The sequence below is a fragment of the Capsicum annuum genome, chromosome 12, assembly GCF_002878395.1.
Source record: "Capsicum annuum cultivar UCD-10X-F1 chromosome 12, UCD10Xv1.1, whole genome shotgun sequence".
NCBI lineage: Eukaryota > Viridiplantae > Streptophyta > Magnoliopsida > Solanales > Solanaceae > Capsicum > Capsicum annuum.
Genome location: NC_061122.1, coordinates 76791348 through 76935526, shown reverse-complemented (window position 1 = coordinate 76935526; position 144179 = coordinate 76791348).

The window sequence follows — 144179 nt, the reverse complement described above, 5'->3', positions numbered from 1 at the left end:
TGAGAGTTAGGATTTCTTGGCTTGAGAGAGGGAAACTCAATTTTGAAAAAAATAGAGTGAATAATTATATCCTTAGGTCGTGTAGGAAAAAATTCCATGTTTAAGACTGAAGTAAAATCATGGGAAAAGACATCTTTAACTCTGGACGCGTCTTTTGATTTTTGTGAAAGTTTCCCGACCTGGACCCCTGGCGTGACATGGCGCTATTGCACCGTGTCACTGGAATTTGATAAATGGGAAATTGGATGATGGCGCGATACAGGAACATCGCGGAGCTTTACTGGATTTTGACAATTAGTATTTGGAAGCCCTTCACGATGCGGTGAAATCATGGAGTCTTACTGAAAATTAATGAATGTCATTTTTGCTTATGGCACGACATGCCACTGGCTGAGATGATAATGTTTTACGACTGAAACTTGAAATGGTCATAACATCTTACTAGGTTATTTGATTTAGGCGAATCTTATATTGATAGAAAACTTATTGAATTTGCCACCTGACAAACAGTGAAAATCTTGAAAATACCACATATATATATGTAGATTCATCTTTAAAACAAGTCTTTGATAGTTTTGGGATAAATTTGAGCTAGCTAAAATAAAGGGGTATTACAATATCTCCCCTTGGCAATATTCGTCCTCGAATGGGACTGGTTGAGATGGGAGAAACTATAAGCTGAAGTACATACTGGTCATAAACAACTGAAACATGACTACATGACTGGCATTTCTGAAATTTAAACTGAGCATGCATATCTGATGCATAATTTCATGACTGAGCTGCTGTATGAGAACATGACTAAGAGTACTGATAAGCGGATAATGATTATCTGATGCGTGAATCTATGACTGAAATAACTCATGAATACATGACTGAGATTTTTACTAACTGAGTCTTCTCATAAGGAGAATGCATGTCTGATGCATGAATACATGATTGATCTCATATATGAAAATATGATTGAATACATAATGGTAAATGGATACCAAGTTTAAAATAGGAATCTGAGCAAGAAACTGGTTTGTGACTGAAATCTGAATATGAAACTAAAAAGCTTAAGGAGAACTTTTACCTTGTTCTAGATATGGGTTAGCGAAGAAGTGGTGAGGATATTTGGAATGCATGTCTGCTTCTACGTCCCAAGTATCTCTCTCAATGAACTGATTCTGCCAAAGGACTTTTACTAGAGGGACTCTTTTATTCCTCAGTCTGTGAGTCTAATATTCAAGAATTTCAACCAAAATCTCTTTGCAAGAGAGGTTGTTCTAAATATCTATGCTCTGAATAGGAACTATAACTGCTGGGTCTCCTATGAAATTTTTAAGCAAAGAGATATAGAACACCGGATGAACAGAGGCTAGATCTAAATACAATTTGAGCTTATAAGCTACCTTGACAAAGCGACTGAGAATTTTGAAAGGACCGATATATCTGGGACTGAGCTTCCCCTTCTTTCCAAATCTCTTCACTCCCTTCATGGGAGAGATCTTAGATAAACATAGTTACCAATATCAAACTCGTCACATCTGTATAAGACTTCTGTGCGCTCTTAGCAGCCCGAAGTATTTCTCTGATCATCTGAACCTTTTTGAAGGCATTGAATACTAAGTCCGACCCTATTTCTGAGGCCTCACTAACTTTGAACCAACCACTGGAGATCTGCATCACCTACCATAGAAAGCTTTTAATGGAGCGATATTAGTATTAAAATGATATCTGTTGTTTTATGAAAACTAAATCAAAGGCAAGTGGTCATCTCAATTACCCTTGAAATCACTTACACTCTCGCAGCATATCTTCTAAAGTCTGAATGGTCCTTTCTTCTTAACCATCTGTCTGAGGATGGAAGGCTGTACTGAGATGAACTTGCGTACCAAGACCCTTTTGTAATGCTTTCTAGAAATGAGTGGTAAACTGGGTACCTCTATCTAAAATAATAGATAACAAAACACCATACAATCGGACGAACTCTCTGATGTAAAGTTTGGTGCAATCCTCGGCTGAATAAGAGGTATGGACTAGAAGGAAAAGATCTGATTTGGTCATTCTATCTAAAATGACCCTAACTTAATCGTGATGATGACGAGTACGAGGCAAACCCATCACAAAGTCCATGTTCTCTTCTTGCCACTTCCAAGTAGAAATATTTAAATCTTGCATGGACTTACTATGCTTTTGATGCTCTATAATAACCTTCTGACATGTAGACCACTTAGCCATAAACTTTGGAACATCTCTTTTTATCCCACTCTGCCAATAGATCTCTTGCAAGTCATGATATATCTTTCTGGCCCCTGGATGAATAGAGTAGCGCACACCATGCGCTTCTGCAAGAATTTTCTGCCTCAATTCATCTACACCTCGAACACACAGACGACCCTAACAGTGCAATACACCATCTACCACTTGGGAAAAAACCTCAACGTTCTGATCCTTGACTGAATCTTTTAACTTGACTAGACTGGGATCTCTATCTTGCTTTTCTTTCACTGCAAAAAACTAGAGATAATTCTGAACAACTCTGAACCCATATATCACCCTCCTCTGTATCAACTAAGTGAACAACTAGTCTAGCAAGGTGATGAACATCATGAACTAACTTCTTCTTACTATCCTCGGCATGAGCAACACTACCCATAGAAAGTCTCTGAGAATATCAGCCACTATGTTGGCCTTGCCCGAATGATAAAGCATACTCATGCCATAATCTTTCAAGAACTCTAACTATATTGTTTGATGTAGATTAAGACCTTTCTTAGAAAAAACATATTGAAGGCTCTTATGATCTGAGAACACATCTACATGAACTCCATACAAGAAATGCATCCAAATCTTTAAGGCAAGTACTACAACTACTAACTCAAGATGAGGAGGGTAGTTCTTCTCATGTAGTTTAAGTTGCCTAGAGGAGTAGGCTATGACCTTACCATATTGCAAGAGGACATAACCCAAACCTACTCTAGATGCATCATAATACACTATGAAACCATCTAGAAGAGCTAAGACTGGGACTGATGTGAGTCGAATGTTAACTCTTAAAAACTTTTCTCCCAAGGATCTGAAAACTGATACTTGACTTTATTCTAAGTCAATCTAGACATGGGAGATGTAATAGAAGAAAATACCTCAAGAAACTATCTATAATAGCTAGCCAAACCCAAGAAACTCCAAAAATCTGATGGAGAGACAAGGCGAGGCCAGTTTCTTATTAGTTCAGTCTTTTGAGGATCTACTCTAATACCATCACCAGAAATGATATGACCAAGGAATGCTACTGAACTTAGCCAAAATTCACTCTTACTTAATTTGGTGAATATCTGATGAACTCTAAGAGTTTGAAGTATGATTCTGAGATGGTCTGCATGATCACGTTCCCTGCGGGAATAGACAAGAATAAAATCTTTGAAAACTATGATGAACATGTCCAAGTCTTGCTTGAACACATGGTTCATCAAGTCTATGAAAGCTACTGGGGCATTGATAAGACCAAAGGACATGACTAAAAATTTGAAGTTAACATACTGAGTTCAAAATGCTATTTTTGGAATGTCACATTCTTTGACTCTAACCTGATGATAGCTTGATCCGAGGTCTATCTTAGAGAAATAACTGGTACCCTTAAGTTGGTCAAACAAGCCATCAATTTGGGGAAGTGGATACTTGTTCTTGACTGTGACTATACTAAGTTAATGGTAATCAATGCACATTCTAAGAGAATCCTCTTTCTTGCACACGAATAAGACTAGTGCACCCTATGGAGACACACTGGGTTAGATGAATCCCTTATCTCAAAGATCCGTCTATTGCTCTTTCAGTTCTTTAAGTTCTGTTGGTGCCCTTCTGTATGAACGAATAGATATAGGCTAATTATCTAGAAGAAGATCAATGCCGAAGTCTATTTCCCTTTCGAGAGGAATTCCTGGAAAATCATCAGGAAAGATATCTTAATATTCAGTCTCGACTAGGACTGATTCAAGACTGGGAGTCTCAAAACTAGAATCCTTAACATGAACAATATGATATACACATTGCTTAGATATCATTTTCCATGCCCAAAGGTAGGAAATAAGCTGACCTCTAAAGGCCGAAGTACTACCCTCCACTCTAGGACAGGTTCATTTTAAAAATTAGAACTAGACTAATATATTTCTATAGTTGAGTATGGCATAGCAGGAATAAAGCCAATCCATGCCGAGAAAGACATCAAAATCAGTCATCTCTAATTCTACTAAGTCTGCTAAGGCAACTTTCTGAGATACCATAATCGAACAGTTCTTGTATACCTATTGAGCTATGATAGGTTTACCCTCTTAGGTTGATACGAAAAAGGGTTTTTCTAGAATTTTGGGATTGAATCCAAAATCAACTGCTATATAAGGAGTAACAAAAGACAAGGAAGCTCCTGGATCTAGAAAATCACAAACATGTACATAAAAGATCTATAACGTACCAGTAACCACATCTGGATAATTTTCTTGATCTTGCAAGGACTGGAGAGCATAAAGTCAATTTGGACGTTGCCCACTAGTAGCACTTGAAGTGTCACCCTACTGATTTGGGTGACAGAACTAAGCTGAGGAATGGTTTTACTAAACCTGATAACCTGATTGGGGATAATCTCGGACTCTGTGGCCTGGCTTGCCATATCCAAAACACACATTGCTACCAGATCTGCAGGTACCCTAATGGTGCTGCCACATGTCTGACAAAGAGGATGGGTACGGGCACTGCTAACGTTACCCTGAGACTTATAGCCTGGCGCCCTATCTTTGTTAAACTTCCTAAACTTAGGAACTGGAGCACTAGCTGAGGAAGGAGATAGAATTGATGACTTAGATGGAACTGAGAATGATTCTTTCCTTCTGAATTGGGTTGAGTATAGTTGAAATTACCTATCCTTGCTCTCTTATTATTCTTCTCTTTCATCTTAATCTTTTGCTCTTTTAACCTTCTGAACCTAGTCTTGGAACTCCAGAGGATCCTTTTCTGACTTAGACTCGAAAATGGATGAAGGATTTATTTGAGTAAAGTCCTAAATCCTATATGTAACCTTCTAAACCAAGTCTTGGAACTCCTGAGGATCCTCTTCTGACTTAGAATCAAAAAAGGATGGAGGATTTATTTGAATGAAGTCCTGAATCCTGGTTGCAGCTGAATTAGCCACTGGGTTGGCTAGAACGATAGCTGGTCATTCAATCAAAGCAGTAACTAAGTTAGCAAGAGTGGTGAAAGCAGCTCTGAAGTCTGTATGCGAAACGTGTTTATCCAAGGGGTCTGCTTGGACTGGCTGAAGGGTTGACTGATTTTCATTTCTCATTTTGGGAGGCATGTTCTATAAATGAAAAAGGAGAAATGAATTAGACTGGGAGTTAAAATTGACCTCACGCTCACTAGAATGACAAGAATAGTGAAAGAAGGGAAATTTTTCCTAAAAAATCTTATACCCTCCTTTACATAAATGTGGCGTGCAACACACCCGTGCGTTAGACTCTACTAGATGCAGGTTTCAGACTTCCTAGGACTCTATTAAACCTAAATCTCTGATACAAGTTTGTAATGCCCTAAATCTAGTACCCAGAATGCTACATGGTGCTCATGACCCCAAAGGACCACAAGCTAACCAATGATTTATATCTGTACCTGAACACTACATAATATACTATATAAATGCGGAAATAAAGGCTGAAAGGCCATAAGGTTCAGATCTAAGACATAATATCTGATAAAATATAAAATTTAGGTGGGGTATGAAGCACCCAAAACAACTGAAATAATTGTCTAATCATGATAGTCTGCAAAGCCTCTAACTATCTTAATAAGGAATTTATGGGACGTGTCCCCAAAAAACTCCAACTACTGCAATAAACTAAGTTCTAAAATAATAGAATAATACTTATTTCCTCAAATGATGAGGACTCACTACTGACTCTGACTGTTAAGTACTGGGATGCTAATGATTCTATGGAGCTCGTGCTTCTGAACCTATGTTATAAAACACCATATCATAAATGCATCAGTATATTTGAATGTAATGGTATGCAAGTGAGGTAGGTTGAATACAAATATTTCAAATACATGAATAATAATAAATGACTGTAGAACATAAACGTGAGAATACATACATAAATAACAGATTGTAACTGAATTCATGATAACACGATTACTGAGTCTGAGTGCTGAAAACATGAGATACTTACAACTATATAACTAAAATAATTAATACTGAGTGACTGTATCTGACATTCTGGGTTCTGATGGAGCTAGTTTGGTTCCATACTATTCTAAGATGACTGTATTTGAAGTCCTAAAATTTAAAGAACTATCTGAGTTCTATGAGTGATACTGAGACTGAAATTGTAACTATGGGAAGTAGTCATATAGCCGATATACCCCAAATAAAGAAATATAGCTAGGTTGGGTTCTAATCTATAACCCCTCATGTGATAGTGTCCTCAAAAGAGAATGGTGGGACCTTCATCCGACAGTGTTTTTTCACCTTATCAACCCTCATCTACCAGTGTTGATGTCTCAACCTATGTTGGTTACATAGTTCTAGAACACAAGGATTGCTTCTAAGGATCGCAGCCTCAACTATCAGTGTGTGTCCACATCCTTGGTTTCACTCGATGCTAAATCCTACTTCCATCTAAATATACACTGAACATGATTAACTGAACTGAACTGGACTGATTTGATTGAGTTTTATTGACTGATGGAATACTACTGAGATTACTGAAGTATTGAGCTTTCTGAGATTACTGGGATTACTAAGTTTACTGAGTTTTCCTTAGTCACATGACTGACTGAATTCTACTGAACATAGCTTGACTAATGATATCATGAAAACATGACATAAGCTCTAGGCACACAACTAAATAGTCAGGTATTAAATACCCCCAAGACTCGATAACATAATATGTAAATCATGACATAAGCCTAAAAGCCCCACAATGGCTATATACTCACAATTTATTCATTAAGACATTCCAATGAACACTTGGGGTGTATCACTTATACATGAATGGGAAAATACATAATTGCATAAAATATCATGGCATTAATCCATTCTGATTGACAATTTATCAAACACTTGCACATAAACTAATCATGGCATAGTTTCTTCTCTTATTAGTTCACATAGGAAATTCATCAAGAACATAATGAACATAGTATATGTAGACGACATTGCACAACAAGTGAACATAATGATTCATTTCTAATTTCACAATTTAAGGTTTTAATCATGGATTCATATGAATCTACTTTTATAATAACCAATTAAACATAAAATTTATCACCAAACATGGATTAGAATTCAATTGGTCATTATCAACATGAACAAAAGAAAACCCAACATAGTATTCATAAAAATTCATTTACTTAAACTTTGAAAAAGAGATTCTTGAGCTTCATGGGTGAAAGAGGCCCATGAATCAACTCATGACATACCTAAGTTAATGAATTTTGAGGGATTGATGGAGAGTTCTTATGATTTGGCCCTTGAATTTGAGTGTTAGGGTTCCTTAGCTTGAGAGAGGGCAACTTAATTTTGGAAAAATTATGTAAATAATAATATCCTTAGATCATGTAGGGTTAAATTTCTTGTTTAAGGATGAACTAAAATTATCAAAAAAGACCCATTTAACCCCAGACGAATTTTTTGATTTTTGTGAAAATTTTTTGACCTAGACCACTAGTATGATGCGGCGCTGTCACGCTATTTCATTGGAATTTCAAAACTGGTAAATTGGACAATGGCACAATGCGGGGACATCATGGAGATTCACTGGATTGTGACAACTAGGATTTGGCAGCCCTCTTCAATGCGGTGAATAAGATTCTACTAGTGAGCGTAGTGGTATAAGCCTTCCTGATGTGAGAGTGACTAGTCAAACGGAGACAAAAGTCAGCCATAGTAATCCAGGAGTCCCATGTGGAAGGGCTCTCGCTCATGGATCAATGGTACACCGAGGATAACAGGCTAATGACTCCTAAGAGCTCCTGTCGACGGAGTCATTTGGCATCTCGATCTCAACTCATCACATCCTAGGGTTGAAGAAGGTCCCAAGAGTCTTACCATAAATTAACAAATGTCATTTTGGCTTATGGTGTGACGCACCACTGACTGAGATGATGGTGTTTTACGACTGAAACTTGAAATAGTCATAACTTCTTACCCAATTATCATATTTAGGTTAATCTTATATTCATGGAAAGCTTATTGAAAATACCACATTTGTAAAAGTGGATTTATCTTTAAAACAAGTCTTTGACATCTTTGGGATGAATTTAAGCTAGATAGAAGTATAGGGTATTACAACTATGGACTAAGCCATGTGATACATTACTTTTTTCAGTGGAGAAAGCAGTATGCGGCGTGGATTATTTAATGGGAGATAGTAGCGCTATGTGAACTAATTACGTAGGCTTACTAGAAATGCAACTTTGATGCTTAACTTTCCCTTGTGCCATTCTTCTCCATCCCAAGACTTTTGGTGTTGTTTTTTCCCATTAATTTCCAGATTGTGTATTTTTCATATATCATCAAAATCAACTCACAAAAAATGATACATGATCAAACACCACATATTAGAATTCAAAATAACAAAATGTCAAGAATATCACACTAGAAACTCGAGCCAAGAACTAGTTTCTCCCTCTTTAATCTTGAACTTTGTTTTGACTCTTGGATTTATTTAGTTGAAATTTAAACTTTATACAAAATATTTTCAACACATAATCAAAGAATAAAACCATTGGGAACTCATACCACACTTTAGAATCCATCGCGATAGACTAGAATAACTCTTTGCTCAAGCTAGTAAAACTAGTTTTCTCGATTGCACTTTAAATGATCAATTTGAATTTAAACTTATTTAAAAACACTTTTAATCATTTTAGTCACATACTTAGGCACTTAGATTCTTATTAATATAATCATTAACACATAAAGCACACAAATTGTCCTTAAAATATTGCTAAATAAGATATGATAGCAATACTAAAGTGCATAAATACACCCAACATCATCCGCCTTACTTTGTGATTGGGAGGTTGGAGTCCCCCATACTACATATCATGATTGGGTTCTTATTCCACCTTAGTATATGATTGGGATATTTGAGTCCCTCGTATATATATATATATATGATCTTTCTCTGATTCATGCTGCTACTTGCACTGGGGCCCGACCAGGGGTGAGATCTTGGGCCCATATAGCCCGGGTACTATTATAATAAGATGGTTAAGCAACACAGCCAAGGAAAATATTTTAAAGGTTCATGTTAAGCCTTCTCCCCTACCCCAGCATGTTATATATACATATGTCCTTGCATTTGATGATGTGCATGAGTTTTTACTGGTTTTGAATTATTATGCATGGAATTATTTGTTACCTTATCCGTGAGTTACATGCTAGAGCTTCCAACCACTAACCATCTTCAAATGTTGTATCCCCAAACAATACCGGTTTTGAAGGAAAGTTTACCTTTCCTTTGCACTGATCAGATATTCATAATTAGTTCATGAGTTGACTCAATTTGGTGAGCTTTAATTATTCGGGAGACTTTATTTCACGTTTTGGTTTCTTATGTAAAACTTGGTTTTAAATCTTATTTTGGCTATGGTCGATGGCATGTCCCGACACTTTATTGGTACTCTATTGGTTAGAGGCTTTTATGGGTAATGTGGACATAGGTATTGTGGATGGTTTTTGGAAATTAATCTTATATAGACTCTTGAATTTATCTTAAACATTTTTTGTATTTGTATTCATCTGCTGCTAGGTGTTCTTGGTTATATTAGAATAGGCATAGGGGTGGTCTCTAATCCTTGATGGACTTATGATACCCATCGCGGCTAGGCCCTGGTTTGGTTTATTACAAAGTTGGTATCAGAGACAAGGTTTTATGTCATTGGATGTTTACAAATCCATGTCAAGTAGTCTTTTTATGGATATTTAGCACACCAAATTTATAAGGGAGAGGCTATGAGTCATTTTGGAATGTTTCCTTTTCTTATTGTCTTAATTTTGGGATATAGAGTCTAAGGTCCTGAATTCCTTTGACCCCCATATATTTGCCTTTCATATTATACTTCCCAGATTATCTAAAGCTCATGGAAACTCATCTTTCTTACCTAAGGAAATATGGGCGGATCATTCCCAACCTATAGTTTATAGACTCACTTTAAGGTCACTACTTCTAATTATTCCCATGAAGTTCCACCCATCTCCACTGATCTTTTTCTAACTGGTGACACTTATAGTCAGTTACCTCTAGGATATATTTCTAATGCTGAGTTTTGCTAATCGATTCATCTATTAACCTTATTCGTGACATCACAGTTATGTCAGAAAAGTTCTTCGAGTATTTCTAGGTGTTTATTTAAGTCCATTAGAGTTTGCCATTTTATGATATTTAAGCCTCCAACTTTTACTTCCACTAAGGTTGAGGAGTATCCTCAATGTTTCATAGATGAGATTGAGAAAATCTTCCCTTTTATACATGCTACAGAAGTTAAGGGCATGGAATTTTTTACTTATAAGCTGAAAGAAGTATGATACTAATGGTAAAAGAAATGAAGTGGCTCAGAGGTGATGATGCAGTGTCTACTTTGTGGGATGATATCTCTAGTGCCTTTCTAGATCACTTATTTCCTCAAGGGTTGAGGGAAGCAAAAGTTAAGAAATTTGTTAAGTTGAACCAAGGCAAGATGACAGTAAAGGAATATACTTTGAAATTCCACCAGTTGTTGCAATATGCTTCTGAGCTAGTGTCTAACATGAGGGATAGAATGATGAAAGTTTCTTCTAAGTCATCTCGTAATTTGATTTTACAGTGTAAAGCTGCTTTATTGAGTGAGGATATAGGCATATCTACCTTATCATGTATATGCAGGAGGTTGTGGTGAAAAATAATAAGTAAGTAGAGATAAAAGAAAGGCTGCATGAAAAGTTTTGATATTTGGATTAGAGTGGAGGTTAGCAGCAACGTGGTAGAGGTGGTGGGAAATTGGCTAAGAAGAAGCGGGGCAACTCATGTTCTTATTTGATAGCTATTGCACCATATTTAAAGCCGCTCAAAGATTGTTATTTCTATAGTGGTCAAGGTTATAGGGCACAAGTTGCCCAATCTCAAGTCAGTAAGGTCCAGTCAGCTCTATTATATCTTTCATTCAGATTCTATTGTCAGTTGTATTATGGTTAGTATGAGAAAGGGAGGAATAGGTTATTTACTTGTGCTCAGGTTGGTCATATGCAGCAGGATTGTCCTTTATAGATTTCTTCTGAAGCCAAAAAGGTTCCTATAGCAATGCCATCAATTCCTACACTAAGGAGTGCCACATCTAGTACTATCATTGGTCGAAATCACTTGTATGCTCTTACTACTCTTCAAGGGTCTGAGGCATTTCCTGATATCATCAATGGTATGTTAAAAATCTTCTCTTGTGATATGTATTCTTTTCTTGGTCTAAGGTCTACTCTTTCTTATATGACTCAATTTATGGCAGTGTATTTTGGTTTTGGTCCTGAGTGTATTTTTTACCCCTTTTCAATCTCTACCTCAATTTGTGACTCGGTGGTTGCTAGAAGGGTTTATAGTGGATTTGTGGTATCTGTTGGTGGTAGAGAAACCTTGGTGGATTTTCTTCCATTAGACATGCTAAAATTTAATGTTATCTTAGGGATGGACTATTTGCATTTGTGTAATGCCTCTTTACACTATCGAACTAATAAAAACACTATTAAATTACCTAATTATCCAGTTATTAAGTGGGAAGGGATTTCCTTAGTTCCTATGAGAATATTCATATCATATCATAGGGCCGAAAATTAATTTATAAGGGTTGTCTCTATCCTTTGGTTCGGGTTAAAGATTCTAACTCAAAGGGTCCTTTCTTATAGTCTATACCCGTGTTTAGTGAATTTTTCAAGGTTTTCCTGGATGATGTCCCTGGTGTTCCTACCGATAGGGAAATTGATTTTGGGATTGTTCTTCTTTTAGACACCCATCCTATCTCTATCACTCCTTATCGAATGACCTTGACTGAGTTGAAGAAACTTAAGTATCAGTTCAAAGATCTTCTTGAGAAGTGTTTTATCTTCTCTATGTATCTTCATGGGTTGCTCTTATTCTTTTCATACATAAAAAGGATGATACTCTTCTGATGTCCATTAACTGTCATCAGTGAAATAAAGTGATGGTGAAGAATAAGTACCCTCTTCCAAGGATTAATGATTTGTTTTACCAACTTTAGGGTGCTAAGTATTTTTATAAAATTAATATCTGTTTAGGCTATCATTATCTGAGGATTAGGGAGGATTATATCCCTAATACTGCCTTCCGCACCTGATATGGACATTTTTAGTTCCTTGTTATGTCTCTTGGGTTGACCAATGCCCCAACGACATTTACGGATCTCATAAACTGAGTATTTCATTAGTTTTTGGAATTATTCATGATTGTGTTTATAGATGATATATTGGTGTATTCAAAGAGTGATGTGGATCGTGCCAATAACCTTTATGTTGTGTTACAGACCCTAGTAGATCAACAATTGTATGCTAAGATTTCTAAGCGTGAATTTTGATTGAATGTTGTTACTTTTCTAGGTCATGTTGTGTCTAGTGAAGAGATTATGGTGGATCCATAGAAAGTAGCAATAGCTAAGAAGTGGCCTAAACCCACTACTCTAACTGATATTCAAAGATTCTTGGGTTTAGGGGTTATAATAGGATATTTGTGGAGAGCCGTTCTTCGATTGCTTCAACTTTAACTAATTTGACTAAGAAGAAGGTGAAATTTCAGTCGTCTGATACTTGAGACAAATTTTTTAGAAGCTGAAATATAAATTGACTTCTGCTTTTATTATGACCCTACCCAAGGGTAGTGATGGTTTTGTAGTTTATTGTGATGCGTCCCATGTGGGACGTAGTTATGTACTAATGCAATATATCAAGATGGTAGCATATTCTTCTAAGAAGTTGAAAGTTCATGAGAGGAATTATCCAACCAAACATCAATATTTAATGGACGTAAAGATTGCAAAAAGAGATTTCAAAACTTCCTAAGCTAAAATTAAACTAAGTCTGAGTACTTAGTTAAAATATTCTAAGTCTGGGACCCCTTGACAAGCCTAAATACTGAATTAAGCTTAGGATTTTGCAGGGCATTACAGCAACCTATAATACATATTCACCAAAAAGGTTCTATATCTAATATAAAGAAGGTGGATAGAGATTATTAAATACTACGACATATAAATTCGATATAACCCCAGTAAGGACAATTAGTTGCTGACTCGCTAAGTCAGAAACCATTGAGCATGGGAAGTTTAGCACAGATGGAAGTGTCATGGCACCCATTGGCAACAGATGCATAGTATTTGGCTGATAATTGTTTTGAGATTGCAAGAGATTAGTAGAAGAGGGTTCTAGCACATGTGGAAAATGATAATCTAAGCTATATTAGAGAAAAGGTGCTACTGGTTTAGGCAAGAGTGTCCATTCGTGATTATGAGAGTTGAGAATTCAGGGACACTTTTGTGTACCCCAAGTAGGAAATTCAATTTCAACTATTAAAGTAGAGGCTCACAACACTAAGTACACTCTATATCAAGGTGCCAAATAGATGTATAGAGACTTGAGGTGACATTATTGGTGTAAGAGAATGAAGCATATCATTGTGGATTTTTTAACCAAGTGTCAAAACTGCCTGCTTGTAAAATATTAACACCTAAAGCCTATTGGTACATTTCATAGAATAAGAAATCTAGAATGAAAATAGGAAAGGATAAGAATGAACTTTGTAGTTTGACTTTCTAAAAATTGAGGATGTGCGACTCTATGGCTCATTATGGATTATTTGACTAAGTAGGTCCACTTTAATTTGGTAAGAGTAGATTCTAATGCATCCAAGTTGGCTAAGATTTATGTGATGAAAATAGTAATATTGCATAGGGTTCCTATTTGGTTTGTGCTGATAGAGGTACTCAGTTCACCATTAATATTTTGGAGAGATATCGATAATAATTTTGTTCTAGATTGGACTTAATGACATCTTTCCATCCACGGATAGACAATCATTGTAACACCTCAAAAATCCAAGCTATGATCAGAGCCAATCTTCAAACATATATAGAACCATTACATAAACATGACATGTATATTAGATGACATTTAAGATCGTAAGGAGTCCTTAACCCAAGGTTGAGTTGAAAATACTTTTATTGGCTAAGTTATAATATACAATTTTTCTTGGGTAAACTTTGTACGACCATTGGTACTACTACTATATGAAGACTTTGTTGGTGTATTAACTACAAAATTAAAGGTATTTCAAATTTATTTCCAATTCTACCAACCATTCTTGAATCCTTTATCGGAGTAAGAAGTAATGGTTGTATTACTGAAGCACTATAAAAAGCTTGCAGTGGCAATAACTTACGTGATGACTCATCGCCAAGACCCTTCAACTTGTAGCCAGACCATATGAGTCATCCTGAGAGCCATAAACACTATTCTAAGAGGTTACAAAAAATATCTAGGATAATGATTAAACCACGAATCATATGCAGATACTATAGGTCATCACATGAGTTATTGGGAGCGACAACAACATCTTTCTATTCAATTTTAAAGGGCCTTTTGGTCTTTCCCATTATTTTAACACCAAAAATATGTTTTTCAATATGTAATAAGAGGAATAAGTCAATTTAATCACCTTAAATACCTCGTTATTTTCCCTAAGTTCATTCTATGACAGAAAAAAGTGATTCAAGTCTCTCTATCAAGCAAGAACCTAGGGTTAATCTTCAAACTTAAAATCCTCATAACCTTAGTCCAAGAATGTTAAGTAATTAGGTCTGTAGGTATTCAATAAGGTATTCCTTTTGACTTTTTTCCAAAAACTTAGTTTGAAGATATAAATTTCAGTTATTATATTTATGAACTCATGATGTAGGGTTCACACCCAATTATTAAAAATTTTTGAATTTCAGTTCCCTCAAATTATTTTATGATTATGGTTCAAAATCAATGTTATTATGCATGCTTTACAAGATTTAACTCACTTATCTTAATATGTGACAAATTATGCATGTTTTATAAACTTCATCCTCTTGCAGAATGAATTATGCATGATTTAATGAATTTCAGTCAATATTAGTTTAAAATGACATGTTTTCCCATAAGGTTTAGTACTTTTAAAGACTTTTCATTCTATGTCTCATCAGTAAACTTATGTTCATTATTTTAGGACTTTTACAAATTCATTCCTCAAGTTAGGGGTTTCACGACTAAGCCATAAATACATATATCCCCATAAAAGTTTGTGTATTATATATGTCATCTATGAATCAATAATATGTTGGATAATTAATTATTTTGTACTTGCATTAAATGATTTCCAATTGCATTTAGATTATTAGATTTCATGAGTAGTTGTAATCTTCAATGATCGTGGGTTATGAACACGCAATGACTTAGAATTTCATTCACTGTTAGTTGAACACTCTGTCCTTCAATGTTTATGATTTAGAATAGTTTTTTATAAAGAACCTACCATTTAGTCTCAAAACATCAGTATGATAGAGATATTTAGTATATTAATTTATATTCAGTTAGGAGTAGTACTTGGTATAAACCAGACAAAGGTATGAAAGCTCACCCCTTAATTTGGTTAAGACCATCAGCAAAAGTCCTATTGTCCTAGTGCTAACATACCATTGTATGTTGTAAAGGGTAACATATTAAATCATTCTTTACACCTTAGTCCTTTTGGACATTAGTTTAGTAGTACTCTATCAAATCACCCTATATAACCTTGCAAAATACATAGGGAAATTTTCTATGTAGATTATACATCAACCTCCATGTTTGGTTCACATGATTATATGTTGGTTAATAGTTACTCCCCCTGTTCACAAGTCAGTTATTGTATGACCTTATATTTAGTATGATATTAATCAGTTACATGTTTATTTACACGGTTATTGCATTAGTGCACATCCAATGATTTCAGACTTAGTATTGGTGTATAAACCTTATTTCACTTTTACTATGTTTTTAAACTATGAATTTTCATATTATCATTGCATTTTAATATATAAATATACATATATATATATATATATATTTCATACAGGGTCATTGAACTCTTGTTTAGCCATTTGCATTGAGCTAGAATTTAGTACAGTTGTACAAAATGTTCACTATTGAGCGTAAATCATATAAAGTATTATGTTTCTACAAATTTCTATTTTTTTAAAATATTTTAGTGTAACAACTTGAGACTACCCCCTAGTTATTACACAGTGCTTATGATCCCGAAGGACCTAAAGCTAACCTTCAACAGATATTTATACTTGAGCTCTATAACAACAACAACAACAAACCCAGTGTGTTCTCACAAAGTGGGGTCTGGGGAGGGTAAGATGCACGCAGTCCATACTGCTACCTCTAAAGAAATAGAGAGGTTGTTCCCATAAAGTGTACCTGAGCTCTGCATAATATAATATAATATATGTGGAAAACTAGCCAAAAACTTTCCATAAGGTTAAAAACATCTAAAATACTCACTATTGAAAACTAAATACAGATACATCTACCCAAAAAGCCTCTAGACTGTCTGAACTATGGAGTTGATGAGAAATGTCCCCAACTAACTCCGTCAACTAGAAATAAACTAAATTTGATGAGATAATAAAATAAAGATCATTTTCAGATAAGAGGACTCACTGCTACATCTATTGCTGCTGATTGGGACTGAGCTGCTAAGGTACTTGAGATCTCGTACCTAGGAACCTATAATGCAAAGTAAAATACCATAGCGCAAATGCGTTAGTACGTAGGAATGCACTGAGTATGCAAGATGAGGTAATGCTAAATGCAAGGGCTTTTGCATGAACAGTTACTTAACTGAATAATCATAAGAGTGCTAAATAAGGAAATATGCATGAATGCACAAACCATAACTAAAATCATCGTGACTCTAAATATTGAAACTTGGGTAATACTTTACTGGCATCTGAACTCATTACTAATATTGAGATACTAAACAACTGAAACTTTTGATATTGATAACTGAGTACTAAAGTTGAGATCAGTCCTATCTAACAAGTGATCTCGGAAACTGATGATACTGAAGCTGATTACCTGAATCTACTCTTATCAATAACTAAGTTCTAAGCTTGCTACAATTGACTGACTAAATCTGAGATCAAAATTCTCTAACGATTAATCCCTGAATTTGCTATCAATGATAAGGAATAATTATGTTTAAGATCAGACCTATCTAGCATAAGATATCTGAATGTGATAATAAAAATAGTTAACTGAATCTGAGATCAGGCCTATCTAATGGGTGATCTATGGATCTGATAATAAGAATAATTAACTGAATCTGAGATTAGGCCTATCTAAAGGGTGATCTCTGGATCTGATAATAAGAATAATTAACTGAATATGAGATCAGGCCTATCTAATGGGTAATCTTTAGATCTGATAATAAGAATAATAAAATGAATCTGAAATCAGGCCTATCTAATGGGTGATCTATGGATCTATTAGTACTAATACTGATTAACTTTATGAGAGACTAGGCCTATCTAGCAGATGGTCCATGAATTGATGGAACTATCTGAGTTCCTCAATGAGATTGGTAACTGTACCTGACAGTTCTGAGTTTTGAGTTCTACTCCGAAGACTAAAATTAAAACTACAACCGTGTGAGTTCTCACTTAACCAATATGTTCCGAATATGATCTAGTGGGTTCCAACCTGTAACCCCAACTGGAAAAATGTCAATACCGTACCACTATCAAAGACCTCTGCTATGGTCAAGAATCTAATGGGTGACCCTGAATAGGATGTCAAGCCTAAGGAAATATGATAGTCAAGCCTTAATATAACCGGTGACTCCTGGTCCTGCACTGGCTACACAGTTCTATAGTTTAGGGACTATTACTAATGACTCTGCTCTCTAACAGGGAAGTCGTCATCCCTACACTAGCTCAGTGCTAGTTACTACTCCTATTGAAGGACTCTGAACTAATTTTTTTTCTTAAATTGCACTAGACTAAGATGAATCTATTACTGATCATACTGAGTAACTGAGTTAAGCTGAGTTTACATGATTCTAAAGACTGTCAGAATACTTCTGAATCTCATTATCTGACCAAATAATACTAAGTTCTGAATTGATTACTTGAAAGCTACAGAGGTCTGAAACTGAATTCTTGAATACTACTAATATCTAAGATGAGTAGTGAACTATAGTTGGAATTCTAATAATACTTATTACTGAGATTTCTTAAGTTTTGTAACTGCCTGAGAGTACTGAGTTCTATAACTCACTAAATTCTAAGAATCGTGGCTTGACTGAGATTACTGTGAAAACTGACACAGGCTCTAAACTTGTAGCTAAATTATCGAGTATAAATACCCCAGGACTCGATAACATAAAAGTAAAACTTAAAAATTCTTGAATAATTATGACCATGGACATTCATTCACCATTACAATCATTAAATAATCTCTTCAAGCACTTGGAAATCATAAACATGTGATAGTATAGGGAGACATGCTATTCGCTCATACTCCATTCAAGAAGGTCTTACAACAAAAATTTAACATACATTGAAGAGCATATGATTGGTGGAATTCATGCCAACATGTCATAATTCATTCATTTATGCTTTTCAACAAACACATGGAATTCATGAGCTTGCACATATTTGGGGATTTCTAGTCAACATGCTATAATGGCTCTAATTCCTTCACATAAGCATTTTATGAAACATAAGGAGATCATGCTTTGCTTATTCAATAATCGCTACACTAAATTGACATAAACGCATCACTTAACGTTTAACTTCAAGAGGGTTTATCATGAAAATCACATGAATATCACATACTAGGATCAAATCTTGAGATTTTATAAACGAAATAATAATTTAACTCAATAATAACATGGACTTCAATTTCAATTCACATGTATCATTAAAAATCATATATATAAGATCTTTGGATTTCGAAAAAGGATTCTTGAGCTTCTTGGGTGGAAGGAACCCAAGAAGCAACATCGAACATACCTTGCTATGTAATTTTTGAAAGATTCACAGTGAAACCTTGATGATTTGGGTCTTGGATTAGAAACCCTACGTCTTGTTCTTGAAGAAAATTGAGAGAAACCAACAATATTTGGGTGTAAATATGATAAATCTCATGTTAAAGAGTATATATAGGGGTTGGAAAAAGACCTTTTTTTCCCTTGGAATCAAAATCCAAAACTAGGAAAAAATCCCTATTTTACATGTTGGGCAACGCGCCATAATCGTGGCAGCTTATTGGAAATTAGACAATTGGGAAACTGAGCCTTGGCGCTAAATGGTGGAAAGCGTGTTGGCACCTTGGTTGGAAACTACAAAGACACCACGATGCGGTGGAATCATAGAGGCTCACTAGAATTGGACAATTGCCATTTTGGCTGGCTCCACGACGCGCTAAAGTGCCAGGTGGCACGCTGTCTCACTAAAATGGCTCTAACTCTTCGCCCAAGTGTTGGATTTGTCCAAATTTGGTATCGACAGAAAGCTATTTCAATTCTCTAAATGAAAAAAGTAGATATTATGGAAATTCTACATTTTTTAAAATATTTCATACTTTGGAAGTCACTTCTTGATCTTTTAACGCCGAAATTACACTTCACTTGACACGCACTAAGGATCAGACTATGAGAGAAATTTAAGGGGTCTTATATTTACCTTATGATTCAGAAATTTCACTATTCCTCATAGATTTTATGTAAAAACATGGTTCAAATGCGTAGTTTATTAAATAGTTTACGTCTTTAGTTTTAAAGCAACTCGTAGTGTTCTCATAACTATTTCATATCTCACATACTCAGCACATTTAAAATTACTAATCACATGTAAGCTCAGGTACATACTCTCTGAATCTTTGTCAGGTAGAACACTTTCCAACCATCAGGTGATGAGTTATCTTTATTCACTGACCATGTCAGTTTGCGATTCCTCTATTTATATCTATTCATATGTATTGATTAGGGATAGTTGGGGGTCATGTACCAACTACCTATAATTAATATTTGTCAAGTCTTCATAGATAGTTATCAGAGTTATTATATTCATTTTCTCTTTCTTTTCAGATTATATATATTGAAAATAAACATTCTAATAGTAAATGTATTAAAATAGTTTATGCCAGGATTATGTTCCCACTAAGTCAATTCAGATCTTACAAACATTTTAATTAGTTTCTCATGCATTATAATAGTAGCATGGGTATATGGGGATCACTTGGGGTTCCAAGCACCATCTTATAACTAAGGGGTAGACTTGAATTACGATAAACTTTGTATCAGAGCGCATAGTTCAAGTTTCCTAAAGTGTCTATGAATTAGTGTCTAGGTGAGTATTGAAGAGTGGAATAGAGATGTTTTTACTTTTCTTTGAAAGACAAAGAAATTTAAGAAATGTGTCCCTTATTTCATATCTCAGACCATGCAGTAGATATGTTCACTAAGAAAGTTATACAGATCCAAGCATTTTTCCATTTTCACTAGTCATTCCTTATTTTTAAGTAATAAAATAGTCATTATTAAATTCCTATTTAGAGAGTTTTCTCATATTGATCCTACAATTAGTCATGATATGGCATAAGGCCTAAGAGGAGACCATTAGTTCTACGTTCAACAATTTAAGAGAACATTATGGTGGAATGATCCTACAGTTATAAGTGTGAGTTCTAGAAATGTAAAAATTATAAAATTGTTAAAAGATTAGCATATTTTAGTTAGCACCTTATGATATTAAATAATAGAAGAAGCCATTTAGGGAAGAGAGACATAATGAGTTAGTAAGGATGTGTAGTAACATTAGAAGTAAAGTGTGCTTAAAGATTGAAGTTAGATAGAGAAGGTGGTTAAGATTGATTGTTTTCATTAAATTTGTAGGGTGTTTGTATTTCTTCATTAGTATTCACAAGTTTTAAGTTAGTGTAGTGTATGAGAAGTTGTGCGGCTATCCATGTTAAGTGTTAGAATTTAAGTTTGAGTAGTAGTGATTACGCTAATTGAGAGAAAATGTTTTGAATTCCTAAAGGAAATGGTGTATACTCAAGGTATTGTGATACATCATAAGACTCTAAGTCAATAAGCCTTTAAGTTGTAGTACGATGATTATTGAGGCTACAGAAAGTTAAGGGTTTTATCTCAAAAGGAAGTAATAACAGCAGGTTTATACTTTTAGATATTGTGTTATAGGGGAGTTTATTTTTTATGAGTATATCTATACCCCAACGACTAAAGTAAAGTTATTATAGTATAATTTATAGTTTATTTTAGACGTCCACAGTCTTAGTGTGATGACTTAAATCTAAGAGTTAGGTGATAGAGTGGTCATGCAAGTCAGGTTTTGAGATTCTAGTAGAATTGTTAGTTGGTTCTAGAATAGTGACAGGGGAGGTAGACACTCGGCCCATTCTTATCTCAGTATACTTCTTATACTTCACTCATTATGACACTTACTTATGCCTTTTATGTCATCATCATGATCGTAACTCATATTCATACAACTTATATAAAATTAGGACCATTCTTAATTCCTAGTGTAAGGAGTAACAATTTAGTAAATAGTATGAATCATACTCTCTAAATCTATGAATTTTAACCATATGTTATATGGTTTAGGATTCATGTGGTTATATTTTATGGTATTCTTAGTTTGGGGTACACAGGATACATACTCAATGACTAGTAAGATCACACCACGTCATGTATGCTCTCAAATATAATATTTAGAATAAGTCTATTCATATAATAGGTTACTCCTTAGGACTCACCTATATACCAAAGTTATAAAAATCCATAAGTTAAGATATTATGGTATTTATCTAATTATATATACTCGTGTTCTAGTTCCTTATTGACTATTCTTATGTTTTATTTGAGATAATGATGATAGTGGAGTCACAGTCTTACGTGATTTGTTGATATACCTGTGCATAATGACTTATGGTGGTTAGTAGCTCTTAGATTTAAACTTATGTTAATTATTTAAGGATGCAATAGGAAGTGTATAAATAATGATTGCCCTGTGTATTAGAATTGGAGATTTATATCTAAAATTTAGGCTTGAACAGATCAGGATGATGATACTACACTTAGCCTTTAGAAGTCATTTGTAGTTTCCCTAAAAGGGTTAGAAGTTTTAGCTAGTTAAGTATAACAAGAACACATGGTTCATAAATGTTTCTAAGTTTGAAGTTGTTGGTCATTTTACTAAAACCGTAACATTCTTCTACTTACTATTAGCTTAAGATACCCTTGTTGCATGATAGGTTCTTTTAGATAAAAGGTATCTCCAGTTCAATACTAAGACTTTTAGTGAGCTCAGATTAGCAGACTAGAATATTACTGCTAGATAAATCTTTATAGTACAACCCATAAATGATATTAGAGCTTTTGATAAGGAGAATTTAAGGTAACAAATATTCCATTTTCAACGACTCTTAATATTTCACTTCATTATCTATAACTTGAATTTATACATATATATTTGTGCTAGGAATGCTTAGATGAGTTCTAAACTATCACAATGAATTGGTCCTCATACCCAATAATTCAGTTTTGAGATCAAATATACGGTTCAGAAATTTCCTATCCTTTCTTTTGGTCTTATTCTCTAGAGTACATGTCTGTTTCTATTCCATCTGTTCCCTTAGATGTATTAATGTTATGTTTAACTATATTTGAGTCATATTTCCAAACTAAAATTAGTTCAATGTAACATTTTTTTTTCGTATTAATTTGCCCAGTCTCATGTCACACAGTTACTCCCATGTCTTAGCATGCAATTATGAGATAAGTTTAGTCTATATTTTAGTTATTAATTTGTTATCATATCAATATTAAACTCTTAGGAACTCATTGTTGGGATTTCATCTCTTTCCTTGTTTATTCAACTTGGTTAGTGTTCATTTGGGGATGAATGATCCTAAGAGACAGATATTGAAACACCCTAAAAATCTTGCTGAGATCAGAAAAAATCTTCAAAATATATATAACAATTACATAAGTATAACAGGAGTAATAGAAAATATGTAAGATCATATGGATTCCCTAACCAAAGGTTGAATTGAAAACTCCTTTTCCAGCTAAGTTTTAGCATAAGATTTTTCTTGGGTAAAATTCAAATGAACATTTATCCTATTGTATGATGATATAGGTGCACTAATTCCCACCAAATTAAAGATATTTGAATTATCTTTCCAATATTATCAACCATGCATAAATCTAGTATTGGAGTAAAAAGTTATGTCCATTTTTTTGAAGAATTATAAAAATAACAAATTGCAATGACTCAGCTATTGACACATTGCCAAGACCCTATAACTCACAGTCAAAGCCTATAAGTTATCCTTAGAGTCATAAACACTATTCAATGAAGTCTTATACATGATCTTGGATGAATATTCAAGCCACGACTCATCCCCAGACATTATGAGTTGTCACTTGAGTCGTTGGTGGGTACATCAACACCTTTCTATTTAATTTTTAGGGGCCTTTTGGTCATATCCCACCATTTTAACACCAACACTATGTTTTTTAATATTTTATAAGAGGATAAGTAAATTTAATTACCCCCAAACCCCTCATTATTTTTCCAAAATTCATTCTAAGTAAAAAAAAAGTGATTCAAGTTTCTCTCTTAAGCAAGAATCTTGGGCTCAAGTTCAAGTTCAGATCCTCCAAACTTTAGTTCAAGAATATTGATTAATAAGGTATGTGAGTATTCAAGAAAGCATTAATTTCACCCTTATTCTCCAAAAACTAGTTTGAAAATATGAATTTAGTCATTGAACTCATGATCAAGGATTCACACCTAATTATTCCAAATTCTTTAATCTCAATTCACTTATTATAAATATGAATTAAGAATTATGCATGTTTTATATATTTTAGCCTCTTTTAGAATGATTATACGTGATTTAACATATTTCAGTCTGTACTAGTTTTACATGACAAGTTTTCCCATGAAATATAGTACTTTTAAGAACTTGTCATTATATGGATCCTCAGTCTACTTATGTTCAATATTTTGTGACTTATACTTTCACAAATTCATTCTTCATATTAGGGGTTTCATGAATAAGTCACGAATACATATTTCCCCCTGAAAGTTAGTGTTTTAAATTTGAAATCCATAAACCCTCAGTATATTGCATAATTAATGAGTTTGGACTTGAGTTAAGTAATTTCAAGTCCTATTCAGATTATAGGATTATCATGAATAGTTGCATTCTTCAGTGATGGCGGGTTATAACCACCTGATTACTTAGGATTTCATGCATTGATAGTTGAACACTCGGCCTTTCAATTTCCATGATTTTGAATGCTTTTACATAAAACATTTATCTTTAACTTGTAGAACATCAGGATTAGAGAGATATTCAGTATATCCTTTTATATGTTATTGGGGGTAGTAATTAGCACCAAGCAAACACATGAAATCCTAAGTAATCGGGTGCATATAACCTGCCATAACTTAAAATTTTACCGACTCATGATAATCCTATAATCTGAATAGAATGTGAAATTACCTAAGTTCAAACTCATTAATTATTCAATATACCGAGGGTTCATGATTACAAATGTAAAATACTAACTTTCATGGGGAAATATTTATTCGTGACTTATTCATGAGACCACTAACATGAATATAAATAGTCTTTCAACTTCTATGATTTAGAATGCTTTTAGATAAAGCACTTATATTTAAGTCTTAGAAAATCTATATTATTGAGCTATTCAATATATCGATTTATATTCACTTAGGGGTAGTTCTTAGCACCTAACCGACACAAGGCTGAAGGCTCACCCATCAGTTAGGCTGAAACCTTTAGTAGATATCCCTAAGTCCCAAAACTATGGAAATATAGTAGGTTCTAAAGGGGTACCCATTAGTATATGCTTGACACCTTTGTCCTTTTCGACCTTAATTTAGTGCTGCGACATCAGATCAAACTTGATAACCTGGCAAGGTATATTGGGCCTTTTTTAATGAGGATTACACATCAAAATCAATATTTAGCTCACATGGTTATATATCGCTTAACAGTATCTCCCATAGTTTAAACTTAGTTATTGCATGACCTATTATCCAATTTATTCAGTACAACAGTAATCAATTACATATTTATATTCTTAGGCATTACATCAATGCACATCCCATAGTTTCAGACTCAGTATTTGTATGTAACTACTAGTTTATTTTTACTTGCTTTTAGACTCGGAGTTTCCATATTATAATTTTATTTTAGTACATGTGTATTTCATATAGGGTCATTATACTCTAGGTCAACTATTTGCATTTTCTAGCATTCAGTATAGTTTGACAATATGTTCAACATTGAATGTAAATCATATAAAGTATTTATATTTCTACGACTTTCTAGTTGTTTGAATTATTTAGCCCATAGTTCATAGATTTCATTTTGACACATTGATTTTATGCACACACATGTTTTAATGCATGCGCTACTAAATGGTTTAGGACCTTAATTTCAAGGTAAGTTTAAGTATATTTAGGACGAGTGCTTATCTCATATACTTAGTACATTCAAAAGTACTGATTGCATATCTCTTCAACCTATATTTTTCATGTGATATAGACTTAAGTTCTTATTATCAAGATCTTAGTTAGCTTGAGCATTGTGTCCAACTAACACGTAATGTGTATTCTTAATATAAGGACTCAACTTAGTTTGTATTTCCCATATTTTATGTGTATTCATAGTTATTTATTAGGAATGGTTATGGCTCATGTCCTAGCTACCTTTAATTAGGATTAGTAGAGGCTTCATAGTTATTCAGTTAGAGTTTGTTATATTTAGTTTCTTATTCTTTTCAGATTATAGATGTTGTAAATAAATTTTCTAATAGCAAATATATTAAATCATTTTATGTCATTACCTAAAAACTAAGGGTCATGATGACATTTTTCGGGGATAAGCCTTGACAAATAAGAAGATTACCCGAACTTATATGCAAATAGGAAAACATAATACAAATCCCATGACAAGACTTCTAAAGTGAAGACGGATCATACATTATAATTAAAGCAAAATTCTTAACAATAATAAATACCACAAACCATCGAAAACCTGGTATCATAGTTTACGGACAATCTACATACAACTTAAAGTCTAAAAGTATAATTGATAATTCCAAAGAAACCATAAATTTATCGCTAAATATAAATAAGATAACTACTAGATGGGATGAGGTCGAGCGTCGAACCTTGAATGTATCAAATAATTAGTTGAACTCAGTTGCCGCATGACACACTCACACTTAGAACTACATTGAAATGACATAGTAGGGATGGGTAGGATTCACTTGTACTTATTAGGTATTACCGTCCGACTAAGCAAAGTAGAAAATAAGGTATACAAATACACACTATAAGAATGCCACCTATAACTAAAAAAATCCCAAATAGTAGGTCACATCATCTTTACTAAGTGTTCTAAATAGAGATTATAAACAAGAAATAGATATGTAAAAAAATAGAGTGAACATGGATTAGATGAAACATGGAAAAACAACACTAAGGATGCATAATGAATGAAATACAATGAGGATGTAATGTGATATGTCTAAGGTTATCTCATAACCTCTGTACTGACCTACCAAGAATTTTTACTTCTGTGAAGGACCCATGAGGGTTTGCAACCCATATTCAATCTCAATACTCAATCCTAGTCTTTATAGCCATAACTTTTCTCCGAATCATGGGCTACGCTAGAGGCTTTTATAAAACATACACATTTTTCTCAAAAATCAACATTTCCATAATGTTACAAATATCTCATGAATTTATGTATGATATGAGGATGTAATTCTCAAAACCAAGTCAATATGAAGATCTTAAATCTACTAATTATACACGGACTTGAGATCAAAATCCACTGAATATGTCAACCATCCATGATGAAGTATAAGTCATGTACTATTAAGTGAAAAATGAAATTAAGATATCACTAATATCACATAAACCCAAATATAGGCATTTCTAACATGAAGCAAGCAACCAAATGCATATACAGGGCCCACAATATCAAATAAGGCCACCAAACAGGCGACGCAATTATTTTCTCAAATCACCAATAACGATAATGTGGGCCCCATACAGGAACACAAAAGTAATATAAAATTATTTCCATGATCATTACCCATGCCCATAGAATGATTTTATATAAGATACTATACATAACATTCTGAAGGAAGTTAAGTCATAACGTACAATGTGATGCAGAGCTCCAAGCCAAAAGCCCTTTATGTTAATCTTTTTGCCCTCAGTCAGCACTAAAATCAACTAAAATATTCAAATATAGAATCGACACACCAAAAGTAAACCAATAAAATCCATGTTGCTTATTTTTAATTTGGGGCTAAAGTTGACCCCCAAAAGGAGTTTTAAAAGAGAAAGGGTAAAATTGGAACTTTAAATTAGAAACTCATTATCCATAATTAAAGGAAGATATAGGAGAAACCCCAAGTAAAAAAGAGTTAAAAATAAGGTATAATTAATGAAATTCTCTTTTTACGCTCTTTGAGCCAAAATCTCCACATTTCACCTTTGAAATTACAAATTAATGGGTTTTAGATGACAGGAATTGAAGTAAAGTAATTGAAATAGTGAGTTGGAGCTCACCTAAACTTGAAAATGGAAAAAATCACCCCAAAACTTTAAAACCCAAGGCTCAAAGTGCTAAAATGGAAGAAAATTAGAGAAAACTAATTTTTATATGGACATATTATGATCGTTGAATAGACCAAATGATCTCTTAAGAAATTATTGCTTAATATATCAGGTCATCGTTGAAGTGACATTTCTATTGCTTAAGAGATATTCTCTTAAAGTATGGATAAAACACCCTGGTTTTTGTACCTTAGAAAATTTCTCGAATGGTTTCTTCACCAAATACAACTTATGGGTATGAGTGATATATTGGGGTATGAATGGTATTATCTAATCATATGCTAAATAATATTGTTTGGTTGAATGGATTTTGGTCATTAGAATGGTTACAATTAGGAGGTATGAGTCATATGGTTGGATATGAATCATTTGGTTCCTTTACATAACCTTAGACTTGGTATATTATGTTAGATCTGAGTACATGTGGCTCATTAGGAGCCGTACGCCAGGGTACAAGTCATATCAAAGACTCATATGGTGGACAGTGTTAAAACTTTATGTGATTTTGTCTTGCCAAGGATACGAGTGAAGGGTATGGATCATATATTGTCGGTATGATTTGGGTAGGATAATTTATACAATGGAGAATGTTGGGTTTAATGGATGAGGGTTAGGGTACGAGTGGTGGGTACCACTCATATCAGAGGGTATGACTTCTAAGGCTCAGTCGTACCCCTATGACGGGATTTTATGCAACTTAAGTGGAAGTATTCTTGACATTTCCTCACTTATCCTAATAAGGTCCCATGACTTCTAACTTACTTGGGATTCTATTTACCCTATTATTTTATCCATTAACACTTAGAAACTCTTTCGAAACACTTTATAATTCACTCAAAAGCCTTTGGTCAAGAAAGCTAGGGTCTCAACTAGAGCACTAATTTGGGGATCTTGTTGGTGGATTCTCTCCATCTACTTTGTAAATTAAGACATTTTCTCTTCCCATATTGTTATTTCCAATCAAAGGCATGGTTTTATACAATGATTTTGTGATTTGAATATTGTATGATTTTGGGTTTTTAAAAATTATTTGGGTGTTTTGGTTATAATTTCTTTGTTATGGTTTTCCCATGTTTTAATTATTCTTTTATATGCATTAATGGTTGATTTGGATAATTGGTTGCATGAGAATTGTTCTATGGCAATGGTCTTTGGTTTTGGAAATACTATTCCCCTAATATGTTTGATAAATTTCTTTAACAATGATTTTACTATAATATTGATTTTTTAATAGAACTTATGCACAATTTAAACTTGGTAATAGAACCCTAACTGGGATGAATGGTTTAAATCATTTTAATTGGATTGGAAAGGCCTTTGTCGCAATGGGTTTAGATAATGGGAAATCATGAAGGTTATATGGAATACCTTTAACCTATATATGGTTGGCTATGGACAAAACATGCAAGTATAGTCGGTATGAGGTTATCACTACTAATGTCCTTGTTTAATAAATAGTTAATGGATTGGTTGGTTGCTATGTAATGGTTTTAGTTGAGAAATAATGGCGGGGTGTGTAGAAAATCCATAGAAGGTGGAGGTCCCTGGGGGACCATAACTTGAAACTCATATTTGCAAATATGAGGTGGTCTTGGTAGTCGTGTACATGATGTCAGACTTTGTATTTGGGGGATGTATTAGTCATCCTAGGTTTTCTTCCTTGGTCATGCATCTTCACTCACTGGGCCTTTTCAGTAGTGGGAGCTGAACACATATAACCCATAGGAGGTTTAGACAGAAAAGCTATACAACCCAGATAAAGGTTTTAATGGTATGCTAAACCTATTTATCTTTTCCAGAATAGTTATATATATATATTTATATAAGGTTGGACACATATGGATAGTTTTACATAGTTTTTAAAAATGATATTATTTTATCCTTATCCTTAGTTCATGCTTGTAATCAGTCGCTAACCCATCTTTGGGTGGCTGTATACCTATCCTATACAGGAATCAATAATTCTACTCTTCCAACATATTGATTAACATGGGGACAGTTGTTCGATTAAAGTGTTAAGATTCTATCTTTCTTGAAGGCTCAATTTTATGTTATGGATATTGTTAGACATCTTAATTTATTTTTGGATATTGGTATTGGCTATGGTTTGGGGTATGTCCCAACTGGATATTCTTACTCTTTTGGTTAGAGGCTTTATGGTACTGTTATGGATTGGAATGTGTAGGATCAGTATTAGTGTTGGCCTTAATATTTGCATTGGAATTGGGGATGACATCATGGACATAATTTCTCACTACTTTATGATATTTTATTTTGGGATTAATCACATTATGCTTATTTTGTTTAGGCCTAGTTTATGGCCCTTTCTTCGATATTGGTTTGGCTTTGTGGTTTGGTTGGTATGATTTGGTGTGATGGGTTGACTTGTTAGGAATGGTCTAGAAATAGACCTACCCTAGAGTCAGTCCTTGTTCAGTGATTTATCTTTGTATATATATAGTATTTAGCCAACTCAAGGTATGCTAATGGTGGATGGGTTAGGTAATAAGGGTGGGTCACTGGTCCTCGTTAGACTTGGATACCTATTAAGAAAAGGCCCTTGGTTAGGTTGGGTTAAGATAGTGTCAAAGCTTTATGTTTATGGTCAATCGGAAGACTGCAAAGCTGTGTAGAGTAGAGTCTCTTTTAGGGATGTTCAGTGAGCCATACTTATAAGAGTGAGGGTATAAGCCATTTATGATTGTTTCACTTTCTTGGTATTCTATTTTTAAGCCTAGAGTGTAAGTCTTGGAATTCTTCAGTAATCCTTAGTTGTTCACTTCTCAGATCATGCCTCGATGATTTCGAACACAAGAAAACACTTTAGTATCATATGGGAACAATATTGATGCGGTGCATCTTAAGTATGGAGATTTTCTTTGATCTTAGGGTTTTATCCCTGATAGTTCTTGAATTCCTCCGGTTGCTAATAGTCCTCCTCAGGTTGAGCTGACTGATCCAAAATTTCACCAGCTTATTCATACTATTGCTAAATTTGTTGCTACTTAGGTTGAGTGGGATGTTGGGTTGTCTATTGAGGCCATAAGGTTTGGTCAGTTTATGAAACTAAATCCTCTTACTTTTACTGGTATGAAGGTAGAAGAGGATCCTATGGGTTTCTTGCATGAGATGGAGAAGATATACAGGGTGATACAGGCCACTAATATGGAAGGTGTTAACTTTGTAGGTTATCAACTCAAGGATGTTGCGTACCAATGGTAAGAAGAGTGGGATTGGGATAAAGGAGATGTGGAGGAGTCATACTTATGGGATGCTTTCTTTGGTGCTTTTATGGATTATTTCTTTTCTTAAGAACTAAGGGAAGCAAAAATAGATGAGTTTATTAATCTTATGCAAGGCAAAATATTGGTCAAGGAATATCCCTTGATGTTTCATCTGCTATCAAGATATGCTCTTGATTTGGTGGTGACATAAGAGCGGGAATGAGAAAGTTCCCTTCTAGGTTGAAATGATATTTGATGTTGGAAAATAGGACTACTTTTTGATTAAATATATGGATATTTCTAGGTTTACTATTCATATGCAGTAGGTAGAGAATAAGAAGAGAAAATAGACAGAGTTTGGAGAGAGACAGGATAAGAGGATCAAGTTTGACTAGGGAGGCGCTAAGTCTCAGGGTGGTCAGGATGGCGACAAATTATAAAAAAAAATTGGGGGAGTTTTTGATCCTTCTTCACTACTAGTTCTCCTTACGTATAGTAGTTAGGTGACAGGCACCATTAGGGTGGTGATAAATGAGCACAAGGTGCCCAATCTCTTGCGAGTGGGGGTCAGTCAGTTTTTTATGATGTGTATTGTCTGCTTTATCCGAGGTCTACTCTTTCTTATGTGACACCATTTATGGCTGTATGTATTGGTTCTGACCCTAAGGTTGTTTTGGATCATTTTTTATTTTTACCCTAGTAGGTAACTCGATTATTACTAAGAGAGTCTATAGGGCGTGTGTGTTATCTGTTGGTGGAATGCAGACATAGGTGGATTTGTTTGAACTTGATATGCTTGATTTTAACATTATTCTAGAGATGGATATTTTACACACTTATTTTGCATCCTTGCATTTTCAGACTCATAATGCTATCTTTAAGTTCCATAGTGAATCGGTTCTACAGTGGGAGGTGGTTTCTTAGCTTCTATGGGGAGGGGTATTTCTTATCTTAGAGCTCAGAGGTTAATATCTAAAAGATGTTTCTATTATTTAGTCTGGGTTAAAGATTCTAACTCAAAAGGGCCATTTAAGTCAGTCCTCATGGTTAATAAGTTTCCTGAGGTCTTTCTGGATGATCTTCCTAGTGTTCCTTCATATAGGGATATAGAGTTTGGTATTATTTGGTTTCCAACACTCGTCCAATATCTATTACTCCTTATAGAATGACTCTGACTAACTTAAGAGAACTCAAGGAGCCACTTGAGGATCTTCTAGATAAGGTATTTATTTATCTTACTGTATCCCTGTATCGTGTACGGATGTTATTCGTGTACAAGAAAGATGGTTCCATTTGGAAGTGCATTAACTACAGGCAGTTGAATAAGGTGTTGGGCAAGAACAAGTATCATCTTCCATGAATAGATGATCTATTTTCTTAGTTGCAAGGTTTTAAGTTCTTTTCTAAGATACATCTTCTGCCTGGGTATTATCAACTAAGGATTAGGGAGGTGGATACACCTAAAGCGACTTTTCATACTCGGCATGGCCATTTTGAATTCTTAGTGATGTCATTTGGATTGACAAATTCCCCAATGACATTTATGGATTTATCAAACAGGGGTTTTGGGCAATTCTTGGATCTCATAGTCATTGTGTTTATTGATGACTTTCTAGTTTATTACAAAAGCAAGGTGGATCATGATAATCAACTTTGTGTGGTATTGCAGATCTTGAAAGAACAATAGCTATATGCTAAGTTCTTGAAGTGTTAGTTTTCGTTGAATGCTGTGACTTTTCTTGGTCATATTATTACTAACGAGGAGTTAATAGTGGATCTGCAAAAGGTGGTTGTGGTTAAGAGGTGGGCTATATCGACGACTGCAACCGACCTTTGGAGATTCTTGATCTTGGCTTGATATTATAGGCAATTTGTGGAAGGAATTTTATCAATAGCTGCTTCATAGACTAAGTTGACTCAGAAGAAGGTTATGTTTCTGTGGTCGGATGCTTGTAAGAGGAGTTTTGAGAAGTTGAAAGATAAGATGACTTTGACTCTAATTTTGACTTTGTTGAAAGACAATGATGGGTTTGTTTTAAATTGTATTGTATCTCGAATAGGTCTTGGTGATGTTTTGATGTAGCATGGGAAGGTGATTGCCAATGCTTCCAGGAATTTAGAGTCATATGAGCGGAACTATCCTACTCATGCTTTGGAGTTGTTGACAGTTGTGTTTGCTTTAAAAATATGTCAAGGTTATTTTTATGGTGTATATGTGGATATCTTTTCTAATCTTAAGAGTTTATGGTATGTGTTCAATTAGAAGGATCTTAATCTCAGGCAGAGGAGATGGTTGAAGCTTCTCAAGGTCTATGACATGAGTATTCACTATCACCTAGGTATGGCTAATATGGTTGCTGATTCTCTAAGTAGGTTGTCCATAGGAAGTTTGGGTCATGTGGAGAAAGGAAAATAGCAATTGGTGAAGGATATTCACTACTTGGTTAGTTTTGGACTTTGCCTGTTGGACTCCAAGAATAAAGGTGTAATGGTAGAAGAAGTGATTAGATCATCTCTTGGTGCAAAGATCAAACATAAGCAAGTTCTAGATCCTTTGTTGATGAAATAAAGGTGATGTTGGTGGGCAAAATGTGATAGTATTTGAGATTAGTGGTGATAGTACTTTATGGTACCAAGGGAGGTTGTATGTGCCTGATATTGATGGTTTGAGGCAAAGGATTTTGACTAAGGTGCATGAGTCATACTGCGTTGTTCATCCCAATTCAACGAAGATGTATCATGACCTAAAGGAGATGTATTAGTGGAATGGTATGAAGAGGGCTGTGGCTGATTTTATGGTCATGTGCTTGGTGTGTCAACATGTTAAGGTTGAGCAAATAAGACCAAGTGGGTTATTTCAAGAGACTGTCTTACCTGAATAGAAATATAAGGTAATAAATATGGGTTTTTGTACCAGTCTTCATCGGTCTTGGAATCAATATTATTTGATTTGGCTCATCATGGGTAGGATGACACATTCTACGCACATCTTGCCAGTGAGGACTACTTTCTTGGTGGAGGATTATGCAAAGCTTTATCTTTAAGAGATTATGAATATGCATAAAGTACCTATTTCAATTATTTTTGATTGTGGTACGCAGTTTACGTCTCACTTTTGGTGGTCTTTCTAGAATGGGTTGTGGATTAAGGTTAGTTAGAGTACTGCTTTTCATCCATAATATATGGGAAAGCAGACAGAACTATTTAGACATTAGAGGATATTCTTCGAGCATGTGTGATTTATTATGGTGGCAGTTGGAAAGAGCATCTAACTTTGGTGGAGTTTTCTTACAACAATAACTATCTTTCTAGTATTAGTATGGATTTTTTTTAGGCTTTACATGGTAGGAGGTATAAATATCCTATTGTTTTGTTTGATCTTAGGGAGGTAGAGATGTTTGATCCCGACTTCGTTTTCCAGGCTATGGAGAAGGTAAAGGTTATCCAAAATAAGCTTAAGTTTTCCCAAAGTCGCCAAAAGTCCTATGCAGATGTTAGGCATAAAGACTTGGAGTTTGGGGTTAGGTATAAAGTTTTTCTCGAGGTATCTCCTAGAAGGGAGTAGTGCGGTTTGGTAAGAAAGGGAAGCTCAACCCCAAGTATGTTGGTCCTTATAAGATTCTGTGAAGGATTGGTAGTATTGCTTATGAGTTTGAGTTACCTTTTAGCTTGAGTTTGGTTCATCTACTATTTCATGTGAGAAAAATGTCATAGTGATCCTTTTTTGATTGTACCTTTGAAGGGGTTGGGTATCTCTGCTCTTTGTCTTATGAAGAGGCCCTGATTAAGATCTTAGATAGGTAGGTTCATTGGTAGTGGACAAAGTTTGTGGCTTCGACTAAGGTTCTATGGCAGAACCATAAGGTGGAAAAATCTATGTGGGAGGAAGAGGAGGATGTAAAGTCCAAATATCCACATATGTATTCTGCTTATGAGATTCGTGCGGAAGGTATGTCTCTTCAATAAATCTTTACTTTTTGAGTTTGTTTATGGAAAGATTAATATCTTTACCTCTTTGCTTTCAAACTTTGTTAAGGATTGGAAATATATTTTATAATGAAAATGAGTTGTACTTGCAGTTACCCCTACCTTTTCCATTATTCAAAGACGAATGATCATATTTGTGAAAAGTATTTATCTTCTGATGGCCTTTTTGTGTGCTGATGAGTCACTGGACTATCTCTATCAAAGAATAGATACTATCTTTCTCTCTCCTCTGTTTGTGAATCTTGACTGGAATTAGAATTATAGTTGGTTTAATTTCAATTTTTGGGTAGTTATCTATCCATTTTTTTGGCTCTATCTCTCTCACGCTCCTCTCTCTCTCATGCTCTTTCCCTGCAAGTTAACTGACCGTTAAAGTCGGAAGCAGAAAAATTGAGGCTATAACTACAATTCACAACTTAAAGCATAAGTAAACTGATTTTCAAGTGAAAGAATTACAAATAGAATGACCATTTAAATCTTAAGCATAGAATGAAATAGAGTTGATCTGGTGAAACTTATTACCTTGAACTAAATCTGAATCTGCAGTGAAGAGATAACGATACTTAATTCGCATATCTGCTTCTGCTTCTGAAGTGGCTCCCTCAACGTATTGGTTCCGCCTAAGAACTTTTACCAAGAGAACTTCTTTGTTCCTTAGTCTACGAATCTAGCAATCAAGGATCTCGACAGGAAGATCTTCATAAGAGAGGCTACCATGAATATATGTTCTTTGTAAGGGTACTACAACCGCTGGATCAATAATACACTTATTTAACAATGACATATGGAACACATGGTGAACAAAAGATAACTTTATAGGCAACTTAAGCTCATATTCCACCGTCTCTATAGGCTCAATATTCCAAGTTAGTAATGCCTCAAAACCTAGTCCCAAGATGCCACACGATGCTAAAGACTATGAATAGCCTAAAAATAACCCTGTAAGCCTACAACTAAGTCTATAACTCCCACAAGGTAAATACATCAGGCATTAATATTGAATTATATCAAAACCATCTGAGATCAACTGAATATACTATCTGGATAAAAAATGCAGAAAGTCTAAAAAATAATAGCTAGTAGTCCGACAAGCCTCTACTACTAAGAAACTAGAGAGCCATTTAGACAAACCCAAAATTGACTTTAACTAAACTATAAGAAACTAATCAAATATTAGGAACGGTAAAAATCTAGATAAATGGGCCTTTAAACCATGAGGACTCACCAAATTTAGGGATGTAGATAGTGATGCCCGAAATCACTCACCCTGCAGAGACTGAGCACCTTAACCTCTATTATGAGACAATGTAGCACATAGACGTATATATGGATCAGTACTTTCAGGATGTACTTAGTATATAGTGTGAATGGATAGTAAATCAATATCTTAATGTTATAAAAACTTATAAAATATGAAAGATATATGTGATGACTTACATGGCAGGATCAACCACATGCTGAAAACTATATAGCATTAATAATTAAATATACTATGCAAATCTGGTGAGCCATCATATTTAAATTCTAAAAGATGAATAGTTATTTGTAATTCTTTCCTGTTAAACTGTATGAACAATACTTTTAAAAATAATTTTGAAGATCTTTATTGTTAGGGAAACTCTTTTAAAAGCATTTCTATTTTTTTTTACTAGTAGGGAGGTTCTCTTAACTGACATAAACCATGTGAGCTATCATGGAGTCCAACGTCTTGTTCCACTAGGGGGAAAACCTCACATTAGGAAGAGATGTCATACTCTTTCCAAAAAGTATAACCTAAGCTAAATGATCATATTTATAATTGTCATCCATATTGAAATGGGAATACAGAATCTGTACATATATTGGCTTGTTGTTCTGGGAAAGAAGGATGCACTGAACCCACACTTACCACCCGGTGCTAAATACTACTCTCTTAATTATATACTTATTCTGTAGGAAATCCATTTTTAAAGGTCATAATATTTCAGATGTAAAACTAACTATGCATATCTTCAATAAAAATTAAATATAAGCTTTATAGTGGATTCCTTATTTTGGCAAAATATCAAAAGATCGAATGTTTGTTCAAAGTTATCTATAAACTTATCATGAGATGCTTAAAAGTGTAATCATTCTTAAAAAAGGGAATCCCGGTGCACTAAAGCTACTGCTATGCGCGGTGTCCGGGGAAAGGCCCTACCACAAGGGTGTAACGTACACAGCCTTACCTTGTATTTCTGTCAGAGGTTGTTTTCAAATCCTGAACTCATGACCTCCTGATCATATGGCAGCAACTTTAGAAGCATATTCATTCTTAAAATAGTAATACTCAACTAGGGCTTCATAACCCATACTTTAAATTCATGTTAAAACATGATAATGTTCATGCTTGATAAAGTAAATATTCATAATTCCACTCAAAATCTTGAGAATATAGTCATACGCATGAATTTACAAAATTAAACATGCCATTCAACATCAAAATCACTTAAGATGTCCAAATCTTTAAATAGAAATAAATGGGTATGAACTCTAAATTGAAATTCATGTAAAATCATGTAAATTTTTAATCAAACTAGTTTTCGGCACAAGGATGAAAAATTTATCCTTGTTCAAAACCCCACAATACCTTAATTGATGAACTAGATGAAGAATCTTGGTTGTGAGAACCTATTTGTGCTTTTGAAGATTCATTCTTGAGACTCTTGAATTGGGAACCTTGAATTTTGAACTATTTTGGAAAAATAATGGTGGAAATTTTGGGATTCTTAAAGTTGAAAGCTGAAGACTAGGGTTTTTATTGAGAGGGATTTAAAAAGGAATGAGTATATTTTGCTACTTATTATGATAAACCTTCAGTTTACACAATTTGGGGCTTGATGAAAGACAGGATTTTCCTTGGGATTTAAAATCCCACAACATCAATACCGATTAAGGCCCTATCGCAACACGGTAAGTGGATTATCACGATACCAACCGCGATGCGGTTGAATAATAGAGACTCACTGGATTATGTCAATTGCTGTTTGGGATTCACCGTAATGCAGTGTAATCGCGGTGATCCTCTGTAAATTAACAAATGCTGATTTGGCCACCATCGCGATGCGGTGGCCTCCTCACCGTGACACGAACTAGTCGCATCGAGCTGTTATTTTTCCAATTTGAATGCGATCTAATCCTCGTTCAAAAATTCCAAAACTTACCCTAGTCATGATATTTTTACCCCTTAAAATAATTTAACTCAAACATCATACTCTAGGAGCATGGAGGGTCAACTTAAAAAAAATCTTTGAAGTGTGAAGGAAGTCATAATTACTAAGTCCCTCAACTCTTAACTTTATTTTTCGAATTCTAAGTGCTAAAAGTACATACTAAGGGATGGACTAAGCTAGAAATATTGGGGGTATTACACCATTCTCTCATCTAGGATTCTGTACTTACTGGAAGAACCAATAGTATAAGTACCAGATAACTTGTTTGCCTCTCGAGTATGCCACCCTGGGATGATTTTAGTAATCTGAACTAATATTTTCAAAGCCTACCCACAATGAAGATTCATGAAAGTCCCACCTGTAATAGTGTTAAATACAACCTTGGTATTTGCATTCATGACTCTGTAGAATCTATGCAACATGTTTCTTCCAGTTATTATATGGTTTGAAACATTTATTAGTTACTTATTGAACTTCAACCATGTCTCATACAGTGCCTCTGAATGAAATTGTGAAATTATAGATCTCATCTTTCAACTATAGAATTCTTAAAAGCAAGAAAAATCAATTCAAAAATTGTATCCTAAACTTATTTAAAATGGTAATAGACCCATGAGGTAGATCTCCTAACCATATTGTCCCTTCTCCTATAAGGGAGAATAGGAAAAACATTAGTTGTAGAGATTTATGACTTACTCTCGGTAGATTGTACAAAGTTGAAATACCTAAAAAGTTCATAATGTGCATGTTTGTATCATCGATATACAAACTAGTAAACACTACCTTCAAATTCATTATCTAGATCTTTATGCTCATACTATCAAATTTTGCTTCTTGGGGAAATTCTAGAGTAATGATAGCACCTGTCTCAATTGGCGATGGTTGAACTATGTTCCTTCTAACTCATATCTATTGAGTGTTGCTCATGATATTTTTCCTCCTATCTCGACCTTTCCTTACCTCGTCAAGCAAGTGCCAACCGAATATTTTCTATGGCTATTAATTGAGTAGTGGTTTTTTTGGTAGTTTCTTAAATACCATGAGAAGGTGGGATAATTCAAAGCAACTAGGTTACTATGAACCCCTTCGTGTTGGGTTCTTTGATCATATTCTTCTTGTCTCTTAATCCTTCGATTCTATTATAAGATTTATTTAAGCATGGGATCAAATGGAATTTTTGGATTTTCTTACATCCAAGTATAGGCATACACTGACATATGCCCCAGAAATAATAGAAAACAAAAAATCAACAAATGAAAACAACAACTTCAACAACTTTTATAAAATAATCAATTTATAATTGATTCCTCGACAATAGGGCAAAATTTGAGGTCTCCTAGGTTACACCTCCAAGAAAGTATAAAGTGATCACCTATTAAATATAGAACTTTATATATGTACTTTTGATGAAAAACATTTAAACTGCAAGGGACCAAGTCCCTATATTTGCAAGGTACAATATAGCTGGCACGCATTGTCTGTAAATTTTTATCCTCTTGTGTAACGAACTTGTAGGGGATATTTTGTACTATTTTGGTTAGTTGGTCCTATGATATTTTAGCCTTAATCATCACTCGACTATAAGAAAAAAAAGATGTTTCTTCATCAGATGAGTTTTTTTGATAATACTAAAGAGAGAAGTGATTCAGCAAAAACTTTATTACAAGAATGCTCGAGAATTTCTTATATTCTTATAATTATATTGTAATTAAAGAGTGAGTGAGAGTTCTCGAGAGATAATTTGTAATTGGACTACATATGTTATAAGATTAGTGTTTTAATTTGTTGTTTAAAGTCTTAGGTAGAGTTACCTAAGTGTGAGGCTGATTAGAGTTAACCAGTGAAGAGAGTCCTTGGTAGTATTGCCAAGATGAAATTATAGTATACTTATTAATAGTTAAAAGAGACTAGAGGTAGGATGAAATATAGACTGTAATCAGGAGTTTTACTATAGTCGATTTGAGGTGCTTGTGAGGGAAAGCTATGGTTTTTCCCTTCCTAGGTTTCAACATAAAAATCTTGTATTATTACTCTTCCTACATTGTAGTTTGATTCCTGGTTACTTTACTGTAATTTGCTTGTGATTGACCTTGAGGTATCTGGTCCCTCGCAGTGTGGTGCAACCCCTCATAGTTTCAACAATTATTATCTATATGAGGTCACTCTAAAAGGTTAACACATTAAGTGTCTTGGTTAGAAAGGTTGCCCCACCTAATATAGAAGAAGGGAAATCTACTACTAGACCACCAAGGTTCAATGGATAGTATTATGGGTTGTGGAAAACTAGGATGTTTGACTCAATTATAGATGATGATAATAAACTGATGGACATAAGCCTTGATGGACCTGATATTCCTATTAAAGAAGGAAAATAAGAAGAATTAACTAGAATACTTGTTAAAAGAATGAGAGAGTATGATGATGAAGATAGAAAGATAATTGAGAAGAAATAAAAGGCTAAGAAATTGCTAGTTTTTAGTATTGGGCCTGACTAATGAATATAATAGGATCTCTACTTGTGAAAATTCCATAGGGATCAAGGATTGCTTAATGACTGTATATAAAGGTACTATAGTTGTTAAGGATGCTAAAGTAAACATGCTAACTACTGAGTATGAAACCTTCACCATGAAAAAAGTAAAAATAGTCCAAGAAATACATAAAAGATTTACTTCTGAGCTTCATTTATTCGGAGAAGTGATTCCAGTATATAAGCAAGTGAGGAAGATATTTGGGGTTCTTCCTAAGTCCTGGGAAAGCAAAGTAGATGTCATAACTTAAGCAAAGAATTTGAAGACCCTCACCATGATGGACTGATTGGAAATCTAAAAACCCATGAGCTAAAAAATCATCAAGAGAATAAGTAAGAGAAAAAAAAGAAGGAAAAATCTTTGGCACTAAAAGCATTTGAATCAGACTCTAATGAAGAAGACACAAATATAGGAGTAGAAGCAAAAAGGGAGGCACTATAGAGGTTTATCATAAATGTGGAAGTCCTGATCACTTCATTAAGTATTGTCCAATGAACAAATTGGACAATAAAGAATATCTCAGGAAAAGTGTTGACAAAGGAAAGAATAGGGACCAGGTCCATATAAAATTAAGAAAAAAGCCTGCAACTAATTATGTAGTAAGGTAGTCTCTAACAATGTGGGGAGACTCCTCTAGTCATTCTGAGTAAGATGGAAAGCAGGATGATGTTTCCATCCTGGTAATGTAGGATGAGTAAGTGCCCTTTTATTTCATATTTGCTTTTATGGAAAACATTGAAGATGAAGAAGAAAATGATGTAACACTTTCTAACATTAAAGAAAACATAGAGAATTACTATGCTAGAGAAATTAAAAAGCTTTCTAGTGTATTGATTAATTCCATGTGTTAAATGACTAATGAAAAAATTGGTCTAGAAGAAAATTTATAAGTTTAAGAGCCCGAGTAGATTGATTTAACCCTCATGGTATCTAAAATTGAAAAATATATTATAAAGCTGAAATTTTAATATTTGATCTTGGTTAACCAACAGGAGAAAGCAAGCAGTGCCTGTGATAAAGAGAAAAATAATGCTCTAGAAGGAAAGATAGAAGATCAAGATATAGAATTGATAGCTTTGACTCTCTAGATTTCTAAAATTAAGCAACAAGTGGATAAGCTCAAATCTAAAAAATTGAGTTTGGTTAGTCTACTCGATAAAGTAGATGCTTCTAAGAGTAATGGAAATAAAGAAGCATCAAAGTTTCAGGTTGAGCTTTAAGAAAAATTTTAGGGTTCCCAAAAGCATCTTAAGTATGCACTCCAGAAGAATGAGGAATTATAGGGGGGATTGGTCTGTCTGAAGGTAGAACTTAAAAAATCCCTAAAATGGACTACATTGTCTCAGATCCTTTTTAACCGAACTAGTGAAGGTGAAAACAATGGGAATGATCTTAGTCATAAAGAAGTTATAAACATTAAAAATCTCAGAACAAAGTTTCGCATAATGCTAAGAACAAGGTCCGTAAGCCTCTATGTACTCATTTTAGAAGAGATGGGCACATGAAAGAAAAATGTAAGAGTTGGATTAGATCTATAATGAATGGTTCCAAATACATTTCGCAAGGGAAAGCACATTCTATGGGCTTTAAGCTTCTAAAAATTATGAAAAGGAACTCTCTACCTAGATGGACCAAGAAGGATTCAATGACTCCATTGTCCTACTAATGGGAACTCAGACTCATGTGAGTTCTTAATTCTAACAAGTGATCATGGTCTCAGGTATGAGGAAGAGAATTACAGTCTAGAATGATCATTAAAATTGAGTTATCAAAAAGTTAATGATGAAAGGTCTGACTATATTCTCACACTTAGGACACTTCAAGGAGGAAATGTTTTAGGTGAGATAGTTGATTTCAAAGTACCTAATCCATGTAAGAATATAGGTGAAGATCCCATGATAAGAAGGAATCTCTGTAATTTGAAGGAAAAGGGTTGATGGTGCTAAAAATAGTGAAGAAATGGCTGAATGGTACAGATAAGAAAATAATGTTAATTAAGAATGACAATCAATGATCCCAGCTCAAGTAGTGGACTAACAAAAATGGTCATGACAGAATTCTCAGGGACCTAGTACCAAAGGGATTCATCTAAAAAAAAAGAACTTGAAGCAATGTGAATGAATCAAATACTTCCACCTATTTCTCAAAACTAATGCTAATCTCTTAATAGTTTCCAAAAAATGGTGTGAAGAGGATAAAAAAAGTTGAAGCAAGTAGTGATTTAAATTGACCTAACCTAACATATGAATCAACTTCCCTTCTACAATTTGGATCTGTTTAGAAAGAAGGTATCCTTTGCAAATTAGATACTTGTTGTTCTAACTAAGTACTAAAACCTTGTAGGTATACACCCATGGGAGCAACTTTGGAGGTGGATAGATGTGACAAGCCCAAATTTGAAGATTCACTTAGACTAGAGAGGGACCTGGCCCATCTCTCAAGTTTGTATCATGTATATGAAAGTTTTGTCTTTTCTATTAAGAAAACGTTGCATCCTCCATAAACCTATGTCAGAAAAATATTATCCTATTCTAAAAGGGAAGGTGAGTTACCTAAAAGTCAGAAATTGATCATATTTATTCCCCTAAAAAACCATTCCTTGTGCTTATTTTTCTTTAAATATTGCTACACCCCCTACTTCTCTTATCAAAAAGGAAAATACAAATCCAAAATAGCCCTTCTAAGAAAATGACCTTCTTGATGGCTACAACTATCCCATTTATATGTCCTTTAAAGATTTCTAAGATTAGCATAGGGAAATGTCCTTTCGTAAACCTTCTTGAAAAACATCCTTCTTCTTCTCTCTTCCAAAGCTTAACTCCTTCATCATTTATCCCGTCAATGAAGAATCATCCCTAAATCCTTTAAATTATTCTGATCAAGTTGTGATGGATTAAACTTATGTTGCTTAAAACCTCATATTATTGTCAAATAGCCTAGGAAAAAGGATAACTAATCAAAAGAAAATCAATGTCAGTAAAACACCAAGAATTTCTAAAAAATGGTATAGAAGTTTTATTAGTAAGCAGCTGACTCTTGATGTACCTTTTCCCAAGAAGAGAAAAGTGGCTGAAAAAGAATCTGTGATCACTTATACTAAAACAAAGAATAAGTAGAAAGGTAAGATTGTATCCAACAAAGATAGTAACTGGTTCTTGAAGAATCAAAAGTTATTAAATAAGAGGATTTTTAATTCAAAAGTATTAAAATAATTTGGTATACTAGTACTAGTTGAGTTCGTAAAATATCAAGTTGGATGTATCTCATGGAATGACCTATTCCCATAATATTTAAAGAGACAGATTGGAAATTCTATTTCATTTTGGAATTCTAAGAAGATTGGATGAATCTGACTACACAGGTCCGAGGAAAAGAAAATAAGGCTACATGAGTAAATAGCGGGAAGAAATTTTTATGTTCCTATATATAGAGTAAAAATTGTCTCCAAGCAGCTGACATCAATAGAACTCTTAGCAAATGCATCTACGGTAAAAGGGAAATCTGTGGCTACAGTGAATAAGAACTCAATCAAGAGTGAGTTTGAATGGATTTTTTACTTTGTGAATAAAGTAATTCTACCTAGGTTGCAAAAGTGAAACATTGCCTTAGATTCTTTGAGTTTTGGAACCCAAAGATATATGGTTCAAATGTATGGCATGAAATAATGGTTAAGACTAAATGTGTCAAATCAGGTAATATTTATAAAAGGGAGCTCAACAAGTAAACAGAGGAACTAAATTTCAATCTAGCGGCCAAGGATGAAGAAATCAATAAGCTCTATGTGACAATTTAGCATCTTCCCAATGAAAGACCATATGAAAATAAAATGCTTAGCCTGAGAATGTTAAAACTAAATAAAGGGTGTCAATCTTAACAGATGAGGTCCTTTGGTCAAATGCAGAGGAAAGGCATTTCAACAATAACCTGACCCTACTCGTTTAAAATCTTTTTCCCAGTTTTTTATTTGTTAATCCTTCTTGATTCTGGTAGTTTTTCCCTAAAAATATTTAAATTATGCACTGCAATAATACTTATCCTCAACTTATGAGTGAATCTTTTCTTTGGGTGTTACATTCGTTCTCTTTAAATTTCAAATTTATTCATTATGTTAGTGCTTCCCTAATGTCCATGAGTTAACTAATTTATGCTTAATTTATTCTTGGTTTACTATTCTAACTTTTCAAAGACGCCAAAGAGGAATTACTGAGTTCATGTAGTAGGGACCAGGTACTAAGAAGACTAGGTACCAAGTGAATTGAGTTGCGGATTCGAATGGCATGAAGATAGGGGGAAGTATATGATGTGCTGAATATTGATGAAAGAGAAAAATAACCTTGTTAGGGGAATAAAAATAATGTTCTAAATGTGAATGATAAGGCACAATGATAGGGGGAAGAAATTGTAGTTTTTGCTGCAAATTACAATAAGGGACCAGGTCCCTATGTTGAATGATGGTGATGAAGGAAGTATGATAATAGGGAACACTCATCTTCAGGCGGTATTCACATTAATTAAATATGATGGATGTGCATTGATGCTCAAAAATATGTGGTTGGTTTATCATCATCAAAAAGGGGGAAAATTTCTCTATGTGTTTTAATGATGAGCAGTCAAACTGCATTGGACTAGGTCCCTATATGTGCAAGGTACAGTACAACTGGTACGTGTTGTCTGTAATGTTTTGTCCTCTTCTCTAGCATACTTTCAATTGTTGTTTTGTACTGGTTATGAAAGATCGTCTAATGATATTTTAGCCCTAATCATCACTCTTCAATACAAGGAAAGAGGCTTCATCAAATGAGTTTTTTGCACAAATCTAAAGAGTAAATTAAGCCAGCAAATTCTCCATTTCATGACTACTCAAGCATTGCTCATGTTCTTATTATTGTAGTATGCTTAAAGAGCGAGTGAGTATTCTTGAGTGCGTATTTGTAATTGAACGGCTCATGTTATATGTGTAGACTTTCAGTTTCTTGAGTGAAGTGCTTTGGTAGAGTTGCCTAAGTGTGAGTCTAATTCGAGTTAATCAGTGTATAGAGTCCTTGGTAGAGTTCCCACAATGAACTTATAGTAGATTTAGTACAAGTTAAAGGAGAATAGTGGTATGCTAAAATCTAGATTGTAATTAGGAGTTTGAGTATATTGTATTTGATGTTCTTGTCATTACAAGCCGCGTTTTTTCCCTTCTTGGGTTTCCACATAAAAATCTTGTCTTTTTACTCTTCCTGCAATGTGTTTTGATTCCTGGTGGCTTTACTATATTTTTCCTGTGATTGACCTTGAGGTACATGGTCCCTCACTTTGTCATGCAACCCTTAGGGTTTCAACACAACCAAACATAGTTGGGGTCAATCCCAGGAAGAATAGGTCGAAAATCTATCATGAGCTTGCTGATGTAATTTGGAAATTGTAGAAATTAATAAGGGGCTTTTTGTAAGTAAGAGTAAGAGTAACAATGTAGGATAATTAAGGCTATTATCAATAAAAGATGATCACTAGCACTGTGCAACCCCTGATTAAATTACTCCACAGACTGTTCATGTTTGACAAACTATATCGATGCATTGCATGCAAACTTTAACAAGTTATGTATCACCTAATAATATCTAAACCTTTTTAGGTAAATATCACTTATTTCCAGCCTGTACTAGGGTATTGTATTACTATCCCTTGTTGTTGATCTTAGATTAACTATCTTCTCTTTTTCTCAAGTTAATTACATAAAGGTTGATAGCTTCAAATTACTGTTATGATTTTTTTCCTAATCTCTACCTCTCTCTCTCGTAAAGTATCAAATACAGGTGAGTTCCCAACATTTGAAATTGTCAAGAAAGAAATCAAAACAAAATAAATCATAAACATATAAGAACCCAAATTTAGAAGGACTTTGCACTAAAGTTACTTTGTTAATCCATCAGTGTTTCTACAACGTTAGCTGTGGGGTTTAGTTCTTATGATTGTAAAAACACACATATGTTAATAGATGAAATCATAAGGATGAATTTATGAAGAATAGGGATGAAAACCCAAAATCTCAAATTAATTGTAAACCCTAAAACTAAGAATAGTAAGTCCTAGATGAATAATGTATCTTAGATATCAACACAATGTAAAAAGTGTATAAACTAAGTAAACTGATAATAAAATATCCAAAGAGTATTTATATATAGATCAGAAATCGTATCTTTCATAGTGTTGAAAACTTGAGATGTCACCAAACCACGAGGCAAACTACATTTTATAGGTTGTACTTACGAGGCACAAGTAGGCTTATTGAATTAAGAGAAATCTTCAGATTGCAGAACACCTACCGATTAGGCAACCTATTGTCTTTAGTTAGTACCTAAGCCTTGTAGGTAGAGGCTTAGGAATTATAATACATCAACTTTTTCTCAGAATCTTCAGAACATGAGCCTTCATGGACAATTAAGGGCACACAAGTGATACCTACAGGCCTTAGATTTGCTCGTACATAGCCTTCTTAGCTACTCTTCATCAATTTTCTTATTCTTGTCTCCTAACTCTGTTTCCTCTAAAATCGGCATAAAAGAATATCACATCTAATAAGAATACCTAAGTAATAACATCATTTCATATTTTTTAAGCATCAAAAGTTATATGAAACCATGGTACATCAAGCACTCTGCAATGGAGGAATACTAAAATAAAACTCTAGATCCAGTAGAGGTACAACACCCAAAGCTGGAGGACCACCACGTATACTCAAATGAACAACCTCTAAACGTATTAGCAAATGCATCAATGACCCTTCTAAGACTGAGGTAGAGAAATACTATGGAACCTGAGTAGGCCCCATATCTCTAGCATGCTTAATTTGAGGCTCTAGAGGGATCCCCTTAATACTACCTTTGAAAGGGGAAGATCCTTCTTCCCATCCTACACCTCGTGCATGTCCACGAGCCCTTACTCATCCCTTATATTAGGTTCTTTCATCTGATGATGGTTGCATCTCTAGCTTAACATGATCTAATCCTTATCATCTACATAAAAAAGAGTGAAACACATTTTAGTACACAATATATGAAAGATTCGCAAGATAAGGAACAAATAAGAAAGTTTGCTAAAGATATCATATAGCCTTTCAAAGATAGATATGGATGTCTACATACCAATCTGTGAGACTCTACCAGAAACCCTGTTCTAACACTAAACATACCGATGAACTTAACAATGATACCGATTTATCACAACCTAAAAACTAATGGTCATGGTAACACTTATCACGACTAAGCTTTGACGAGTAAGTAAATCAGCCAAACTGATATATAAATACGAAAACATACTCCAAATCATAAGGTGAGACTTCTAGAACGAAGTCACACCATACATAACAATTATAGTAGAAGTTTGAAAAATAAAAAATATCACAAACTATCCCAAAACTTGGTGTCACAGTGTAAGAAAAATCTACATACAACTCAGTCTAAAATATAATTGATAATTTAAGAAGACCTACAAGTCTATCTCTGAAAACAAAAGAAGACATAAAACAGATAGGATGAGGTTGAGGGCTGACTCTTGGAAGCATGAACTGGACACTACCTATAACATATTAAATCACCAACCAAACTAAGCTACCGTGTGGTGCACTCAAACCTGAATCTACACCTATAAGGCATTATAGGGATAAGTATGATCAAATTTTACTCAGTGGGTATCATAGGATGATTAAGCAAAGTAAAAAATAAGTTATGCAAATACACACTACAAGCACATCACCGGCAACCAAAAAATTTTCCAAACATATACCTCAAACCATCTCCACTAATAATTATTAATACAGGATAAAAATAAGAAATATATACGTAAAGGAAACATACTAAACATGCATTAGATGAAATATAGAAACACAACACTAAAGATGCATAGCAAAAGAAATGTCACGAGGATGATAATGAGCACTTATGCTTCCATATAGGACCCACGAGGGGTTTGCAACCCATATATAATCTATATACTCACTCCTTGTCTCAATATCTTTATTTCTCTTAGACTCGTGGGCTACAATAGAGGGTTTTAAAAAAAGGTCATATTCCTGTCAAAACATAGCATTTCCATGATAGTACAAATATCACATGAATATATGTATGATATAAGGATATAATTCTCACAACTGATCTTAATCTTGTATGAAGATCTCAAACCTTTTTAATATTCATACATGTATATCAATATTAACTGAATATGTCAACCATCCATAATATAGTATAAGCCATGTACCAGTAGAGTGAAATAAACAAGTAAGACAACACTAATATCATATTATCCCCAACATAGGCATTTCTAACATGAAGAAAACAACCAAATGTTTACACAAGTTCCATAATATCATATAAGACCCCTATATGGGCAACACATAACAATTATCATCTTGAATCATCAATAATAACATAAGCATGAACATGGGTATACTAAAATAATAACATTATTTCCATGATCATTACCCATACCCATAACATGCATTAGGTATAATATATTACTACCTAATTCACTCTAAATAAAGTTAAGACATAACCTACTTGCAGATGTTGAAATGCAAGCCAAAAGCCCTTCATGCAAAGCTTTTCCTCTATCAAATAGCCCCAACATCAACTAAAATATTAAAAAATAGAATTTATGCATCAAAAGTAAGCCAATATACCAATAATTCTTAGCTTCAAATCATAGTCAAAGCGGACCCTTCAAATAGATTTTCAAATATTAAGAAAAAACAAAATTTATTTTTAAGAAAATCATTATCCATAATTAAAGGAATCTTTAGGAAAAACCCAAGTGAAAAATAGTTAAGAACAAGGTTAAATTGATGAAATCCCTATTTAAGGCTCCGCAAACTAAAATCTCTAATATTTAATTGGAAATTATAAATTAACGGGGTTAATATGGCAAGAATAAAATCAAAATAATTGAAATAGTAATTTGGAGCTGAACCAATGTTTAAAATTGAAGAAATCACCCTAAAAGTTTAAAATTCAATGCTCAAAGACCCTAAAATGGAAGAAAATTTAGGAAAAATGATTTTTATATGGAGACCCAGCTATGATGGTGTAACTAAAAGATTGCTTGAGAAATCATCGCTTACACAATTTGACCACATAGGCTTTCCTCCACTTAAGCGACCTTCCTATCGCTTAAGTAATACTTGCTTAAGCGATGGGTCATTACATAAACGGCTTGGGACACATCAGGTGGCTACCAAAGTGGCCATTGCTTAAGAGACCATAGAATTGCTTAAGAAATTATACCAACTGATGTTGCACCATAAAACTTTGAGTTTTTCTTTTTTCCCAAGTTTTTTATGGGACCCAAAAAATTTGTTTGGGATCTCGAGAATGTAAATAAGGTATGGTATTACACCAAATTTGATAATCTAGACTAAATGCCGACATCAGATTTTTGAAAAGAGATTGTTTTCATATAATTGACCATGAGACCGAATTTTACAACTTATTGAACAAATAAGATATGAAAGTCATAAAATCAAACCAGCAATGCAACTTACCTAAAATCTAAATTTTGGATCTACTAGTATAGTCTGGTTTACCATACCAAAGTAAGCTATAAGGCTTATTTAAACTCTAATAAACATAAACTCTAAAAATTAACGTCGTAATTCCTTAGGAATTGTGCCAACATCCCCCATACCTTAAAAACACCATATAGTAATAATGGGGAGGGTTAAATAGTCAAAATAAATAAATAAAATGTTCGTAGAATCAATCATTATCGTCTATTCCGTGATTATGTTCATGTTTAATCAGTGTAGATTTTATATATTTTTTTATTAGTTTCTCATGTATTATGATAGTACCATGGGTTAGCTTAGGATCACTTGTGGTTCTTATTATTATATTATGACTAGAGGGTTGTATCGAGTCATGACAGTAAGTTGGAATGAACTATCCAAGTCCTTGAGGACATGCTTTAGTCTTTGTTAAGGACTTTAGAGGTTAGTGGAACCAATACTTGTCATTGTGTGAACTTTCCTATAATAATAGTTACTACTCTAGTATAAATGTGGATTTTGTGAATCCTTATAAGGTAAAACATATGGGTCTCTAATTGGGTGGTTTGATGTATTGAAGAGAAGCCTTAAGTAGTGACATGTTCAATAATTTGATAGAAATGGTGAGGTTCATAAAACAAAAACTGATTGCAACTCAAGCCCAATAGAAAGATTATGTGGATAATAATGTGAGAAATATGAAGGTTGAAAAAGGAGAAGGTACTCTTAAAGCTATCACCTATGAAGAGTGTAATGTGGTTTGGCAAAAAGGGCATGTTGAGTCCAAGATACATTGGAACATTTGATGTTTTGAAGGAGTGAGGACAACAGCTTACAATATGTCCTTGACTCCTAGTATGTCCAAGCTTAACCTAGTATTCTACATTTCCATGTAAATGAATTATTAGAGGGACGGTGATTACATCAGTCATTGGGATCTCGAGTTACTTAATAAAGATTTCTCTTACAAAGAGAAACTAATGGACTTAGACAAATATGCATTAGGGATAGGGTTTTTTATGTTAAAATTCTTAATAGAGGAACCACACTACAATGGAGGAAACTTAGAAGACAGCAGAAGATATGCACAACAAATATCCACACTTGCTCAATTACTAGGTATTCTTTTGTTTCCCTTTCTTATCTACGTTATTTAAGCTAGTAGTCATTCGTTATTTCATGTAAAAATAATTTCATAATTGGAATATAATTTAATGATCCAAAATAATATTACACTAAATTAGGAGGTAAAATTTGTTGTCAGTCCTTTCTTAAGTAGTTTTTGAGAAATTAAGGATTAGTCTAGAGTTAGATGATTTTTGAGGGTGTAATAGTCCAAGATATGTTGGAAGTAATATGGTATTTGTGGAAATATTTGATTTAATTTTTTGTAGATAATAAAATTAGGTAGTATTAGAAACTTTTGGCACTTAAAATAGAGGTACAGAACTTTAATTATAGAGTTTACCATGGAGGGTTTGGTTTGCAATGCCGTATTTTGTGGAATGTGTTGTAAAATATGCATTATTTGAGAGACACCAAGAGTTTCTACCTTATAACCACTATGAAAATAAAGAAATCAATGCAATAGAAAAGGTACCACCATAGCCAAAGCTGGTATAACATCAAGAACTGCTAAAATGGTAATTTAGCCACTGAAGTGGTAATATAACCATTGACGTGGTAATAGGTTGTACTTCGATAATTTTAAACCTTAAAATTTTTCTTTTTCCGACCTTCCCCAAAAAGGCAAGGGCTTAGCAAGGGGTAATTTTCTATAAATTTTAGAATTTTCTCTTTAGAGGTAATATTTATTTACATCCTAATCTTGAAATACTGTCAAAAATTCTTATAAATTCATAGAAACTTATTCATGGGAGAAAATGGGTTTATCCTAATTCATGAATTAAACAAACATATATGAATGAATATGTAAGTGGTAGATAATGATTTTAAGTTGTTATATTACACTAATAGGGATATAATCCTAGTTCTTAATGCTATATGAAGTAGTTTTCATAAGATTTAACAATAGGAAAACCCTAAGGTGATGAATTAAGGAAATATTTATAGTTAATTATCAGTTATTAATCCCTAATGGTTAATATATGCTAATTGATTAAAATAAGTATGCCATATGGTTGTTATAGATCTAGAATGAGATGCAAGGGAAAGAAAAGGCAAGGTACAACCTAGAGGTGATTTCGTGAAAAGAAATGGAGTAGGTTATGATTTATTATAGCAATTAGACTTTCTTTACTTTGTAATTCTTTACAAAATAAGTATTTCTGATGGCTTTCAAGCACTACTTTTGATTATTATTGATGTTGTTGATGACATCTAGAAGAGAAAGAAAAGCCGTGAACATCTTGCATTCTTGCATGTATTATTATACATTGAATGTTAAGTTATAATCCTATTATGTAATGCAACTTAATTCAGAATCTTACTTAAAATAAACACACGTTGTTATCAATTTGTATTACCTCTAACGTGAAATGTCATAGTATCCTATATGTATTTTATTATGAGTTCTATGATTATCATATTTTATCTATTTGATTTATCAATTTGCATGGTGTCGGGTTGAGTCCACTTGTGATGCTCACTGATACTTATTGATGTACTGATGCTACTTGTACTCTTTTTTTGTTTATATCAAAGAATGTTCTAGTGTTTAATACGAAACTTAAACTTTAGCTAGTAGTTACAAACTCAGTTTCAAGGGTGCGCACCATGATCAAGCGACCTTTGGATCTTTTTATCATTCCTGTCCCTTATTTTAGGACAAACATATTCCTTTATTTATTTATTATTTTTGATAATCATTCAATCTTCAGACTTGATTTCTTTTAGATTTTCTTCTATAGTAACTTCAGGTCCTTGGTATTGTAACAAATGTTAATTTTCATAGTCTATTAGTTATTGGATAATTTTATTACTTGATGTGATTTCTTGATAATTTAGAAAAGAGAGTTTATACCTTTTTAATGATGAAGAAGCGTCAAGGGAATGTAAATATAGTATTGTTTTAATTGGGGATTTGCTTTAGTATGGTTCTCCCGCCATAGGTTTTGGTGAGTGCCAATCATGACCATTTAGGTCATGTTAAAAGTGTAAGTAAGTTATGTATATTTAGTTATTAAGCCTATATGCTTGTCATGGTCTCTTCTTTTTTGCTATTTGTTGTGATATGTCTTTAACCATGGTCAGCCAATGATACCTACGAGTTACATGTGGTTGTAGTGTTACTACTCTTACTATATCTACATATAGGGATATAGTCATGTTATAGGTCAGTTGGATTTTCTATAGGTCCAATGGTGAGTATTCTTTAGTAGTTTCTCCCACTTGCTCAAACATAGATGTTATTCCTTGGGTCATCCGTCCATTTGTTTAGTGCTCTGCATTAGTGTAGATTAGGTTTTGTGGAATCATTATGAATTTAAATCAATATTGTTTTTAGCTGACCAACATATTTGAAAACAAGAGTTTTATTTTAATTAAAGGATTGCTTTTTTTAAAGATCGTGTAATTTAATTTATGCTCTTTTGAACGAGGGTTATCCTAACTAGGATAAAAGTTGGATAAGTGTCCACATGATCTGTTAGTTGGGTCATGAAAAAATAGTATTAGAGCCCAAATTACCAGTCTCTAAGTACAAGATCAAATGCCGAGTAGAGTCCTACATATTGGTGTGGTGACTTTCAAATCAAATTTGTAGAATTCTAAAATACATATAGAAAATCAATCTCACTTTTTTCTCCTATCATGCTATATCAATGTTTTCTCCCTAGTTGAGTCCAATAGTTATCTTGTAGATTCCAATGGGTATCTAAAAAGTATAATTTTATTAGATTGTCCAAATTAGTTTTTGTGAAATATTTTGAAGGTTGGAATAATATTATTCTAACTAGTAGAGTTCAATAAGAGGTGTAACAATTGTATTCCCATATTGTGAATTATGTTTGAATGTTTGATTCATGCATATTTTAGGTGTTTATGTTATTTTTTGAAGTTGTTAAGTTCAGTTTGTAAGCATAACCATTTCATTAATTGCTCGATTAGTCTTACTTGAAAAGTACTTGTATTTTAAATATTTTATTGTGTGATAACTAAATGTTACACTTGTTCCTTATGTGGATTATTATCGCATTGACTATATCTTTTTTTACATTGTAATGGTTGAATTTCTTAGTGTAACTGATTATTATTAGTAACATAATATGAGCTTTTACCAAAACAATATCTATGAATCGAAAAGGCTGTGTGTGATTTGAGGTATGCCTCTGCTTTTGTTATTTAGAGGAATATCTTCTTATATGTGATTTTAAGGTATGTTTTTTTTTTTGTAATTTTGAAGTACGTCTTGATTTTTATGATTGAGGTATTTCTTAATTTCCATGATTTGAGATGTGTGTTAATTTTTGTGATTTGAGGTATGTATTGATTTATATTCGGTCTTTGATGATGTATGTAGTATCCTTGCGTTGTCCAAACCATTGACAGTAAAAATTGGGATCCTTGTTTGGTCTAGACCTTTGATGATGATACTTTGGATCCTTATGTGGTGTAAACCTTATGATTATAATTGTTATCCTTTCGTGGTCTGATAATTGATGACTATATCTGGTCTTAAAGTGTTATTTGGAAACCCTTATGAGAATAATCCAGGTAATGAGTTGAATTATGTCACAATATGAGACTATTCCTAATCATACACAGTGCTTAAATCAAAAGTAACCCCAAGATAACCCTTAACCACACATGAATTTAAAAATACTATATAAAAACCCTTAGCACTATGAAGAAGTTAAAGTCTGAATGATATATAAAAATCAAAACCAAATGTCAACGTTAAAACAAAACAAAATTCTGTGAACATAACATAAAGTTGAATCTCTACTTTTGTCTTAAAGGCTCTACTAAGATAAGTTGTTGGGACAAGTCCCTAGCAAACCCTAACTCTCTAAAATAGAAATGAAAGAAATTGAAATACTGATACTACTCCTCAAATGATAAAGAATCACCAAAGTATTGTTGCTTGTATAGTATGAGATCATACTACATGTAATGGATGATAAATGTCAAAAACTATATTATGAGACAATATAGTGCAAAATAAAGTATACGATCAGTACATTAGATGTACTAAGTAGTAAGCTAGGAAATAACTAATATAAACCGATCATGAGACATGTGACATGGTAAACTGGTGTAAGACCATGTAATAAACATGTATGGTATAATAGGTTGAATATATAAATACAGGGTCATACAAGTATATCAATCTTATACATGAATTTAACAATGGGTTGTTGATTGTGCGAACTACTATTAACCGACATAACCCAATCTGAGCTAACTAGAATCAAACCTATAACCCCACCTATAAGGGTGTTCAGTACCTTGTTAAGGGTATGAACACTGACTAACATGAATCCACTAAACTCTTATCTAAAAGGATTAAGTTGTTAAGCCTGTCCTGATGGGTGACCCTTTAAAACATATGATGGTATTATAGTTTGAGGGTTTAGGGACTTCTACTAAAGGTCTCAGCCTAACTAATTGGTAATCCTTCATCTCTGCGTTTGCTCGGTGCTAAGTACAACTCCTAATTGAATGACACTAATCATTGGAATCCTCAATATTAGTAATATTCCCAAAAATAAATATAAATCACTATCTGAGGTCATTTAACAAATGTAAACAGGTGGATATAATACACATACATATATGCATGAAATTATTAGTCTTCGTCTGTTCAAAACCCACCATCTATGAAAATTACAACAATTATGATAGTTTTCCAAACTTAGTGAATTTAGGAATTTAATAAATCAACTCCAACATTTATGGATTTTACAATATAAATAGGTTTTATGATTTTGAACATGTAATGGTACTGAAATTCATGTTATAACATTAGCTTATAACTCAAAGAGATCAAGGAACTATAATAAGAATGAAATCACAATATTAATGTACCCTAAACTTTGAGAAAAGAATTAAACTAAGAAATCAGGTTATCTTTCAGGAACCAATGGGTGAAATGAAACCCATTGGTTAAATCCAACATCCTTGGAGATGGAAACCTTGGTGAATCCCTTGAATTTGAATGTAACACCCCAAGAATCTTATCCAAGATTAGAACCATGCTTAAAGTACATATAAAATCAAACATCATGTTTTTGTTGTATGCTAAGTCATTTTGACATGTATTAAGGCCACAAATAAATCTTAGCTTAGGGTCAAGTCAAAAACATTCTTACTAATTGATCCCTTCAGAAGTATCTTGATATAGTCAACTACGAATGAGAATAAATCAATGATTCTAAATTATTTTTGAGCTCAACAACTCCAAATGATAGATACTTGAATTATATTTCTAAAAAATCTTATTTTTTCTAAATACGGTATAGTAGTAAGATATTATGACCATTTTAATGAAGAACTATTCAATGATGAGTGCCTACCAGTGTATGTACAAGTGTGCAGAGATTGTACGATTGTATAATGCTCCCATCTGAAAGAAACAACCCTAAAATATCTAAATGTTGACTAGTATACATTCCAACTATGAGATAGAACCATTAACATAGTTACAAACCACGATTATAGGTACGATTTACTTTTAAAGTTCATCCGATTAGAACTTACCACCTACGAATAAAGGTATAATCATTGGTGTATCCCGTGATCATACCAAGGCTCATTTGATGGAGTTAATAGAGCTCAAATCTAGATCAAACCATGAATACCCCGACAATTGTTAGTGGGGCCCATAATTATGCCAAGGTATCACAGTCCCTTCTAGCTACTTTTTAGTTATGAATTTAAAATGGCACATTAGTCTTTTTCAATTTTAGCATCAAATCTATGTTTTTAATCTATTTTAAGGTTTAATATTTTGGGTCAATATTAATGTAAGACGTTATTTGTCAGGAAATAATTAACACGTAGCTTTAACATGAGAAATATGGGATCTTCCTTCCCAAGGAAGAATTAGGGTTCTTCAACATTAGTCCCCAATTTCAAAGATTTCTTTGAGGTTTTGATATTCGTAGATGTGGTATTTCATTAGTGGATCTCCTTTCAACCATTAAAAGTCCAAAATTTGACTTAATTCATCAATTTAATTCCTTTTTCAAAGCTTAGGGTTCATAAATATTATGAATTCATTAATATTCTAGTTCCTTGATCTCATTAAGTTATACACCCATGTTTTAACATGAATTTGAGTACCATTATATGTTCAAACCTTAAACCATAATTTTATTGTGAAATCCAATTTTGTTGCACTTGACTAATTAAATTCCTCAAATTTACTTAATTTCATGAAATTGGCATAATAGTTGCATTTTTCCGAGAGGGTGGGTTATGAATACACTATGACCTAGGATTTCATGCATATATTTATGAGTGTTAAATCCTCCAACTTATAAATGTGTTTTTAATACTTTTAGATAATGCATATAACTTTAGTCTTGAGACTATAATTATCATAGAGCATTAAAGTTATTGTGTCATTTAGTTGGGTGTTGTACTTAGCACTAAGTGGATTCAGGGAGAAAGCATATCCATTGGATATACTGAGACCTTTAGCAAAAGTTCATATGTCTCAAAATAATGACGCCACCATAAGTTTTTAAGGGTCACCTATCTGACTAGGCTTGATACCTTACTCCTTGCAGATATGAGTAGTATTCTTACATCAGTTAGTATTCTTACCCTTAGAAAGGTACTAAAAAATAGTCTATCTTGTGTTACAGGTTGGGCCCTAGTTATCTTAGATTATGGTATGTCGGTTATTAGTAACTACAAGAGTCCACATCCAATTGTTAAGATTTTGACACTTGCATATCCTTATAATTCGAAATTCAGTTTACTATATAGTACATGTGTATTATTTGATCTTTCATTTGTTTAACATGTTACATAAAATATTTTCAGCCTATATTAATTAATTACTATCTCATATACTCAGTACATTAAAAATAATGATTGTATACGTTGTTTTGAGCTATATTGTCTCACAACATAGCTTATCATTCTCAATATTCAAAGAAGGAATATCATGATCTTATACTACCTAAACAATAGTACTTTGGTGGGCCTTCATCATTCGAGAACTACTATTAGTATTTCACTTTATTTTATTTCAACTTTAGAAAGTTAGAGTTAGCTAGGGCCTTATCCCAATAACTATCTTAATAGTGGCTTTCAGATAAAAAAGTTGAGATTTTATTTCATTTGATGTTCAACAATTTTTGTTATTATTTAAAATTTTTTATTTGGTCTGATTTTCAAACATCATTCAATTTAGCTTCGAAAAGTGTTAATCAGTTTTATACAGTATTTTTAGTGTCATGCCAGGCCATAGATTAGCTGGGTACCATTTGTGACTTTAAGCATTGTGTGTCCACTAGGGGGTAATCTCAAGTCGTGACAAAATTGGTATCAGAGCTAGGTTTAAGGATTCCTAGAGTTTCTAAAATTTGCGTCAAGTAGAGTTTTATTCATGGGTATGTAGCACACCACACTTATAAGTGAGAGGTAATGAAATGTTTTAGGAAAAACTTCACTTATTTCATGTTCATATCATGTTATAGAGTGTGAACTCTATTAAAACCTATTCTAAACTTTGTTAAAACCTTATTCTAACTCGTGGTCTATAAGATTGTAGAAAATTTATCCCAAGAAAACTAACAAAAGGAGTAATGGTAATGCCAACACTAATAAAAATGAGAAACTACCACCACCAGCTCCAACAAACCCTCTGAATGAATAAGTTTACCTTGACAAATATAGGGTTTCCTTCAATGTGTTAGCATAATCCATGACAACCCCCAATAACTAGTAGGCTATTGCACTTGCCAACTCCATGAGAACACAACACTGCCAGACCTTGAGACTTTACTCAGATGAATCCTTTGGTATTCTTTAGATCTAAGTTTGAAGAGGATCCGCAGGAGTTCTTGGATATTATTTAGAATGTTACTAAGGTCATGGGTGTCACTTATATTAAAAGTTCTAACTTGGCTTCTCATTAGTTGCAAGTAGTGTCTCACACATAGTACAAGTAATAAAAGAATGATGAGGTGTTGATGGAGGATCGGTAGAATTAGATGTGTTTGTTGCTGCATTTTTGGATTGATTATTCATACCTCAATTAGGGGAAGACAAGAAAAAGGAATTTATAAATCTAGTGTAACAGTAACAAGTGTGTGATGGATTATTCTCTTAACCTTAATTAGTTCTTAAAATAGGCTCCAACTATGGCTATTCATCCTATGGCCCAAATGAGCAAGTTTTTATAAGGTGTTTTTGATGATATGGTCAAAGAGTAGAGCTACCATCTTTATTATGATGATGGACATCCCTATATTAATGTTTTATGCTAAATTGATTAAAGATGAAGAAATTAAGAGAAAGAAAAAAGAGAGTAAGAGGGCCAAAACAGGTAGCTTTAATTTCTCTCAATAGAGGTTAGATGGTGGTAATTATTCTCAGTTCTACCTGAATTCAAATCTATCCCCATCTTATGCTAGTGGTCTAGTTCCCAAGTTCAGTCAAGATAATTAGGATAGAGCACCAGGCTTTACGTGCTAGATTAGTGTGAATAATGCTCATACTAGAATAATTTGAAAGAAATGTGGTAAGTACCACAAAGGTGAGTGAATGGCTTTATGGTGATGGGTATTTTGGGTGTACAAAGGTAAAGATTGAGATAATTCCTAGTGTTTACACAAATAGGTAGGGATGCTCATTAGCAAAGTCAGTCTAACTCTTTAGTATTTCAAGAAGGCCGCTCGACTCATCACGTTCCTTATCTAATGTGATAATGGGTTGTTCCAAAATAGGTTTTATGCCTCTTATATTTGACATGATCGGGAAGGTTCTCCTAAAGTGTTTATTAGTACATTACTAGTCCTTCATATTCATGCTTATTCATTGTTAGATCTCAGAGCTACACTAGAAATTGTTAGATCACAAAGACATACATACATTTGTGAATCCATATATAACCATATACATTGGTGTCAATCTCAAAATCCTTTCAAAACTAATCTGTATCTACTCTACTTAGTAATTCAGTGTTTGTCAGATAGGTATATGAAATTACCCAGTCATAGTTTCCTAAAAAGTCACCTCAAACAATTTTATAGAGGTAAGATATGACAGATTTAAATTTTATTCTTGGCATGGATTAGGTCTACTCTTTTTATGCCTTAGTTGATTGTAGAAATAGAGTAGTCCAGTTTTGGTTTTCAAATAAGCTAGTCATAGAGTTAAAGGGAAGTACCTTAGTGCCTATAGGTCGGTTGTTTTCATACCTTAAGGCAAGGAAAATGATTTACTATGGTTGAATCTATCCTCTTGTTTGAGTTAAAGATTTTAAGTTTGAGACTTCAACTCTTATGTTTGTTACTATGGTAAATGAATTTCAAAAAGTATTTCCTGAAGATATTCTGTGAGATCTACCCGAGCAGGAGTTCAACTTTGGAATAAATCTCCTTCCAAATACCTAATATATTTCAATACCATATATAGAATGGCTTCAACAACGATTAAAGAGTTAAAAGAATTGTTGAAAGATATTCAAGACATAGGTTTCATCAGGCCCAATATCTCTCCATAGGAATCTTTAATTCTTTTTATCTGTAAGAAAGATGGTACACTTAGACTGTGCATTGAATGTCACAAGTCTAACAAAGTCACAGTAAAAAATAAGTATACAATTTCCAATATCAAGGTTCTAATTATTTCTCTAAGATAGATCTCAAATCAATCTATGATCAACTCAGAGTTTGAGATTATGGCCTCCTAAAGACAACTTTCAGAACATGGCATGGTGGCATAAAATTTATTATTGTACTTTGTACTACGAATGCTTCTGTAGGTTTTATGGACTTAATGAACAGGGGATTTAAGGAATACTTCGACATGTTCATTATAATCCTCATAAAGTACCTCCTCTTTTATCTTCTGAATTGTAATATACATGTAAACTATTTGAGGATTGTCTTGCATACTCTCAAACACCAATAACTAATTCCTAAGTTCAACAAGTGCAAGATCTAGTTAAAATCAATAGTGTTCCTTAGTCATAACTTTTCAGGTGACAAAATTGAGTTGATCCCTAAAATAGTATACTAGTATCAATCTGGCCTAGACCTATCTATCCATCTGATAGTAGGAGATTTTTAGGTTCAGCCAATTACTATAGACTATTTATTGAATGATTTTCCTCTATTTCTTCTCTTATGTCTTGGCTGAATCATTAAAAAGTCAAATTTCAATGGCCTAATTCATGTGAGAATTGTTTTTAGGATTTGAAAATTCACTAACCAACGCCCCAATTTTGACTACGCCAGAGGGTTCAAATGGTTTTTGCTTTATTATGATGCTTCCAAAATTGAACATTATTGCGTTTTGATGTAGTGGGCAAATTCATAGCATATGCCTCTAAACATATCAATCCTCATGCTAAGAACTTCTTGACTCATGATATTGAGTTGGCAACAATTTTTTTGGACTTAAAAAGTTTGACTTAAAAATTTTGACGCATTACCTCAATGAGGAATGTTTTCATGTGTTCATTACCTTTAGTATGTGTTCAGCAAGAAGGATTTGAAACTTTATTAGAGGAGATGGCTAGGGTACTTAAAGTATTATGATACGCGTGTCTTGCACAATCCAAGTAAAGTCAATATATTGTATGACGCTCTTAAAAGATTTTCCATTGGAAGTGTTTCTTATCAAAAGGATGAGAAGAAAGAGTCAGTCCACGAGGTTCTCCAGCTTGCTAAATTGAGAGTGTGGTTGGTCAATTTAGGAAAGGTTTATATATTAATTTGGAATAGTTAAGATTCATCTTTGATAGTTGAGGTGAAAGGAAATCAATATATAAATCCTATTTTCCTTAGGTTGAAAAATGGACTAGAGTTAGAAGGTTCAGGTTTTCACCAAAGGGGGAGATGGTATTCTTAGTTGTAACGACAAACTATATGCTTTGGATGTAGATGACTTGAGACAATTATTGGAACCATAATCTCATAGTTATTGATATTCTATTCACCCAATGTCTACTAAGATGTACCATGATTAATAGGAAGTCTATTGGTTAAATGGCATGTAAAACGATCAGGCAAAATCTGTATGTGTCCAAATTGTCAACAGGTTAAGTTTAAGCAACCAAGACATGATGGTATACTTTAGGATATCATTATTCCTACTTAGATATTAGAAGTTGTTAACATAGACTTTATTATAGGGTTGGCTCTTACTAAACGACAACATGATTCACTTTGGCTTATCGTCCATCAAACGACTAAGTCGGTCGATTTCTTTCTAGTAAACACATCAAATTCAACCAAGGATTATGATATAATATACCTTAAAAAGTTAGTGGAATTGTATGGAGTCTTGTTGGATATCATTTCAGATAAAGGTACTCAGTTTACCTCTCGATTTCAGAAGACATTTTAGAAGGGTCTTGGTACTTAAGTTGATCTTAGTATGACTTTTCATTACATGTAGAAGGTCAGGCAGACATGACGATCCATATCTTAGAGGACATGTTAAAGCTGTTAGATTGATGTCAAGGATAGTTGAAATGATCATTTCCTTTGATTGAGTTTTCTTATAATAGCAACTACCACAATAGTATTTAAATTTCCCCATTTAAAAAAATTTATGGTAGGAGGTGTATATATCTAATTAGTTTTTTTTTGAAATTGGTGAAGCTATATTATGAGGGACAAATTTAGTTCATGTGGTTGTGGAGAAAGTTCAACTGATTAGATAAAGGGAGAAAATATCTCTCAATTATCAAAAATCCTATATAGATTTATATAGAATGGAACTTGAGTTTGCTATTGGTGATTTTGTCAATTTTAATATTTCACCCATGAAAGGAGAGAAGAAATTTAGTAAGAAGGAAAATATCAGTCCCTACTATGTTGGTTCTTATAAGATTATGGGTCATTTCGGTAATGTACCCTATGAGCTAGAGTTGGCTGAAAATTTATCATTGGTTCATCTAGTTTTTCTCATGTACTTGTTATAGAAATGCATTAGTGATCTCCCCATAGATTATGCCTTTAGAGAGTTTGGGTGTGAAAGATAGTCTCTCTTACCAGTAGTGTTCCTTGATCATGAGGTTCATAAGTTGAGGGATTTTTTTGGTAAAATAAGTAGTTGAGGGAGATACTTGCGAGAAAAAGGCAGATATGATGACCAAGCTCCCCAATCTTTCCCTTTTGAGCTCATTTCCAAGATGAGTTAATAGTTTTCCCTTAATTAAATTAGTTAATTCTTTCGTTTGATATTGCCCACTTATTCTTATGTTATATAATGCCTTAATGAGTTTGGTTTAGTACATGTTGAAGTTACAAACCCATTCATCATGTCAGTATTCAGTTCAGAGAATTTCAATGATAATATTATAGCTCTTTCCCAAACATTTCACCTTATTTAGTTTTCATTCAGGGAAGATTGACGCCAAGAGGGAGATATTATAGCACCCTGAATCCATGCGAAGATTAGAACCTTGCTTTATGTACATCTAAAATCAAACATCATGTTTAGGTGGCATGAGAAGTTATTTAGACATGTATTAAGGCGATAAGTAACTCCTAACTTAGGGCCCAGTTAAAACCTTCTTACCGATTAATTAATCTTGCAATAGCCAACTTCAAACGAGCATAAATCTTAGATTCTTAAGTATATTTGAGATCAATATCCAAAGAATGATATATATTTTAAGTGTCAACTTCACTCTCTAATTTCAATGGATTCTTTAGTATTTTCATCTCTATGTATGTGCGATTTTATTAGTGGGTCTCCTTTCACCCATTGAGTCCCAAAGTTAACTTAATTCTTTAGTTTAGTTCCTTCCTTAAAGATTAAGGGTTAATGAATGTTGTGAATTCATTGATATTTTAGTTCATTGATATCATTATAGACCCATGTTTTATCATGAATTTCAATAGCATTACATGTACAAATCACAAAAGCTAATTATAATATGAAATACATGATTATTGGGCTTAAGTTAAAAATTATTAAATCCATTCAGATTATGAAATTGGCAGAATAGTTAGATTTAGAGATTGTGAGTTATTGTAACACCCCGAAGCTGGTACCCAGAACGCTACATGGTGCTCATAATCCTGAAGGACCACAAATTTACCCATGACTGTTATCTGTAACTTAGCCTTGAATAATAATTGTAATATCGTAAATGCAGAAACATGAAATAAAAGGATATAAGGTTCATTACTGATCCATAATAGAAAATATGGTATAACAATACCAAAACAAGTGAAATAACTGTTTAAATATGCTGTAGTCTAAAAGCCTCTAAAACTAAACTATTTAAATAAAGAGTTGATGGGACAATTCCCTAACTAACCCCACTTGCTAAAATGAACTAAGTACTGAAAGAATGAAATAATCAAATCATAACATCCTTGACTGATAACGTCTCACTGCTGACTCTGACTGCTGAAGCTTAAATGCTATTAATACTCTAGAGTGCGTGCTTCTGAACCTATGGTATAAAACACCATAGCTCAATTGCATCAGTATGATTGAATATACTAGTATGCAAGTGAGGTAGGTTGAATTCAATGGTTCACATGCATGAACAATACTAAGTGGCTGAATAACATGAACATACCTGTATGAATACAAACTGTATCTAAGATCGTGATAACACTGACTCATGAATTTTGATATCATGGATTTACTGATATTTGGGTACTAATACTGGGATACTGAAAGACTAAGTCAATTGAGTACTGAGGAATTGATTCATATTATAGAAAATGGAATGACTATTTCTGACTGTTTCGATTATAAAGAACTGGTGTGATTGACTATACCTGACAGTCCTGAGATCTAAATACTGGAAACATAAATTTTGTATAATTAATATACTATTAACTGGGTGATTGTGTCTGACAGTACTGATTATGATGGAGCTAGCAAAGTTCGGTACTGAGCTAAGCGACTATATCTGATAGGCCCGAAACTGTATAATTGAACTGAGTTCTATTACTGAGACTAGACCTAAAATTGAGACTGTGGGAGGTAATCATCAAACCGACATGCCCCAAAACTGAACTGGTGGGTTCCAACCTGTAACCCCAGCTAGAAGGGTATCAATACCGTTGCACGGGTAAAGACAAGTTATGAGTAAAACCTTTTTGACAGGGAGCTCTTCCGTCAACCCCTTCTAGTAGGAAAACCTCAAATGAGATGTCTAATACCTAAAATCGTAGGGTATATCTCAACCTACACTTGCTACATAGTTCTGGAAGGAAAATATTTCTTCTAAGGATCACACCCTCTACTGGCTAACCGGTGAGTCGCTATCCTTGGGTTCACTCTTCGCTGAATCCTACTCCTAACTGAAGAGACAATGAACCGATTTAAACTAAACTGAACTATTACTAATAGTATATTTTAGCCGATTTGAATAGAGTTCACTAAATTCCATTGACTGATGGAATACAACTGAGATCGGATAACTTCCTAAGATTACTGAGATTGCTGAGTTTTCCTGAGTCATGTAACTAACTGAATTCTAATGATCATGGCTTAAATGGGAGTATCATAAAAACTGACACTGTCTCTAGGTACACAGCTAAATTGTTGGGTTCAAGAACCCCAAGATTCGATAGCAATAAACTTACAAGACTTGACACTTCATGAACATATAACCAATATGAACAATTCATAATACAATAAGTTGGGGATTTCATGAAACACATGGTTGTCCTAATGTTGTACATGGATGGAATTTTATTTGGACATGTCATACTTTCATCAACCTAATATCATGAACATTCCATCAAATTCCCATAATGCACACAATACCATGGAAGTTAGTCTTGGTCATACGGGTAAAGCATGCATTTATTATTTGGGTCACAATTGAGCTATAATACCCAATTTATATCCTCATATCCATTTTATCAAACACCCTACATGCACAACTTAGGGTAAAGGTGAAATCAAATTACACATCATAAACAACTCAATGCATGGATTTCATCTTGCATCCTAACTTAGTTTCATGCAAACACATAAAGATTCCAACTTTGGAATGATACAACAAGATAATTATGGTAATAAACAACCCACAACATAAATATCATGTTTTATAATTTGAAAGAGGTTTCTTGGAGTTCATTGATGAAATGAATCCATAAATCAACACTCGACATACCTTAGTTCCTGATTTTACAATGATTGACGGAGAGATTCTTGAATTTGAGTATTGAATTTGAATCCTTAATTGAAAACCCTAACTTGTTCTTGAGAGAAACTTGAGAGACTCTATATCTGTCCTGAAATATGGCTGAATCATGTGTTATTAGGTTTATATAAGGATGGGAAATTGACCTGTTTGCCCTTAAAAATGCGAACATTTAATGACTAAAAATTGGGGGCCGACGCTATAAGCGACGCAATGTGTTAATGGCTGGAATGTGATACTCGACGCGTTGCGCCATGATCGCGTCGAGCCTCATAAGATTTAGCTCTAGCAGACTGCACAAATTTTGACCAATACGATTAGGTTTTTGACATGCCATGATCGTATTGGTCCACTATTTTGGGACTCCAAACATGATCTAAACATGTTTTGAAAAATCAAAAACTTGTCCGAGAATAGCTATTAACCTTCCTTAGCATGAACTAATAAAAATACGGATAATTAAAGGATGTTAAGGTGGAAAAATGAGATTACCTACTTTCAAAGGCCAATAATATGCTAAGTCTGGGAACCTAGCTAGAATTTTCTAAGTTTGGGACCCCTTGAAAAGCTTAAAGGACTGAATTAAGATTTAGGATTTTTTAGGGTCTTATAATATCTCTCCATTGAGAACATTTATCCTCGAATGAGACTGATTAAGAGGGAATTAAAGATAAAGTAGCATTTATGCTTAACATTAACACCTGGAACATGATTTTATGACTTACATGACTAATAAACTGAATGTATCATACTGAACATGCATATCTGATGCATTGTTAACTGGTTCATAAATGCGTGACTGAATATGCAATGGTAATTGATATCAAGTTTATCATGGAAATCTAAGCATGAAATTTGATAAGTTCATAAGATATAATTTTTTAAAATTGAAAATACTAATGAGCCAGAAATTAATTACTAGATATGCACAAGTAGAAACACGTGAACGTAACAAAGTCTATAACGTGATACACGAGCTAGATATAATGATATGAACTGAGTACCTTGAATTAGCGGCTTACGGATGAGGTTAGATTTTGAGGGTCAACTTATAAGTACCCCCTTACCCCAAATTAGATACATTATGAGAAGAAATAATGGAAAGTTTTATGTCATAAGAGTTCTAGGAATTATCGTGTATCTTCCCCTTGGGACACTAGGTCCCTTGCAGAATACTGATTTCTGTTGTGATACTAAGGAAAACAAGGGCGATGTACAACGCACTTATAAATTGGATTGCGCCTGGATATCCGAGATTTGAAGATAAGACAAAGTTATTAGACCTTACACATTACAAATGAGACTACTAAAAAGATTTACGTGGGCGTTGAGCATGAATGTATTAATATATAATAACTTTATCTTATTAACTGAATAACTTATATCTGAATGCTGGGCATGTAAGACTGAACTATACTTAGTATAGATAGATAGGCTGAGACAATAGGGTATTATACGTAGGAGGTAATAATTGACCAGGTAACATGAGGTAACTGAGCATGACGGAGGGAAAACTGTATTACCTTAGGAATGGAAGAATAAGCGTCGACTCATGATTCAGAAACATTCTATAAACTGAGGTATGTAATACTAATAACTGAGTAACTAATGGCCATATGCTATGGTCGGGTAATCTTGAAACTGGACTGAGTTTCTGATCTGACTACTGGACTAGGACTGGGGCTGAGATTGTTGCTAAGACTGTAATTGAGACTATAACTGTAAGTAAGATAGTACTGAGACTGAATGTGGTTTTTTATAACTGAAGGTTAGACTGGTACGAAAGTACTGAATTTTTATGGCTAAGTAACTGATCGTTGAAAGCCATGGTTCTGTAGGACTATCTGAGTCCTTTACTAAATATTGATACATAACTGACACTTTGATTGCGGCCTATAGGATGGAAAATTAACACTACAAATTCACCGAGGAATCTAAACTGAGGGTTTACATGGCATAATCTAAGTTTGACTGAACACTAGGAGTGAGTCATGAATCGTGTACGCTAAGCATACTGTAAAGCATGACATGAGTGCATGAGTCATGAGATGCACGAACTGGATTTGGTATTTCTGAATTTGTGGAACATAATTCGCAACATTTGATGAACTTGGAATCTTCATACGAGGAAATTGAAACACACACTATTCTATGAAAAGTGCATGGTATAAGATGTATTCCTGGGACTAAAACAGAAAGCATGCGTAAGTATCTTGATGGTTGAAGTACAATACTTTTCACTGAGATAGAAATGGGTTGGGAATCATCTTCTCTTATGGATTTCCTACATATACTAGTATTACTACTAAAACCTGAAGGCTTAACTTCTAGAGATTTCATAACCTAACAGTTCCTGTATACCTGTCGGGCTGTGTTAGACTGATTCACTAGGGTGGGGATTGGAAAAATGTCTTATTAATATTTGGTTTGACCTTCAAGTTGACTTTTATAGAAAGACTTACAAAAGAGAAAAGAAGCTCCTGAATCTGATGAAACGTGAACATGTAAACGAGGGATCTATAACAGACCAGTAGTTGCATCAGGAGGACTTTTCTGATCCTGTCGCGACTAAAGTGTATAGAGTCTATTTCGGCATTGCCCACTCATAGCACTAGAATTGGCATCCTACTGATTCGAGGGATAGGACTGAGTTGAAGGACGATCGTGATTACTTTAAGGGCCATGCCTAAGAGAAGATCGAACCTTGTAACCTATCCCTCTATATCCAAAACACACATCACTATTGGCTCTACATATACCCTTACGATGCTTACCACACTCTTCACAAAGTGGATGAGTAAAAATTCTTCTCTCAATCTCCTGGGCCTTAAAGCCTGGTGCCCCATCTCTACGAATATTTCTGAACTTTGGTACTGGTGCACTAGCTAAAGATTGAATTGGGGCTGAAAAATTCTCTCTATGTAACGAAGGGTTACCACCCACGACCCTAGCTGAGAAAAACTATAACTACCAGTTCTGACCCTCTTTTCCCTCTTCTTCTTCTTAAGTTTTTTCTCCTCAATCTGTTGATCATGGACCATAGGTGTAGATATGCCCATCTCCTTAATCAACATCGTAGTCCGACACTCCTTGACCACTCTACCTGATATCCCAGACACAAACTTATTCATTCTAGATCTACTATCTACTACTATATGAGGATTATATCTGGCTAAATGAGTGAACTTAAGAGAGTATTATTTTACTCTCATGCTACCTTGTCTGAGTTTAATGAACTCTAACACTTTGGCTTCTTTCTGCTCTAGGGGAAAGAATCAACCTAAGAAAGTCGTAGCAAACTCTTTCCATTCTATGGGCTCTTTATCTGCACCTCTATCTACCTTCCACTACTTAAACCACATATGGGCTATATCTTGAAGCGAATAGGTGGCTAATTGTACACTCTAATTGGAAGTCACTCCCATGATATCTATGACTTTTTGAACCTGGTCAAGAAACTCCTATGGATCTTCTTTAGACTTAGAACTAGAGAATAGGGGAGGATTTATTTGGTTGAAGTCCCGATCCTGGCTGCAATAGAATTTGCCACTAGGTTGGTCGGTACAATAGCTGGCCAGTCATTCTGAGCTGTGATTGAATTGGCTAGAGTAGTGAATGCAGTTCTGAATTTTGTATAAGACAACTGCTCATCCAGAGGATCTTCATGGATGAGTTGAGGTGCTGACTGATTCCCTGTTCCTCTTTTGTTAGCCCTTTTGGGAGGTATGTTTTATAAATAGATAAGAAGAAGGGATTAAATAGAGAGTTTGACTAGATCTTATGCTCACTCGCATGACATTAATGATGAAAGAAGGGACACTACTTATAAAACATCACATTACTTCCTGCACATAAGTATGGTGCACAACATACTCATGTAGAAGACTCTACTAGATAGCATATTTCAGACTTTCTAGGATGCTGTTGAACCTTCAGCTCTTATACCAAGTATATAAAGCCCCAAATCTATTATCTGAAATACTACACGATGCTCATAATCCTGAAGGACCACAAGCTAACCCATGACTGATATCTGTAACTGAGCCCTGAATAATAATTGTAATATCATATATGCGGAAACATAAACTTAAAGGCCATAAGGTTCAGTACTAATACATAACTAAAAATATGTTATAACAATAACAAAATAACTGAAATAACTATCTGAACATGTTGTAGTCTGAAAGGCTCTAAAATTGAACTATCTGAATAAATAGTTGATGGGATAATCCCCCCAACTAACCCTATCTACTAAAATTAACTAAGTAGTGGAATAATGAAATAATCAAATAATAACATCCTTGAATGATGATGAGTCATTGTTAACTCTGACTACTGAAAGTGGAATGCTATTGATACTCTAGAGCACGTCCTTCTGAACCTATGGTATAAAACACCATAGCTCAAATGCATCAGTACAATTGAATGTACTAGTATGGAAGTGAGGTTGGGTGATTGGAATGGTTCATATGTATGAACAATACTAATTGACTAAATAACATGAATGTGATAATACATGCAAGAATACGTAACTATATCTACGATCATGATAACAATGACTCATGAATTCTTATAACGTGGATTTACTAACATCTTGGTACAAATATTAGGATACTGAATGACTAAGTCTATTGAGTACTAAGGAAATAATGTCATGTTACTGATAAAGGATTGATTGTTTCTGAAAGTTCTGATTATGAAGAACTGGTCTAATTAACTGTATCTGACAGTCCTAAAATCTGAACACTAATAACATAAATATTGATAATTAATATGCTATTAACTGGGTGACTGTGTCTGACAGTTTTGATTATAGTGGAACTAGATAAGTTTTGTACTGAGCTAAGCGATTGTATTTTGCAATCGTGAAATTGTAGAGCTAAACTGAGTTCGATTACTGTGACTTGATCTGAAACTGAGACTGTGGGAGGTAATCATCTATCCGAAATGCCCAAAACTAACTAGTGGGGTCCAAACTATAATATAGGCTAGAAAGTTATCAGTACCATGCCACAGGTAAAGACAAGCTGTGAGTAAACCCTCTCTGACAGGGAGCACCCTCTCTGACAGGGAGCGCTTCTACTAACCCCTTCTAATTGGAAAAACTCAAATGAGGAGTTGATTCCCTAAACTTCTAGGTTAGATCTCAGTCTATGTTTTCTACGTAGTTAAGGAACACAAAGATTACTTCTAAGGATCAAACCATCTTCTGGCTAACAGGTGAGTCCCCATCCTTTGGTTCACTCGGTACTGAATCCTACTCCCAATTGAAGAGACACTGATCTGATTTAAACTGAACTGAACTCTTACTGATAGTATCTTTTAGCTGATTTTAATAAAGTTCACTAAATTTAATTGACTCGATAGCATGAAACTTTTAAGACCTGACACTACTGAACACATAACCAATATCAACAATTCATAATACAATAAGTTAGGGATTTCATGAAACACATGGTTGACATAATGTTGTACATGGATAGAATTACATATAGATATGTCATACTTTCAACAACCTAATCCCATGAACATTCCATTAAATACTAATAATGCACACAATATCATGGAAGTCAGTCTTGGTCATACAGGTAAAGCATGGATTTATTATTTGAGTCACAATTGAGGTATAATACACAATTTCTATCCTCTTAGCAATTTTGTCAAAAACCCTACATGCACAACTTAGGGCATACGTGAAATCATCAAATTACACATCATAAACAACTCAATTCATATATTTCATCTTGCATGCTAACGTAGTTTCATGAAAACACATAAAGATTCCAACTTGGGATTCATATAACAAGATAAACATGGTTCTAAACAACCCACAACATAAATGTCATTTTTTATAATTTGAAAGAGGGTTCTTGGACTTCAAGGATGAAATGACTCAACAAATCAACAAAATACCTTAGTTCCTGATTTATAAAGATTGACGGACTGATTCTTGAATTTGAGAATTGAATTTGAATCGTTAATTGGAAACCCTAACTTGCTTTTGAGAGAAACTCTATATTTTGGGTGAAATGTGTCTGACTCACGTGTTATTGGGTTTATCTAAGGATGGCAAATTGAGCTATTTTCCCATAAAAGTGCGGACATTTAATGACCAAAAACGTAGTGTTGATAATACAAGAGACACAGCACCTTGATGGCTGTGATGGGAAACTCAACGCGTTGTGCCATGATCGTGTTGACACTTAGAAGTTTTGGCTCTATTAGCCTGCACAAATATTGACATGCGATTGGTTATGCGGCACACCACGATTGCATTGTTCCACTATTTTAGGACTCTGAACATGACCTAAACGTGTTCAAAAAAATTTGAAACTTGTCTGAAAAAATCTATTGACGTTCCTGATCATGAACTAATACAAATATGGACTTTTAAAGAACGTTAAGGTAGCTAAATGAGATTGTGAACTTTTGAAGGAAAATAATATGCTATGTTTGGGTGCCTAGCTAGAATTTTCTATGTTTGGGACCCTTTGTCAAGCTTAAAGGACTAAATTAAGCTTTAGGATTTTACGGGGTCTTACCGTTATAAACACCCGATAACCTAGGAATTTATGCATATACTTATGAATGTTAGTTCCTCCAGCTTATATATTTTTAAATTCCTTTCGATAATGCATTTATTTTTAGTCTTGAGTTTTTTATTAGTGCAGTTATCGGTCTTATTTAGTTAGGAGTAGTACTTAGCACCAAGCAGACATAGTGATTAAGGCTTACCAATTAGTTAAACTAAGACTTTCAGTAGAAGTTTCTAAGTCCTAGAACTACAATTCCATCGTAGGTTATAAAGAATCATACATCTCACTAGGATTGACACCTTAGTCCTTTCAAATATTAGTTTGTCTGATCAATGCCAATCATGTGTTCATACCCTTAGTAAGGTATCAAACTCCCTTTCAGTTGGGGTTATAGGTTGAAACTTTGTACAGATTGAGGTATCTTAATTATTTGTAGATTCCACAATCCATAACTCATATTTCAGATTTAGACATTTGCATTACGTTGTATTAAGATATTCAGATTATCTTACATTACCAGTTTATTACTTGGTCAAGAATTAGTTTACCATGTTACATGCATCATTTTCAAACTATATTAGTTATTTCCTATTTCACATACTAAGTACATTCAAAGTATTATTAACATACTTTCTTTTGTGCTATATTGTGTTATAATATAGGCTATGATGGTCAACATTTAGATTGCACTTACCGGAATCTCCTACTACCTATGCAGTAATACATTAGTGAGTCCTCATCTTTTATGAACTAGTATCCATATTTTATTTTATTTTATTTCAATTTTAGATAGTTAGAGTAAGTTATGGGCTTGTCACAACACTTCATCTTAGTAGAGTATTTCACATAGATAGTAGAGATTCAGTTACATATGATGTTTACTGGTTTCCATTTTTGTTTGACATTGTTAGTCAATTCTATTTTTTATATATCATTTAGTTTACTATAGTATTCTTAGTGTAATGCTATGCAGTGTGTTAGCTTGGGCTCAATTATTACTTTATGAACTATGTTGCAACTAGGTAGTAGTCTCGGGTCATAAAATTGGAGCTTGAAGAATGAAAAACCTTTGTTTTCTTTTCATGGGGCAGAATTACTTCTTTTCTCTATTTTTTCAAAGTATTGAATGATTTCTGAGAAATGAGAGACTTATGGTAATTTTTAACTTAATAATAAGACTTTAAATAGCTTAAACAATGTAATTTTGATGTTAAAAGCATGGGAAAACACCAAACAACAATTTTAGAATCAAGTAGAAAGATTTTTTCCATTTTGATGACTCAAGTGAAGGACCATGGGGCCTGATAATAGGTCAGGTCTAGGTCATCATTTGAGACTTATTTCGTGCTTTCCTTTAGTATGACCACGAGGAACCTTACATCGCATGGGACCTTCCCAAGGATCGTTGTGCCTTTTGATGGCCCTTCACTGATAGCTTTGTCAATGGTTCACTAAAATGGCCATAAACTTTTACTCCAATATCAGATTAAGGTAAAACAAGACGAGTAGAGAAGGTAATTTAAGTATCTATCATTTGGTGTATTTTGAGATAAAAATTACTTAAGAGTCTAGGAGTAATGTTAATTGGAAGTTGACTATAGCAAGATTCTTCATAAGAAAACAATCAGTCAGTGAGGTTTTGACTTTTCTATGAGTTAGGACTCACGTGTGGCCTTAATACATGTATAAATAGCTTGTCATACTATAATAAGATGAATCTTGATTTGCATGTTCTAGAAACATGGTTCTTATATGCTATTGGATTTTAGGGGTGTTATAGTATCTCCCCCTTAGGGTGATTTGTCCCCAAATAAAACTAAATAAGTTGAAGTGTTAGGGAAGGAATTGTAATTTCTACACTAAATTTCTAAGAGCTGGATAGTGCCATGACAGCTTAGTCCATGACAAAAACATGAACTAAATTTGACTCATGAATGCATGTTATAACATGAGAATAACTAGGGGACAGAAAAGATGTTATAGAGTATAGTATAATCATCGACAGAATTTGAAGAGTGATAATACTCAAATTACCCTCTTGAGTAGGTTCAATAGACATTGGAAATATATATTTTACCCAACAAGGAGTTGGGTTCAAACCATAGGGAGTGAAGAAATGGTTTTCAAGGCATGAAAGTGTTAGAACCGGACTAATAGTTCACCCGTAATGTGTATAAAACAATATAAATGTAAAATGGAGGGGGAGATTAAATGAAATGTTTTTAAAGCATCAGTTTGTTTTCTTTTAGAATAATATCTCAAGGTTGAAAATACTTGGAGTGTAATAAATTAGGAATAGACTTAGTGGTATGCCACTATAGGTGTGAACTCATGCATGGGTAATTAGAAATTTATCAAAATTTATCTAGGAGTCATGGGAAGGCTTGATTTACAGGTATTAGTATCTATCTTTCAATATAACACAAAATTTCACAAATGGGTTCTTTCGATTACCTCATAAGCATAACAATTTAACCAATCTATTGCCTCAATTAACATCCTTATGTCTAAGAGATACTATTAAACAAAATAGTTCAAGTTATTTTTTACATTAATTCCTCACCTATACCGCCTCTTTCAAGGATTATATGGGTTCACAGGTTATTTGGGTCTGCAACCCCCAATTCTTTATTAAATCATGGAATAAATGCAAACCCATAACAAACATATAACTAGGAAAACAAATAAACAAAACCCATGCACTAATCACAACCTATTTAAGCATAACCCCATGAATGAAGAATTAGATACTCATAGAGAGAAAGTACATATATATCATAGTTTCCATTAAATTGATCATCAAAAAAATAAAGGGGATTAAAGTCCAAGCTTTGATTTTTAATAAATATCCAATGGAAAGAACTAGTCCTTCACATGGGAATCGCTCTAATGTATTCTTCCCTCAAAAGTGATACAATAATATTCAAAGATAATAAAAATGAGCTAAACAACCCTATTTAAGCCTCAATTTCACATTTTCCAAATAATGCCACAGTGCTCTTTATCTGCTTGAGTAGATACAAAAAAAAAAAGAGTCAAAGCGCATGCATAGAAGATTTGGAGCAGATGGTGTTGTTTTGGTAATTTTGCTCACTCGCTTGAACATGCGGCTTCCCAACACACCCATGTGGTCTTTAGTGCTCTTTTCTTTCATATTTGACCACTCATTGACTTGAACGACTTAGTCATCCTCCCTTTTCAACATTTTCCTACAAAAATAAGCATTAAGTAAGAGATTAACATAAAGTCTATAGAAATCCATAATTATTTAAGCTTAAAAGGTACTAGCAAGTCATCAAATTGATGATTTATCAACCACCAAACTTAAGCTATTGTTTGTCCTTAAGCAACAAAGAATAATTGAATGAGATAGGGTATTTTCTACTCAAATCCACCTAAAAGAAAGCTATACTAAAGAACTAAGCTAACAAAGTGTTTCAATGGGTTTCCAAACATATCATGGCAACTAGTAAACCAAAACTTTTTAATAAACACATATCTATAAATCAAGGATATAAGTTTGTATAAAATGAACCTTTCAATTCAACAAAACATCTCAAAAGGTGACACAAAATCTTTAAAGACAATCTCAATCTTCACAATACAACTTACCTCACCCATTTACCAAAGCTGCGAGTAGGACTTTACCTTCAATCCCAAAGTATCGATGCCGCTCACATGAAAGAGTTAGCTTCACACACACAAGACATTTCAATTCTTAAAGGAGCTCAAATATGGAAGCAATTCAGACTCCCTCTTGCCATGAAATGCAGGTACAACAAGTAGAACCATAGGCTTGCCTTTGTGTTTTTATCCACTAATATAGACTTATCTAGTTTGGAATTACCAAGGTCTTTCGAGTTTAAATAAAGTTTAAAGGCATGGGATGGATTATATATATGGATCAAGTGACTAAAAGACCTTTTTCAATCTAATCTCTTATCCCCTGCTACCCCAAAATTTTCAAACTATCCACCTTATTCACCTTTAAATCATTTAAATGATTCCTTTAAATTCTTGTTTGTCATTTACCAATCAATTCAAGGACACCATTTTCTTTCTTTACTTATTTCACTTTTCTCAAGGTCTTTTCTAAATTTAAGCTCTCTTAGACCCTCATTTATTTTATTTTTCTTCACGTTTTATGGGCTAGGATATACAATTTCATCATCAAGCATATCTCTTGTCTCCTAAAGATATGATTGGACAACCTTACATAGAACTTTCTTGGCTCATCTTACCATATCACATTCTTCCACAAAAATAGGAGTTTGAACCACCCTTATATTATTTTCCCAAATACATCACCCCCTAAACATAAGCTTTTGACTATAATTCATTATGTAGAATATGTGATGTATCAAAGGAGGTTAAGTTTCAAAAAGGAAGCTTTTCAAAAGGGTTTAGGTGTTTTAGCATATTTATCATTACAAAATAAAAGAAAAATGGGCAAAAGGTTCAAAGCAGTTAAATAGAGACCAATGTTTAGGCAGGAATTTGTTTATGTGATTGGTCAAAAATGGCCTCAGATTATTCTCCAAACTAATCTTTCAAAGGATTTTGCCTTGAATACACTTAGGGAATGTTCTAGACTAAGTTTATGTAAAATAATTATTAGCAATAGCACCATACATGACATCGTACTCATAGAGCAAAAAGTTAGTTTCTCTACCTATTTGAGTAATTTGACCTTAATAAGTTACTCCTAGTCTAAGACTCATCTTTGTAAAGAGAGAGCCAAAATTGAATCAAATGAACTCACTCAAGAGAAAGCTCATAAACATCCTTGTTTTTTTTAAAAAAAAAACTATATTTTGGTTGTTCTCAAAATCATTACATTCCTTACCGGTGACATTTTGTAGTGTTTCCGAACTTTTTCCTATTCTAAATCAATTCAAATAACTAATTACTTCACCCAAGGATATCTCTAAATAATCCATCATGGGTCAACTATTAATTGATTCGTCAAAGAAACTACACTAAAATAAAAACAAAAGAACAAAAGATAGAGAAATAAAAAATGTTCTCCTTAGGAAAGAATCGGGTTTGAAAGAAAACCATTAGAGTTTGTTGCATACTTATATACAAAGGGTGATAAGAGCAACACACACAAATCAGGTACTGCATTAATAATAGGTGCATAACATAAGCCCCAAAATGGCACAATTTGATATTATCATCAATATATACAATAAGGTCCAACCAAAGCCATGTCAATAACGGGGAACAAACCCAGCAAAGGCTATAGTAAACATGTATCAAAGTGTCAGCCCTGCGATGGTTAAAGTAAATAAACAATACAAATGTAAAATGTAAAAATAGAGTACCAGTATGTCGATGTGACCAATGCCATCAAATTAAAAAATAGGTAAAAAGCATCAAATTAACCATAAGAATGCCCTCCCCCCCCATGCTAAAACATCTTGCATTATCCCAATGAAAAAAATTAAAAGAGAGTACAGGATGGTAAAAACTCCCTGTGGTAGACTAGGCTCTCGGGTCCATGTCAAGGAGTGGTTGTAGTGTCTCACGAATTGCCTTATTAGACTGGGCACCTTTAAGCGAGTGCACTATAAAAGACAACCCATCTTGGTTTGCACTTTTGGGGCTTGATGGCTTAGTTTAGCGGTTGGTTCGTTGCCCTTTCGTCAAGACTTGAATTACGACTCAGGATTACAATTTCCAAATGCCGCCTATAGGTAAGCCCAAACTATAATCCGAAGCTAACACAATGGTTTAGTTCTGTAGAAAATTCAAACTTAGGCAAAATCTCTAGAACACAATTTATAAATAACAAATGTTCTAGATAAATAAAATGGTTGATACAAGATACCAATCCCACGACCTAGTAGAGACAATACACGAGAATCTAATAGTATCAATACAACTCAAAGTCTAGAATATTCAATACATCTGTCTCTAAGAAAAAGAATGAAAATAAAGATAGGGGGAAATGGATGACTCAAACTCCAAGAGCTTACCCTATCTTTTGTAATTAGTCACCATATGAACAATGATCAACGAAGATAGATACTACTCAAATTTGAACCAAAAAGGTATAGAAGTGTACTATAAGTACCAAACCAATGGGCACATGGTAGACATCATCGGTGGATTGAGATAAATCATGATATAGGTATGATAAAATACAATATAATCATTTACTATATCAAGGTAATGAAATTAATCTGAATGATCTACAACAATGTTGTTCATAATAAGTAACTAAACAAGAATTACAAAATAACATAAGGCATCAACACATGCCAATCATCACTCCAACATAATAAATCAACAATTCGGAATAATACTATTTCACAAAGCATCATCACAAGAAAATATAACTACAAAATTGGCTCACATATACCAATTGATGTAGAAAAGTAAAGAACTCATCAAATTCTCCCATACGACTAGAGAATACACTCAGGAGAAGAAAAAAGCAATCAATCAACATTATAGCTAAAAAAGAAATCAAGCAACATTATAGCTAACCTTCTTCATAATTTAAACATCATTCCATAATTATCATTAACCAGTCATTTACCAACATTTCACAATTCCCGGACATTATATAATGTACTCACATTCAATATTATCATCACTTAATAATCATAGCATTAATATACACTAGCTACCATTTATTAGATCAACATCTCTTATTACAATTCCATTTGGCTACTAGTCATCATATAACTACTAATCATCATTCAACAACTATTAACATAAAGCAACTAATTATGACTCGTTAGATAACCTTCAATTATCACTTGCATAATTTATCAAATAACATTACCAACTACACCTTGCTTATCAACTAGTCATTATTATCCACTTACACAAGTATCCACCACTAATCCTTATAAGCACTAATCATCCACTGTACAACTTTCAAATATTTATCACTTCTGGGCTACAACCGAGATCCCTATTAACAACATCACATAAAGCATACTTGAGTGTATATATATATATATATGTATGTATATATGCATATAATTGCCATCCATAGGGTAAGCCGTACTCAAACCAATAGATGTACCCTTAGGCACATCAATATAATCATCATCCAACTATGTTAGGCATCAACACATCGTTATTATCGTCATCCATCCTTGCTGGCCATATATCATCATAATCATCCACTAGCTTTTTTGGGTATCATTATATCATAACAATATCCTCCAACCTTACTAGGTATTAATATATCATTACAATGTCCTCTATCTTTGTCGGGTAACAATATATCATCACAATACCTCCGGCCTTTGTGGGTATTAATGTTATTATAGTATCCTCTATCATTGTCGGGTATTATCATATCATCATACGATCCTCCAGCATTACCATGTATTAGGGATGGCAATGGTGCGGTACGGTGCGGGTGTAGTGCGGGTTTTTACTAAAACCGTAAGTTTTAAAACCGCACCGCATTATATTTAAACTCGCCCCACATTCATACAGATAACCGCCCCGCAGCGCCCCATGTTTTTATTTTTTTATTTTTTTTAAAAAAATTACAACTCCATTGAAAATCATAATATTTTTAAATCTACAATTAGAAAATAATAGCTAATTTCTATTATATCACTTTTTCACTAAAAAATTGTCAAAAAGTATAACTTATACAAGTAATGATCAAATATCATATTTTTATTCAAATGAATAGAGATGTTAAAAAAGTTACTATAAAATTATTTATTTGTAGTGTTATGCATGTAGTTTTAAGTATCATAAAATTTAAGTAAAGAACATATATAATTTTAGGTATATTCACGAGAACAATACTAATTCTTAGTTTTTTTGTTAATTCAAACCCGCATATAGCCGCAACCCGCACCGCATCACACTATTTAAAAAAAATTACATTAACCCGCACCACATCCACACCGCAACGCATAACTTAAAATCCGCACCGCACCGCATATCTTAAAACCCACACCTCACCTGCACCGCCCCATTGTCATCCCTACCAAGTATTAATATATCATCATAATATTAGTCGACCTTGTCGGGTATCAATATATCATCATAATATCCATCAATCTTGATGGGTATCAATGCGTGTGTATGTATATATATGTAAAAGCATAATTGGTGGCAAAATTAATTGAATAACCAATCATATAATAAAGTATAATGATTTCAAACATAATTAATGGCGTTATATCCCATTATTATCAATAAGCATGCCTTATAGCATTATTAACATCATCAATAAGAATGATATCTAGAATTATTACTAGCATAATTATTAACCATGACCATGAGCATGAGAAATAGCATAGTCAATGACCAGAATAATTGCCTAATCAATGGCTTAATCAATAGCATAGTCTTGGGCTTATTCGATATCATAATAAATAAGTCATCACAGCATAATCATTAATCAAGTCAATTAGAACATGAATATTACTTCTAATGTCCTCACCATAATTTATTAGCTTGGGTCCTCAATATTACCTAAAATGGGCATTCTCTAATCATTTAATAAGTGCATAAAGTTTTTAACAGAAATACATAAATATTTACTTAAGGTTGGTCTAAAATCCCCTTCTAAATCTCCAAAATATATTCTATGTCAAATTCTACCCTAGACTAGGCTGAGGTATACAAATCAACTCTTAGATGTACAACAAACCATAGTTAGTACTATGGATGAGATTCTACTCAAGCACTTTAACTATGTCCAATGGAACTAAGGAAACCTTCAATAGTATAAGAAACTAAGGCCCAAAATACCATAAGTATGATTAACTGGGGAATTTATTTAATTTAGAGCAACCTAAGGCATTCTTATGCTAAACATGAGCAATGAAGTCTAATTCTCTGTGGTTCAATGCAAGAACTAAGCATTCCAACACTACGGTCTCTAATAACTTAAATAATCCAATTAATCCCAACTCTTGCATTTTATCAATCCAACACTAAAACCCATCTCAAATCCAACAAAATATCATAAATACACTATGACATAGCTCAATATAAAAATGGATAAACCTAGCCTACCTCGACGCCGAAGAGAGCTCAAGAAATTGTAAAACCTTTGCTTTTCCCTTTCGAGAAGGCTTTGTAAGATGCCAAGATTAAAAAACACATTCTACTCATCAATACAAGAATGTCAATACCCATATTTAATGATTATGCTTTGGGTCCAAATATTACATCAAAACTCGATGTGGGTTCCATTTATACAGATCACATTTCTATGTCCAACCCAATATTCAGACAAGCAAAAGGAATCATTAGCCTAAAAATAAGTAAAAACCAAGCTAATTTTGTGCCAAAATCAATCCCTAAAGGTTTTGTTGTTTTCATCAATAAACTAAGTAATTCAACTATGAATTTAGAGGACTCTTAACTTAAATCAGATAAAAATCATGAATATAGATGTTACTCTAGCCTCACAAGTTCCCATAAGATTTAATTGTAAGCTCTCACACTGTGTTTGGATTTCTATCAAGGAGGAAGATGAAAAAGGTCCAAAATTGTAAAAATGGCTTAATTTTTACCCAGTCGTGGATCAATAGTTTCTATTATGATTTGTCGGTATACGACTACCACATTATGTGGCTACACATAGGAAGTAACATCGCACACTAGTCTCTGGGATCGTACTTTCTCCTCTGCATAAGAAGTGATGATCATTGTCCAAAGTGATGCGATCGCGGTGGGAACTCAAAAATGGTCTCGACCTGGGGCTAGGGATTAATTAAGAATATCATATATGTAAATAAAATAGGTTACCACACTAAATTTGACATTTTATATGTGATAGAGGACTTAGAATTCAAATCCAAGGATGCTTTGACCAAATATGGGTCTGACACCCATATTTCCAATTTCTCAACTTTTTGACCAGTTGGCCAAAAAAATGCTTTAGTAACTTGGGACCTAAACCAAAGGTCTATCTAGCCTAAAATGTATATTAAAAAGCTATTAGCGGAGTCAAATTTACATACGAGAATGTTTTATTGATTTTCTACTATGGTGGCTATTTAGTAACAACAAAGACTTCTAAATAGGGATTTTACTCTAAAAACAAATTGAACTTCTAGATTATCAATCAGATACATAAAATATGACTTAGGTAACTATGGAAAAACTCTAACAATAAAAATTTGTAGAAATATAGAAACTAACCTGAAAGGTCATTGCAATATCCACTACTAAAGAAACTTTTATCCTCGATAGTTAATGATTAGGATATTCCTACAGTTTCAAATAGGTGAGGATACTAGGTCTATATCTCACTCTATATCTTCCAAGTGACCTTCTCCACTAGGTAGTGCCTCTACTGAACCTTAACTACAAAAATCTCACTAGTGCCCAACAGTCTATCATCACAAGCAAAAATAAGCACTAGATCTCTCTAAAGGTCAAATGTTCATCCAACTAGACTGAGTCCCATCTAAGCACATAAAATAAATCATGAATGTAACTCCATAAAATTGAGACATCAAAAACTAGATGGACAATAGTAAAATTTAAAGGTAAATCTAACTCACAAGCAACCTTAAAAACTGCGTAAAGTATCTCAATAGGTCAAATATATCTAGGAATGAGCTTTCCCTTCCTCCCAAACATTATCACACTCTTCATAGGTGATACATGAAGGAATACACGATTAGTAACTTTAAATCTTATGTAATAAAGCCTACGATCTACATAGGCCTTCTGCCTACTGTGAGCCACTCTTAACTTGTCATGAATGGCCTAGAGACTATTCAACAACTCTGGAAACAAATCAACACCACATGGCCTAATCTCAAAAGTCTCAAATAATCTAATTAGAGAACAACATCTCCTACTATATAAATCCTTAAAAGGTGTAATCTCAATACTTGATTAATAAATGTTGTTATAAGAAAACTCTACCAAGGATAAGTGATCCTTATACTGGCCTGTAAAATTCATAAAATAGGCTCGAAGCATATTCTTAAGGACTTGAATAGTTACTTAGACTGAGTATTTTCCTGTTGATGAAAGGTTATACTAAGATCCACCTAAGTTCCTAACTCATCCTGATAATATCTTCAAAATCCCAAAGTGAACATTAAACCATGGTGTAAAATGATAGAAATAGGCACACCAAGAAAAAGGACAATCCAACAGACATAGATATGGGCCAATCTTTCAATACTGAAGGACCTTTGAATAGGAATGAAATATGTTGAATTGGTCAAACAATCAACCATTACACATATACCATTAGAACATTGGGAAGTATGGGGAAAACTACTTAGAAAATCCATGGTAATCCATTCTCATTTCCACTTAAGAATGGGCAACCTTTGAGTCAAACTTCCTAGTCACTGATGCTCGACCTTCACCTACTGTAATGCCTCGAGACTACCCCCTAGATGTCACATGGGGTTTAGGACCACAAGTGATCCCAAGAGGACCCATGAACTGGTATACTGTTAAGCATCCAATTTCAATATGTATAAAATAACTGAGTTTACTAGGAAGAAACACAAACATGATGAAATATGGGAAAAATACAATATAGATACAATTTTACATTCTGATAAAATTGAAATCAAATACATCAACACTACTATTTATCTATGAAGCCTCTACTAATATTAACTATAGGTAGCAGAGACATAACTCTAACTTCCACATATCAATACATATGTGTAATGAAGTAAAGTACATGAATAACATATAATTGAAGTCCCCAAAGTAGAAGGATTTATCATCTGCTGGCTGAAATCTACAATTGTCAAATTATGATATATGGACTATAGGTAAACTGGTTCCTACATTATTAAAAAATGTGGAAAATAGACATATATGTAGATCAATGCTTTTGAAATGTACTAAGAAAGTGGGGGTGAATTCATAAGTAAAATAGTAACTCAACGTTCATATAACTTTTAAAGAATGCATGCTAAGTGTAAATGACTCATATTGTCTTGAATAACTGAAAGACAAAATCATGAGTAATAAAACATGCTGTATAAATCTTATTAGTCATAACACTTAGCTCTAAAAGTTGTACTTTTACTTTTTCTGTTAGTGTAATAAGTGGAACTGAAGTTAAATCTATTTTTAAATCATGCAAGCTGACTTTAAAAAGGACTAACATGTATTATCTAAAAACTGAAAGCTGAAATCTCATAGATAATGTCTTATATAAAACAATATCTAAATAAAATTGTAAGCCTTTACACTGAGATTCTAAAATCTATTTTGTTATTCTATTTTAGGACTTAAGGACTTTGGGTGGTTCTTTTAATATACATAAACCATGTGAGCCATCATAGAGTCCAAAGTCTTATTCCCCTAAGGGGAAAACCACACGTTGGGGAAAGGTGTCATACTCTTGTCAAGTATTATAACCTGAACTAAGTGATCACAATTTGTATCTGCATCCTTATAAGTGGAAATAATCTTAATTTGTACCTATGATGGCTCATAGTTATAGGGAATTATAACTTGGAATCATACCTTACTAGATGCTAAATTGTAAGACCTCAGAAAATCCTAATCTTAACTCAATCCCTTAAATCTTAATAATGGGTCCCAGACTTAGAAAATTTTAGCAAAGGATTCAGACTTAGTGTTATTCTAGCCTTCATAAGTTGGAGACTCTATTTCACAACTATTTTGACCTTAAAGTGCCGATCCTTAGGTTGATTCTTGATCAGGAATGTAAGTAGGTGTTCTTGAACAAGTTTTTGCTTTTTTGGACTTCGTTTGAAGCACTTTTGGAAGCCTAATCTAGTGGATCAATGAAATCTTAATGCATCATGTTGCCCATCGTGTTGATAAATTTTTTCCCTAGCTCCTAGTGTCAAATTCCAGTGAGCCGATGCAAACTCAACGTGGTACGTCATCCATAGGGTTGACCCCATCGAGATGATGCGTAGGTATTCACCTTGTTGTGCATGTTTTTCAGTAATTAGAATAGCATCTAGAGGGGTATTTGGGACATTTTTCCTACTTTGAACCAGCTCTAAAAACATGAAATTCAGTCTTTACAAAGTAAATTCCACTTTTTTCTCTCAAATTGCTGCTCAACAAACCCTTGGGCTTCCAATTCAAAATTCAAACCCCAAGGGTTTCACGATCAATCTTCAAGAATTCAAGCGTTAAGATCTAATAAGTATTCATCAAACAGTTCCCTTCAACCCTTGGAGTTCAAAAAAACTTTTAAATTACAAGTTAATAGATTTGATGAATTTCATGATTGAATTTGATTGTACTCATGACTATGATATTAGTTGAGATTATAATCCATGATTAATTATAAGTTCATGAGAAATAACTGGCATGTGTTGGTTGTATCGTTTCATGTTAAAATCTCTTTTAATTTGTGAGCTGAGATTATATTTATGATACATGTTTGATGTATCACCATTATGAGTATAAATTATGTTCTCCCAATATTTGTTGAATTATTCATATGGGTTGAGAAGAAAAATCATATCATATTACTGTGTATGCAAGCTCATGTTATACAAGTGTTTGACAAAATGCCTCATTGAATGAATGGTGATCAAGTAATTAGCTTTTATGTTTTCAAGATGGTGCTATGTCTTATAATTAATGCTATTAAGTCCTGGGGGTATCTAATACCCGATAATTTAGTTGTTTACTTAGAGCTGTAGTAGTTAAGAAACGGACTCGGTAGTATCATGATCAGTAATTGAGTAATCCATTTAAAACTCAGTCAGTAATAAGTGCAGAACCCAGTGAACATAGTTTAGTTCAGACAGTTAATATGATTAGTAATAGTTTAGTCCAACCTAGAACCATTTAGAAATCAGTCCAGAGTCTATTTACTTGGGAGTAGGATTCAACACTGAGTGAACCCAAGGATGGGTCTCACCTGCCAGAAGAGGGTAGGACCCTTAGAAGCAGTCCTTGTGTTCCATATCTACATAGCCAGCGTAGGTTGAGACATCAACCTGCAAGATTGAGTATTGATGAGGTGTTTTAACTTACCAGTTTAGGGTACCACTATTCTCATTTAGGGCACCTTCCAGATAAGGGATACTTAACACTTGTCTTAACCTGTGTCGTGCTACTGACACCCTTCTAATTTGGGTTATAGGTTAGACCCCAAATAGTTTCAGAGAAGGGGTATGTTGATTAGATGACTAGCTCCCACAGTTTCAGTTTTTGTTCTAGCATCAGTATAGAAATCAATTCAGTTCAATAACAATAAGGACTGTCAGAAAAAGTCTCTCAGCTAAGTACAGAACTCAGCACAGTTCCATAGTATTAGGACTGTCAGAAATAGTCACTCGGCTAACAACATTTTAGTTATCAATAAACTCAGAGATTAGTTAATTAGTACATAGAATTCAATATTCATTCTTACCACGATCTCAGTTACAATTTATGTATTCGTGTATGTACTCTCATTCAGTTATGTTCATGCTACTCAGTCAGTTATTTTTCATGCATATGAACACATGGATTTCAGCCTACCTTACTTAGAATACCAGTACATTAAAAGTACTGACGAATACCTTTCTTTTGTGCTATGATATCTTATATCTTAGGTTCAGATGCACGGGCTCCTGACCACTCTTAGTAGACCAGCCTATAAGCAGCAAAATTAGTGGTGAGTCCTCATAGTTTGAGTACAAAGTTTTTATTTGATTATTTCAGTAGTCGAAGTTAGTTGGGGAATTTTCCTATCAACTCTATGATTCAGACAGTTATAGGCTTTCATCCTAGAATATTTTAGAAAGATATTTCAGTATTCAGTAATGAACCTTATGGCGTGTTCAGCCTACCTTCGACATTTATTTCAGTTATATTGTTATGACAGTGTGATTATTATACAATTCTCATAGCAGGTATGAGTGAACGCCTTCAATCTGGTACTCAAAATGCTACATACTGATCATAACCTCGAAGGACCATAAGCTAACCCATGACTAATATCTATAACTTAGCATAGAATAATACATTATAAATATTTAGAATATAATCTATAAGGCCATAAAATTCAGAACTGAACTAATACTAAATATAATATAATATCTATAATGGGGTATAAAAATACCCAAAACTAAAATAAACTGTCTGAATATATGTTGTAGTCTGAAAGCCTCTAAACTATCTGACAAACTATGGAGTAGATGGGACATGTCCCTAAGTAACTCCAAACTACTAAAATAATAAAGTAATAAGATAATCATGTTATCCTCGAATGATGAGGACTCATTGTTAGTATGGTTGCAAAACGTCTGATCTACTAAGGATGCTCAGGAGCTTTTGCTTCTAAACCTATAGTATAAATGCCATAGCGCAAATGCGTCAGTACATTTAATGTACTGGTATGAAAGTGAGGTAGGATAAATGCAAGGGTTCATATGTATGTACAATAATAATTGACTGTATAACATGAACGTAAAAATACATGCATAAATACGTAACTGTAACTAAAATCATGATATTGCTGACTTATGAATTTTGATAATATGGATTTATGGATATCTGAGTACTGATATTGTGATATTGAATGACTGAGTCTACTGAATACTAAGGAACAAATACCATATTACTAATAAAGAAATGACTGTTTCTGACATATCTGATGATGAAGAATTGGTCTGATTGGTTGTATCGGACAGTCCTAAAACTAAATACTGATAACATAGGTTTTGTATAATTAATATACTATTGACTAAGTTTCTGATAACATGATTACTGAGTATGAATACTGATAATATGAGTTACTATATCTGATAGTACTTATGTTGATGGAACTAGCTGGGTTCTGCATTGTACTGATTTGACAGTATCTGACAGTCCTGGATTTCTGTAGAACAGAACTAAATTCTATAACTAAAACTGGATCTGAAATTGAGATTGTAGGAGGCAATCACATAACCGACATGCCCCAAAACTAAACTGGTGGGGTCCAACTTCTAACCCCAGCAAGAAGGGTGTCTATACCATACCACAGGTAATGATAAGCTATGACTATACCCTCTCTGATAAAGAGCTCTTCCATCAATCCCTCATAGTAGGAAACTCAAATGAGATGTACAAATCCCTAAACGCGTAGGGTGCATCTCAACCTACGCTGGCTACATAGTTCTAGAACACAAGGATTGCTACTAAGGGTCATACTCTCAACTAAATAACATATGAGTCCCCATCCTTGGGTTCACTCGGTGTTGAATCCTACTCCTAACTGAATAGACACTGAACTGATTAACTAAACTGAATTGTTACTAATGGTATTATTCAGTGGAGCTAAACAAAGTTCACTAAATTTTATTGACTGACCGAATGCTACTGGGATTTGAGAACTGATAGAAAGTACTGAAGTTACTGAGATTTCTAAGAATACTGAGATTACCGAGATTTCTGAGTACTCATGTAAATGAGACCACTAAGGTTACTGAGATTATTGAGTAAGACTAGACAGATACTGAATTTACTGAGTTTTCATAAATCATGAGGCTGACTAAACTGTAAGGATCATGGTTGACTGGGAGTATCGTCAAAAAGGGACACTGGCTCTAGGCATAGAACTAAATCATCGGGTACAAATACCACCAGTACTCCATAGAATGAGACTGACAGGATATGACACTTCTTGAACACATGACCAATATCAACAATTCATAATACATTAATTTGGGAGAATTTGGTATCGATGGAAAGCTTATTCAATTTCCCACATGATAAAAAGTGAAAATATTGAAAATACCACATGTCTAAAAGTGGATTATTCTTTGAACCAAGTCTTTAACATTTTTGAGATGATTTTAAGTTAGATAGAAGTAAGGGTTATTACAATATCTCCCCCTTGGGAACATTAATCCTGAAATGAGACAAATTTAGATGGGAGAAACAATAAACTACAGTACATAATGAACATGAACTGCTGAAACATAACTACCTGATTGACATTACAGAGATTTATACTGAGCATGCATATCTGATGCATGATTTTATGACTGGGCTTATACATAAATACATGACTGAGAGTACTGATAAGAAGATCATGCATATCTGATGTGTGAATACATGACTGAACCAACTCATGAACATATCATTGAATATGTAAAGGTAATGCTACCATGTTTGAAATAAAAACTGATCAAGGAACTAAATGCAACATTTGTAACTGAAACCTGAACATGAAACTGGATAAGCTTAATAAAAGCTATTACCTTGGGATGAGTCTATGCTTAATTTCTAAATATGCATGAGAAAAAAAATGAGAATATAACTAGGTATGGAACGTGATACATAGCTGAATATCATGATCTGAACTAAGTACCTTGAATTCGTGGAATACGACCGAGATTGGAGGTAAAGGGACAACCAGTGGGTACCATTACTCCAAACTAGATTTGTTAGGAGAAGAGAGCGGCATGTTTATGTTATAAAAGTTTCGGGGAATTATAGTGTATCTTCCCCTTAGGTCAGTAGGTCCCTTGAAAAATATTGACTTGACTACGATACTGAGGAGAACTGGGATGATGCACAAGGCACCAAAAAAACAAATCATAACTAAATATCTGGGATCTGAAAATAAGGTATGATACATGAAACAAGTTGAACCCACAACTTCCTAGTTGGTACATCTTAGAATGATTAAATTCATGATATTCCAAATAGTGCAAATAGATGAAACGATGGGGAAACTACACCATCTGAACTTATCCGTCTGATTGCTAAATAGAAGTCCAGTCTTTGCGGACTAACTTATGCTGAAAACTTATAGATGAATGCTGGCAAATAAATTGAATTGTACTTAGTCTAAATGACTATCCTGAGGCTTTAGAGTATTATGCATAGAAGGTAAGGACTGACTGAGTGACATAAGGTGACTTAGCCTAGATTTATGAAAGTTGTATTACTTGAAATTGTGAGACCAAGTATATGACAAGATTTAGATACATTCTATAATTGAGGTACTTAAATACTAATAACTGAGTAACTGATAGCTATATGCTATAGTCGGGTAAACCTAAAAGTGAACTGAGTTTATGATCTGGCTAAACTAGGATTGGGATAGAGATTGTAGCTCAGATGGTAATTAAGACTATAATCATAACTAAGACTTTAATTGGGACTGAATGCTAGTTTTCTATAACTGAGGGTTAGACTAGTACAGGAGTACTGAATTCTAATAGCTAAATAAATGATAGCTGAATGTATGGTTCTATCAGATTATCTATGCTTTAGTAGATACTGACTTCTAAATGACGCTGTGATTAAGAACTTAGGGATGGAACATCAACATCATGGATTCACCAAGGTTTCTAAATAGAGAGTACACGTGACATAAGTCTGAGTTTGACTGAACCCAATTAGTGAAGTGATAAATCATGTGGGCTAAACATACTATAAAGAATGACATGAGAGCATGAGTCATGAGCTGCATGACCTAATTCTCATGTTTATGTACTCATGAAACTTTATTCATAACATAGATTAAGCTGAAACTCCTCATACTAGGAACTTAAATCACATACTTTTATGGAAATTGAGGTAATATATGTTGGGTGCATGAAATTCTAACATGAAGTATGCATAAGTATCGGGGGGTTGAAGTACATAACATTGCATTGAGATAGCAATGAGTCAGAAATCATCTTCCCTTATTGATTTTATATATATACTAGCATTACTACTAGAACTTGAATGTCTGGATTTCTGAGATATCATAAACGAACAGCTAGTGCATACCTGTCGGGCTATATTAGACTCGCTCACTATGGTAGAGATAGGACAAGGTCCTGTTAACATTTCTTCTAACCAAAAAGTTGACTGTTATGCAATGAGTTACAAAAGAAAAAGAAGTTTCTAAATCTAAAGAAGCGAGAACATATAAATAAAGGATCTGTGACCTACCAGTGGCTACATTAGGAGGACTTTCCTAATTCTGTCGGGACTGAAGTGTGTAGTGTCTCTTTGGGTGTTGCCCACTGATAGCACTGGAATTGGCACCCTGTAGATTCAGGTGATCGAAATGAGCTGAAGGGAAATCAAGTTGACTTCAAGGACCGAGTTTAGGACAGTCTCGAACCTTATAACCTGACTCACCACATCCGAAATACATATTAATATCAGCTCTACACACACCCTTATGATGCTTACCATACTCTTTGCAAAACGGATGAGTAAAACTGTTCTCGCACTACCCTGGGTCTTGGAGCCTGGCACCTTATCTTTATGGTTATTTCTAAACTTTGGTGTTGGTGCACAAGATGATGATGGAACTGGGGTTGTGGAAACTTCTGCCTATGCTGAGAACGGTTAACACCCTGTGACGTTGACTGAGAAAAACTATAACTACCAGTTTTGGCCCTTTTATTTTCCCTCTCCTTGATCTTAAGTTTCTGCTTATTAATTTGCTATGCATGGACCATAAGCCTAGATATCTCCATCTCCTTATTCAACGTTGTAGTTCTGCACTCGTTAATCGGTCTACTTGATATCCTAGATACAAACTTACTCATTTTGGATCTATTATCTGCTACTACATGGGGAGCGTACTAGGATAAATTGGTGAACTTGAGGGAGTATTATTTCATACTCATGCTACCTTTTCTGATATTAATAAACTCTAACACTTTGGCTTCTTTCTTCTCTAGGGGAAAGAATCTATCTAAGAAGGATGTAGCAAATTCTTCCTATTCTATGGTCTCTGCATCTGTACCCCTATCCACTTTTCACTGTTTAATCCATGTATGGGATACATCTTGTAGGTGATAAGCGGCTAACTCTGCACTCTCACTGGTAGTTACTCCCATATTTTATATGACTTTCTAAAACTGCTCGAGGAATTCCTGTGGATCCTTTACTGACTTAGAACCTTAGAATAAGAAAGGATTCATTCTAGTGAAGTCTCGAATCCTTGTTGTAGCAGAATTGACCAATGAGTTGGGTGTAATAGCAGCTGGCAATTTATTTTGACCTGCGACTGAATTAGCTAGTGTAGTGAATGTAGTCCTGAATTTTGGATGAGAGACATACTCATCTACATGAACTACCTAAATGGGCTGAGGTGTTGGCTGATTTCCTGTTCTCCTTTTATTAGTCCTTTTGGGAGGCATGATCTATAATCGAAAGGGAGAATGGATTAGATGAGAGAAAATTTCAAGCTTATGCCCACTAATATGACATGAATACTGAAAAAAGGGAAACTGTTCCTAAAAAATGTCATAGCCTTCTACACATAAGTGTGGTGCACAACGCACCTATGCATAAGACTCTACTAGATGTGGCTTTTCAGACTTCCTAAGACATTGTTGAACCTTAGGCTCTAATATCGAGTTTATAACGCCCAAATGAGGTACCCAAAACACTACACGGTGCTTATGACCTCGAAGGACCCTAAGCTAACCCATGACTGATATATATAATTGAACACTAAATAATACATTGTAAATATGTGGAATATAAGATATAAGTCCTTAAGGTTCAAAACTGAAGTAATACTTAATATAATACAATGTCTGTAATGGGCTATATAAATACCCAAAACTGAAATAAACTGTTTGAACACATGTTGTGGTCTGAAAGCCTCTGAAATGTCTGACAAACTGTGAAGTTGATGGGACATGTCCCGAACTAACTCCGAACTAGTAAAATAATAAAGTAATAAAATAATCATGTTTTCTATTAATGATGAGGACTCATTGTTAGTATGGTTGCGGAACGTGTGATTTATTAAGGATGCTTATGAGCTCGTGCTTCTAAACCTATGGCATAAAACTCCATAGTACAAATACGTTAGCACGTTAAATGTACTGGTACACAAGTGAGATGGGCTAATGCAATGGTTCATATGCATGAACAATAATAATAGACTTTAAAACATAAATGTGTGAATACATGTATTAATACGTCACTATAACTGAGATCGTGATAATGCTAACTCATGAATTCTTATAACGTGGATATACTGATATCTCAGTACTAATACTGGGATATCGAATGACTGAGTCTACTAAATACTAAGGAATTAATTCCATATTAATAATAAATGAATGACCATTTTTGATAGTTCTGATTATGAAGAAATGTTCTGATTGACTGTATTTGATAGTCCTGAAACTGAATACTTATAACATAGGTTTCGTATAATTAATATACTATTAATTGATTTCATGATAAAATAATTACTGAGTTTGAATATTGATAACATGAGTGACTGTATTTGATAGTCCTGATATTGATGCAACTAGCTAGGTTTTGTAATGTACTGATTTGATTGTATGTAATAGTCCTTGATTTCGCTAGAACTGAACTGAGTTCTATTACTGAAACTTGATTTAAAGATGAGACTTTGGGAGGTAAATATCTAACCAACATGCCCCAAAACTGAACTGGTAGGGTCCAACTTATAACCCCAGCTGCAAGGGTGTTAGTACCATGCCACGAGAAAAGACAAGTTATGAGTATACCCACTCTGATAGGGAGCTCTTTCATCAACCCCTCCTAGTAGGAAACTCAAATGAGATATATAAATCCCTAAATGAGTAGGGTGAATCATAACCTACGTTGGCTACGTAGTTCTGGAACAAAAGGATTGCTTCTAAGTATCTCACCCTCTACTAAATAACAAGTGAGTCCCCATCCTGGGGTTCACTCTGTATTGAATCCTACTCCGAACTAAATAGACACTAAACTGAACTTATTCTAATGGTATTGTTTAGCAGAGCTAAACAGAGTTCACTAAGTTCCATTAACTGATGGGATGCTACTAAGATCTGATGACTGATAGAGAGTACTAATGTTTCTGAGATTTATGGGAATACTGAGGTTACCGAGATTACAGAGTGCTGATGTTACTGAGACTACTAAGGTCACTGAGATTACTGAGTAGGACTAGACTGATACTGAATTTACTCAGTTTTCATAAGTCATGAGACTAACTAAATTGTAAGGATCATGGCTTGACTGAGAGTATCATGAAAAATGACTCTGGTTCAAGGCACACAGCTAAATTATCGGGTATAAGTACCCCCAGGACTTGATAGCATGAGACTGATAGGACATGACACTTCTTGAACGCATGACCAATATCAACATTTCATAATACATTAATTTGGGTGAATTTGGTATTGATAGAAAGTTTATTCAATTTCCCACATGATAAAAAGTAAAAATCTTTAAAATACCACATGTGTAAAAGTGGATTCATCAAGTCTTTAACATTTATGGGATAATTTTAAGCTAAGTAGAAGTATGGGGTATTACAAAGAGTCATGGTTTAGCTGAGGGTCCTTTGGGGTTATCAACACCGTGTAACGTCCTGGGTACAGACTCAGGGAGTTACATAAATACTATTACCTTTAATCGTTATTCTTATTCTATAGGAAATCAACCTTGAAACTAGCGTAATGCTTTATTATAAAGACCAATTATTCATCTGTCTATTTTAAAATGTAATAAAAATTAACTGTGTGCATTCCATATCTTAGTTGAGGATCAAAAGATCAAATGTTTCTTAAAATTTGAATACATGCTTTTCAAAGAATGCTTAAACATAATCTTTCTTGAACTATCAAGACTAAAACTTAGAGTTTGAAAACCCTTTCTTGAAACTCATGTCAAATCATAACAATTCCTGTCTGATTATGAAAATCATGAAACGTTTTAACAATTATAGTAAAGATAATGAAATTCAATGCTCACTATACAAAAATCAAGTCACACACATAAGTATGTGAAAATCGTCTTGCAATTCATCGCTTAAATCACTTATAACTTCATAGGATCAAACAATGATATTTTTTAATGAACCCTAAACTGAAAATCGTGTAAATTCTACTTTAAAAACTAGTTTTTTTCAAAATGATGAAAGAAGTATCCTTGTTCATAGCCCCATATACCTTGTTTGAGAAACTCTTTGCAGAGAACTTTGAATTTAGAACCTATTGATTCTTTAGAGATGACACTTGGATTTTGTTATTTGGAAGAGGGAAAGAGTTTTCGTTCCTGACTTAAATAGTTTAATTCTTTGGGAGTGGTATTTACATGATTTAAGCCCTATTTATAAATTAGGAGTGATTAGGAATAGTTTAGGGGTGTGAAATGACTTCAACACCCTTGATCTAGGTCAAAATAGAGTGCTTTGGCATTTGGCAATGACTTATACGGTGCCCAGTAAATCGCCCAAGCCAAGGTGGTCAAAACCTTGTCAATTGCCTAAATTTAGTTGGGCGGCTCCTAACCAATCACACAACCTTACTTCCTCACACAAAAATGGGCATAACTTTTTCCTCGGGTATCAAATGAAGGAAAAATCGATATCATTGGAAAGGTAATTTGATTATCTGCAAATGTGACATATACATAATTTGATACTCATTCAAAGATGAACCTTGAAAAATCAAACACCAAAAATTAGTGTTTCAAATAAATTTCCCATCTATATACTTGAATTACTTTTATAGCTCTATAAGTTTCAACTAAACTCCTTTTTGCAACCTTAAGGGAAACCTAAATTAACAATACTCAATCACCCAATAATTTTATTAACTAGCTATACTTTTCTAACAAAATAAATACCATAAATAACTCCTTTCATACATCAAGCAAACCACAAACTACCTTACCTAATAACTCTTTCTCTACCTTCCACAAAATTACCACATAAGGATATATCATCTTAGCACAAACTTGATACCAATGCATAAGATTATCTCTATAGTTTCTATCAATCATCATTCCCACTTTCTTGTCACAACCTATACTTTCAACTATGAGAGGTCTTACTACTTATAAATCGTAACACTCACGGTTGCAACATCACTCAAATGCAAACACTATTTAACAATCTAGGTTCATACCATCCCTTTGCATAAGCACTATATGTATTAAAGGGTTAATGAGGAATCTAAATTCATAACTTATAACACACTAGCTATCTCCTCTCAAATCCTTTGTGTGATTTATGAAGTTACTGATCGTAAATCTAAGAGCATCATCTTGGAAGGAATTGGAACATACTAATCATGTTATTGAAAGAATATGACATATATGGAGAATTATGGAGTAACACACGACTCAACAAAAGTTTCTAAAAGGACAAATTTATAGCATGACCAAGATTATGAAAGAAAGGAAACCTTTCTTAAATGCCCTGTAGCCTCTCGAAGAGAAGTACAAACATCTCCGCATTGTTTTGCATGAATCTACTAAACACAATTTCACAAACATCCTAGGAAACTTGAACTTTGTGCTCTGATACAAAGTTGTAACGCCTTGAGACTACCCCTTTGACGTCACACGATGCTTCCGACCATAAGTTATCCTAAGCTAACCCATGAAATTTCATACTATTAAGCAATTGATTTCAATATGTATAAAATAACTGAGTTTACCATTTGGAGACTTAATCATGATGAAATTTGGAAAACTTTACTAATTGCTTATGAAGCCTCTAATAATATTTACTATAGGTAGCTGGGATGCAAATCCTTATATAACTAATCAATACATATAATTAAGGAAGTAAAGTACATGAATAACATCTTACTGAAGTCCCCGAATATAACACCCCGATTTGCTGAACCGGAATGCTACACGGTACTCATGACCCCGAGGGACCACAAGCTAACTTATGACTGATATCTGTACCTATATACTGCAAATCATGATATAATAATACAGAATACATATAACTGTAAGACCATAAGGTTCAACTGAATACAATCATGTAGGTGAAAATACCCAAAACCACTCAATCTGAATGTAAATCTGAACATAAATCTAAAAGCCTCTAAACTGTCTGAATAAGGAGTTGAAGGAATATGTCTCCAACTAACTCTGTAAAACTGAACTAAAGAAATAAATAAATGAATCAAATCCTATTGTCCTCAAATCAATGAGGACTAACTGTGTCTCTGTGACTGGAATGCTACCGCTACTGCTGGGCTGGAGCTCGTATCTCGGAATCTATGGTGTAATATGTAAAGAAAGTACCACAGCGCAAATACGTCAGTATAACTGGAGTACTGAGTATACGAGGAAGGTAGGCTGAACATAAAGGGTTTCATGCATGAAAAACACTAACTGACTAATATGAACGTGGGAGTACAAACACAAATATATAGAAACTGGGACCGCGAATACATGATAACATGACCCATAAGCTAATACATGGTTTACTGATAACTGTCATGACTTATACTAAAGCTAATAACATGTACGACTGTATCTGACAGTCCTGTATATACTAAAGTCTGAAGAATGCCCTGAGTTCTTTTACTGAGACTGATACTAAAACTATAGGAAGTAGTGTTTAACCGACATACCCTATGTAGGCCGTTATGTCTATGATGGGGTCCAATCTTTGCCCTGACCGGAGGGCTTTCAATACCATGCCATGGGTAATGATAGCCTATGAGTGACCCTTATCTGGCGGGTACTCAAACAAAATGGTGGGAACCCTAAACTGATGGGTTAAGCCACCTCATTAATCCTAATCTGATGGGTTAAGATGTCTCAACCTACGGTAGCTACGTAGTTCTGAAACACAAGGATTGCTACTAAGAATCACACCATGAAATGGCAGGTGAGTTTCCATCCTTGGGTTCACTCGGTACTAACCTCTACTCCCATCTGGAGGGACTGAACATAAATAACTAACTTTGCATGACTTAATATTACTGAATTCTGTTGACTGGCGGAATGTTACTGATATCTGACAACTGGCTAAGATCATGAGGTTTTCGTAAATAACATGACTGACTGAAGTCTGTGGAATCATAGCTTGAGTTCGGATATCATGAAACATTACATGGATCTAGGAACACAACTATAGTTTTTGGGTACAAGTACCCCCAGGACTCGATGGAAGGAAACTGACACACATGACTAACTTGATCATAAGAGTAGAGTCCATAATATATAATATCATAAGTAGGGATGTCATACTAAGAATGGTTATCAACAATGCATTGCATGGAAATGATTTCATATCACATGGAAGTACTTGCACAATCTTAATATTATGTTCATTGCATAATCATATTGGCAACACATACCAATAGCATGGAAGTTCATGTGGATTGCATGGTTATTATACATCTTGTTCATAAGTAGTATTTGCAAGTAAACATAGCATAATATCATAAGAATAGTTCATGAGTATTCCAACAACATTTACAAGGCACATTAACAACATAGAAGTCATTGGAAAATAAGGGTATATCATGAATCCTTCAGTTAGTCCCAATTTAGCTATATTGCATGGTTTCTAGTTCCGTAGGCATTTTATCAAACACCTTACATGCATATCTTAAGCATAGGTGAAATCATAAAATTATACATCATGAACAACCAAATTTACATGTTTCCAACTCATATGATATCATGAATACACAAAAACATATAAAGATTCCATCTTGGGAATCACCCAATATCAACAACATGATCATCAACACCCAACAATATAGAAATCATACTTTATAATGAAAAAAAAGGAAAACAAACAAGCATCAACATGGGTATGATCATATCACCACAATCAACCAACCTTTTGTATTTTAAAGATTGATACTTGAACTCCACGGATGAAAGAAATCCATGGATGAACACTAAGCATACCTTAGAAGGAATATTCTTGATGATTGATGGAGGAATTTCCTTGAAATCGGATCTTCAAGCTTAATTATGCAACACTAGTTGTTTTTCTCCTTTAGTGTTCTTGGATGATGAGCTTTGAGATGAAAATAAGGTTGTAATATGTTTAGAAGCTATATATTTCGTAGGGTTAATTTTAGGGACATGTAAGGAGTATTTAAAGACTTAATTACCTTTAAAATAACTCAAAACGGAGTGTTTTAACACCTGAAATTGACTTAGACGGCACCCAAGTGATCGCCTATGCTTGGGTTGAGTGGTGCCTAACCAATCGCCTATGCTTGGGTTAGGCGGCGACTAACCAATCGCCTGTGCTTACTGTCTCTCACGAAAATGGGCATAAAATTTTGCTCGGGTATTGGATTAAGGAAATATTGGTATTGTTGCAAAGCTAATTTCATTATCTACAATTTGGTAGGTCTAAATCAGACAAAATACCACATTAATATTGAGTTGTACTCGTTCAAAGATTACCCTTGCAAAATTGAACACTATAACTTGATGGATTCAAAAGCTCTTAGCTTGTATTACCTTAACTGACTCATATGAACATGCTTAATGCATCATAAGCTATCCTATCACTAGGATATTCATTGTATTTCATGTAATCAAGTATGAATCACAAGATAGGAGATTTCATACGTAGGAATACTTATTCACTTCCTAGCTTAGAAATATGCAGGGTATTACACCGAAGAAGGAGGACTCATCATCTGCTGGCTGAAATCTGCAACTGTCTGATTATGATATATGGACTACAACTAAACTTGTACCTAAATTATTAAATAATATAGCACATAGACGTATATATCGATCAGTACTTTTGAAATGTACTAAGAAAATTGGGGTTAATGCATATATAACTTTTAAATAATTTCATGCTAAGTATAAATGATTCATATTGTCTTGAATAACTAAAATTTGAAAATAATAAATCATGGGAAATAAGGCATGATCTAAAAATTTTGAGTCATAACACTTAGTTCTATAAGTTGTACTTTTACTCTTTTTACTAGTGCGATAAGTAGAACTAAAGTTTTTCAAATCATGCAGCGTAAGTGTATAAAGGACTCAGCTTTATCATCTGTAAATTGAAAGCTGAAATCTCATAGATAATGTCTTACATATAACAATATCTCAATAAAACTGTGAGCCTTTACACAAAGTTTCTAAAATCTGTTCTGTTATATTGTTTAAGGACATAGGGATTTTGGGCCGTTCTTCAAACCATCGTAAACCATGTTATCCATAATGGAGTCCAATGTCTCGTTCCCCTAAGAGGAAAACCTTGTGTTGGGCAGAGGTGCCATCCTCTTACCAAGGAGTATAACCTGAACTACGTGATCATAATTTGTATGTTTATCCATATAAATGGGAATCATCTGAATTTGTACCTATGTTGGATCATAGTTCTAGGTCATGAGACCTTGGAATCATTCCTAAATCGGTGCTAAATACTATTCTCTTAAATCTATATGCTTATTCTATAGGAAATCCACCTTAAAACTAGCATAAGGGTTGATTATAATAACAAGTAATGCGTCTGTCTATTTTAATCTATAATCAAAACTAATTGTGTGGATTGCATATCTTAGCTGAGGATAAAAAGATCAAATCATACTTAAAATATGAATACAGGCTTTTCAAAGAATACTTAAATATCGTCTTTCTTGAAATATCAAGGCTTAAACTTAGGGCTTAAAAACCATTTCTTGAAACTCATGTCAAATAATCACAATTCATGTTCAATAATGAAAATATTTTAATTCTTTAAAAATTCTAGTCTAGATAATGAAATTCAATGCTCAATATACAAAAATCAAGTGACACACATAAGTATGTGAAAAGAGTTATGCAATTCAACTATAAATCATTTGTAACTTCATAAGGATCAAAAAAAAAAATTCGGGTATGAACCCTAAACTATAAATCATGTAAATTCATGTAAATTCAACTTTAAAAACTAGTTTTGGGAACAAGGATGAAATTATTATCCTTGTTCAAAACCCAAAAAACCATGTTTGAGCGAATACTTGGAGAGAACTTTGAATTTGGAACTTTTAGATTCTTGAGAGATGACACTTCAATTTTGTTATTGGGAAGAGGGAAAGGGTTTTGGATTGTGACTTGACTGATTTGGGTCTTTGAGAGTGTGATTTCCATGTCTAAAGACCCCTTATATAGATTAGAAGTGATTACGGATGGTTTAGGGGTGTGAAATGATTTCGACACCCTTGATCTAGGTCAAAATGGAGTGTTTTTGGCACATGGAAATGACATAGAAAGTGACTAGTTAATCTCCTAAGCCAAAGTGGGAGCCTCATTGTCAATCACCTAAGTTTGGTTGGGCGGCGCATAACCAATTGCATACCCCTACTGCCTTTCACAAAAATAGGCATAACTTTTTGTTCACGTATCGGATTAAGGGAAAATGGATATCGTTGGAAAGATAATTAGATTATCTACAATTTTGATGGGTCTTAAGAATGTAAATTAGACATATACATTAAGTTATACTAATTCAAAGATGACCCTTGGAAAATCGAACACCAAAAATTGGCTGAATTAAAGGCTCTTAGCTCACTTTGCTCTAAGTAAAACTTATGAACATCTTTACCACCTAATAATCTATCTTCACACTAGGTAAATGATAATTGAACATTGATTCAAGTATAAATCATGGGGATAGAGCTTACACTCATAGGAATGAAGCTCCGATTTCTAGCTTAGAAGCATACAAGGTATTACACCTACTGACAGCATAGGCAATGATCTATGAAATCTTCCACATTTCTCTACATACTAATCCACTAATAATACAGTCTCAAATACCTATATGTCTTAGTTGTACCAGGGTGAATGAAATATCTAGAGCTATGAGCCTTATGCAAAATCATCTAAATCAAGTCATCAATCTACGAAACACAAATGCAACAATCAAATCTCAAAATACCCTCAAAATATATGGTGACCCTCTTAGTCTCACCACTAAACACTTGATCATGAAGGAAGCGAAGCTTGCTATCCTCAAACTGACAATCTTCAATATTCTCAAAAATAAGAACTTTGCCTCCACACTAGTAAATATCCTCCTAGGATCTGAAATATCAAGGCGAACCATAAAGTTTTCTAAGGACTCATTGTCATGTGCCAACAACACCTAAGAACTGAAATATAAGCCAAAGCTATCCATACTCACCCACCTATGACTCAAGGTATCCACCACCATATTTGCCTTGCATGGATGATACAAGATTAAAGTATCATAATCCTCAAGAAACACCATCTATCTATGCGACCTACCATTAAGCTTTCTTTGGGTCATAAGATACTGAAGATTGCGATGATTGGTGACAATCTCATATGTACACCATAAAGATAATGCTTCGAAATCTTAAGCGCGAAAACTGTGACAGCCAACTCCAAATCATGGGTGGGGTAGTGTGCTCGTGCTCCTTAAGCTGTAAAGTAGTATAATCAATGACATAACCCTATTGTATTAATACATAGCCTAGACATATATGAGAAGTATCACTAAATATGGTGAGTACCTCACCCTCAATAGAAAAGGCTAAAATATGAGCTTATGTAAGAAAGTCCATCATATTTCCAAAGATTGACTCACACTCCTTAGACCAATGTAAAGGAACCTCCCTTTGAGTAATTCTAGTCATAGGTGCTGAAATAGTAGAAAAATACTTGATGAAATTTCTATAATAACCAACCAAACCATTGAAGCTATGAACCTAATTTGGAGATGTAGGCCTAGCCCAATCACGAATCCCCTCAATCTTAGTTAGTTCTACCATGGTACAAATCTTAGACACTATATGTCCAAGGAATATCACCGATACAAGAAAAAACTCACACTTGAAGAACATGGCAAAAAACACATGATCTCTCAAAGTATGGAGCACAATTCCTAGATATTGCATATGCTCCTCTCTACTCATCGAATACACAAGTATTTCATTGGTGAACACAATCATAAAGAAATCTAAAAAAGTCCTGAATACTCAGTTCATTTAGTACATAAAGGCGGATAGGGTATTAGTCAACATAAATGATATCACTAAGAACTCATAATGAACATAATGGATCCTAATAGTTTTCTTGGTGATATCCTGATCCCGAATCCTATGCTGATGGTAATCAGATCTCAAGTCAATCTTAAAAACACTTTTGCACCCTGAAGGTGGTAAAATAAATCATCAATATGATGTATAGGATAATGTTTCTTCACTATAACTTTATTAAGCTGTCTATAATCATTACACATGCTCACTAAACCATCCTTCTACACCAACAACATAGGAGCTCTACTAGAGGACACATTCAGTCTAATAAAACCTTTACGAAGAATTTCTTGAAGCTAAGAATCCATATCTTTATGCTCTATAAGATCCATACGGTAAGGTTCTTTAGAAAAATTTTAGGTGCCAGGCTTGAAATCAATGAAAAACTCAATCTCACAGATAAAGAAAATACTAGGCAGGTCGGTAGGGAACATATCAGGAAACAAATAATAGAAACAGAGTTAAGTGATGGATTCTCCACTATAGTATCATAAATATAAGATAGGTAAGACTTACAACCCCTAGAAATAAGCCTTTTAGCAAGAACATAAAAAATAATCCCCATCAACTCATGGCTAATTGCTCTTTGCCATACGACTAGGGGCATGTTGGGCTTGGCAAAGGTAATGATCTTGCCAAAATATTCCATGACAATATGATAGTGGGATAACATTCCATGCCCAGTATGACATCAAAATTTACCATATATAGAAAATAAGATCAGCACAAGTATCAACATCACTAATACTCACAACACATGATCTAAAAAACTTTATCCAATACTAAAGAATCTCCTATTGTAGTATATACACGAAATGGAATAGATAATGAATCACAAGACAACTCCAACTATGTTGTATTTTATGTATAAATATAATAATAAGTAGATCACAGATTAAATAAAGAATGGGCCAACTAGTGGTACACAAAAATTATACCTATAAAAATAAAATCAGAAGTCTCAACCTTGGGCCTACCGAATACTGCATATAACTGACCATCCTACCACCTAGTTAGGACCTTACCGACCTCTTGTCCTACCAGCCTAAAAACTTCTTTGAGTACCCTAGAAACTACCCCTACGACTAGAAGACCACCTTAAGTCCATCATCATATCATGATTCGACACCTCAACAAAAGATCTTCCTAGTAATGACTCTTCTTGTCATTTTCTATATTTCTACTTATCTTTGTCGTTAGGCTTCTCTATAGATGCCTCAATTCATTTATAACTTGATGGGACTGATGCTTCAGTTATTGGATAGTTCATTTATTTTGTAGAACTAATTTCCTATTTGGAAGTGCTCATTTATTCTAAATGGCCATCGAACAAAAACTTTAGTACAATGATCTCAAATATCACTTCGATCTATACGAACACATCAAAAATAATGATTTTAGTTTAGGTAGATCTTTTGTTCAGGTCCCACTACACTTGAGCTTATTTTGATCCATTAGTTGGAAAGTTTAAAATTTTGAAATATGGTTATGGGACCCATATTCGATTGAAATAACCGCGTATCAAAAATTCAACTTTACAAACATATCAAAAAAATTAAATTTAGTAAGGTTACATAGTTCATTTGAGTAAATTTCACTCTGATTGAGTCTTGAGGCATTGGTCAGAACATAGAATGCAATTTGTGATGACAAAGGGTTGCTCAATTTTGGTGAGCCATATGGAAATCATCCCTATTTGATCGTGACCTATATATGGTAATCTCAGCATATCCTTGCTTGAAGGGTCTACTTATAGACCCCAAGCTACTATTTGGTTATTTTCTTCTCACCCTTAAGAGCCAAGAACCCTAAATAGGAATGATAACTTAAAATTGATTATTGAGGATGACTTGGGATCTTTCAAAACACCTTTTATCACATAATCATCCAAATTAAGGTAAGGTTTTATTACTTTTTCGATAAGATTCTTGGTTCCCAAAAACCTATCATAGCTTAGGGCTTAATTTTATCCCCAAATTAGCCTTATTTTATCACATTTATTTAGGGTTATTATTCCTTGTTTACATATAAACTCTGGGTTGACCTCAAAAATGTGTTTTTTGTAAGTGGAACCCACTTGAGATACTTTGTTTTTTTGGGACACAAAGAACAATAGTGCAATATGGGTATCGTAAGACTCGAATTGTTGTGTAGTTTACTGTTTTTACAATATGATGCCATTTTAGGGATTATAAAGTAAATATGGACATATGGTGAGTCATGTAATATTTTATTATTAGGATTTGATGTAGGCTTCTACCTACTTTTCTTCGAAGATGATGTGTGATATATATGGCTTATAAATGTGAATCTTTGCCTTTATTTTGAGTAAAATAACTTAGTCATGATTTTTGATGTTTGTTGATTAGAAGAGGAATTTGGACCCAGAAGGTGATATGTTTCTGAACCTTTTAGAATCCTATTGTTGTCTCCCTAGATTCGACTAACTTGTAGAATGGATAAGATATAATGCTTGGTTTGGGATATGGTTTTAGCATTTAGAGTATGATTAGTATGTTCCCCCTTATATGGGCTATTGTAGTGATCTTGAAACCCTAGTTTAGGTAAAGTTGACTTAAATTAGCTTGTTCCTAGATAAGTTCCTATAATAGGTTGGTTATGTCTTCCTTGACATCAATAAATTGATTAAATATATTAGCCTAGTTTGGGGCGTAGCATGCCTAAGTATGGAAATTAGGAATTAGAAGTGGGATCTTCCAACCCATTTTAGGACAAGACGTATTATCCATGTGGACTTATTTATGGATGATAGGAATAGTTGAGACAAGTAAACCTTAGTGAAAGGTTACTTTGTGGTTTGGTGAATAGTAATGGTATTTTTCCTTGAATAATGACTAATGGCTTATGGCCATGATATTCCTTATAGAAATAATATTTGTCCTTTGGAGATGCTAATCCAGTTTATATGCAATAATGAGCCTTTAAAGATGATATTACCTTCTTGAAATGATATTGGGAAATTAGAGTTGCTATTTCCTTTTATATGTGATATTGATCCTTTAAAGATATTATTCCTCTTAGATATGATAATTATAATACCTCATACTTTTTCCAAGCTTAAAATCATTCATAGAATGTTAAGAGCGAATTAAAAAATGAATAACATTTATTTCGTATAGAATCTTCCATATTTAGAACTTTCATTGTGTAGGAAATTGAATAACCTTTCCATAAATACCATATTTGCCCAAATCCGACACTCAAAGAAGAAGTTAGAGCATTTTTAAGTTGACAGTGTGCCACCTTGGTACTTGTCACACCTCGGAGGAGGGTAAAATTAAAATTACCAAGTTCTAGTGGCCCTCCATGATAGCCACATATCAAGGAGAGCACTAATTTCCCATTTGTCAATTTTTGGTAGCCTAACGTGATGTTGGCGCATCGCGCTAGTGGCCAAAATGGAATTCCAAAGAGGCACCACAATAGTGGAAAGTCGTGTTGCATGCCCAGTTCCCAATTGTTAAATTCTAATAAGCCATTGTGATAGTGGCACATCACGATGGCCATCCGGTTCAAGAAATGTGCGTTTTTCAGTTATGACATAGAGTTTAGAAAGGGCATTTTGGTCAATTCTCAAGGCCCCAATTCATCCAAAACAAGTAATTAAACCCTTTATAAGCCTATTATTCTCATTATTCATCAATTTACTCTAAACCAAAACCCTAGGTCTCCAAGGCTTCATCTCCAAGAAATCCAATTTCTCCATAAATTCTCCAAAATATTTCAAGACCAAGGATTCATAGTTCAAGATTAATAATTTTCAATTAAAGAACTCCAAGAACTCATCTTCAAAAGCATCATAGGAATCCAAGATTTAAGCTTTCTCATCTAAGATCACCAATTAAGGTATGTGGGGTCTATGAACATGGATCTTCTTTCATCCCTATGCCCAAAACCAAGTTTTCTTTAACAAATTCATATGATTTTGAATGTTTATCATGATTTTAAATTAGGGTTCATACCCTTTCTTCCCAATTACAAGATTATAAGTTTCTGAATTATTATAGAAGTTGAATTGCATGTCTATGTTAATAATTTTAAGCATATTGCAGAACTTTTCCAATTTCAGGTTGATTTTTGAATGTTTACATTACCAAGCATGAATATTATACTACTTTCACACGAGATTGAAGTATAGGATTACTATCCCAAGATTGAATATTATAATTTCAAGAAAGATGATGCTTTAAGCATCTTATGAGCAGATTATTTACAGTTTTTTAGTGAATCTTTGATCTTTCGATCATTAGTTTAGCTTTGGAATACACTTTACAAAATATTACAGTTTACAAAACTTAGAACAACTTTATTTATAGATTTACTCAGATAAATGCATAACTAATTTTTCATATAAACCCTTATTCTAGTTTTAAAAAGTAGATTTCCAATGGTTTGAGCAAACAATTTTAGAGGGAGTAGTATTTAGCACCGAGCGAAAAGTATGGGATTAGCGTACCCTATCTTCCATGTAACTATGAGTCAACGTAGGTACTGATTGAGATTATTCTCATTTCTATATAGATGACAAATTTAGATTGTGATCGATCACATGGAAAGTAGGTTATACTCCTTTTCAAGAGTATAACACCTCTCCCCAAGGTGAGGTTTCTTCCTTAGGAGGACAATAAGTTGGACTCTATGTAGCTCACATAGTTTATATTGGTTAAGAAAACCTCCCTTATAGCTAAAAGAAAAAAAAAGAATAATAGAATAGCTTTTAGAAAACTTATTGTAAAGACTCATAAATTTTATTTAGATTATGCTTTACAAAAAGGTATTAGCTTCAGATTCTAGTTCTCAAATTTCATATTTAAGAGTGAGTCCTTTCTACACTTAGACAATATGATTTAAAGAGAGAATACAAGAACAAATTTTAAAACTAACTGTTATGACTCACTAAATTTATACAGTTGAATTTTCTATGCATGATTCCATACTTCAGTATTTCAGATATTCTAATTTATATGAGTCATTATATTTAGCATGCATTGTTTTATAAATTTTGATGTTGAGATAATATTTTACTTATGTATTCACCCTCATATACTCAGTACATCCTCAAATTACTGATCCATATATATGCCTCTGTGCTACAGTGTCTGATAATGTAGGTACGAGTTGTAGCATGCATACCACGTTCAGATAGTTTGCAGATTCCAGCCAGTAGATGATGAGTTCTCCTACTTCGGGGACTTTAGTTAGATGTTCTTTATGTAGTTTACTTTCTTACTCATATGTATTGACTACTGGTTACTGGATTCACTCCCTAACTATCAATAGTCAGTATAGTTGAGGCTTCACAAATGCCAGTTAAAGTCAGTCTTGTAATTTTAGTCTCTCTTTTCAAACTTTATCAGAATGTAAAATTGTATCAGTATTTATATTTTCATATATTCCATCAGTATTATGTTTCTGCACAGTAAACTTAGTCATTTAATACATATTTATTTAGTTGCTTAACAGTATGCTAGTTCATGGGTATGCTTGGGATCACTTGTGGTCCTAAGCACCTTGTGACGTCTCGGGACAGATTTTTAAGGCGTTACAATAATTGTCCTAGAGATTATATTTCTAATAGTTATGAAACATGACATTTAGATATGAGATGCCTCATAGATTTGATATGCCTCATAGTTATTAGTTATGCTTATTGATGAATTATGTATCCTAGATGTGAGATGCCTCCTATATGTGAGATGATTATAGATAGGCTTCATAGCATATAATTATTTTATGCCTCATAGTGTGGCTATGACTTATAAATATGAGATGTCTTGCTAATATGATTATTGATTGGATACTTAAGAGGTAATTACCTTTGTAAATATTACAGCTGTAGTTTATGAAAATATAAATGTTTATACATACACATCTCTCCGATATTGGATGGAGGAACATGCTTTATGATGTTTATAATTCCCTTATTTGAATATTGGTACTCGTATGCATACATTTGGTGCATTCATGATTGTTTCATTGATGGTTGATATGTTTCAAATTAGATTATTTTTTTATTATTGTTGTCACTAACTAAGGTCTAAAGCCAACCTTCTACCCTAAAATGAATTCCTTCACAATAATAACTGCTTAACTTAATAAATAATTTAGAATAATAGAAAATAGGTTAATAATAATGATTTAATGATATGACTAAGATCAATTTTAGCCCACGATTTGACACTATTATTTACTATGATTGAGAGATATTTCAACCCTTTCTACTTTTTTTTATAAATATTTAGTTCTGAAGTTCACTTCTAGAAATGAACTTATGGATTTGCACTCCTAATAGCCATATCTTGAGGTTGTGAACCTATTATACATCTTATTATTACTGGTGTGATATTGATGATGAGCGATGAATTAAGGAAATATACTCTACCTTTCTTCTCTACTCGTGATCTTTTAATTTAGCCCCCGTTTGACTTGTCAATTACTTTAGCCTTCATGGGGTGTGTTCTTCACTTTAGCCCTCCTAGGGCTTGCACTTTACTTTATCCCTTGTGGGGCTTACTCTTAACTATTGATATTTATTGGGATACAATTATGATGATGTGATAATGCCTGACAAGACCGGAGGCTATTATGAAGATGCGATGTTGCCCAGCAAGACCAGAGGATATAGTGAAAATATGCTGATGCCTAGAAAAGTTGTAGGATACTATGATGATGTTATCATTCTTGGTAAGGAAGGAGGAATTATGATGATGTGATGATGCCCGACAAGGCCAGACAATGGATGTTATGATGATGTTATTGATACCCGGCAAGGCCGGAGGATGATTATATTACTTGTATACCTTGCATTCATTCTTGTATGCACATCGCTTATCACCTATATGCATTTATTTCTGTTAAATGATATAGGAAGGTTTGCATAGATATGGGTGATGACTATGCCTTTTTTCATAGTATATTCATTGAACCTTCCAAGCCTGGGGTGGTGGGGGTATACAGAGGCTCAAATAGGCATTTTGTTGTCTAGAATATCTGATTGACGCTATTATTGATATTGATATTATCATTATTTTGATCATTTTTATGTCTAGCTTATGACATATTGGTGATTGATCTTATATCGAGATTGAGGTATGATTTTAGGCACTTCTATTTTATACTTTCTCTATTGCAAATGGATAATTCATGATAAGATTTATGGATTAGAAGCACTGAGGAAGTTAGTACTAAATACTAAAAGAATGAGGCATTCAAATGAAGCTATGATTATCTAGGTTATGCTTCTAATTTACCTTATATCTATGTATTTATATATCTAGTTATATATTGCTATGGTATTGTCGTGTATCCCTTCATTTGTTCATTTTGTATATTCATTTCTTGGACTTATATATTTCTATATATCTTTATTTTAACCTTTATTCATATATTGGCAAGGGATATTGACATGACCCAGACTGGGGCCTAGTCAGGTCAAACATCTCAATTCTGACCGAGATCGGAGCCCTCCAGTAATACCCAACTGTAACTGCCATGTACCCTATGTTGGATAAATTCCAAACATATAAAAAGATATAGTAATAATAGTTGAAAAAACATTTAATAGAGTCCATAGCCATAACCAACCAAATATCCAACCGCTGTCGACCACAATGCCAATACTTGACAAGTGCTGAAACCCATACCAACACTATTTATGCCTATAGTAGTCCTACAAAGCCTCTAACCAGAATCAATAACATTCGGTCAGGACATGCCCCCAACCATAGCCAAAACAAAAATAAAAAAATTATAATAATGAAAAAATTCTATACGATGAAATAGAATCTTCCGGAGTATGGAAGCTCTCCATTTCAGTATGATACAAACTTATCCATGTCACTGAGCAGGAGTAGTAGTATGGCCCCTTCCTGCATCGCATGCGGATACAGCGTCTGAAGACAGTTAGTGGAGGGAAAACTAGCCTGTACTGAAGAATAAGGATAAAATAATGCTATTACTTAGAAAAAAATTAAATAACCATATGAAATCACATACATATATATAGTATGCCATGAAAGGGAATCGGGTTTAGCATGCATTTAAAACCTTTACCTGGGTTGTGGAAATTTGCCGTCCTAAATCTACCCATGGGATATATAGATATCTCCCCCATCTGAAAGGGATCTAATGAGTGTTTGCCACACAAATCGGAGAAAAACCTTAGAAGAATTGTTCAACTCCGAAAATATAAGTGTGACATAATTAATAGGATCACCAAGACAAAACCTCAAATAATCAAATATGAGCTTCCAATTTTGGTCCCCTCGGGACCTCCACCTTCCACGGCTTTTCTAACATGACCCTCTTTAAGCCCATATTTAAACCATGCACACATACCCATAAGTCCTTTTAATTAGGCATTAACCATTGGTATCATCATATTAAAATTAGAGCCTTCAAGTCTATCAATTTATGCCATACCAAAACCAAAAAAATAATTTGACTACAAAGTTTCCAATTAAGACAATACCAAGGACTTTCTAATTCATTTTAAAACCAACAAAATCAATTTAAGTTCCATTTCCATACTATGCGAAGCAAAGATTTAAAGAATAGTCAAATTATGTGACAAAATAATTCACATTGGCATTTTAACAAACACTTTGAGAGAATATAACTTCCAAACCTAAAACCAAATATCAATTGACTATTCCCATGCAACCATATGTTCAAACCATAATAATAACACAAAAGGCATAATTAGAACATGGGAAAAAATTATCCAACCATAGACAACCAAAACCCCAAACATTTATTTCAAATCCAAAACAGAACCAAAATAACACCTTAATAACCATTGAATATAACATTATTTAATTTGACCTAATAATGAGAGAGGAATAACGTGCCTTGGAAACTAAGAAAGGCGGAGAGATTCACTCATAAAATCCCCTAATTAATTGACTTTTAGAAACCCTAGCCTTTTCTTGAACCAAGAGCTTGAGAGTGATTTTAAAAGATTTCTAAGAGTGTTAGATTGAGAATAGTAGGTCAATGAAGTCCCAAAAGGTGCTTTATGTCACGGGGTTAAAAGGAGTTAAGAGGAGAAATGTCCAGAATACCCCCAACTTAAACTGTAAAATCCCACAGGTAAGGTGCGAGTTGACCCTCCAAATCATCACCACATCATACGATAGGTACCATCTACTCATACCCAAAATAGAAGGTTGGACACCTACAGACAATCCACCATACGACTCTATTGCCCCAACTCATGACCAGGCTATAAAACTCGACTGGTACAGTCATACCCAAGAGAAAAACCAAAGAGATCGATACTAGACAATGTATGACTCCACTACACTCCTCGTACCCTGTCCTCATTACTCTTAGTGAGCCATACTCACTTAGAGGCAAGTCAAGTTACTAAGTTTTAGATTAAATGAAGGTCAAACCCAACGACCCATCACCAACCATATGACCCATACCCACTAAGTCGTACCTATAATAAAAACCCAACTACCAATCACTGGACCCTATTTAAAGTCAGTTACCTAACCCGTACCCACTCCATATGAATCATATGGTGAGTAGTTACCAATCTAATAAGCTCAATGTTTATAAAATTTCTAAGGGCCAAAACCCTAGGTATTTCAGATATATGATATATAGTTGATATTTCTGAGTATAACTTTAACAGGATAGTCCATCATTGATTCTTTCTTAGCCTTATTATGTTAATTTCTTGGACATAACTATGATAGGATATTCTTACTATCCCACTGGTGTATTATATGATTACTGAACTCTTAGTGATGTTTAAATTTTGTTTACTTTATCTTGGAGCTCAGTTGGGAGTTGCCTACTAAGTACTATTCATTTGGTACTCATACTACACTTCTGCAGCTTGCAGGTCATAGTATGGGTTATGGTCATTGATTTGAACATTGAGTGTAATAGCCATGGTTTGGAGACTTAGGGTGAACTTCTGACATTTGAAGTATTACTTATCTCTCTCTTATTTATTAGACTAGTCTCTATGTTGTATTTGGAGATAAGTTTTATCATTATAATTCCTTTGATATTTTACTTATGTTCTCATATTATATTAAAATCTCTTATACTGATACCACCACGTTTTAGGACTTCATATTTTATCTGATTCTTGTATTTCATTAGTTCCACATTCTTTTATATATATATTTTGTAGTCTATTACAGGTTATTTCAGATTATGTGTTTGGATTTCCTATTGGTAGGTTATAGTAGGTGCCATCATGACAAATGAAAGTAGCTCATGACATACCCATAACAGCTAAACTTGAACCATCGATATAGATAGAAATTGTCAACCCTCTTAAAGAAGCAAATCCCTCACACTAGTATTGAGAATAGAAGTTACATGCCTTAGCAAGCTTATAAAAATAAGCCTCATACTCTTCGACTATCATGCATCCCTTCTCTAATCATGAGAACTTATTTCGTAAATGATCATTAAGGTTGTGAGGCATTTATTTATCTACGAATATCAAAGAGAATTGAGCTCAAGTTAAAGAAAAAGGTCTGTAAGACCCCGCAAGGTTCCTTCGTAGTCTGAGCATTAGAGCGTGTCAAGTGAAGTGTAATTTTGGCCCTAAAAGATTAGACGAGACTTCCCAGTAATTGGTATTTAAACCATATGCAATTTTCTCAAATTTTACCTTTTTCATGTAGATAATTGAATTATGTTTCCAATGGTACCAATTTCGTCCATATACGGTATCAGGGTGAGTAGTTATGACCGTTTTTCCAAGAGTTGTTAGAATCGCCCAGGTGCGACGGACGATCTGACAGACCTTCGAGTCTAAGAACGACTGTTGCTCAGCCTATTGCAATAAAGAAAGTAACTCCCTTTTCTGGCCCAAGTGCGTCATCCAAGAAGATGGACCGTCCAGGATGCGATAGATCATCGCTGGGACCGTCGCGTTGAGGCAACATGGCCTCACACTGGCGATCGTGTGACGAATGATTCGAAGGACCATTAAAATTGAGATGGAATGTCTCTCCAACCATCGCATCAAGGAAGTGTGTCCCATTCCTAGACAAAGTGCGATGGATGACCCGATGGTCCGTTGCTATGACTGTCGCAGGCCCCTGTTCACTATTTTTAGCTTATTTTTAAAAAGACGCTTTTGGGAATTTTGCATTTTAACCTTCAGATATATTCCAAACAAACTTGATAGCCTCATTATCTCCCAAAACATCCAAAGTCTGGGGTTTCTCCCTCAAAAGTAAATCTAAAACCCTTCTCCAAGAAATCCAAGAACTCACCATAGATTCAATAAATTGAGTTGAGATTTGAGTTCTCCAAGTTTAAGGGTTCCAAGAACCCTCTATCAAGAGTAAGAAGAAGAGTTTAAAGCAAGCTTGTTCATTCAATTTCATAATCTATGGTATGTGGGGTTTTGAACAAGGGTAATCCTTTCATCCTTGTACCAAAGGCTTATTTAAACTATGATTTTTTGCAATCTATGAGATTTTACGTGAATTTGAATTAGGATTTTCACCCATTATTATTGATTGCAATATTTTGATGTTTTCCATGAATTGAGAGTCTAATGGAATAATTTTTACATGGCTTCTAGAAAAATTGCAGATGGGTCTATACCCCATGATTTTATCCTTGAGAAGTTAATAGTTGAAATATTTGAGATATTAAAGTATATGAGTATGTTGAGATTTTGAGACAAATTGCTGAAATTTCCAGATTTGTACATGAGTTATGAATCTATATGCTATCTATTATGCTTTTGATGAGTTTTAGCATTAGAATGAATTACTGAGATTTGCAATTTTATGAACTCTTATGCTATAAGAACCCATGATTTAAGTATACTGAGATTATCGAGAAATGTTTTGACCTAATGCTCATTGAGTTTTGAAAACCACCCTAATATATGAGAATATCGATTTGATTATTGGGTTCATGGTGAACCATGAGATTATTTTTAAAAGTTGTTTTTACAAGATGAGCATAGATAATCCAAAGGTAGTAGTATTTAGCACCGAGTGGCTATGTTACTACGGTTTCTTACCCCAAAACTATATGCCACCATAGGTTGGGCCTGAGGTTGAGTTTATGATTATTATTGGGCCTAAGGACGAATTGATATTGGGCCCAAGGCTGAGTTTTTTTAGTGATCACTGGACCTAGGTTATACTCCTTGGCAAGAGTATGATGCCTCTCCCATATGTGAGGTCTCTTTCTTAGAAGAAAAAGACGTTCGACTCCATGTAACACGCATGGTTTGTGTCAGTTAAGAGAACCTCCCTTGATATTTAAACTTTAAGATCAGTTACTCTCTAAACTAAAGTATTTTTCCATTGAGATAAGATATTTTCTTTTAAAACTAAAATTCTTTCCATTGATATGAGTATTTTCCCTAATGCTTGAAATACGATATTTTCCCAACATGAATGAAATGCTTTCAAGTATATTCCAAAGTTATATGATTTAGAATTCCAAGTATTTGAGTTCAAAACAGTTATGAGTTCTTGAGCATTAGAGAAGTTTTACTCTCCATGAGATAGATGAACAAGTTAAAAGTATTACTTAAAGTTTCCATTAGCCTGTGGGTAATGAGAATAAGAGAAGATTACTGATTTTAAAGTGAAAGTATGATGACTCATAAGATTGTGTTACATGTTCCATTTTACATTATTCATGAGCTTTATATTTTATACTTATTGAAGCCATGCGAGTCATTACTTATTGCATGCATGATTTGATTAAAGAGTATTGATGTTGTTTTATATAAATGCAAGCACCCCTGCATACTTAGTACATTTCCAAGTGCTGATCAACATATACGTCTATCTGCTACACTGTCTTATAATATAGGTTCAGGTGCTCAGTCCCAACCTCGTCAGTGACTTCTGCGTACCTCTGTTTACATCCCTACAGTGGTGAGTCCTCATGGTTCAAGGACCTATCATCACATATTATAGTATTTGAGAGACTATGTTATTACTTTAAGTTTATTTCAAGTCAGTTGGGGACCTGTTCCAATGGGCTCTAAGTCATGGGTTAGTAGAGGCTTTGTCAGACTAGTTATCAGATTATGGTTGTGGTTAGATTTTTCGATATTGCTTGGTCATTTGGACCGAGTATTTTCTCCGTATTTCCTTTCATATGATATGACTATGCTAGTGTTTGAATTATTTCATCTTGAAATGTGTTATTAGTAGAAATAGGCTCAAAGGGTTATCTTGGAGCTACTTACAGCCTTAAGTACTGTGTGACATCCCGGGAGGCGATTTCAGGTCGCTACAAGGTCAAACTGTCCTATAATCCATATAACATCTTCTCTATTGTCGAGCATCCAAATATCACTAAAATATGGTGTAATCCATACCGTACATCTCAATAAGGCCCAAATCAAAGAACCTATCTCACAAGCAACCAGAGACTCATATGGATCCTTACCTGGAGATCCAGAAAACCTAGGCAGAGTTAATATCAAGAATATACCCAATATCTTATACTCCATAGAAACATAAAAGGTTGACCAACTACTTTCTAATCAACTACCTACTGAGAAACTATCGGTGTAGGAGGAATCTCAACTCTGGGAGCCTTAGTACCACTCTGATCTATAGACTATGCACCATCTCATGGTGCACCACCAACTAAACCTAAAAGCTTAACCAATGCATCTCTTAGCATCTATGAGGAAATAAACCCTAGTAGATCTTGGGTTAGTCCCTGACCTACCGCTTTATAGGGTGGAAGAATCTCTTCCACAGGAGTGAGAATAGGACATGGAGAAGGCGACCTATCCTAGCCCCTATCTGGGGATAAATCATGCATCTGTCCATGTTCTATAGGTTATACACAAGTAGTAGAATTATCACTAGGCTCAGTCTCGGGATCCTCGTGTTGTGTAGTAGTAACACGTGTCCTAGATATCTACGAAAGAGTAAAGTCAAGGTAATATTTTTACAAACTAACTCAGTCTCTTAGAACGAAATAGGTGAAAGAAGTGAAGAACTTCTAAGAATTCCCCATAGCCTCTTGAAGATAGGAAACATACATAGCCTCTTGAAGATAGGAAACACACATATCCTCTTGAAGATAGGAAACATACATCATTGTTTCAATCTGCAGGAACTTACTACACACTTGCTCTTGTACCAATAATACAAGTGAAACTTGGCTTTCATACCAAGCTATATCAACCCGATGTACGTGTCATAATAGAACATACCAAATCCTTCCGGTAGGTAAGGCAAAACCATAACTCAGAGCTAATGTAATGCGTTATTTAGTAGTAGATGCCAATATAGGTGAAATCTCAAAAATATAATTTATAAATAAAAAAGGTTCTAGATTAATAAAATGGTCAGTAAAATATAACAATTCCATAACCTGGTGGATCCAGTACAAGAGCATATAATCATATCTATACAATTCAAAGTCGAGAATAGTCAATTCATTTGTCTCGAAAAAAATAAATAAAAATAAAGATAGAGGGAAATGAGCAACCCAAACTCCAAGAACTCAACCTATCTATATAAATTAGTCACCATACGAATAATGATCAATGGTGAAAACTACAACTCGGATATGCACCAAAAGATACAAAAGTGTAGTATGGGTTAGGGAAGCTATACGAAAGCTGTAACGGGAAAAAAATATTGAAATAAGGAAAATGATTTGAAGGCTCATTACACCTTTTTGGTTTTAGATTTTGCCTTATCCTTAACCAAAGGGCGCATTTCTTAGTATCTCGTAGAAAATTCATCCTTTGAGACAAACCTATGAAAAAGGAAAAGGCCAACACCAAAACAAAAGAAAATGGGCAAAAAATATTTTTGGTGTTTTCATAAATTAAGAATAAAAATAAAACTAAAGAAAAATAAAGGTAAATGCAAGGTAACTTCATTATTTTGAGGAATGTGACTCTTTTAAAAGAACACTCAACTCTTTGAACTGGACCTTTTCACACATTCTTCACATATAACCAATTTTGCTAATAAAATATTTATGGTACCAAAAGCAACACAAAAGAACTTATACCTTTAAGAATGGTGTCACTAGATCTATTGTAGGGATAGATGAGATGTCATGTCTCTCGAATTACTCAAACTTCACCCATGACTATTATGATGAGCACATTTATCCAGCGAAGCCATGGATGTAGAATTCATCAACAAAATCAACAAAAAACAACTAGTTTTTAACCATTCAGGAGCAATTGGATTCATATATATGCCTTAAGAATAAATAAATTAACAATTAGTGTCATGACCTAATTTCTCAGGTTATAATGGCACCAACTATAACCTACCAGTAGGCAAGCCAAAGTCGTAGTCTAGAACAGCTAGAAATAGACTACCAATTAGAAAAAGAAAGAATACAAAATAGATGTAACCAAACATTAAATGCATAATATAGTCCCTAAACCTAGTGGTATCAGTACAAGGGTTTCTAATATAATAAGGATACAAAGGAGGTACTAAATGAATATACATATACAACAATCTCTAAATACAACGTAGAGGCTATCCAATACATAAAAGCAAGGTAAGTAATACTTTAAGCATCAGGAGCTCACTTAAGTCTCTAAACCATGGCTTCCCCACATAATGCACACCTCAACAATGATAACTTGTACTATGTTCTGCTAGTTGTAGAAATGTAGTATGACTACCAAACATGTGGTAATCAGTAGGCAATTGCCAACCAAGATACAAAGACAATTAAAGATAAATATAACCTATAAATTGAATTGAAAATTCACCCAAGTGTACATTAATCATATAATAAAGCTAGTGAGTTAAGAAGGGAAACCGTTCTACTTATATGTAATACCCCATATGTTTCTAAGCTAGGAAGTGAATAAGTATTCCTACGTATGAAATCTCCTATACTATGATTCGTACTTGAGTACATGACTTACAATGAATATCCTAGTTATAGGATAGCTTAAGATTCATTAATCTTGTAAATATGAGTCACTTAAGGTAAGCAAGCTAAGAGTTTTTGAATCCATCAAGTTTTAGCATTAGATTTTGCAAAGGTCATCTTTGAATGAGTATAAATCAATGTTAATGTTGTATTTTGGCTTATTTAGACACACCACATTGTAGATAATCGAGTTAGCTTTCCAATGACACCAATTTTGCCTTAATCCAATACCCGAGCGAAATGTTATACCCATTTTTCTGAGAGATAATAAGCATAGGCAACTGGTTAGGCGCTGCCCAACCCAAGCATAGGCGATTAGTTAGGCGCTGCCCAACCCAAGCATAGTCAATCACTTGGGCACCACCTAAGTCAATTGAAAGTGTCAAAAACACTCAGTTTTGAGTTATTTTAAAGGTAATTAAGTCTTTAAATACTCCTTACACATCCCTAAACTTAACCCTATGAAATATATAGCTCCTAAACATATTACAACCCTATTTTCATCTCAAAGCTCTTCATACAAGAACATAAAAGGAGAAAAACAACTAGGGTTGCATAATTAAGCTTGAAGATCCGATTTCAAGAAAATTCCTCTATCAATCATCAAAAATCATCCTTCTAAGGTATGCGTAGTGTTCATCAACGGATTCCTTTAGTCCATGGAGTTCAAGAATCAATATTTAAAATACAAAATATTGGTTGATTGTGGTGATATGATCATACCCATGTTGATGCTTGTTTGTTTTCCTTTTTTTCGTTATAAAGTATGATTTCTCTATTTTTTGGTGTTGATGATCATGTTGTTGATATTGGGTAATTCCCAAGATGGAATATTTATATGTTTTTGTGAATTCATGATATCATATGAGTTGGAAACATGTAAAGTTAGCTGTTAATGATGTATAATTTGATGATTTTACCGATTATTAAGATGTGCATATAAGGTGTTTGGTAAAATGCCTAAGGAACTAAAAACCATGCAATATAGCTAAATTGTGACTAAGTGAAGGATTCATGATATGCCCTTACGTTCCAATGACTTCTATGTTGTTAATATGCCTTGTAAATATTTTTGGAATACTCATGAACTATTCTTATGAGATTATGCTATGTTTACTTGAAAATCCTACTTATGAACAAGATGTATTATAACCATGCAATCCACATGAACTTCCATGCTATTGGTACATGTTTCCAATATGATTATGCAATGAACATGATATTAAGATTGTGCAAGTACTTCCATGTGTTATGAAATCCTTTCCATGCAATACATTGTTGATAACCATGCTTAGTATGAGATCCCCACTTATGATATTATATATTATGGACTCTACTCTTATAATCAAGTCAGTCATGTGTGTCAGTTTCCTTCCATCGAGTCCTGGGGGTACTTTACCCGAAAACTATAGCTGTTTGCCTAGATCCAGGTCATGTTTCATGGTATCAAAACTCAAGCTATGATTCCATAGACTTCATTCCATCATGTGACTCAGGAAAACCACATGATCTTAGTCAGTTATTAGATATTAGTAACATTCCGCCAGTCAATGGTATTCAGTAAGATTAAGTTATGCACAATCAATTATTCATGTCCAGTCCCTCCAAATAGGAGTAGAGGTTAGCACCGAGTGAACCCAAGGATGGGAACTCACCCGCAAGTTCAGGGTGTGATTCTTAGTAGCAATCCTTGTGTTTCAGAACTACGTGGCCAGCGTAGGTTGAGACATGTTAACTCGTCAGATTACAGTTGATGAGGTTGCTTAACCCGTCAGTTTAGGGTTCTCACCGTTCTCATTAAGTACTCTCCAGATAAGGATCACTCATAGGATATCCGTACCCATGGCATGGTATTGACACCCCTTCAGTCGTGGCAGAGATTGGACCACAGCTTAGGCATAACGGCATATATGGGGCATGTCGGTTAAACACTACTTCCCACAGTTTCAGTATCAATCTCGGTAGAAGAACTCAGGGCATTCTTCAGATTTCAGTATATACAGGACTATCAGATACTGTCGTCTATGTTATCAGTTTTAGTATCAGTCATGATAGTTATCAGTAAACCATGTAGTATCTTACAGTTCATGCTATCACATATTCACGGCCCCAGTTTCTATAAATATGTGTTTGTACTCCCACATTCATAATAGTAAGTTAGTGTTGTTCATGTATGAAACCCTATATGTTCAGCCTACCTTCCTCGTATTCTCAGTACTCCAGTTGTACTGACGCATTTATGCTATGGTACTTTCTTTTCATGTTACACCATAGGTTCCGAGACACCAGCTCCAGCCCAGCAGTAGCAGTAACATTCCAGTCGCAGAAACACAGTGAGTCCTTATTGATTCGAGGAAATTATGATTTGATTCATTTATTTATCTCTTCTGTTCAGTTTTACGGAGTTATTTCGAGAAATGAAGATATGTTCCTTCAACTCATTAGACAGATAGTTTAGAGGATTTCATATTTATGTTTAGATTGAGCTAATTTGGGTATTTTCACCTATATGATTATATTCAGTTGAACTTTATGGCTTTACAGTTCCATGTATTCCATATTATTATATCATGATTTGCAGTATACAGGTACAGATATCAGTCATGGTTGGCTTGTGGTCCCTCGTCATCATGAGCACCTTGTAGCTTTTCGGTTTAGCAAATCGGGGTGTTACAAACTTGGTATTAGAGCCTAAGGTTCAATAGAGTCCTAGGAAGTTTGAAAGCTGCATCTAGTAGAGTTTTGTACGTGGGTGTGTTGCACGCCATATTTATATGTGGGAGGCTATAAGAGGTTTTAGGAATAGTCCTCTTTCTTCATTATTCATGTCATGCTAGTGAGAATAATCACAAGTTAAACTCTCAGTCTAATCCATTCTTCTCTTATTTCAAGCCATGGCCCCAAAGAGAAGAAACCAGCCAGCTCCTCAGCCCGAAGATACTTTGGGCGAACATATTTCCTATGGGGAGTTTAGAGCCACATTTACCACACTTTCTTAGTTCATGGCTGCACGGAATGAATGGACACTAGTCATCCATCCAATCCAGTGGCTACTCCCAAAGCAGCTAGGGTTTGGGACATCACCCAGATAAACCCTCCATCTTTCGATGAGTCTAAGTCTTATGAGGACCCTCAGGAGTTCATTGACCAAGTCCAGAAGGTCATTGACATCATGAGTGCTACTTTTATTAAGAGTGCTGAGTTAGACACCTACCAGTGGGAGGAATTTGTCATAGCCTTCTTAAATAGATTCTTTTCCCAAGAGCTGAGGGAAGCCAAAGTTCTTGAGTTCATCAAACTTAGGCAGGGGAATATGATGGTTAGGGAGTATTCTCTCAGATTTACTCATCCAGATAGGTATGTTCCTCATGTTGTTGCAGCTAATAGAGCTAAGATGAGCAAGTTCATGTTAGGGGTCAACGATAGTGTGGTGGATAAGTGTAGGTCTGTGATGCAGATTGGTGATATGACCTTAGAAAGAATCATGACCCAGGCCCCGCAAGTAGAAGAGCAGAAGTTTAAGACTATGGAGAGGCAGAACAAGAGAGCAAGGTCAGGTAATTTCAAATTTGTTCACCCCAAGTCAGATGGAAGAAACCATTGATAGTTTTGCTCCAAGTCGGCCGTTCCAGCTCCTTGCTCTACCAGCGCTCCGGTGCCTAAGTTCAGAGATGGCAATAGAAACAAAGCGCCAGGCTCTAAATCTCAAGGCAGTGTTAGCAGTGCCCGAACGAATCCCCTTTGTCACACTTGTGACAAGAACCATAAGGGCATTTGCAGAGCTGGTAATGATGTTTATTTTGGCTGTGGTAAGCCAGGCTATAGGATTAGAGAGTATCTACAGTCAAGTCTTTAGGGTCAATAAAAATTATTCTACAGCTCAATCCAGTCACCCGAACCAGCAGGGTACCATTTTCCAGTGCTACCAGTGGGCAATGCCCAAACAGACTCTATGCTCTTCAGTCCCGACAGGATCAGGAAAATACTCTTGATGTCGTTACTGTTACGTTATAGATTTTCCATGTTTATGTTTATACTTTGCTAGACCCAGGTGCATCTTTGTGTTTCGTTACTCCATACAAAGCAGGCAATTTTGGAATTAGTCCCAAAGTCCTAGGAAAGCCCTTCTCAGTCTCTACCCCGGCGGGTAAAACCATCATAGCCCGACGTGTATATAGGAACTGCCCGATTATGATATCTGAGAAATCCACATCAGCAGATTTAGTGGAGTTAGAGATGACTGATTTTGATCTCATTCTCAGGATGGATTGGCTTCGTTCATGCTATGCCATAGTCGACTATAGAAATAGGATAGTTTAGTTTCAGTTCTCGAATGAGCCCATCCTAGAGTGGAAGGGTAGCATTTCAGCGTTCATAGGTCAACTTGTTTCCTACCTTCAGGCAAGGAAAATGATTTCCAAGGGGTGTGTGTATCATCTCATGTATATTAAAGATTATACTTCGTAATATCCTAGCCTCGAAATAGTCCCTGTTGTTAATAAATACTCAAATGTCTTTCCCAAAGATCTTCAAGGCATTCCTCCCGAAAGGGAAATAAACTTTGAAATAGACCTTCTTCTGGATACTCAGCCTATTTCTATTCCACCATATAGAATAGCATCAGCAAAACTCAAAGAATTGAAAGATCAGTTAAAGGATCTCTTAGATAAGGGATTCATCAAACCCAGCGTTTCCCCATGGGGTGTGCTAGTATTATTCGTGCGTAAGAAAGACGAATCTCTTGGGATATATATTGATTACCGTCAACTCAAAAAGGTCATGGTCAAGAATAGATATCCTCTTCCCAGGATTGATGATCTATTCGACCAACTTCAGGGTGCCAGTTACTTCTCAAAGATAGACCTTAAATCAGGCAATCATCAGCTCAGAGTTAGAGAATGTGACATTTCGAACTTTAAATTTTTAGTCATGTCATTTCATCTTAGCATTGCCCCTACAGCTTTTATGGATTTTATGAATCGTGTGTTCAAGCAGTACTTGGACATATTTGTCATAGTCTTCATAGATGATATTTTGGTCTATTCTCGCACAGAGTGTGATCATGCAGACTATCTCAAGATTGTTTTACAGACTCTCAGGGATCACCAATTATTTGCTAAGTTCAACAAGTGTGAATTTTGGATAAGATCACCAGCATTCCTTGGCCATATTATTTTCGGTGATGCAATTAGAGTAGATTCTCAAAAAACTGTGGCAATAAGAAACTGGCCCAGACCCGTATCTCTATCAGATATTAGGAGTTTCTTGGGTTCGGCTGGCTATTATAGACGGTTTGTCGAGGGATTTTCTACTATTGCATCTCCCATGTGCAGATTGACTCAGAAGAAGATTAAGTTTCAGTGGTTAGATTCATGCGAGAAGAGCTTTCAAGAGTTGAAGACTTAATTCACCTCTGCTCCACTTTTAGCGATTCCAAATGGTTCAGACGGTTTTGTAGTCTATTGTGATGTATCCAGAGTGGGTTTAGGTTGTGTCCTCATGCAGCATGGTAAGGTCATAACCTACGCCTCCATACAGTTAAAGACACATGAGAAGAATTTTGTTACTCATGATCTTGAGTTAGAAGTTGTAGTTTTTTCTTTGAAGATTTGGAGGCATTATCTCTATGGAGTTTATGTAGATGTCTTCATAGACCATAAAATTCTCCAGCATGTCTTTTCCTAGAATGATCTCAATCTTCACCAGAGAAGTTAGTGAGGCCTCAGTCATAGGTCCTGACTTAGTATTTGACAGCTTAGAGAAAGTTTAGTTGATCGGAGAGAGACTCCGAGTTGCTTAGAGCAGACAGAAGTCCTATGTAGATGTTCATAGAAAGGATGTCATGTTTGAGGTCAATGACTATGTCTATCTTAAGATCTATCCCATGAAGGGAATGAAGAGGTTCGGCAAGAAAGGGAAACTCAGTCCTCGGTATGTCGGTCCCTTCAGAATTCTTAGTCGCTTCGGCAAGGTAGCTTATGAGCTTAAGTTACCTTCAGATCTAGCCTTAGTCCATCCAGTCTTCCATGTCTCTTTGCTAAAGAAGTGCATAGGTGACCCAACATTTTTTGTCCCTATTCAGAGCATCGACATTTAGAACAGCCTCTCTTATGAAGAGATTCCAGTTGAAATCTTTGATTATCAGACTCGTGGATTGAGGAACAAAGAAGTCCTTCTAGTCAAGTTTCTTAGGTGAAATCAGTCTCATGAGGGAGCTACTTGGGAAGCGAAAACAGATATGCATACCAAGTATCCTCACCTTTTCCCTGCCAATTTAGATCAAGCTCAAGTTAATAGTTCTCCTTAATCTTATTTAGTTTCACGTTCATGTTTCTAGTATAAACTTGGTACCTATTAACCGTTTCATACTCAGTCATGCATTCATGTGTCAGTTGTTCCTGCATCAGATATGCACGAGTTTAATATCTTTAGCATGTTAGTCATAAGATCAAGTTTCAGTTTTTCATGTTCAGTTCAGGTTCTATAGTCTTGTGCACGTTCTCAATAAATTCTCATTTGAGGACCAATTTTCCCAAGGAAGAGATGTTATAATACCCCAAATGTTTTTAAGCTACGAAGTGAATAAGTATTCGTCCATATGAAATCTCCTATCCTGTGATTCATACTTGAGTACATGACTTACAATAAATATCCTCGTGATAGGATAGCTTATGATGTATTAAGCATGTTCATATGAGTCAGTTAAGGTAATGCAAGCTAAGAGTTTTTGAATCCATCAAGTTTTAGTGTTCTATTTTCTAAGGGTCATATTTGAACGAGTATAACTCAATTTTAATTTGGTATTTTGGCTGATTTAGACCCACCAAATTGTAGAGAATTGAAGTATCTTTCCAACGATACCAATTTCACCTTAATCTAATACCCGAGTGAAAAGTTATGCCCATTTTAATGAGAGACAGTAAGCATAGGCGATTGGTTAGGCGCCGTCCAACCCAAGCATAGGCGATTGGTTAGGTGCCGCCGAACCCAAGCATAGGCGATCACTTGGGCACTACATAAGTCATTTCTAGGTGTCAAAAACACTCCGTTTTGAGTTATTTTAAAGTTAATTAAATCTTTAAATACTCCTACCACATTCCTAAACTTAACCCTACGAAATATATAGCTCCTAAAAATATTACAACCCTATTTTCTTCTCAAAGCTATTAATCCAAGAGCACTAAAGGAGAAAAACAACTAGGGTTGCATAATTAATCTTGAAGATCCGATTTCAAGGAAATTCCTCTGTCAATCATCAAGAATCTTCCTTCTAAGGTATGTGTAGTGTTCATCCACAGATTCCTTTCGTCTGTGGAGTACAAGAATCAATCTTTAAAATACGAAAGCTTGGTTGATTGTGGTGATATGATCATACCCAAGTTGATGCTTGTTTGTTTTCCTCTTTTTCATTATAAAGTATGATTTCTATATTGTTGGGTGTTAATGATCATGTTGTTGATATTGGGTGATTCCCAAAATGGAATCTTCAGATGTTTTTGTGAATTCATGATATCATATGAGTTGGAAACATATAAAGTTGGTTGTTCATGATGTATAATTTGATGATTTCACCTATTCTTAAGATGTGCATGTTAGGTGTTTGATAAAATACCTAAGGAACTAGAAACTATGCAATATAGCTAAATTATGACTAAGTGAAGGATTCATTATATGCCCTTACGTTCCAACGACTTCTATGTTATTAATGTGCCTTGTAAATGTTGTTGGAATACTCATGAAATATTCTTATGAGATTATGCTATGTTTACTTCCAAATCCTACTTATGAATAAGATGTATGATAACTATGCAATCCACATGAACTTCCATGCTATTGGTATGTGTTGCCAATATGATTATGCAATGAACATGATATTAAGATTGTGCAAGTACTTCCATGTGATATGAAATCCTTTCCATGCAATATATTGTTGATAACCATGCTTAGTATGAGATCCCTAGTTATGATATTATATATTATGGACTCTACTCTTATAATCAAGTCAGTCATGTGTGTCAGTTTCCTTTCATCGAGTCCTGGGGGTACTTGTACCCAAAAACTATAGCTATGGGCCTAGATCCATGTCATGTTTCATGATATCGGAACTCAAGCTATGATTCCATAGACTTTAGTCAGTCATCTGACTCAGGAAAACCTCATGATCTTAGTCAGTTGTCAGATATTAGTAACCTTCTGCTAGTCAACGAAATTCAGTAAGATTATGTCATGTACAATAAGTTATTCATGTCCAATCCCTACAGATGGGAGTAGAGGTTAGCACCGAGTAAACCCAAGGATGGGAACTCACCCGCCAGTTCAGGGTGTGATTCTTAGTGGCAATTCTTGTGTTCCAAAACTACTTAGCCATCGTAGGTTGAGACATCTTAACCCATCAGATTAGGGTTGATGAGGTGGCTTAACCTATCAGTTTAGGGATCCCTCTGTTCTCATTGAGTACTCGCCAGATAACTGTCACTCACAGGCTGTCCTTACCCATAGTACGGTACTGACACCCTTCCAGTCGGGGCAGAGATTGGACCCTAGCTTAGCCATAACGGTATATATGGGGCAAGTCGGTTAAACACTACATCCCACAATTTCAGTATCAGTCTCAATAGAAGAACTCAGGGCGTTCTTCAGATTTCAGTATATACAGGAATGTCAGATATAGTCGTCCATGTTATCAGTTTTAGTATCAGTCAGGACAGTTATCAGTAAACCATGTATTATATTACAGGTCATGCTATCATGTATTCACGGTCCTAGTTTCTATATATGTGTGTTTGCACTCCCACTTTCATATTTGTCAGTCAGTGTTGTTCATGCATGAAACTATTTATGCTCAATCTACCTTCCTCGTATACTCAGTACTCCAGTTGTACTGATGCATTTGCGCTATGGTGCTTTCTTTTCATGTTACACCATAGGTTCCGAGACACAAGCTCTAGCCTAGTAGTAGCGGTAGCATTCCAGTCGCAGAGACACAGTGAGTCCTCATTGATTTGAGGATAATATAATTTGATTCATTTATTTATTTCTTCTATTCAGTTTTATGGAGTTAGTTGGAGACATGTTCCTTCAACTCCTTATTCAGACAGTTTAGAGGCTTTCAGATTTATGTTTAAATTGAGTTGTTTTGGGTATTTTCACCCATATAATTGTATTCAGTTGATCTTTCAGTTGCAAATTTTTGATTGAAAAATTAAACAAAATAAGTGTGTTGTTCCCAAATGAAGTAGCCAAAAAATTAAAGGTTTATCTCACTAAAAACAATCAAGATTTATATTACACATATGGTGATTCTCTTTCCCAAGTATCTCCCTCAAAGGACTAATTTTGCCAAAGAACTTTGACTAGAGGAACTTCTTTGTTCCTTAGACTAAAAATCTGATAGTCAAGAATTTGACAGGGATCTCTTCATAAGAGAGGTTGTTCTGAATATCTATGCCCTCAATAGGGACAACGACTAATGGGTCACCTATGCATTTCTTTAGCAAGGTGACATGAAACACGGGATGAATTTAAGTAACTCAAGCTTGTAAGCTACCTTTCCAAAATGGCTGAGAATTCGGTAACGACCTACCTTAGTTCTACCGGGTTTTGGACATCATCATCTTTTCCATTTACTGTAAAATACTTCACTCCTTTCATAGGAAAGATCTTCAAGTACATATAGTCACTAGTCTCAAACTAGAGATCCTTTCTACACACATCTGCGTATGATTTCTGTCAGCTCTGAGCTGTCTTAAGCCTTTCTCTAATCAACTGGACCTTTTCTAAGGTATCAAACACAAAGTCAGGCCCTACCACTATGGCCTCATCTACTTCAAACCAACCAATGGGAGATCTACTCCTCCTCGCATAAAGCACATCAAATGGAGCCATCTTAATACTGGACTGATAGTTGCTGTTATATGCGAACATAATCGAAGGTAAGTGGTCATCCCAACTACCTTTAAAGTCTACTGCACATGCTCACAGCTTATCTTCTATGGTCTGAATGGTCCTTTCTGCTTGACAATCTGTCTAAGGATGAAAGGTTGTACTAGATGAACTCGGGTACTAAGACCCTTTGGAATACTTTCCTAAAATAAAAGGTGAACAGGGTAGCTCTATATGAGGTAATGGACAATGGAACACCATGTAATCTGACTAACTCCTTGATATAGAGTTTGGCATAATCCTTGGCTGAATAGGAGGTATAAACTAGAAGAAAATGAGCAGATTTGGTCATTCTTTCTAAGTGAGAATATTGAAATCCTGCATGGACCCACTAGTCTTCTTATTCTCAATCTTAACCTACTGGCATGCTGAACACTTAGCCACAAACTCTGGATTGTCTCTTTTCAGCTCACTCCACCAATTAATCTCCTGTAAATCGTGGTACAACTTCATGGACCCTGGATGAATAGAGTAACGTGCACCATGTTTCTTTCTGTGAATTCGTAACCTTAATTTATCTATACCTAGCACATATAGATGCCCTAACAATGCAAAACACCATCTCCCCCTTTCGATAAAACCTCTTCCTTCTAATTTCTGACTGATTCCTTTAACTGGACTAAACTGGGATCCTTTTCCTATTTTTATTTACTTTTTAAACTAGGGATGATTATGAGCTACTCTGTACCCACACACTACCTTCTGCTAAATCGACTATGCGAACACCTAGTCGAGCTAGCTGATGAATTTCTTGGGCTAAGTTCTTCTTACTGTTCTCAACATGGGCAACACTACCAATAGACATTCTACTGAGAGCGTCAGCCACTATATTGGGCTTGCTCGAATGATACGAAACACTTATGTCATAGTCTTTCAACAATTCCAACCGCCTTCTTTAATGGAGGTTAAGGACTTTCTGAGAGAACAAAAAAGTCCAGCTCTTATGATCAGTGAACACATCACCGTGCAACCATATAAGTAATGCCTTCAAATCTTTAAGGCGAAAAATACTGCTGCTAACTCAAGATCAAGAGTAGGATAGTTTTTCTCATGGGGCTTAAGCTATATAGAGGCATAGGCTATGACCTTACCTCTCTGCATCATAAAAGAACCCAATTTGGCTCTAGAGACGTTACACTACACAACAAAACTATTGAAACCATCTGGTATGGTCTACACTGAAGCTGTAGTGAGTCGAGTCTTTAACTACTGAAAACTCTTTTCACAAGAATCTGACCACTGGAACTTGAATTTCTTCTGAGTTAATATAAACATGGGGAATGCAATAGATGAAAATCCCTCAAAAAACCATGAATAATTGCTAGTCAAACCCAAGAAACTCCTAATATCTGATGGAGAGATGGGTCTGGGCTAGTTTCTCTCTGCTTTAGTCTTTTGGGGATCAACTCTAATGCTATCACCGAAAATTATATGGCCAAGGAATGCTATTGACTTAGCAAAAATTTGCACTTACTAAATTTTGCAATTAGCTAATGTTTTCTAAGAGTCTACAATACTATTTTAAGATGGTCTGCATGATCGTGTTTACTATGGGAGCAAGCAAGAATGTCATCTATGAAGACTATGATGAACATGTATATGTACTGCTTGAATACATGAACCTAACTTAAAATTTAAAGTGGTCATACCGAGTTCTGAAAGCTATTTTTATGATGTCACATTCCCTGACTCTGAGGTGATGATAGCTTGATCTAAGGTCTATCTTTGAGAAATAGCTGGCACCCTAATGTTGATCAAACAATTCATCGATTCTGGGAAGTAAATACTTGTTCTTGACTATAACTTTCTTTAAGTGATGATAATTTATGCATATTCTGAGAGAACCATCTTTCTTACGTATGAATAAAATTGGTGCGCCCGCCGGAGACACGTAAGGTCTAATGTATCCCTTATCTGAGAGATTCTTTAACTGTTTCATTAATTTTTGGAGTTCTATTGAAGCCATCGTATATGGAGAGATAGAGATGTACTGAGTATCTAGGAGAAAATTAATTCTGAAATCAATTTCCTTTTAGGGAGGAACTCCGAGAAGATCTTCGGGAAACTCATCTAGGAATTCACATACTATTGATAATGATTCACAAGTGGGGGGTTTCTGAACTAGAGTCCTGGACTCGAATAAGATGGTAAACACATCCCTTTGATATCATCTTTTTATCCTAAAGGTAAGAAATAAGTTGACCCCTAAGTGCTGAAGTATTACCCTTCCACTCTAGGATTGGTTTATTTAGAAATTGAAATTGGACAATTTATTTTTGTAGTCCACTAAGGCATAGCAGGAATCCATGCAGAGAATGACATCGAAATCAGTCATCTCTAAATCGACTAAATCTACTAAAGTGACTTTTGGAGATATCATAATCGGATAGTTCTTGTATACCCGTCGGAATATGATAGATTTACCTACTAGGATAGAATATGAGAAAGGATCTGCTAGAATTTTGGGACTGACTCCAAAATCAAATGCTATATATGGAGTAACCAAGGGCAAAAAAGCTCCTAGATCTTGCAAAGTGTAAACATACAAATGGAAAACATATAACATACCAGTGAACACATCAGGAGAACTTTCATGTTCTTATTAGGACTGAAGAGCATAGAGCTTGCTGGGGTGCTGCCCACTGGTGGCACTATAAGAGGCACCTTGCTGATTCAGGCAACCAGACAAAGGTTGGGGACGGTTATACTGACTCTTCAAACCCATCTGAGGACATTGTTTGACTTTATGGCCTGGTTTGGGATATTCAAAACACATATTGCTGCTAGCTCTGCAGATACCCTGGTGGTTTCTTTAGCACTTCTGGCAAAGGGGATTGGTTCAATCACTGCTAACACAACCCTGGGGTTTAGAGCCTGATGCCCTATCTAAGTTACCATCTCTAAATTTTAGCACTGGAGTAATGGCTGAGGAAGGAGCTGGAACTCAACATTTTGGGCAGAACTAAGAATTATTCCCACTCTCTGACTTTGGCTGAGCAAAATTGAAACTACCAGTTCTCGCCCTATTATTCTCTCTCTTATTCTTTTTATTCATAGCCTCTTCTAACTAATGAGAATGGAACATGAGCCTTGATATGTCCATCTCCTTCATAAACATTGCAGTCCTACACTCTTTGACCATGCTGCTAGATACTCTTAACACAATCTTACTCATCTTTTCTCTACTTTCTGCTATAAAATATGGGATATATTTGTCTAACTAAATAAACTTCAGGGAATACTCCTACACTATCGTATTTTCCTTCATTAGGTTTATAAACTCCTAAACCTTTGTTTCCCTCAACTCTAGCGGGAAGAACCTCTCCAAAAAAACAACTGCAAACTTGTCCCATTCTATGGACCCTATATCTGCGGCTCTCTCTGGGTTCTACTATTTGAACCATGAGTGAACCACATCCTATAACTGATATGCGGCCAACTCAGCACTCTCAATAATAGTCACCACCATGATATCAGAAACCTTCATAAATAATTAATGAAGGGAAATTTTTCCTAAAATATCTCATATCCTATTGTCCATAAATATGGTGCGTAACATACCTATACAAAAGACTCTACTAGATGCGGCTTCCAGACTTCCTAGTACTTTGTTTAAACTTTGGTTTTGATACCAAGTTTGTAATGCCCCGAGTATGTACCTTGGACACTACACAGTGCTTATAGTCCCGAAGGACCACAAACTAACCCATGACTTGTACCTACTGCAATAATTATGTAATTGATACTATAATGGTTGTGAAAATAGGAGGAAACAGATGCCATAAGGTTTAACTCTATAAGTAAATCTGAAGGCAGTATCAAAATACTAACACTGAATATAAGTACTGAAAAAAATTGAATAACTGTCTGAAAATAATCTAGTCTAAAAATCCTCTAACTCTTTGAACTATGGAATTTATGGGAAAAGCCCCTAACTAACTCCATCTACCATAAAAAGACTTAAGTACCTTAAATAATAAGTATTTCCCCAAACTATGAGGACTTACCACTACTCTAGAATCTGAGAATCTGAACTGCTAAGGGTGCTCTGGAGCCCATGCATATGAACCTATGATATAAGACATCATAGCCCAAAGAAAAGCATGCGTCAGTACTTTGAATATGTTGGTATGCTCAGTAGGTAAGATGATATGAGTTGGTTCATATGCATGTACAATAATAAATTAACAACATGAGTATGACTAAGTAAATATGCATGCATGATTATATAGACTTTAACTGAGACCATGCTAATACAGAGTACTGAATCAGAATACAGATAACCAATCTCCAAGTTTACAAATATTGTATTACTGATTATCTTAGTAACTGTATCTGATAGTTCTAATTATTGTGTAACCATACTGAGTTCCGTACTTAGCTGAGTGACTATGTTTGATAGTCCTGAATCTGTAAAACTCATCAGAGTTCTATTCAGAGAATGAGAATAGAATTAAGACTATGGGATGTAATCATCTAACCAACATCCCCTTCTCTAACTGATCGAGAGTCCAACCTATAACCCTAGTTGGAAGGGTGTCAATACCTAACCATATGTAAGGACAAGCTGTGAGTTAACCCTCTATGATAGAAAGCTCTTTCATTAACCCTCGCTGGCAGAATAACTCGAATAAGAAGTATCAACCCTCATAATGCCTGCCAGGAAGATACCTCAACCTATGCTGGCTATGTAGTTTGGTAAGGCAGGGATTGCTGCTAATGGTCAAACTATCTACTGATAGGAATGCCCATATCCCTGGGTCAACTCGATGTTGAATCCTACTCCTAACTGAGTGGAGACTGAACTGATTTCTAGTGTATACTTAGCTAGACTGAGAGGTTACTAAGATTACTATTTAGCTAAATTATACTGAGTTCACTGAGTTCTATTGACTAACGGAATACTACTGAATTCTATTAGCTGACTAAATTTATCGATCTATGAACTGGATACTTCATTAGACTAGACTAATATGGATTCTATTAAGTTTTTCCTAAGTTCTGTAATTGACTGAGAGTACTATTGATCGTGTCGTGACTGATACTATTCTAGGACTAACTATGGCTCTAGGTAATTATCTAAATTGTTGGCTATAAAAATCCCCAAGACTCGATAGCATAAATTAAGAGACATGGCATAACATGAACCATGTAAACTATGAACTTGATCATCATTCATTCACTCGGACATTCTGACAATCACTTCCATAATATAACTTGCACATAAGCTAACTTGACATGATTTTGTTTTCTTAATAGTTCACATGCAAAATTTATCAAGAGCTTGGTGATCATAGTATATGCACATAGTATTGAACAACAAGTGAGAATCATAATACATCTCTACTTTCCCAAGTTAAGGGTGTATTATAGATTTACATGAAACAACATACATATGATCAATTACACATGAGATACATATATTTAATCATGAATTAGGAACTTAATCCAAATAGTAATCATGGATATAATTTAATTCCAACAATGCAAATTATAAAATCAATTACTTGAAACTGAAAAAAGATTCTTGGGCTCCAAGGGTAAAAGGAACCCTTGGATGGACACTTCACATACCTTTGTTGAAGAATTTCTAAAAGCTTATGCTTGAATCTTGAGTTCTTGACTATAAATTAGATCTTTTAGGGTTTTTGTTCTTGACAAATTTGAGAAAGAATGACTATATTTGTTCTATAGGGATTTTAATTTTGTATTTTGGGGGATAAGAGTCGATGGAAAAAGACCTAAATACCCCCATGAACTCAGCCTTTTAATGACTAAAAACTGGGTTATCGACGTACAGGTCGACGTAGTACGTTGATGGCATAGATGCGATAGCCAGCATATCATGCCATGTTTGCATCCATTTTCTAGAATTGGATGCTAGTAGCTGGGGAAAATAGTAATCAACGCGATAGTCGATGCGGCGCGCCAAGATCATGTTGATTCTCTTCTTTGGAATTCCAAAGAAGCTTCAAACGAAGTCCAAAAAATCCAAAACATATTCGAAAACACCTTCGGAAATTTTTGATCATGAATCAACCGAAACATCAATTTTAATGTATGTACAAGTCAGAAAAAAAGATTGCCAACCTTCATAGGTTAAAATGACACTAATTCTGAGTACTTAGCTAAAATATCCTATATCTGGGACCTCTTGACAAGCCTAAAGTACTGAATAAAGGTTAAGATTTTGTGGGGTCTTACATGAACACATCAACATGAGTCCTACAAATGTAATATCTTCAAATATTTAAGGCACAACAACTACTGCTAAATAAAAATCATGAGCCAAGTAAATCTTTAAATGCGGCTTGAGGTATCTAGAGGCATATTCTATAACTTGGCTATGCTACATCAACATATAACTAAGAATCAAAATAGACCACAAAACAATCTAAACTCTCTGGTAGATTCAAAACTAAAGCCGCGGTGAGTTGAGTCTTCAACTCTTCAAACTTCTTCTCACATGAATTAGATACCTAAAACTTGATGTTCTTGTAATACGGTCTGGGCATGGGAGGAGAAAAAGAGGTAAAAACTTCAACAAACCATCCGTAGTATCTTAGTAAATGCCAGAAACTCATAGTGTTTGATGGAGAAATAGGTCTAGCACAATTTTTAACTACTTTGGTCTTTTAAGGATCAAACCTAATACCTTTACCAAAAATTATATGATGGTGGAATATTACTGATTTTAACAAGAATTCACACTTACTAAACTTCATAAATAACTAGCCATCTTTATGAGTCTATAAGAAAATCCTCAAATAGTATGCATATTCATCCACACTCTCACAATAAATAAGAATTCCATTTATGATTATAATAATTAATATATCTTTGCACTGCTTTAACACCTTGTTCATCAAGTACATAAAAGAAATAGGAGCATTCACTAGTTATAAAGACATAACAATAAATTTTAAGTGACCATATTATGTTTTAAAGGCTACTTTTGGAATACAACATTCTTTGACTCTAAGATAATGATAACTTGATCTGAGGTCAATCTTAGAATAGAAACTGGCACCTTAAAGTTGTTAAAATAAGTCATAAGTCTTATGAATGGGTTACTTATTCTGTATTTAGACTTTGTTCAAATACAATAATTAATGCACACTATTTGAGAAACATATTTATTGTACAAAAAATAAATTGGAGCACCCCATAGTAGTTCCATACTCTTTGACCATGTCCTTAGAAACACCGACATAAACTTACTCATTCAAGATCTAGAGCCAGCAACCATAGCCATAATATACTTTGTATACTAACAGAGTTCTATATTACACTCATGTTACAATGCATCAAATTTATGACTTCCTACACCATGGTGTCCCTTAGCTCAATTAGGAAGAACCTTTCAAAAAATGCGACAACAATCTCATCTCACTTTATTAATTTTGCATCTACACTTGTATCATCCTTCTATTGTTTGTACCAAGTATGAGCCATGTCTTTTAACTGGTAAGAATATAAGTTATCAGTTTTAGTTGTAGTGACACCCATTATTTTAGTGGCATTCTAAATTCAATCAAAAATTCATGTGGATCCTTTACAAAATTAGACCCAAAGAATATCAAAGGATTCATTTGAGTAAATTCTCAAACATTGGTTGCTTTGGTATTCACTACTGGGTAGTCTGGTGCAACAACCTGATGGTCATTCTGGGTGGTCATATACCAGGCTAATGTTATAAAAAAACCTTAACTGTGGTGTGGTAATATTATTGGTTTAGAGGGTCTATTAGAGCTGTTGGTGGTGTTTGCTGATTCCCATTACCATTGTCATTCGTATTCCTCCTTAAGTTTGTTCTCTTAGAAGGAATATTTTGTTTATATGGAACAAATGAGTAAGGAAAATGGTTTAATAAAGTTCACACTCTATAGAATGATATGTAAATAAAAGAAGTGAAATGTTTCCTAAAACATATTTTAGCCTCTCACTCATAAGTATCATATATTTCACACCCATGAATAAGATTCTACTTAACACAACTATCAAACACCCTAGAACACCTTAAACCCGATGCTCTTTATATCGTGCTTTTCATGACTCGAGACTACCCATAGTCATACAATAGTTCTTAGAGTCACAAATCTTACCTATGGCCTACCATAATTCTAGGAACTCTATACAAAATTATAGAACTATACAGAAACTAAAGTTTGAATGACATATTCAAATACCCTAACCTTTGGCCGTTGCGAAATTTCTTCAGTCTTGAACCATATAATAATCATATGAATCACACCACGACTTTTATTATGTGGTTACGGGTTTGGATACCCTAGTCATTGTTGGTCAGTATGATATTAGCCAAGTTCTGCTCTAGGTACAAGAGACTCCATATGAGTCATAAGGTCAACTAATGAGAAGTATAAAGTACAATTATATGTTTTCCAGTGTCTCACTTTTTATGTTCTGCCTAGGGTACAACTCGACAATACTAGTCATATAGTGATGATACGAGTTAGGCAAGTGAGTCATATATTGGACAAAATGTGATGTTCAATTTTTCAATCAAGTAAAGGCTTAACGTACCACTCTGATGATGTCATTTAAAAGTTGGAGGGTTCACTCATACCCATCTACGAGTTTTCTACAGCTTTTAAGCTGAGGGTATTCTTAATATTTTCCCCCCCAAGCCCTTAAGACCCCATGTCTTATAACACTTTTTGTCATTTATTCCACACTTAGAATATTAAAAACACTCTCTAATCACTTTCTACAAATGTCTCAAGAGGATTGAGCTACATTTTCTTCAAGGTGATCATCTAGAGGCTTAAAGATCAAAATCTCTTCGTAAATCTTCCTAACTCAAGCATGTGACTCTTTCTTCATTGTTAGTTCACAAAAGTTATATGTTTTAAACATTTTTCATGGTCCATTAATGATAATTTTGAAAACCATGGTTGAGGGTTTGAATGCATAATATTGAGTATTGTTTATTTATGTTTAAAGTTATGATTATACGTACTTTGATAATAGTTTTGCACATATGGCTTCATAGGAATATGGTTAAATGAGTGGGTCATGTTTAACCCTAAACTTGATGGTTTTTGACTTTGAATAATCATTTGATAATGGTATGCCCTCAACCTTCTTGTGAAAATATCAACGAGAAGAATCTTATCATATATGAATTGTGTTTGGAACTAAGGCACTAGATTATGAATTTTGATAATTGGTAAATGGTTTTTAGAAGGCCTTGTTAGCCATAAATTGATTTTAATTGTAACCATGGTTGTTTAATTAGGTAAATAGGTTCGAGTTACTAAATGTTTAATTGAATTGATGTCTTGTCTTAGATAATAGATGTGACTCCCAAAGTTTACTAATAATGGTAATGGAATATTCTATGCATGCAAGTGTGGTTGGTATGATGATACCAACGGGATGCCTTTGATGAGTAATTTTATTAATGGTTTTTTATGTGTAATGAATGTTTTAAATTGGGCTTTATATTGGGATGTGTAGTTGGGCCATGAAATTGAAGTCAGAATGACTAACACTGAAAACCATCTAGCCGATGCAGGTTTCTATAGGACCTGGAGATTTAAGTACGCATAGTGAATATATTAATAGGTTGTTTGAGTGCCCTATATTGTATATATTTGTGCTTTCATCACCTTGATTATGTCAAGATGTTTGAGTCCCCCATAAAAGCATATAAATATATAGACATTGTCTTGTTTGTGTGGCTACATGCACTAAGTCCCTTTAAGCTATTGGAGAGTTGGGACTATGTAGCCCATGGGTACCTTTTTATGTTATAGTTGTGCTATACAACCCAGGTTATGTTTTTAATATTTATGCTAAACCTTGTTACCTATCCCGACATGATATATATATATATATATATATTTGAATTGCATATAATGATGTGACTTGGTTTTTAATAATGGCATTATTTTGTTCTTCTATCCATGAGTTACATGCTAGTGCTCCAACCACAAACTGTCTCTAGATATTGTACCACCACACGATGCTGGCATCAAAACTTCTTCTAGTTTTTATGCACAGTGATCTGGTGTTCTACTATTTCATGAATTGACATTAAAGTGGTAAGCTACCATACTTTCAAAGGCTTTATTTCATGGTATTTATATTCGATGACTTAGACATTATTTTTTGCTACTATCGAAGGCATGTCCCAATAATTTATTAACTTTGAATTTATAGAGGCTTAGCTGGATTACTGTGGACTTTGGTGCGTCATTGATGGTGGATTGGTTTAGACATTTCATTATTATTATTAGTCTTATTGTACTATCTAGTTATACATTTGGAATTCATCCAACACTAGAGGTTGTGGAAGTGACTAGGTTAGGTGAAGGTGGTGATCTCTGGTCCAAATGGGACCCGAGATACCCATCATGGCAAGGCTATAGTTTGAGTTATAAAAAAGTTGGTATCAGAGCCTAGGTTAGTGGTCAATTGGGTTTCCACAAGGCCATGTCATGTAGAGTCTCTTCTATGGGTGAATAGCACGCCATACTTATAAGAGAGAGGCTATGAGACATTTAGGAATATTTCCATTTATTATTGTCTTAATTTCGATCAATAGATTCTAAGGTCTTGGTTTTTTTAATTTCGTTTGCTTGTCAGTCAGATCATGCCTACAAGAAAATCTAATGTTCATCCAAACACTTCTTTCCTATGTAAGGATAATATTCATGTAGCTCGACCAATTTCTGGGTCCAAATCGAGTCAAGGGTTCGTGCATCTGACTGGCCTCATGGGGTCACAACTATCCCCACTGATCCCACTCCTGAGGGTAATAATCTTGCTCATTCACCTCTCAAATAGGTTAAAATATAAAGTTTTATCACTCCATACCGTATTTACTAGGTTGGTGACGTCTAAGTCACAACCGTCAGGTTCTGCTAGTCTTGCTATTAATTTATCTGAGGCCACAAGAGTTGGAAAAATTATAAGGTTACATCCTCTAATATTTACTAGTACAAAGGATGAGGAGCATCCTTAAAGCTTAATTGATGAGATGGAGAAGATCTTCTAGGCTATGCATGCTTTAGAGGTTGAATGGTAGAGTTTGCTGTCTACAAATTAAAAGATGTAATCTACAGTGGTACGAAGAGTATGTATATTTGAGAGGTAAGGATGTCGTTTCTACCTTATGGGATAATTTCTCTAGTGTATTTTGGCTCTCTTATTTCCTTAGGAGTTGAGGGAGGAAAAAGTGTAATATTTTGTTAACTTAAAGCAAGGGAGAAAGATAGTCAAGGAGTATGCTTTTAAATTCTATTAGTTTTCCAAGTATGCTACTGAATTAGTATCTAACATGATGTACCAAATGATAAAGTTCTCTTCAGGATTATCTGATGAGTTAATTCTTGAGAGTAAGGCTGCCTGGTTGATCATGGACATAGATATCGTTTTATTGGTTGTGTATATGAAGCAGGTCTAAGAGGAGAAAAAGAAGCAGGCTAAAATTTGTGAGAGACAGAGTAAGAAATTCAGGTATTTATAATAGAGGATATAAACAAGGTGGAAAGTGTCCTAAGAAAAAGAGTTGGGGGTGTTTTAACTCCTATTCAATAGCCAATGCTCCCTAAGCAAAGTCGTCTAGTGACTAATACTTTCATGGTAGTGATGCTTCCAAGGCATAGGGTGCCCAATCTTACGCTAATGGGGGCCAGTAAGCACCGTTCTGCGTTTCTTACATGTTTTGTGGTTAGAATCATCGTGGGCAGTGTGAGAAAGGGAGAAACCAATGTCTTATGTGTGCTCATATTAGGCATAAGCAATGGGATTGTCCCTCTAGGGTTGCTTCTAGGCTAACAAGGTTCCTGTTTCCTGTCCTTTAGCTCCTGCACCATTGGGGATACTTTTGGATCTGACACTAGTCAAAATTGTCTTTATGCACTCACTACTTGTCAGGAGTCTGAGGCATCTATGAATGTTATTGTAGTTGTGCATTTTAGTTTAGGTCTTGAGTGCCTGTCGGACCCTTTTTCTATCTATTTCTACCCTGGTACGGGTCTCTGTGGTTGGTAGAAGAGTCTATATAGGGTGTGTGGTATCTTTTGGTTGTGGAGAAACTCTGGTAGACTTGATATACTCTAATATGGTTGACTTTGATGTTATTCTGGGAATGCACTATTTGTACTTGTTCTGTGCATCTTTATAATGTCATTCCTGTATGTTCATGTTTAATTTCTATAATGATACAATGGTTTAGTGGAATGGTGTTTCCCTATATCCTAAGGAAAAGTTAATATCATATCTTAGATCTAGGGAGTTAATTTCCCAAGGATGTTTCAATCATCTAGTCCAGGTTAAAGATTTTAACTTGGAGGGTCCTTCTTTACATTTTGTTACTGTGGTAAATGAGTTTCCTGAAGTCTTCCCTGATGATTTTCCTGGTGTACCTCCCAATAGAGAGATGGATTTTGGCATTTACCTTATTTCAAACACTTGTCCTATTTCTATTACCCCCTATGGAATCGCTCCAGCTGAGTTGAAAGAACTCAAGAAGCAATAGAAAGATCTCTTAGAAATGGTTTTTATTTATTCTATTATGTCTTTGTAGGGTGCACCTATCTTTTTTCGTGCGTAAAAAGTATTGGAACCTTCATTTATGTATTGATATCCAGAAATTGAAAACGGTGATGGTAAAGAATAAGTACCATTTTTCAAGATTTAATGATCTCTTTGACCAGCATAAGGGTGCCAACTTCTATTGTAATATTGATATTAAGTCTGGATATCATTAGTTATAGATTACGAAGGTGGATGATGTGTGAGCATATGCTAACATATTTGAGTCTTTTACCTGAGAATCATTGAAAAGTCTTAAGAAAGTTTTGTCATTTTTATTGTTTTATCTTTGATTTTGAAGTGGAAATCAAGAGGCAAGAGAACCAACAATGATGGAAGTACAAGAGTTTAAATCTGAAGCAAATAGTAGAGAAGTATGGCTGATGACATTCCTGATAAGTCGTCAGCACACTGATAGGTCATTAGATTTATCGTCATACTTTAATAAAGAATGGGATTCAGCTGGAAGAAGTGAAAATGACATGTGATAAGCTGTTAGAGTTGTGATAAGCTATCAAGATCGTCGTTAGCGTAAGGCAAGACATGATAGCTGAAGTAAATCATCGATGACATCTGTGATAAGTCATCAAAGATCTAATAATCCATCATGCTTCATCGCCAGCCTGAGGAAGCGAATGTTAAAAGCGAAGAGGAGCTGATGATGTCTGTGATAAGTCATAAGACTCCTGATTAGGCATCACAAAATGTCATCATCTGTCCGATAAATTACTGAACTTTATGATTTTGTTTCCATAATTAGGGTAAACTATTTAGTGTATTTTTTAGGGTTATCTTGGGTCTGTTACTCAATATTCTGAACCTATTTGGGAATGTACGTATTATGTTATTTTCTCTATAGTTTCTTGGCTTGAACAAAACAATTAACTTTGAAGAGATTATCATCAATATTTTGGGATTTCTACTGTGATCTAATCTGAGAAACACTCATTTCTATTCATCTTGTTGTAAGTTCATCTTTCAAATTATGAATTCAACTTGTTGTATTGATTATTACATTATGAGTGGCTAAATCCCTTTAACTTGAATTATGGGATCTATAGGTTAGGTCTTGGTAAGTTACTAAGTGTTCAAGATTCTAAAGGTAATAGACTCTTTGATAATTCTGTGGTTTTAATTATTTTCTATTAGTTGCAAATGATAGATAGCACCTGCTTTGATTTACTTGAGATAAGAAATCAACTATCGTAGGAAGTGAATTATTGACAGGGACTTGGAAGCTACCAACCTTCCGTTTAATAATTGATGTTGTAACAAGGTTAATTAACCAGAGGTGAAGTATTTTCGGTAAATATAAATTCCCTAAGTCTGAGAGGATTAGGTGATTAAATGTTTAAGTAGGTCGAGAGACGTTTAGTATATCTTTGATAAAGACAAACTATTTTTCCTACCTATCGTGAGAATATTAAATCACTATTAGCATCTATCATGTACCAAAACCCATAGTGAACATAATTTGTATTTTCCATAGACTTTTGATTAGAAACACTAAAATGAAGTGACCAACAATTAGTTTCTAAATTCACATAACCCTAATTTACTGGAAACTACTAACTATCAGTTGATCAACTCTCATACCACTCATATTCATACCATATTCCCTGTGGGATTCGACCCCAACCTAGTTGGGTTATATTGAAAACAATTGCTTCCATTCTCACATGAGAGGTGTAGTTTGAGCATTATGAAAAAATGGCACCGCTATGGGGGAGTACGGTTGTAAATTGAAGTTTGTGTGTGCTAATTGATTGTTAGTCCAGTTTCCTATTTTTAGGTTTATTTTTTTGTTTGTTTATTGCAGGATATTTGTACTGTATGCCAAGAACCAAAATTGTCGGATAACTATTATTACCATTTAATCAGTAGGAGGCTGATAGGTTAGCAGCCTTAGATAGAGCTCAGATGAATTTGCAGAATGTCTGTTAACAAGTACGACATCCAAATCCTGAGGATGAATTAGGAGATGAGGAGTTGCTAAACCCTGGTAACCCAAGGCATGCAGAATAAATAGTTGCACCAGTACAGCATAA